At 39.4% G+C, this 130,545-nt stretch overlaps 1 protein-coding gene across 3 annotated transcripts; it reads right to left on the minus strand.

Moving 5' to 3' along the window:
• Positions 1 to 55,498: 55,498 nt before the first annotated feature.
• Positions 55,499 to 120,872, minus strand: Cimip6 (ciliary microtubule inner protein 6). 3 transcript variants are annotated; one of them, XM_076546160.1, is made up of 7 exons: positions 120,726 to 120,863; positions 95,396 to 95,497; positions 89,403 to 89,610; positions 81,139 to 81,292; positions 60,604 to 60,664; positions 58,279 to 58,343; positions 56,518 to 56,633 (listed from the first exon to the last, which is right to left on the minus strand). In XM_076546160.1, exons 1-6 carry the CDS (start codon positions 120,746 to 120,748, stop codon positions 58,307 to 58,309), a joined length of 585 nt encoding a protein of 194 aa, XP_076402275.1. In that variant the 5' UTR covers positions 120,749 to 120,863; the 3' UTR covers positions 56,518 to 56,633; positions 58,279 to 58,306. The 3 variants fall into 3 exon arrangements, with proteins under 3 accessions (XP_076402274.1, XP_006993259.2, XP_076402275.1); XM_076546159.1 differs by lacking the exons at positions 58,279 to 58,343; positions 60,604 to 60,664 and adding an exon at positions 55,499 to 55,826 and having other exon boundaries at positions 120,726 to 120,854; XM_006993197.4 differs by lacking the exons at positions 58,279 to 58,343; positions 60,604 to 60,664; positions 95,396 to 95,497 and adding an exon at positions 55,499 to 55,826 and having other exon boundaries at positions 120,726 to 120,872.
• Between the last annotated feature and the right edge of the window lie 9,673 nt (positions 120,873 to 130,545).

The raw sequence follows: 130,545 nt of genomic DNA on the forward strand, positions 1-130,545 counted from the left end.
TAACATGCAACTTAGCACAGACTGAATTAGGTCAACACCCCCTTAATAACACTCCACAACTATTTTTCAAACTTAGAAGTTTAAATCAAGACACATGGCTAGGCATATGGGCACATACCTGTGATCGTAACTGTTTGGGAAGCCTGAAGAAAAAAGATTACAAAATCAAGGCCTGCCTGAGCTACAAAGTGAATACAAGGGCAACCTGGGCAATTCAGAGAGATCCTGTCTCGTAAGTTTAAAAGGGCTAAGTATGTGTGAATAAATCTCTTGTGTTCTATTTGAGAGGCCCAGGGTTCAGGACACAGTATCCCAGAGTACTGGGGGGTGGGGGTGGGGAGAGAAGACATCAGTTCGTCCTTGGAATAATTAAGCTCTGAGACAAAGTTAAGAAAGCTTTGTGTTTATATGAAATAACCATTCACATGCGTGTTTTTAGACTCCAGGATCCAGACCCCTTTCAAATCAGATGCCATGCTAAGGTCAGTAAGCTAGGAGTCCATTTTCCTGCTCCTACCCCTGGATAATGTGGTCTTTTTTTTTTTTTTGTATTCTTAGGAGAGAAAGATTATCAATTTGCAAAATTTTTGCAGCTGGGAGGGTGGTAAATGGGGCCTTATTTTATTTGGGGTTACAATGGTGGCCCTGCAGGACTTAATAGTGTTCATCTGTCCTTATTTCTCTTTTCTCATAGTCTCCAGTGAATCCATCTACGTGCTACATGTTGATTCCACTAAGCCTTAGTGACGAAGGGCTCCTTTGGTGGTGGCCAGCCTTGCCCCCATTCTCCAGGAAACCTGGGAGATTTCTCAGCTTAGAAGGCTTCTGGAAGTTGTAGCTAACAATCTCAAGGAAGCACCCTGGGAGAGCATAGGTTCTTTGAAGATGTGAAGTCTCAGTGGACAGGCCACTGGACCCCTCTCTCCAGGGAAGGGCAAACATGGACCTCTCTCTCCAGTGAAGGGCAAACATGGACCTCTCTCCAGGGAAGGGCAAACATGGACCCCTCTCCAGGGAAGGAGAAAGCTGTCCCCACTCTAGTGAAGGGCAAATGTGGACCTGTCTCCAGGGAAGGGCACACCTGAACCCCTCTCTCCAGGGAAGGGCAAAGCTGTCCTTCTTGCATCTGCTGGATGTGCAGATGCCACCCCAAGATGCCACCTGCAGTTAAAGAGCAAGAAGTAACTGGACTGCTTCCCAAGGACTTGTGAACAAATTCTTGAAATGTGTATTGAAACGAACCCATAGGGTTTGCTATTTTCCTATAACACTAAAAATCCACTGATTAGTTATGAACAGCCTTAATTTTCACATTGTTCCCTCTACAGTGCCCCTAAGACTGTAGAGGGGCTGTAGAGCTGGTTCCTCATCATTTCTACCTTGGCAGCATTAATTTAAAATTTGAAATACAACTATGCTATTTACCCTTCTGTAAGAGGACACAAATCTTTCCATGCTTGTTCCCTTCATTTCTAAATTATTTGCTTTTCTCAAAAGATATTAGTCTTTACCTTTTGTTTATCTTTATCAGTTTGTTTATCTTTATCTTCATCAGTTTGTTTTTAGACAGGCTTCTCTTAAGGTGATTTTAGGGCCCTCTCCAAAGGCCCCACACAGTGATGACCACTAGAGTTACCTTGGCAGGAAGGATTGGAAGGAGCAAAAGCACTCATATTTTCTATATAAAACTTTTTACTTTCTTAAACTAGAACATATTAACTAACTTCATATTATTTTAAAATATTAAATAAATAAAGTCACAAAGACACTAAAAATGTTAGGATGTTTGCAACCTCTTACCATGCAGTTTCTTATAAATGTACTTATGCACATAAATAGATACACAAAATAATGTTTGTAAGGAACATAAGATACTTCCTAGAACATTGTAAATCCATTGTTTAGTAAATAAAAAGTTCAATATATGTGCTTTAAGAAAGGATGAGCATTAAACCTTTTCCAAAAGGAAGTTCCGAGTGTGGAGTATACCAGGCTGCTTGTGCATAACTTCTGATATTTTCTTTGTTCTCAAGAAACTGGAGTGAGTCAGAGTCGAGGTGCATGCTGAGTTGAGCTCACTTCATAGCTCAAACTGACATGGGCATAATTTAAAGCTAGCAGGCTTGTCCAAAGTTTCAGCTTTTAGTGGAAGTTGTCTGATTTTGATTGATGGCATAGGACCAGGGGTTCTGAACACTCATTGTGACTGACCCAGGCTGAGCACTGCTAGGCAGATGGTATGCTGTATTCCTGTGATTTTTATGATTCTAGCTAAAGCCCTTGGACATGAGTAGCTCTTGTATCCTGAACTCTTCAGTTGCTTCTGGACCCTAACCCTATGACCCCAACACATCTGGCTATTTCTTCAGACCTCAAATCTCAAATAGACAGTACTAGACTTTGAACAGTGTCTGAGACTTGGGTCACGTATGAAATTGGAGGTGGGCACAAATCTACGACTGTGGAGAATAGGAGACAGGGCAAACCAGGGACCACTTGTGGGAGTAGCCAACCAATATCTGACTCTATGAGCTGGAACCATAACCAGCTTGTGTGGTCAAGAAGCTGAGACTAGATAGGCCAGGGACTGAGGGGAAAACCAAATGGTACTGTTCTAAAGCAATGGTTCTCAAACTTCCAAATGCAGCAACCCTTTAGTATAGTTCCTCATGTTGTGGTAACCCCCAACTATAATATATTTTTGTTGTGACTTCATTGCTACTGTTATGAATCATAATATAAATATTTTTAGAAATATAAGTTTGCCAAATGTAGGTGGAAGTGTCTCTTCCACCTGCCTGTTCCCAAATACCCAGCAGCTACTTCTTAAATCATTTACTCAGAGGCTTAATATTATTTATAAATGCTCAGCTGGTAGCTTAGGCTTATTACTAACTAGCTCTTACACTTAAGTTAACCCATAATTCTTATCTATGTTTATCCACGTAGCTTGGTACCTTTTCTCAGTGTGGCATTCTCATCTCGTTTCCTCTGCATCTGGCTGATGACTCCTTGACTCCACCTCCTTCTTCCCATCATTCTCAGTTTGTCTTTCCCACCTAACTTCCTGCCCAGCTACCAGCCAATCAGTGTTTTATTAAACCAATTTTAAGTGACAAATCTTTACAGCATATAAGAGGATTATTCCACAGCATTTCCCTCTTTTTGTCTAATTAAAAGGGAAGGTTTTAAATTTTTTTAAAATTTATTTATTTTTATTTTATGTGCATTGGTATTTTGTCTGCATGTATGTTTGTGTGAGGGTCCTATGGAACTGGAGTTACAGACAGTTGTGAGCTGCCCTGTGGGTGCTGGGAATTAAACCCGGGCCCTTTGGAAGAGCAGTCAGTGCTCTTAACCACTGAGCCATCTCTCCAGCCCCAAAGGTTTTAAATTTAACATAGTAAGATTATATATAACAAAGCAGTTATTAAGTAATAATTATAGTAACTCTATGTAATTCATTTGCATTTGGCAAATTTAGAGAAAATACTTATCTTATCTTGGTGAGTCTAAAATTTTGTATCTAATTTATCTTTTACTATAATGAAAACTATAACTGTAACTATCTAGTCTTCAGCTCCATCAAAGACTCCAAACGCATGTAATGTTACCTATGGACAGGGACATCAGGCTGCCTGGACAGTCACCCAAAATTCCTCTGCAACATTGGGGCATCCACTTTCAGCCTACAGGACTAGCAGATCTGACAGACTTATCTGTGAAGTAGGATTTTTGAAGGACTGTCCCACCTTGTCTTGGCAAAGTTCTGCAGTCCCTTTCTTTTGTGTCCTGCTTGTCCAATTTATATAGCATATTGTCAGCAATTGAGGCAAGGGCACTTTCTTTGCCTACAAGACTAGCTTTTGCCATAAAGAAAACAAACTCCATATGGAGTTTCTTCAATGTCCATCATCCTCTTTGAAGTAATTGGTGCTGCCAGACCAGACCTGTCTCACTGTCGAGAAAAGTCTAAGTTCTTAAAAGCCATATTCTTTTTTTTTTTTTTTTTTTTTTTTTTCAAGACGGGGTTTCTCTGTGTAGCTTTGCGCCTTTCCTGGAACTTGCTTTGGAGACCAGGCTGGCCTCGAACTCACAGAGATCCACCTGCCTCTGCCTCCCAAGTGCTGGGATTAAAGGCGTGCGCCACCACCGCCCAGCTTTAAATGCCATATTCTATAGGTCTTTGAAGTGTTTGAAGATTGTCTATCTATCTGAAATATATTTCTGTTTGATCTTGAAAACATACATAATAAGACTATAAGTTTGCTATTATAGATGACTATTAGTCTGTATTTCTTAATTATATATTACATTTTTAAATGAGCTGCATAAGCATAATACCCTAAACAAGAGTAGAAAGATACATACAGTATAATGACATTAACTTTAAATTTATATCAATAAACTAAAATCTATACTGATATAAAATGTATATGGTTAACAGTTGTTTTTTTGATTAAAGTAGATTTAATAATATACTCTTTCCCCTCATCATTTCTATATTACATCCCCCTTTCTTCTTTTAGAAAGAGATTGACTATGACCAATAACAATTTGTAACCAAACCCCCTAAACAAAGACAAACATCCATAACCCATTTTTTGGGAATGTGAGTGTAGTTTTCTAGGCTACTTCCTGTTGATTGGGGGCACTGTTAATCTTATGGGGACCTTGAGAAAATTTAGAATTATGGTCAAGTCCTGATTGGAGTATTCTGTGAGGCTGGATCATCTCAGCCAGCAGCCTTGAAGCCTTTCTGGATGCAGAACTCAGAGGAAACTGCAACAGAGACACTGAAACATTGGATCACCTGGGCCATCTGTTCCCATTAGAGATTTTCCAGGGGGTCTTCCTTGATCAAATTTGATTTTTCTTAACATAGAATGAATCCACAGCCTCTCATTTCCACAGAAATAAAAAGCATAACCTCTTTGTCAAAGTAACTTTTGACTTAAATTTTGAAGTCAAGGTACTTTTAAAATACATAGGTTGGATTAATCCAGCAACATTTACAATCAAATGTCTCTCAGCAGCTATTGCTCCTTCCTCAGCAAACAATTCAAAGACCACACAGTAACATACAGTATCCAGACTCCCTGTGTATTTTCCATCTTTATATGGCTTTTTTTTTATATTACTTTACTCCCTTTTTAAGGACTTTATTATTTTAAAACTATATATTTCTTTTTTTTATGACTGTCTGTACCTTTTCTTTACTCTCCTAAGCCTACACATGTTTTTAAGCACACTACTTAGAGGTTTGTTTTGTTTTTGTTTTTGTTTTAACCTGTCTTTACTGTATATCTTTATTTTTTTCTGACCAGATGGGCATTTAAGATGGTAATCAGGCATGGCTAGGACTAAAGCTGCAGCTTTGGCAGCTGACTCTGTCCCAATCCTTGGTTCCTTGAGAAGCTAGTCTCATGGCAGAGACACCTTTACTGCCAGCTCCAAAAGCCATGTTTACTGCTCCAACTCTAAGAAGTTTTTGGGTCCACACTGCCACCAAGTAGCATGATATGCTCATAAACTCCATTTAAGTGCTTGATAGCAGAGCCTCTTAAAAGCACCACATGGGTTTTGCTGCTAATGCTGAGTCAGGAAGCCGTCTCTTAAAGGAGCCATGCCTCTGTTCACTGCCAGCAAACAGAGCCTACTAGAGAAAAAACAGTTACCAAGAAGCCGTATTTGACTCTGTTTTTGTGTGTTTAGAATCCCTTTTTTAAGCTTTCTCAAGTATTATGTGGAAATTCTTGCCAAATGTTTGGGTGCCACATGTAGGCAGAAGTTTCTCTCCTGCCTGCCTGCCTGTTCCCAAATACCCAGCATCATCATCTTCTTCTTCTTCTCCTTCTCCTTCTCCTTCTTCTTCTTCTTCTTCTTTGAATGCCTAATGCCATTTATTGAAGGAGGGAGGAGGTCTTAAATACAGGCTTGCAGCACAATGGGAGGACCCCGGAGGGCAGAAGTTCGCTACCGATGTTTTACAATCTTGAATCTAAGCTGTTAATGCCCGATATGCAGGATACCCATACAAGGAACTTCCCTTAAGCATTCAGGAGGGTGGAACCCGGCAGAAAATTAGCATAGGGAGGATATCAAGGTCAAGGTCAGCAAGCAAGGCAACAGTTATCCAAAACTCGGGCCAGGGCCCTACAGGTACCCCCTTTTACTAAAAAATGAGCTTCTGACCTAGGTTGCGTGGGATGTCAGCATCCCACATGTCACCTTACCCATCATGGAGACGCCTGCCCAAGCCACACAGGTGCTCTGTCTTAGGTTGGTAAGTGACCCCCAGGTATTACCTGTCTCTGAATACTCATTATCATACAGGCTCAATCGTGTGTGAGCTGCAGAGTTAACTGCTGCCAAAGATCTCAAAGTGGTGCTGGGCTTGCAATCTGTGTGTTTGACACAGAAAAGACCAACAGAGCTCCTATCCCACCCATAGCCAGTAGGCTAAAGGCAACTGAACCATTCCCTTCCTTAACGAGCCTTATTGCAAATTGGAGTCCTTGTAAGATGGTATCCCAAAAGCAACTGGAACTTGAGTTTATAAATTTATAACTTTCAAAGCCAATTGAAATGTATATAACTATTGAATTAAATTTATCATGCCCAATAGAATGAAAGATTAACTAAGTGTGGTAGCTACTTTTGCTGCCAGGGTCTCCACTGTGCTAGCTGTAGTAACCAATTATGAGATGGCAATCCCAGAAACAGTAGTAGCGGTGGCCGCCACTGCTATAACAGCAACAACGGCAGCAGTGATGTCAGATTCTCTTCTGGAGCGTGTGGACATCCACTGGTATGGACACAACTCCAAGAACATGAACCCCCAAGGCCCATTTTTTTTTATCCCAGCATGACTTCAGCTGGCAGCTCTGCAAAAGAACAATTGCCACTTCTTAAATAATTGACTGGAAGCTTATATTACTTATAAATGCTTGGCTGGTAGCCCACGCTAATTACTGACTAACTCTTACACTTAAATTAACCCATAATTCTTATCTCTGTTTAGCCACATGGTTTGCTACCTTTTTTTCAGTGCAGCATGCTCATCTTACTTCCTCTGTGTCTGGCTGGCAACTCCTTGACTCCGCCCTTTCACTTCCCAGCATTCTTAGTTTGGTCACCCTGCCTACACTTCCTGCCTGGCTACTGGCCCATCAGTGTTTCATTAAAGCAAGTGACAGATCTTTATAGTGTACAAGAGGATTATTCCACAACAGTCAAATGATTCGTGACCCACAGGTTGAGAACCACTATGCTAGAGGAATGTAGCAATAAAATGACTTCTAATGTCATTCTGCTATACTTATAAATCAGTGCCTTGCTCAGCCATCATCAGATAAGCTTCCTCTTGCAGCAAATGGGAACAAATACAGAGACCCATAGCCAGATATCATGCAGAGAATGAGAGACCTTAGAATAATCAGTCCTAAAAGGGATGTCTCCATCAAACCCCTCCTTTGGGTCTCAGTGAACCCAACAGAAAAGGAGGCAGAAAGATGTAAGAACCAAAGGGGATGGAGGCTTTCTACATAGAAGAAGGCTCTGGTGCACTTATGAACTCACAGAGACTGTGGCACCATGCACAGGGCCTGCATAGATCTTCACCAGATGGAGTTCCAGCATTGAGATGGGAAGTAGAAATGTGCCCCATTTCTAACCCAGAAGCTATCTCCAATTGACAGCCACTTGCAAATGAAAAATAAGTTTTCTTTAAGAGAGTCTCAGTGAGGATACAAACCACTCTTAAGACTAGGCTGCATGTCCAGAAGTAGATGCCCTGCAAAAAATGAACTCAAGGTCATTTTTGGAAGTTCTTGTATCACAATGCTAAACCAAGGCTTTTTTTTTTCTTACAGGACCTTTGCATATATAAGTGCTTCTGGTTTTGTGTTTTATGGGATTCCTGTATGTGAACATGTGTGCCTCTGCCTCTATATGCATTTCTTGTGCTTTTTTTTTTTTTTTTTTTTTTTTTTGGCTCTTTTCTGATTTGGTTGTTTCATCCTATTCCAATTAGTTTTGTTTTATTTTATTTTATTTTATTCTATTATTTTTCCTTAGATACCTGTTATTTTTCTAACAAGAGATGGAAAGGGTATGGATCTGGATGTGGGAGCGGTGGGGAGGGACTTGTAGCATGAATCTTAAAGAGTTTTGTTAATAAGATCAAACCTGAGGCTAGTTATTGGGGTAAATACTGGAAGATCAGAGAAGCAGAACAAGCCACAGCTACCTCACCTTGCCAGTTCCTCAGCTGGTCCTGTTTCCTCAGACTGGAAGCCTCTGAGTCCTTATCCAGAATGGGTCTCAGCTGAACTGTTGCTCAGAGCCTAAAAGCTTAACCAGGCCAAAAGCTTAACCAGCCAAATGCTTCTAGTTTCTGATCTTCACGCCTTAAATATTTTTCTGTTTTTGGCATCACTCCCTGGGATTAAAGGCTCACTTCTTGGGATTAAAGGCATGTGTCACCATGTCTGGCTGTTTCCAATGTGTCCTTGAACTCACAGAGATCCAAAGGGATTTCTACCTCTGGAATGCTAGGATTAAAGGTGTGAGTGCCACCATTTTCTAGCCTTTGTATCTAGTGGCTGTTCTATCTCTGACCCCAGATAAATTTATTAGGGTGCACAATATTTTGGGGAACACAATACCACCCCAGGGACTGGGAGAAGGAGGAGGAGAAGGAGGAGGAGGAGAAGGAGGAGAAACTGAATGTATGTGTGAAAAAAATTGATTTTCAATAAAAAAAAAAACATCCATCTTATGTATTGGGTATGGTCACACACACTCTGTTACCCAGCATCAGGAAGGTGCCACAGCTCTTCTATTGTTATGAAAAATGACATATTTTTTATTAGAAATGATATTTCTGAATCATAAACAAAGGAAGCTGTTATCAAATGCTTACAGTGATATTTCTGCTAAGTTCAAGAAGGAAGACCTGCTCCTGTTGGGATGGACAATTAGCCAGAAGCTCCTGAAAAAATGCAAGGACTGCTTTTGTATTGTATTCAAAGAGTTTAATTCACTAGTCTACATGTTCATGTGTTAATAATGCTGCAAGTATTAGAACTCCTGAGAGCACTGATCCAGTCCCCCCAGCCCTGTCTGCTGCACCCAAGCTGAACTACCAGCCTTCTTTTACACTTTGAGACAATATCTAACTAGTTGCTCAGGATACTTCTGAACTTGTGACCTTCCTGCATTAGCCTCCCAAACTAGCTGAAATTACAGGCCTGAACAACCAGGCCTGGTAAAATTTCTTCAAGTAAAAATATTGTCACAGTCTTACTTTGATGAGGGAATTAAAAATGAATGGATTCATGACTAAGTGGGCAGGGACAGGTCAGGACCTTTCCCAGTGACTCTGTTCAAGTTGAAGAGCCAAGTTCAGTCCCCAGGGATGACACAGTCACGTCCTTCCTTCCGGCTATTCTTGCTGCAGAGGGAAGTCCCGGAGAACCCGCTGTTCTGAGGCAGATCATCAGGATAGGAGCCAGTCAGAAAGTTTAAAGATGACGTTCCAGAAGCTGCCACCACCCATATTCCCAGTCTGGATTCTCACTCTTTCTAGTCTCTTTCTAATCCTTTGAATTGGTGTTGAAGTCTATGTATGTTTGTCCATAGAGAATTAATTATATGCATGTTTAATTTGTAAGGTGCCTAGACATTCCAGTTTTATTCTTGTTTCCTTTTAGTGTTTTAATAGCATTTCCTGGCCAAAATATTGATTGTGACATTTAGAAATAACCCAGGCACTGTTCTTTCTGACTAAGACAACAATGCTCATGTTTGAAGAACCATTTATCTTCGTGAGGTTTTGTTTCTTTTTGTTTTTTGAGACAGGGTCTCCCTATGTAGCTCTGGCTGTTTTGGAGCTCACTATGTAAACCAGGATGGCCTCGAACTCACAGAGATCCACCTTCTTCTGTCTCCTGAATGCTGGGATTAAAGTCATGTACCACCATGCTTGGCAGAACCATTTGTCTGTCTACCTGATAGTACAGCATATATTCAACAATATTTATAAAATAAATGAAAAAGAAAGAATCAGGTTTTTATTTTATTTCACCTCACAACATTTATTAAGTAGATTGTATATGCAGGAAGAAAGGACATAGACACTGCCTGAGCTCTGGCTAATCTCAGCCCATGTGTGATGTCAAGCAATTAAGACCTAATTCCTTCCCTAACTGTGAGCATGACTTTCAGGTGAATTTCCGTGTCATAGAAAGGGTCAGGACATTTGAATCATGTTGCCTATGCACATCAATAGCACTACTGATGTTTGGGCCAGATAGTCACTTGTGTGCAGGCTCTCTTCTACTGAAGGATGTTGAGTAGCATTCTGGCCTGTACCATGTGTACATATACATATCCATCAGCAGGAACTTTTCCCCATGCCCAGTTCTGATAAATGTTTTTAGATACTGTCATATGTCCTCTGGGTAGAGAGGGAATATCCCTCAGTTAGAAACCAATTTTTATACTCACATAAAAGATTAATATGGCTGGGATTTAAGTCAATAGTCTGTGCTTGCCTAGCACGAGAAAAGCCCTGGCTTCAATTCTCAGCACTGCAGAAAATAAAAACAAATATAAATAAAACATGGGTAAGCTATTTCAAACAATATTAATGGGAAAAAGTAATTCATTTTGTGATGTGATGTGATGTGATGTGATGTGTGTGTGTGTGTGTGTGTGTGTGTGTGTATGTGTGTGTTTCTGTTAACCTTCTACTATAAAGAGCACACACTGAAGAGACTGGCCTTTCCCCTGAGAGGTAAGGCTTTTGTTTATGGGAACAATAGCTGTTATTTTGGAGCAGAGATTTCTAGTTATTAAAGTGTCCAAGCATAATATTTGATTACTTTTGAAACAGAATAATAGAAAAGCAAAAGACTTAAATAGCCACAATCCCCACCTTCATGAATTCCGATGCTTTAATCAGAGTTATTGAGATGCCTTATGGGTAAATGCACTTATTGCCAAGGCTGGTGACTTCAGTTTGATCTCTGGGACCCACATGGTGGAATGAGACCAGATTTCTGAAGTTGTCTCTGCATGTGTACCATGGTATGCTCATGCAACTACCTCTCCCCCGATAACTGCAATAAAAAAATAAAATAGGGTTGACAAGATGGCTATACAGGTCAAAACACTTGCTACACCAGCCTGATTACCTGAGTTCAATCCCAAGAACCCACATAAAGGTAGAAGGTAAGGGCTGACTCCATAAAGTGTTCTGACCTCTATATGTGCGTGTGCGCATAAGCACACACACACAAACAGAAAGACACACACACACACACACACACACACACACACACACAGTCAGAGACAGAGACAGAGAGAGGCAGAGAGAGAGGGAGAGAAGGAGGAGAGAGAGACAGAGAGACAGAAAGACAGAGAGACAGAGAGAATAAATACATCAGCATGGTAAAAAAACTGATTTATGTAGGAAGACAAGAATGGGCAATATGTGTTGCTCTGGTTCCAATCACCAGTTTCCTCAAAAGCTTCACTTGGAGGAAGAAAAAAATGTTTGTAGTACAGAAAACTCAAGCTTCCCTTCAGAAGAACTGAAATCATAGGGTGAACTTGATGTGGAAACAGATGGTTTGAGCCTAATGCCAGTTCCAAGCAGATCAGAAAGGAAGCCCTTTGCTTTCACTAAGAGCTCTGTTTTTTCCCAGGGTGCACTTGGCTGAATATTTTGGAAATTTGGCTGTTTTTAGTTTGAGTATGATAGAGTTTGAACTCAAAAGCAAGCCAGCTGAGACAGGTTCTTTGGCAGAAATCTCGGTCCGCATCTTTGTCATGGCTGACCTGTTGTGTCTGTGCCAGAGACTCATTTAGGGCCCTTTCCTTGGGCACACAGGCAGCCACTCTCTCCCTGCCTGGCGTGTTGTTCTGGAGGAACAATTCACCCTTTGTCACCATGCTGAGGTTCCCCAGGTTTCTAGTGACCCCAGCACCCATCTGTACTCTGTCCTTACAAGGTGCTGGTGGGTTTCTGTAGCTTTCCTTAATGAGCTGTTTATTCACAGAAGTCCTAAATTTGTTTGATGTCCCAAAGCACTTGAGGCTTCTGATCTAAAAGTGTAGATGCAATGAAAAAGTGGTTTTTTTTTTTTTTTTTTTTACTATTCTCTAAGCGTGCTTTTCATCCAGTGAAAGAATCCCTTTATGTGTTCTAGGCACTGATCCCCTAAAGTTCAGATGCACACAACTAAAAAAGGCCATTTGTATGAGGACAAAACTATTTTAGGACAACTGGATTAAAAAAAAAATATTAACTGTGAACTTTTGTGACATTTCCCCTTTTGTTGCTGTTCGTTCATGCACTTATGCAGAAACAGACATTAATTAAACAACAATGGCATGCCATTGTGGGAGTGACTGAGAGGCACTCTCATAGCGCAGCAGAATGGCTGAGACTTCGTGTATCAGAACATGCAGCTGCTTGGCCTTTTCTGGGCCTGAATCAACTGAGCCTCCTTCTAACCCAGAGTCTGTATCCCAAAGCTCAGAATAACAATGGTATCTAGTCCACAGGGTGGATGTGAGCACTGCCTGAGGCATGCTAGCATATACTACCAGGATCTTATGTTTCACTAATTTTGTTTACTAATCTGAAATCTATATAAGAAAAGAAGCAACTCGAAGGCTAGAGTTTTAAAAAGACTCTTCTTCAAATGATTATATGTAATAAAGAACACTAAATGTGTTGGGAGGTAAAGGAGGCTATATTACACAGAGGAAAAATGAGCAAGTAACATGGAAGTCCCACGTCTATAATGGAGTGGCTTTCTAGGATCTCATGTCCAAGTAACTAAGGGATATTGGCTTATTCCCTCATGCCTTTCTAGAGTTTAGTAGCATTCATTTCAAGGCTTATAAATAGGAAAAATGAATTTGCTGAAATATTACATGTATTACTTTAGAGCTTTGCCTATGTATTAGTTATCCATGAATCTATAGTTAATTTGCTGGTATACTGAAAATAGTAAATATTAGTTCATTGTTTCTGTGAGTTAGGAATTAAGAACAGGATAGCTAGGTGGTTCTGGCTTTGCATTTCCCATTAGACTAAGATCAAGGTTTGCCGGCCTACAGTCACTTTGAAGGACTGAATGAGTTAGGTCCTATCCTAAGCTGGCTCCCAAACATAGCTATGGTTTGTCAGCTCAATTCTTGCCACATGGTCCTCTCCACTGAAGCTGATTTATTGTCCCTACAACATGATAGTTAGTATCCTTCAGAGTCAGTTTGGGGTTCAGGAAAGTTGATGTTCCAGCATTTTATAACCCAGTAACTGTCACGCCTATGAGGCAGGGCCGAGAGGAAGCCCTTAAGGTGTGAGATTTGGATGTGCCACCTCTCTTGGTTCCTGGACCCTGGACACTGGAGGAAGACCGAGCAGAGTTCTCCAGAGAACACCACTGGACTGCACTACACCTTTCCCAGACCCTGTAACCTCTCCTTTTACTTGTGAGTTACCCCACAGAATAAACCTCCCTTTTAACTACATAGAGTTGCCTTAATACTTCCACCAGTACTCAGATGTGGTTTATTTGTTAGCATAGCAAGGAGAAGCAAATAAATACTTATGGTGGTATTTTATTTGTACTGAAATGTGATTTTAATTGTATGTTAATAAATAAAGTTGCCCGGGGGTCAGAGCTATTAGAGCCATAGCAAGAGCATGGCGGTGGTGGCGCACGCCTTTAATCCCAGCACTTGGTAGAAGAGCTAGGTAGATTTCTGTGAGTTAAGGGATACAGCCAGCATTGGAGACACACACCTTTAAGACCTGGAGGGCTGTACATACAGACAGTGATGAGGCAGTCACGTGTTTGGTTTTACAACCAATGAGAAGACAGAACAGAAAGACTATATTAAAGACAAACACACAGGAAGTAGGTCTCTTTTCGGAGAGGTAGGACCACCGCAGGAGAAAGGGTAAGGTTTTAACTCTGAGCTCTGACCTCTTGGCTTTCTTCTTTACATTGGTTCTGTGTTTCTTATTTAATAAGACGGTTGGTTACATCTACAAATACTGCATAGAAATCATCTGAATGCTTATTAGTGTACATGGAGGTAGCTGTCACAGAGAGGAAGAAGGGAAGAGAAGACATGCTGGAAGTAGTGACATCAGAACACTGATAGTTTTGCAAGCAGGACAGGTAGGGAGGCAGGGGTTTGTGTGGGAAAACGTAAACAGAAGGATGTGGAAGTGGGAAACATGAGATGCCTGTAGCATCAAAGTCTCTTTTCTTTATTTTGCCATGATAAAAATATTCTGACAAAAGCAATTTAAGGGAGGGAGGGCTTCTTTTGGCTCACAGTTCAAAGTACAGTCCTTCATATCAGGGAGTCCAGGCAGCAGGGCTGATTATATGTAGTCAAGAAGCAGAGAGTGGCTGCCATGCAGGCCCAGATCTAGGGCTTTGAGTCTGACTCCATTTATGAGCTGCTGGAGTGTATGGAGGAGCCAATGCTGCAGAAATGCCATTGCTGCATAGAGCTGGTCCTATGCAGCTGCAGCTGTGCTGCTGCCCTACTGGGACACGGAGAGCTTAGTGCTGCCTGCAGGCTACAAGCACAAAGGCTGAGCCCACTGAGCCTCGGGGCAGCAGACATCACCCCCTGGATGCCCTGCCTAACTGCAGAATCAGCCTGATTCTGGGCAACAGTAGGATACCCAAGAGGAGTGTTGGCAATGGTCCAGTATTTATGGTGTTTCAGAAGCTAGAAACCTTGAACCAGGCTATTGATTCATTGCAATGAATATTTGCATGTAAAGCTGTTTGGGCCATATATATATATATATATATATATATATATATATATATATATATATAATGTGTGACACACTGCATTTTCCAATGTCACAATGATGAATGAATATATGATAGAGAGGTGGGAAAGATGGAGGAACAGAGTGATGAGACATAATGGTGGCCATATTAGTGTCCATGATCCGGGTTGCCCCACTGTGGGCCATGTTGATGTGAGTGGCCTGTGCTACCACAGGGGACAATGGTGCATCTGTGGTACTGCTGCAGCCAGGGAAGTATTGATATCTGTGACCAGTGTTGCCAATGAGGGCCATTGAGATGTCTGCTATCTATTCTGCTGCCTGAATTCATGTTGACATCCATGGGCCGAGCTGCTACCAGGGGCCATGTTGATGCCTGTGGTCCATACTGCTTCCAAGGGCTATATTTGGGTACCTAGTTCTGCTGCAGATGGGGGTCATGCTTATGTCCATGGTCAGTGTTACCACCAAAGGCCATTTGGATATCTATGGGCCATGCTGCCACTGAGGGCCATATTGATATAAGTGGCCTGTGCAGCCACCTGAGGCCATGTTGATGTCCTTGGTCCATGCTGGCACAAAGGACTATGTTGGAGTTCCTGTTCCTGGTGCTGATAGGGGTCATGTTGATGTTTATGGCCAGTGTTACTGCCGAAGGCCTTGTGGATGTCTGTAGTCTGTGCTGCCGCCTAAATCCAAGTTGATGTCCATGGTCTGTACTGCCACGGGAGACTATGTTATGCTGAAGTTGGTGGCACATGCTGATGCCAGAGAACACGTGTGTGGTCCATGCTATCACTAGAGACCATCTGGAAGTCCATGATCCATTCTCCAATGGACTGTAAAGGACAAGAAAGCTACTTTGGCATTGTATCTATGACTGTAGACTCACTGTTGAGAAAGAAGGACATAGAAGGCTTCCGTGACAACCCCTTCCTCCACCTCCCCCAAAAGTAACAGCCTAGACAGAAAGCCATTGAATTGTGATAAGAATGCTGAAGTGCAGCCCTCTACAACTGATGACTTCTCTCGGGGTTATGGGTGGGAAGGATTCAGTTTTCTTTAAGGGGCTGGCCACTGGGAATTTGACCATGCCCCTGTGGATATATGGGCAGCACTAATTGGACTTTTTTTTTTTTTTAATTTCCTTTTTTTGGGGGGGGGGGCGGGAGAGGTCACAAGGTTGTGTGTGTGTGTGAACCAGGGAGGACTGGGAAGTTAATGTGATCAGAGTACATGTTGTGAAATTCCCAAATAATCAATAAAAATGTTATGTGGGAAAAATTTTAAAAAGAAATAAAGGGAAAAAACAGAGAGTGATGAAGGCATGTTCATTTTGGGAAGTTTACTTCCTTTTTATGCATTCTAAGATCTCAATCCAGGGGATGGAGCCACCTACAGTGGGAAAGGTCTTCCTATTTCAGTGAACCAAATTGAGATAATTCTCCATAGGCATGCCCAGAGGCCTATTTCCAGGGCAATTCTAGATCTGATCAAGTTGACAATTGAGATTAATCAGGACAGTGGTGAAATACAGTATTTGAGGATGTGCTGGGCCTACCAGGAATTGTGTATAGAAGTGGTTGCTTTTTAAAATTATTTCTTCAGGGGGGCTGGAGAGATGGCTCAGTGGTTAAGAGCACTGACTGCTCTTCCGGAGGTCCTGAGTTCAATTCCCAGCAACCACATGGTGGCTCACAACCACCCGTGATGAGATCTGGTGCCCTCTTCTGGCCTGCAAGGACACATGCATGCAGAACACTGTATACATAATAAATAAATAAATCTAAAAAAAAAAAAAAAAAAAAAAAAATTATTTCTTCATTAAGATTGTTCTCTAAGGCACATTTTACAATGGTGACATTATCAATAATTTTAATTAGTAAACATCTTACTGTACTGGCTCAGTTGATTGGATATTGATGACACCATAACAGTTTACAATATAGTGTACAAACAGTGCTGATATTTAGAGGAATGGTTAAAAGAAAAAAAGAACTTATATTGTTTTTCAATTTGTGCTTTGAAATAAAATTAACTTTATTAAGTTAATTTTCAACCACTTAATATGGAGGAAGTTATTTTCTCTCTCTGGGCCTCAGTCTCCTTACTAATAAAAACAACAATTAATATTTTCTCTGAGTGAGTGCTAAGAAGTAAGAAGACATGAAGACTTCTAGGATGGGAGTTCATAAACTGCAAGGAGTCAATAAATGGCTGTTGTTTCTCTGCCCAGAATAAAGTAGGAAATAATCCCTTTGGCTTCTTTCCTTAAGGTGTCATCTAGAAAACAGCAATATCCCTCAAGGGATCATGGGTTGTGGTGGCATTCCTGCTGAGCTCCTGGCTTGGCTCCAGAGAGTAGCACCTAGCCCTAATCCTTCCTTTGTTTAATCACACCTTTTGTTTCTCTTATTGCCCTATGTGAATCTTGTCTGAGAGTCAAGGATCAGAGAGTTCCCCCAAGGATCAAAGGCCTATGCAAAACTTGGTCCAGGAAACCCAGAAAACTGAGGTACCTGAGAAATCAAGTAATTTGCACCTGTCATTTGGTCTCTGAGAGTTCCTTTTGGGTTGATTTAAAGGTACAAAAAATAACTATCTAAACTAAAAAAGAGTAAATAAATATGCCCTAGGCAAAAGGAAGAGTGCTTCAGTCCTTCGAGGCTGGACCTCCCTGCAGCCATGAAAGGCTAGATTCATTCTTAAGATGCCTCTGTGTCTTCATTCCACGGACCTGCGTGAACCCACACACTCGTGTAGCCACCACACAGCTACAATGGGTATACAGTACCCTGGTATAAAGTCACATGTTAAGTCAGGTAGAGCTCTGAGCTGGGGCGTGCTTTGTAAGTTGAGAGAGCGGAAAGGCTAAGTTGGTTTCATAAAGCTATCAAGCCAGGGTTGGCAATGTCTCTGGAGTATGTATAGCTAATAGCTGACAGCACAAAGCATAACCTTGCTCCTCACTGGTTTTATATACCTTTTGGCAATTTACTTAGTATTTCTCAGTCTCCATTTTCTCATCAGAATTATGTTCCCTTTTCAGGGTGTTAGGTGGCTTTGAGAAAACAGCTAAAATGCTTGGGGCGGTTAGTCAAATTAAGCCTCAGTAAGTGGAAGTAGTTATGGTGAGGGAAGAGCCTCTGAATGGTAAATGGAAAAGTCCCTTAGGGAACTGGTGAAGAATTAGAACCCTGGTGGAACCAGCATGAACACAGGTACACAGGTTGGAGATATCACAGAGCTGAACAAAGGCCGCAGAGGGAAAGTGCAAGCAGAGGGATGGAGAAACAGTGTTTGAAAGCAGAAAGCTAGGGGCTTGGGTCAGGTGGTAGTTTATGCAAATATATTCTGAGGTTCCAATGCTGAAGATGAATGATAGAATGAATACAATGGGCTGATTCAGGGATAGGAATACAGTCATTCAGCCACTAAGCCCACTGAGACAGATCTACTCAAAGGTACCCAGAGACTTTTCATCACTCTCAATCTGTAGTCAAGGAAACAGAAGGCTAAAAACAAAGTTGCAAAGAAACACTTACTTGAAAATATCTACCAAGGAAAGAGGAGAGCCAGCTATGTATTCATTATGTGTGCTGGTTTCCATGGTAGCGCGTGTCTGTACAGAGTGCCAGGTGAGGCACAGGTGTAACGTGTGTGTGTGTGTGTGTGTGTGTGTGTGTGTGTGTATGTGTGTGTGTGTGTGTGTGTGTGTGTGTGTGTGTGTGAGAGAGAGAGAGAGAGAGAGAGAGAGAGAGAGAGAGAGAGAGAGAGAGAGAGAGAGAGAGAGAGAGATAACTCCAATTCACACCCTGGAAGAGAGGGTATAAGCACTGTTCTGGGCTCTGAGAACACAATTCTCAGGAGCTTTCTGAGCTCTTACTTTTGTGCCAAATGAGTTGTGACATAATACCTTAGAGGTCACTTGGGGTCAAAAATGAGACATTACCAGCTGAAATGTGGATTCTTGAAAGCATGCAAATAGACAGACACTGGAACTTGATGGGGGGGGAGGGGGGAGGGGGGGATAATGACTGAGCCCTGAGGTTAGGTGCACTTGCTGTAAAATCCAGGCTCAATTGTAATTCATTGTGGGGCTTTTGGTGACTTGTCTCATTGTCATATTAGTGTCTGAGACTCATCATTGAAAACCCTTAATGGTTCTGTGAAAATCAAACTAAGTAATACAAACACAAGAACCTGGCATATAGGAGACAGATATATTTATTGCCCTTCTTTTTCTTCTCTTTTCAAACTTTAGAAGTAAGAATCTTTAGTATGTAAGACCCCCATTGGAGGCACATACCTTAATTCATCCCAGGAATCTGCTCCAAAGTACACATTAGAGCCCAGAAATCCTTATATTTGAGTAGAGTCATAGATGACCTATTAGGGTGGCCAATAGCTGCCTATGAGGGGACACTGTCCTAGAATGTGAAGAAGCAGAAGTCAAAGGATGCAGCCTGAAGTTGTAGGAAGAATTTCTCTGTGTCAGCAGCAGCTCTGACACTTATTATTATTAATCAGCTCAGAGACTTATTATTAATTATAAATGCTCAGCTGATAGCTCAGCTTGGTTACTAGCTAACTCTTATATTTTAAATTAATGCATATTTCCTATCTACTCTCTGCCATGTGGTGGTACCTTCTTTCAACACAGCATGTTCATCTGGCTTCTCTCTGTGTCTCTCGTGACTCCTGAGACTCTGTCCTTCTTCCCCTCACCATCCTCTGACTGGATGTCCTGCCTATACCTCCTGCCTAGCTACTAGCCAGTCAGCTCTTTTATTAAACCAACCAGAAGGTGCCTTGGCAAAGACATATCTTCACAGTGTACAAAAAAGATTATTCCATAACATAAAGTGAACGCCAGGCATCCTTCCTTCCTTGGTTCTTATTGTCTTATGTGGATGAGGAGTTGTGTTTGGGAGCAGCCAGACTGTTTTCCACAGATATCAGTCACGATGCCCAAGCTGATAGAGCACATCAATAGCAAAAGGCTTTTAAGTTGCATCAATGCATTTTCTTGTAGACCAGCTGAAGAAATCAAGGTCCTCAAAGCTGTTTGCCTGTATCTAGAGTTTATTTACTTCACTGTAGCTTTACTGGTCTATTTTTTTTCACTCATGGAATACTTTTTATGAGGCAAAAATTCATAGTTCATGTTCTCAAAACCAGGAGAGGTTAGAATACACACTGTAAACCTCTGTGGGGGACAGCAGCACAGAGCGTGATGTAGGTGCAGACTCACATGGAGTTGAGCTTTACAGCATGGGGATTCCAGAGATGTGGGTCCAGAAGGCTTGCTGGAGCCTTTGGGAAGTAGCTAGGACCTGATAAGGAGCTTGCCTTGCGTGTGCAGAGAAGAGGAGGCCTTCCAGCTTCCTCCTTTCATTTACTGTGTCTTTTTCAAAACGTTTTGTGAATTGCAGGTTACTCTTCAGTTGTTTGTGGTTCCGATTGGTACCTCTGCACTTTGTCAAGTGTAAGGGAGTAGAGGGCACCTGTGTTCCTTTTCTAGATGAGTTAAAAAGGTACCTGTGTATTTTCCCAAATGCATCCTTATAACAAAAGTTTGATTTAAAAAAATCCTTCATTATGTAAAAAGCATATGATTTCATCAGTTAGGGAAGAAATTCAAAGTACTGTAGTAGTTTTCCTGTTTAAAAATGTTCTTTTCATGGTCAGTGGTTTAGAAAACTTTCTGCTTTTGCAGAGGACTGGAGTTCAGATCTCAGCACCCATACTGTGTGACCCACAACTGCCTGTAACTCCAGCTCCAGGAGATTTGATGCCTCTTCTGATCTGTGGGGTACCCAACCATACATACACATCAGTACTTTATAAAAATATTTTAAATTTCTTTTGAACTAGCTCTAGTGAAGACCCCACACCCCGAATAAGCTGTGGAGGCTGGAAAGAAATGTTGGGCTGGGATTTTTCCTGAGAATGCCTTGGTGATACTATCTTCACTAACCCAGGACAATTCTTTCTGTTGACACTTATGCCCAGCCCTGGTAACTCAAATTGAAAGGGTTAAACTATAGATAACTGCAAGACACTAGGATGATTATGTCTGTCCATTCTGATTTCTGGGTCAGGTGAAAAGGGAGGGCTGGGTCTAGCTGATTGGGTTCTGATATGTCGAGCTCTAGCAGTCTCTTTAAATGGGTTCTTTCTGTTTAAGTATATTTGCTGCCTGCTTTATTTCTTTTGCTTTTTACAATGATTCAGTAGGCAACAACTATTATTAAATGAAGGACCAAGGCAGGCCTGGTAGCTCAGGCCTATAATCCCAATACTTAGGAAGCTGAGGGAGGTGAATTACTGAGAATTTGAGGCCAGTTTTGGCTACAAAGTAAGATATTGTCTCAATAAATAAATATTTTTAAAATAAATAAATTAATAAAAGGCCAACTTGTTAAAGGCCAGTTATATATCAGTACAGACCCAGTTAGAAACCGATGCAGCCGTTGTCTATCTCATGTGGATACCCATGGCTTTCCCTTTATACTAGGCACTGTGTAGCTTCTGCTCTAAACCCAAGGAAGTGTGAGTACAGATTCTACAGATGCTGCACAATCATGCCCATGTGCTGCCCGCAACACTGGGAAAACTGGGGTCCTGTTAAGTAGTGATCCTGGTTTTCCTTGTTCTACTTAGAATTCTGTTGCTGTAGTAAACACCATGACCAAAAGCAACTTTGAGTATTTGGTTTAAAAGTTATTGAGGAAAGCCAGGGTGGGAACTCAAGGCAGAAACCTGGAAACGGGAGCTGAAGCAGACACCATGGAGGAATGCAGCTTACTGGTGTAGGGTAATGCTCAGTACCTTTCTTCTACAGCCCAGGACCATCTACACAGGGATGGCACTGCCTGCAGCAGGCAGGGGATTACATCAACCGTCAATCAAGAAATGTTCCACAGACGTGCCCAAAGGCCAGCTGTCAGCTGATTCCCTTTCCCCAAATGTGTCAGGTTGACAATAAAAACCAAGTAGGACTTCACACTTGTCAACTTGATGCAAAAACAGTACCAAAAGTCGTAAATTTTCCTTTTTTGTTTGTTCTCAAGATCTCACACTAACATCACAACGGGTTCAACTTTCAGAAAGTCCCACAGTCTTTTTAAAATTCCAGTGATTTCAGAGTCCAAATTCCCTTTAAAACTCTAACGACTTGAGACTGGGGAGATAGCTTAGTTGTTAAAGTGCATTTGCTGCTCTAGCAGAGGACCCTGGTTCAATTCCAAGTACCTACATGGTGGTTCACAACTATCTATAACTCCAGGTCTGGGGCAATCTAACACCCTCCTCTGACATCTGTGAGCACTGCATACAAGTGGTACATTCAGGGAAAATGCCCATACACATAAAAATAAATCTTGTTTTTTTTTTTTTTTTTTTTTTTTTTTTCCCCCAAGACAGGGTTTCTCTGTGTAGCTTTGCGCCTTTCCTGGAACTCACTTGGTAGCCCAGGCTTGCCTCGAACTCAAAGAGATCCACCTGCCTCTGCCTCTCGAGTGCTGGGATTAAAGGCGTGCGCCACCACCGCCCGGCCATAAAAATAAATCTTAAAAAAATAAAAATGCAAAGACTCTTAACTGGGCTACCATAAAATCCAAATTAAGTTACATTCTTTTTATTCCAAGAGGAAAGAATCAGAGTACAGTTAGAATCAGATTAAAACAAACCCAAAGCTCAACATTATAAACAGCTCAATGTGTAACATCTGGAACTCACCCACGAGCTTCTGGATTCCAGTCCATCAGGAATCACAGTCCCATCTCTGTGATTCTGACATACACACACACAGAGCTTGTCTCTAGGCTTAAGCTGACTCCATTCCATAATTACTACCATCCTTGGCATTTCCAATATCATGGGGTTGTTGCTGCAGCTATTGCCTTCACCAATGACTTCTGATCTCTCAGAGGGCCAAGCCTCAACCTCTATCTATGACTCCTTCATTCCTTTAGCACCAGTGGGACTCTTACCCACTATTTGCCACATCAACTGCCAGCTTCTTGTGAAGCTTTGGTTCCCCTGGGCCACAGGCTCTGTGTGTTGACCTTGAGGAGATATGTTCCAGAAGACTTCACCTCAGCAATTTGTGTCTTATTCATCGCAGGGGATTTCTTAGCGATAGCTGACCAGCATCGACTGTTGCAGTGAAGCAAAGGTTTCACTTCAGTGGTGCTGGTCTGTTGTTATCCACAGCTGATTCTTCATTTAAAATTTCACACAAATGGGAGTCTTTGAGAGATTCTCAAACTTCTGTCTGAGACTTTACAAAGCAGGCTTCCTCCAGACAGAGATAGTGCTGCTCTCAGCATTCTCCCAGGTTCCCACAGCTCATTAAGCTCTGAGCACTCAATACCTTCTCCAGTCCAGGATTCCAAACATTTCCAAGAACCCTCCCCTAAACCAACATGTCCATGTCTGTCACTGCAATATCCCTCTCTGCTATGAATGTTTAGTTGCTTTCTCTGATAAAATACTGACCAAAACCAGAATGGGGAGGAAAGGGCTTAATTGGCTTACAGGTTATCATACAAAGAAAGCCAAAGCAGGAATCTTGAGGGGGAGGTGAGGGAGACCACGGGGATCGCTGTTCTCTGGCTCATTTCCAAGGCTCATGTTCAGCTTACCTTTCTCCTACAGCCCTTGTCTCTTCCCACAGATGGCATTGCCCACAATGGACTTGGCCATCCCAAATCTACTAGCAATAAAACAAAATGCCTCACAGGCATGCCCACAAGCCAATCCCATCGAGGCAATTCATCAACCTAGGGGCCTCTTTCCAGGTGGGTCAAGTTGACAAAAAAACCAACCAGGACACTTGGGAAAATACATGTATAGCATCTTGCAATATAGTGATCTCTGGAGTGTGCTGGAGTCAGACTCTACTGGCTTGCAAGAGTTAGTTGTTAAATTTTCCAAAATTTTCTGAGTTTGTCATAAAATCTGGCTATTATTAGAAATTAAATTACATAAATTAAGATTAAATTATGCCAAAAGCAAATGGCATACATATTAGTAATACACTACTACTTTTCACTATATTATCTCTGCCCTTGAGGTAGAAATACTTTATAATGGTATTATACTTATGTGCATCCCTTCCAAACTGATACCCAGTGATATATTTTTGTAGCTTGAAATCAGCCGTGAGATTGTAACTCTATCAGAATTTTCAAGCATTACACACCAGGGTGGTATTCCTTATGGGAGCTGGTTTTTAAAACATTTGCGAGGTGGTGGTAGCATACACCTTTAATCCCAGCACTCAGGAGGCAGAGGCAGGAGGAGCTGAATTCCAGGCCAACCTGGTCTACAGAGATCCAGGATAGTCAGGGCTACACAGAGAAATCCTGTCTCAGAAAACCAACCAACCAACCAACCAACCAACCAACCAACCAACCAACCAACCAACCAACCAACCCAAGCTCAAAGAACAAAAACAAACCCCCCAGACATTTATCAACATAGCACAGACAGTCTGAAGGTGGGCATTGTCCTAAGTCTCCTTTATAAGGAAATAAACATACCAAGAGGTCTAATGAATTCTCTTCTGTAAGCCCAAGAGTCTATCCTCTCATTAGAGACTTGGCTAGGAGGTTGAGTAGTAAAGACGGGAGGCGTTCTGGCCTCTCACCAAATTCCTGTGTGGAGACCCTGGTGTGTGCCGCATGGGGGTCCTGGAAGCAGTGCCTTTGTCCCCAAGAAAAAACAATCTGACACAAGCCCCGGGTGTGAGTAATGCTTCTTCTAGAATATTCCAGTTTCCTGGGCCTCACTGCAAATGGCTAAACAGTGGCAGGCCTGGCTGGGGGATATGTAAGCACACAGTCAGTGTAAGGTGGCAGAGGGTAAGTCTGCCTGACTTACTTTCACTCTGTGTTATTCTGGGGATGGGCAGCCCTTTCCCTGGTGAGCATATACTGTTTTATTTGGGGCAATTTATCCATGAGAATAGTTATCTGGAAATGAGAAGTGAGTCAGACACAGTCATTGAGAGTCAGAAGTGAATGTCAGGTAAGCAAAGAGATCATAAGGTGAACTTGTGGCTTCAAGATAATATAAAATTTCAGTTTTTTTCCCCTTTAAGACAAGGTCTCACTGTGCTGCTAGACTAGCCTTGTACTTGTGAGTTGCCTGGCTCAGCTCCTCAGTAAGTTAGATTATAGGCAAGCCACACTGTAATATGCCTCCTAAATATAATACTATGGGTTGACCATGGGAATAAAGCTGGAATTTCTTTGAGTATATTTTTTCTTATTCAATTGTTTTATTTATTTACATTTTAATTAAAATATAATTATATCACTTCCCTCTTCTCTTTCTTTCCTCTAGCTCCTCCTATGACTCTTCCCTCCAAAGCCTCTCAAGCTCCCCACTCTCAAATTGATACTCTCTTTTGCATTATTATTGTTACACACACACACACACACACACACACACACACACACACACACACAGACAAATATGTAAATACATTCTAATGTGGCTATTTTGTCATGTGTCATGATTTGGGGGCTGATTGCTTTGTATTGGATAGCCAATCAGAGAGCTCATCCCTGGGAGCGGCTAATTTTCTCTCTCTCAGCAGTCATTAGTTGCCTGTAGTTTTCCCTCTTTTTTGTTATCATGTCTCTTAATAGTGTCATTATTCAGGTTTTGTTTATGAAGTCATTTCATACACAAGAGAGGCAAACACACAACAGACTTCTTGGTTTCTTAAAATGTAAAGATATTAAATAAATCCAAGTCACTGTAAAAAAATTAAACAAAATTGGAGCAAAGATCTAGCTTTGTTTTGAATATACAGTATTCAAATTATATCATGAGACATTTTGAGTTCCCTGCTACAGAACATTGAAGTTTTCTTCAATTATTTGCACTTTATGTAACATAGCAAGTAGAGTCCTTAAAAGATCTCACTGATTACTTGTAGTTATTTCTATAAATAGAAATAGAGCAAATGGTAGAGTGAATTTACAAAGCTGACAATTTTTATAGCATTGCCCTTCTGAAAGGTTGCTTCTAGATTACAGCAAATTATTCCCCCTCATCCTTTCCAATACTGTGTATGAACAATGTTATTTTAAAGTTGAGACAGGTTTTGCCATGTAGCCTTGGCTGGCTTGAGAGTCGATGTGTAACCAAGGCTGGCTTTGAATTTGTGACCCTTCTGTATTAGATGCCTGAGTGTTGGGATTATAGACCTGTGTCACTACACCTAACAGAAATGACAGAAAACGTAAAATACCTGTCTTTCTGAAACCGACTTATTTGCATACTATGATTTTCTTCATATATTTTAACATCTTAGTCAAAAATCAAGTGACTATGGCTCCGTGGGTTTTTCTCTGGGTCCTCTGTCCTGCTCCATTGAGCTACATGTCTGTTTTTGTACCAACACTAGCCTTTTTGCTACTGTGGCTCTGTAGTATAAATCGAAATCAGGTATGGTGATATTTCCAACACTGTTCTTTTTTTCTCAGGATTGTTTTAGCTATCTGTGATCTTTTGTGCTCCATATAAATTTAAAGACTTTTTTCCTGTTTTTGAAGAATGGTTCTGGAATTTTGACAGAGATTGTACTGAATCCATAGATTTCTTTTAGAAGGGTAGTTATTTTGTAATATGAATTCTTCCAATTTCATGAGCATGCAAGCTCTTTGCACAGTGTGTGTGTGGCAGTCAGAGGACAACCTGCAGGAGCTGGGTGTTTTTCCCACTGTGTGCACATGCATGTCCTCTGCTTGCCAATCTGCAGCTCTGGCTGGCTCTGCCCTATCCACTTCTCACCCTCACAGTACTGGGATGACAGATACATGCCAATGGGACTGGTTTTTACATGGGTGTTCTCATGATTTTGTAGCAGCCACTTTATCAATGGAACCATCTCCCAATCCCCTGTAGAAAAGGGCTTACTTGTTGCAGACATGAGTGGAATTGTCTCCCCGCTTTATTTCTTACCATGTTTGTTGTTAGTATATCAGAAGGCTACTGATTTTTACATGCAAATTTCATATCTTGTTTATTTTTGCTGAAAGAGTTTATTAGTTTTAAGACTTTTCTAGTGGAGTCTTTAGGGTTTCTTGTGTATAGAATCATATCTGCAAAAGAATATGAACTTTAACGTCTTTCTTTTCCTATTTATGGCCTTTGATTTCTTTCTGTTGCCTTACTGCTCTAGCTAAGACTTCAAGTATTCCATTGGATAAGAAGAACCTTTGTCTTGTTTTTGGTTTTAATGGAAATATCTTGAATTTTTTTGTATTTACTATAATGTAGTCTAGGGTGGTGATATGGAGCTTTATTTTGTTGAGATATGTTCCTTTTATTCCTGGTATATTTCAAAGCATTTATCAGGAAAGGATATTGGATTTTCTGTGTCTATTGAGATAAATATATGATTTCAGCTCTTGAGTGCATTATGTGATGTATTACATTTATTGATTTGCATATTTTGAACCATCCTTGCATCTCTGGAATGAAGTTAACTTGATCATGGTGAATGACATTTTTGATATGTTCTTGAGTCTGTTTTACAAATATTTAATTGAGAATTTTTGCAGTCATGTTCATTAGGGAGATTGGTTAATAATTTCCTTTTTTCCATGTTTTTATTTGAATATTATTGCCTTTTCTTTTTTAAATTTTATAATTAATTTAATTTTACATATCAGCCACAGATTCCCCTGTCCTCCCTCCTCCCACCCCAGGCCCCACCTTCCCCCTAATCCACCGCCCCCCCTTCCCACCTCCCCCAGGGCAAGGACTCCCCTGGAGATTCAGCTCAGCCTGGTAGATTCATTTGAGGCAGGTTCAGTCCCCTCCTCCCTTCACCTAGGCTGAGCAAAGTGTCCCAGTATAGGCCCTAGATTCCAAAAAGCCAGCTCATGCACTAAGGACATGTCCGGTCCTACTGTGTGGGGGCCTCCTAAATAGTTCAAGCTAATCAACTGTCTCACTTATCCAGAGGGCCTGATCCAGTTCCATGGGGGCTTCTCAGGAATTGGTTCATAGTTCATGTGTTTCCACTAGTTTGGCTATTTGTCCCTGTGCTTTTTTCCAATCATGGTCTCAATGTCTATTGCTCATATAATCCCTCCTCTCTCTTGCTGATTGGACTCCTGAAGCTCCACCTGGGACTTGGCTGTGGATCTCTGCATCTGCTTCCATCAGTCACTGGACGAGAGTTCTATCACAACAGTTAGGGTATTTGGCCATCTGATCACCAGAGTAGGTCAGTTCAGGCTTTCTCTTAACCATTGCCAGTAGTCTATTGTGGAGGTATCTTTGTGGATTTCTGGGGACCTCTCTAGCACTTTGCTTCTTTCTATTCCCATGGGGTCTTCATTTATCATGTTATCTCTTTCCTTGTTCTCCCTCTCTGTTCTTGATCCAGCTGAGATCTCCCGCTCCCCTAAGCTCTTTTTCCCCCAACCCTTGCCCTTCAATACCTCCACCCCCATGTCCAGGTTGCTCATGTAGATCTCATCCATTTCTCTGTCATTGGGCGATCCCTGTGTCTTTCTTAGGGTCCTCTTTACTAGGTAGCCTCCCTGGAGTTGTGAGCAGCAGTCTAGTCATCCTTTGCTTTACATCTAGTATCCACCTATGAGTGAGTACATACCATGTTTGTCTTTCTGAGTCTGGGTTACCTCACTCAGGATGATTTTTTTCTAGATCTATCCATTTGCCTGCAAACCTCATGATGTCATTGTTTTTCTCTGCTGAGTAGTACTCCATTGTGTATATATATCACATTTTATTTATCCATTCTTCAGTTGAAGGCATCTAGGTTGTTTCCATATTCTGGCTATGACAAACAATTCTGCTATGAACATAGATGAGCATGTGCCCTTGTGGTATGATTAAGCATTCCTTGGATATATGCCCAAGAGTGGAATAGCTGGATCTTGGGGGAGACTGATTCCCAATTTTCTAAGAAAGTGCCATATTGATTTCCAAAGTGGCTGTACAAGTTTGCATTCCCACCAACAGTGTAGGAGTGTTCCCCTAGCTCCACATCCTCTCCAGCATAAGCTGTCTTCAGTGTTTTTGATCTTAGCCATTCTGACGGGTATAAGGTGGTATCTCAGAGTCATTTTGATTTGCATTTCCCTGATGATTAGGGATGTTGAGCAATTCCTTAAATGTCTTTCAGCCATTTGAGTTTCCTCTGTTGAGAATTCTCTGTTTAACTATATAGCCTATTTCTTAATTGGACTGTTGGGCATTTTAATGTCTAATTTCTTGAGTTCTTTATATATTCTGGATATCAGCTCTCTGTCAGATGTGGAGTTGGTGAAGACCTTTTCCCATTCTGTAGGCTGTCACTTTGTCTTGTTGACTGTGTCCTTTATTCTACAAAAGCTTCTCAGTTTCAAGAGGTCCCATTTATTAATTGTTTCTCTCAGTGTCTGTGCTACTGGTGTTATATTTAGGAAGCGATTTCTTATGCCAATGTGTTCAAGACTACTTCCTACTTTCTGTTCTATTAGGTTCAGAGTAACAGGATTTATGTTGAGGCCTTTGATCCACTTGGACTTAAGTTTTGTGCATGGTGACAGATATGGATCTATTTGCAGCCTTCTACATGTTGATATCCAGCACCATTTGTTGAAGATGCTTTCTTTTTTTCATTGTACAGTTTTGGCTTATTTGTCAAAAATTATATGTTCATAGGTGTGCGAATTAATGTCAGGGTCTTCAATTTGATTTCATTGGTCCACATGTCAGTTTTTATGCCAGTACCAAGCTGTTTTTATTACTGTAGCTCTAATGTAGAGCTTGAAGTCAGGGATCATGATGCCTCCAGAGGTTGTTTTATTGTACAGGATTCTTTTGGCTATCCTGGGTTTTTTGTTTTTTCCATATGAAGTTGAGTATTGTTCTTTCCAGGTCTGTGAAGAATTGTGTTGGGATTTTGATGGGGATTGCATTGAATCTGTAGATTGCTTTTGGTAAGATTGCCATTTTTGCTATGTTAATCCTGCCTATCCATGAGCATGGGAGATCTTTCCATATTCTGACATCTTCTTAATTTCTTTTTTCAGTGACTTAAAGTTCTTGTCATACAGATCCTTTGCTTTCTTAGTTAGAATTACCCCAAGGTATTTTATATCATTTGTGGCTATTGTAAAGGGTGATGTATCTCTGATTTCCTTCTCAGCCTGTTTGTCAATTGTATGTATTTAGGAGGGCTACTGATTTTTTTGAGTTAATCTTGTATCCTGCTACATTGCTGAAGGTGTTTATAAGCTGTATAAGTTCCTTGGTCGAACTTTTGGGGTCACTTATGTATACTATCATGTCATCTGCAAATAGCGAAAGCTTGACTTCTTCCTTTCCAATTGGTATCCCCTTGATCTCCTTATGTTGTCTTATTGCTCTGGCTAGAACTTCAAGTACTATATTGAATAAGTATGGGGAGAGCAGACAGACTTGTCTTGTTTCTGATTTTAGTGGAATTGCTTTGAGTTTTTCTCCATTTACTTTGATGTTGGCTGTTGGCTTGCTGTAAATTGCCGTTATTATGTTAAGGTATGTTCCCTGTATTCCTGATCTCTCCAAGACCTTTATCATGAAGGGGTGTTGGATTTTGTCAAATGCCTTTTCAGCATCTAGTGAGATGATCATGTGGTTGTTTTCTTTCAGTTTGTTTATACGGTGTATTACATTGACAGAATTTTGTATGTTGAACTACCCTTGCATCCCTGAGATGAAGCCTACTTGATCACAGTGGATAATTGTTTTGATGTGTTCTTGGAGTCTCTTTGCCAGTATTTTATTGAGTATTTTTGCCTCAATGTTCATGAGGGAGATTGGTAGCTCTCTTTCTTTGTTGCATTTTTTTTTGACTTGGAAATCAGGGTAATTGTAGCCTCATAGAAGGAGTTTGGTAATGTTACTTCTGTTTCTATTGTGTGGAACAATTTAAAGAGTATTGGTATTAACTCTTTGTTGAAAATCTGGTAGAATTCTATGCTGAAACCATCTGGTCCTGGGTTTTTTTTTTGGTTGGGAGACTTTTAATGACTGATGCTATTTCCTTAGGGGTTATTTAAATAGTTTATCCGGTCTTGATTTAACTTAGGTATGTGGTACCTATCCAGAAAATTATTCATTTATTTTAGATTTTCCAGTTTTGTGGAGCAGAGGTTTTTGAAGTATGACCTGATAATTCTCTGGATTTTTTCAGTGTTAGTTGTTACGTATCACTTTTCATTTCTGATTTTGCTAATTTGGATGCTCTTTCTCTGCCTTTTGGTTAGTTTGGGTAAGGGCTTGTCTATCTTGCTGATTTTCTCAAAGAACCAAATCTTTGTTTCATTGATTCTTTGTATTGTTTTCTTTGTTTCTATTTTATTGATTTCAGCTCTCAAATTGATTATTTCCTGGCATCTATTCCTCCTGGGTAACTTTGCTTCTTCTTGGTCTAGAGCTTTCAGGTGTGCTGTTAAGTCACTGGTGTGAGATTTCTCCAACTTCTTTATGTGGGCATTTAGTGCTATGAATTTCCCTCTTAGCACTGCTTTCATAGTGTCCCATAAGTTTGGGTATATGGTGTCTTAATTATTGTTGATCTCTAGGAAATCTTTAATTTATTTCTTCCTTGACCCATTGATGATTCAGCTGAGTATTATTCACTTTCCATGAGATTGTAGGCTTTCTGTAGTTTTTGTTGTTGTTGAAATTTAACTTTAAACCATAGTGGTCTGATATATAGAACACAGGAGGTTATTCCAATTTTTTTGTATCTGTTGAGATTTGCTTTGTGGCCAAGTATGTGGTCAATTTTAGAGAAGGTTTCATGGGGTGCTGAAAAGAACATATATTCTTTTTTGTTAGGATGGAATGTTCTATAGATATCGATTAAGTCCATTTGAGTCATAGCATCAGTTAAGTCCTTTATTTCTCTGTTAAGTTTCGATTTGGCATATCTGTCCAGTGGTTAGAGTGAGGTGTTGAAGTCTCCCACTATTAATGTGTGGGGTTTTATATGTGATTTAAGCTTTAGTAATGTTTCTTTTACATATGTGGGTGCCCTTGTATTTGGGGCATAAATGTTCAGAATTGAAACTTCATCTTGGTGGATCTTTCCTGTGATTAATATGTAATGTCCTTCTTGATCTCCTTTGATTTTAGTTCAAGGTCTATTTTGCTGGATATTAGGATGGCTACACCAGCTTGCTTCTTAAGACCATTTGACTGGAAAGACTTTCCCCAGCCTTTTATTCTTAGGTAGTGTCTATCTTTGAATTTGAGGTATGTTTCTTGTATGCAGCAAAAAGATGGGTCCTGATTTCATATCCATTCTGTTAGCCTGTGTCTTTTTATAGGTGAATTAAGTCCATTGATATTAAGGGATATTAATGACCAGTGATTGTTCATTCCTGTTATCTTTTGGTGGTAGTGTTGTGTATTTCTCTTCTTTGGGCTTTACTGCTGTGGTGTTATCTATTGCCTGTGTTTTTGTGGGTGTATCTGACTTAGGTTGGAATTTTCCTTCTAGTGCTTTCTGTAGGGCTGGGTTTGTAGATAAGTATTGTTTAAATCTGGTTTTATCTTGGAATGTCTTGTTCACTCCATCTATGATGATTGAAAATTTTACTGGGTATATTAGTCTAGGCTGACATCCATGGTCTCATAGTGTCTGCATTACATCTGTCCAGGTCGTTCTGGCTTTCAAAGTCTCCATTGAGAAATCAGGTGTTATTCTGATGGGTTTGCCTTTATAAGTCACTTGGCCTTTTTCCTTTGCTGCTTTTAATATTCTTTCTCTATTCTGTAGGTTTAGTTGTTTAATTATTATGTGGAGAGGGGACTTCTTTGGGGGGTCTAGTCTGTTTGGTGTTCTATAGGCTTCTTGTATCTCCATAGGCATTTCCTTCTTTAATTTGGGAAGGTTTGCTTCTATGATCTTGTTGAATATATTTTCTGTGGCTTTGAGTTGGTATTTTTCTCCTTCCTCTGTCCCTATTATTCTTAGGTTTGGTTTTTTCATGGTGTCCCAGATTTCTTGGACATTTTGTGTTATGACGTTTTTGGCATTGGTATTTTCTCTGACTGATGAATCCATTTCCTCTATTGTATCCTCTACACCAGAGATTCTATCTTCCATCTCTTGTATTCTGTTGGTTATGCTTGCATCTGTGTTTCCTGTTTGTTTACTCAGATTTTCTATTTCCAGCGTTCCCTCTGTTTGTGTCTTCTTCATTGTTTCTATTTCCCTTTTCAGGTCTTGAACTGTTTCCCTCACCTGCTTCATTCCTTTTTCTTTAAGGGTTTATATATTGTTTTCTTCCATGTTTTTATTTGTCTTTTCTCTATTTCTTTATAGATTTCTTCCCATTTTCTTTATTGATTTCCTCCACTTTTTTGTTTATGTTTTCCTCAATTTCATTTTTGATTTTTTCTTGAAAGGCCTCTAGCATCTTCATGATGCTATTCTTAAAATTGCTTTCTTCTGCTTCTTCCCCCCTGTGATGTTCAGGTCTTGCTGTTGGAGGAGGGCTAGGTTCTGGTGATGCTGTATTGCTCTTTATGTTGTTGTATGTACTTCTGCCTTGATGTCTGCCCATCTCCTCATCTAATAGGTATAAGAGGTGCCTGTGTCTGAGTGAGTTGCTATTGGTCCACTCTGTGTTTATTGTGTCTGTGTCTCAGGGGGCGCTTCTGGGTCTAATCTTAGCTCTTGGTCTGATTGGAGCAGGCAGCTTCTGTGTCTCAGTGAGCTGCTCTTGGGTCAACCCAAGCTAGTTGATTCTGTAACTTGGATTCGTTCTTGGTCTTATCAGGGCTCTTGGTCCAGTAAGAGCTGACAGATTCTGTGTTTCAGGAAGCCTCTCTTGGTCCAATGAAAGGTGGCAGATTCTACTTCTTAGAAAGCCACTCTTGGTCTAATCAGGGCTGGCAGATTCCCTGTCTCCTGGTCCAATGAGGGCTCTTTGTTCAATGAGAGCTCTCTCTTTCTCTGGGCTGGATGGGAGCTTTTTTGGCCCAGTGGGAGTTCTCTAGGCCAGATGGGAGCTCTCTGGGCCAGATGAGAGCTGGGGGTTCCACTCCTCAGGAAGTGGTGGGAGTCCCCGGCAGATGGGTGTGGAAGCAGAGCATGTAGATTGCAGGGTCCTCTGGGAGGTCTTGGAGAAGGGGAACCTTCCCACAAGAGCCCTGCCCACTGGCCAGCAACTGGGGTCGAGTTGGGTGGGTCTTTCCTGGGAATGGCTAGGGCCCAGGGATGGGACCTAGGGGCAGGCCTCCCTGGGTATGAACCAAGTCATTCACCTCTTATTGCCTTTTCATAGTGAGTCTTCAATAGTGATTGTTTTTGCAGAGAGTACTCCATTCTTAGAGGAGAGCCTCATGCCCCCAAAGCTTATCTAGGGTCGGAAAACAATACCTTCACTCTATGACTATCACAGGCCCCCAGATCTTAGCATAGCTGACTTCATGATGGACATCAGCCCATAGACAGTACACCAGCCAAAATGAAAATAAAGACCTAATCCATCAAAGTCCACAGTTATAGGAACATCTCTAAATGTATGAACCTTGCCTTTTGGCTTCTGTCATTTTGCTTTTGGCTGATTGTTCTTGTTAACTGAGGTATGTCAACTGAGGATATGGTTTTTGTGCTTAAAAGCTCACCCTGAGGAAGGCTTGGGGTTACACTGGGATCCCAAACACCTAGTGCAGTTTCTGGCTGGCTAAGAAAGACTTTCTACTGGCTTAAACCCATGTCCAAGTAGTTTTCTCTAGTGGATACTGCACAACACTATATCCTAAACATTGCAAACCCTTCACTGAAAGAATGTGGGTGATTTTTTAAAAGGAGATATAACCAATGACCTAAGCCCAGATATAGAAGTCCCAACACAGAAACACAAGAAACATGGAAAAATCAAGGCATGCACTATGACTCCTCCAAAAATTACTAATCCACAGTAATGACCCCAGTATTAGTTAGGGTTTCTATTGCTGTGATGAAACACTATAACTAAAAGCAACATGGGAAAGAAGGGGTTTGTTTGCTTATACTTCCACATCACTGCTCCTCATCAAAGGAAGTCAGGTCAGGAACTCAAGCAGGGCACAAACCTGGAGTCAGGAGCTGATGCAGAGGCCACGGAGGAGTGCTGCTTACTGGCTCACCCCTTGTGACTTGCTCAGCTCAGGGGTAGCACCACCCACAATGGGCTGTGTGCACACCATTAATTAAGAAAATGCCTTATAGGCTTGCCTACAGCCCAATCTTACGAAGGCAATTTATCAATTGAAAGTTCCTCCCTCAGATGACATAGCTTGCATCAAGTTAACATACAACTAGCCAGCACAACCTCCCAAGAGAGTAAATTAGATAAAGTGCCAGGCAAAGAATTCAAAAGAATGATCAAATAAAATTAAAATAAATGATAACACAATATATTTCCCAGTGTATTCCAAGAGAAGATAAAAAATTGATTGAAATAAGGAAGTCAATACAGATCATGAAAGTAGTGTTCAATAAAGAGAACTCCTAAAAAAGAGCCCTGAAGTATTGGAATTTAATATTCAATAAATCAAAAAAAGAGTTCTACGGAATGCTTCACTAATAGAGCAAATCAAGGGGAGGATAGACTACCAGGGCTTAAAGGCAAGGTAGAGGAATTGGACAATGACAATATAAACCAGTAGGAAAGGGAAAACAGACACTCAAGAGCTATGGACACTGGGAAAAACTGACAAATTTACAAATCGTGAATATAGAAGAATAATTTCATGCTAAAGTTATAGAAAACATTTTCAATTAAATCATAGTATAGGTGCTGCTGAGAGATGGCTCAGCAGTGAAGAGACTCAGCTGTTCTTTGAGAGACTCAGGTTTAGTTCCCAGCCCCTACATGTTGACTCACAATCATGTGTGACTCCATTTCAGGGGGATCCAGTGCCTTATTCTAGCCTCCATGTGTACTAGACACACATGTGACACACAAATATACATGCAAAACAACCGTGCACATAAAATAAAAAATTTAAAAATGTACAGTGAAAATAAGTGGAAGGAAGGAATGGGGGGGATGTTGTAGAATATTAAGACATGTTGTTACATTTGTTTATGCTGTAGAACATTTGTTTAATGATGCAAAGCTGTGCTGCATTTTTTTAAATGTTGCATTTGTTTAATACCGTGAAACTGTGTTACTTTGCCTGTCTAAAACACCTGATGGTCTAATAAAGAGCTGGATGGCCAATAGCGAGGCAAGAGAAAGGATAGGTAGGGTTGGCAGGTAGAGAGAGTAAATAGTAGGAGAAATCTGGGAGCAAAAGAAAAAAGGGCAAGAGAACAAAGTGAAGAGGACACTAGGAGCCAATCATCCAGGCACATAGCCAGCCACGGAGTAAGATATACAGAAGTAAGAGAAGGAAAAAGTCCAGAGGCAAAAGGTAGCTGGGGTAATTTAGGAAAAGCTGGCAAGCTACAAGCCAAGCTAAGGCTGGACATTTATAAATAATAATAAGTCTCTTTGTGTGTGATTTATTTGGGAGCTGGGTGGCAGGCCCCCAAAAGTGCCAACGACCAAAGAGCCAAAAGAGTAAAAAACAACCAACAACATTTTAGCATTCCAATGTGGGGCCATAGAAAGCTGAACAACAGGAGACAAGGAGAAAGGCGAGGCAATTTTGGTTAAGGGAGAATGAAAATATAGAAGTAAAGAAATGCAATCAAATGATGTAAAATAGTTGTGGCTCTGAAGAGTTTGAGACAAAGCTGACCTGTTAGATTGGTGCTGGGTATTAAATAAAGACAAAGAAATGTGAAGGACAGCTGCCCCAGTTGCTGGCTAGCAGAGAAGACTTTTGCAGGCAGGCTCCTCCACCAAAATCCCCCACAGAAGCCACCAGCTCTCATTGGACCAAGAGGTGAGTGACTCTTCTCTCACCCAGAGTTCTGCCTCTAGGACCTAGGCCCTGAGACACAAACAGTCCTTAGGAGCCCCCACCCACATCTGCCCCAGTTGCCTGCCAGTGGAGATGGTGCCTGAACTGGCTTACGCCAGTAATCAGATTGGTGACTACCCTAACTATCATCATAGAGCCCTTCTCCAGTAAGTGATGGAAGCAGATGCAGAGATCCACAACCAAATACTAGGCTGAGCTCCAGGAGTCCAGTCAAAAAGAGGGAAGAGGGATTCTATGAGCAAGGGCATCAAGATCATGATGGGAAAAACCTACAGAGACAACCAAACCAAATTAGTGGAAACTCATGAAATTTAGATCAACAGCTGTGGAGCCTGCATGGGACAGGACTAGGCCCTCTGCATAGTAAGATGGTTGTGTAGCTTGATCTGCTTAAGAAACCCTCTAGCAGTAGGATTGGAATCCAGCCCTGGTACATGAGCAGGCTTTTTGGAGCCCACTACTTGTGATGGGACACCTTGCACAGTCTTGAGGCAGGGGGAGGGGCTTGGACCTGCCTCCACTAAATGTACCAGCCTCTGCTGACTCCCCATGGGGGGCCTTACTTTCTTGTAGGAGGGAATGGGGGGTGGGTTGTGGGGGAGGCTGGAGGAGTGGGAGGAGGAAAGAGGGGGATTTTTGATTGGTATGTAAAATGACTAAAAAATTTCTTAATAATAAAAGAAATGTGAAGAACAGAGACCTGGATGAGATCTAGAGTCAGAATGCAGTCTCACTGGCTGGCATCAGTCCTGGCTCCTAGGTGCCTGCCAACCTCCCAAGAAGTCATTTGTGAGGACAAGTCACAGATGCTTACCCCATTTCTGGGTAATCCTTTATGGATCAGGTCACAGATGCTGTGGGTTGTCTTTCAGGCATGTAGTTTTGGATGCTAGCCCCAATACTAGTTGGTCATTGCCAGTGCTGGGATTAAATACTGTATCTGTATTCCCCTGAAGACTCTGGCTCTAGCCAGGTTTTCCCCTCATTGGATATGGTGTGGTTCTAATTCAAAGCTCATGCTTCCAACACTTGAGAGGCTAAGGTGAGAAAATCACTGTGAGTTCCTGTTCAGTCTGAGCTACAGGGTGAGTCCCAGGTCAGTTTGGGCTAGAATGAGACCTTGTCAAAAAAGTGGGGGTTGGGTGGTGGTGGATAACATTTAATTTTTCATTAAATATTCTGGTGAGCAAAAACTAGGATGCTTTTTGCTGACCGGGGGAAAACAGGGCAGACTCTGCATTGAAATTCTGTGGATACTGAAACATGAAAGGTATGGAGTGAGGGAGACCGTGAGACACAGGAAGGGTATTGGCAGGTGTTATCATGGAACCTTTATGCAAAATTTAGCACTCTTATCTTACCTTTATTTATTTACCAAGTGAAAAACAAAAGAAAGAGAATTACAACTCTGTTGCATGCTTTATGTTTGAAAGGTGATTACAGTCCAGCTTAGGCTTATGTCACATTTTTTTCTGATGCAGATTTAAAATATATATGGCATGATCTAAAGAGACAAAAATGTGAATACCTGGTTTGTTTTCCTGGTTACTACTACTACTACTACTTCTTCTCCTGCTCCTCCTCCTCTTTTTCTTGTTCCAGCACTCAGGATTAAACCCAGGATGTACACATGGTAGGTACACACTCTGTGTGTGTGTGTGTGTGTGTGTGTGTGTGTGTGTGTGTGTAAAACATCAGTTGTCTGCACTTGTAGACATTTGACATCTATCATCTAACTGTAACCCCTTCTCAGGTAACTGATAAATTTTCTGAGAATCACTGGGAATGCAGCTTGGACCTAATACAACCAAACGCTAAAAAGTACAGTTTAGACAGTAGGGCATCCACAGAGCAGATCCTGTCTGTATAAATAAACATTGGTTTCTACTTCACAAAGCAAGAATGATATAGAATCTCTGTTGAAGTTATGATTGGTAACAAGGACTAATAAAGATAAAAGGCAGTTGATTTGAAATGGTGTTGCTGTGGTCTGAGGTTCTGAATCAACCCAAGTAGACACAAGAGGTTACTGCAAAGCAAGGTTTAATGCAGGACAGCACAAAAGAAGGAAAGTCGGTGCTGACCCATCAGAGCCACACAACAGACTCAGGAGCTGAACTGTGACCCCAAATGCCAGGTGAAGCAAATATTTAAGCATAAAGCCCACAAACATTTGTTGCCAACAACAGTTACAATTGTCACCAGTCAGAAACCACAGGTCAGGGCTTCCTTGAGTTCCGTCACTGTCAGCTGACACACGATGCAAGCTTTGCAGCCCAACCACTCAGATTCTCTTGTTCCTTCTGTTGTTAGGAACAGCCATGATGTTTCTAGAGAACTAAAGGTGCATACTGACTGTTTTATGGTTTCGGGAGGAGGTGGGTCAGCCATTGGAAATTTCCTAGCTCCCACAGGGTTTGGGAATCTGAACTTTGTTTCACCCTACAGGTAAAATGGAGTCTGAAGTAAAAATGCACTTAGGACAAGGTGCTTTTTGCCTGTTTGATTTGCAAGTCAGAAGACATGGAATTTAATTACTCTGTCTTTGCAGTCAGGATCTTACGGAACAGTTTTAATTTACTATTAGTGTGTATGTGTCTGTGGGCCCTAACTTGCCACAACACATGTGTGGAGGTCACAGGACAGTTTTGTGAAATGGGTTCTGTGACATGTCACCAGTTCCTCCATGCAAATTTTAATCAGCAAATTTAAGTGGTTATTTAAATAATAGCAATACCTCTTTAGTTCTGGCGAAACAGTGTTTTGAAGGAAAGGAAAGGCACACTAAATGCATTTGTTTTCTGCTTCTCTAATGTAATATTTGTATTCTCAGGCTCCTGGGTAGCTTGTACATTAGGGTCATGCTGATGTTTCTCATCATAGCATTCAGAAAATGATGCTGGAGTTATTGAGAGCCATGGAGAATGACCCTAGTTTAAAATAATCAATGTGATGTTCTTTCATCTTATTTCAAGCACAGTTGGTGATTTCACCACAGCACAGAAGAGTAGATCCATACTTCTTTATTGTGTATCAATATTGCCAGCTACATTTTTATAAAATTGAAATTATATTTTCATAAGGGGAAGAGAATATTGTGGAAATTATGCATTGTGAATTAAAAAATGCTTTGACAATTCCTTTTAAGTTGTGTTGTGGTTATTAGTCATTTTGGTGATTAAAATATGTAAAAACTAGTAAATCAGAAGTGCAGTTCTGTTGGTGCGCAATTAATAGGATGGATTTGGTTTTAACATCCAAAATTCCTATCCCTCTAGTTCTGTACTGAGCAGGCAGGCATCAAGTAAACTTGCTGGGAACTCCAGTCTGTGAGAAATTCTGCCCAGAGTTGTGGCAAGGTGAAGAGGCCCCAGTGGGCTCCTTCTAGAACAAAGTCCTGTTTTGGTATTGTTGCGAAGGAAGCCTGGGGGTGGGGTGATTCCCCAAGCCAGGACAGAGTTCCTGCTGTTCTCAGGAACTTCCTGGAAGTCTTGAGACACGGACCCCACAGGGACAGTGTGCTTGGTTCTCTCGGCTCCACCCAGGGCCGCCTGCCAGCCTCACTGTCGTCATTGGTAGAAAATGTCACTCCACCCAAGGCAGGATTTTCAAAGATCCCTCAGATGAATGGGAATTTCTAACTACTCCTTGCTTTCTGAAGTGTATTATGACAGGAATTTGATCTCTTCCTTCTTCATGATTCAGGAGAAATTCCTCAGAGCCTGGAGGGTGACCTTTAATGGGGAGCAGAAGACATGCTGCTCCTTGGCAGGCATGTGCAGGGTCTGACAAGTGCGTAGATGAATATTCCCACAGAGGTGTCAGTGTTTTAGGCTGTTCAGGAAGCACGAAGTAACATGTCACTGTTTGAATATTTCTTTGTCTGACTTTGAACCCCCCTACCCTGAATAGAAAAAGGAGGCAGACTGAGATGGGGAGGGTAGACATAGACAGAACTCCCAGGAAGCAAGAGCTTCGCTGGTCACAGGAAAAGTCATGGCTTTTTTTATTCAACAGTCCCAGCAGCTGTCCTAGGCAGACACAGCTGGGCCTGGTATATTCTCCTGCACAGTTTTCAAGGGAATGGCTGTCTCATGTTCTTCTTAGCCATGGAGAAAAGGCCTTACCCACTCTTTCCATTCCAGAACAAAAGTGGCAGTCCCTATATTTCAAGCACAGAGGCTGGGTGCCTGCAGGCACATACCCGCTGTTACAGTTGTCAAATCATCTAATACATTTCAGACATGCCCATGGTGGGTGAGGTGGAGGCAGCTTCAGTGGCATCTCCTGGGAGAACAACACAAATGCCAGCGACACAGTGCCTTTGCCGGGAGGCTGGCCCCACAGTGTGGATGGGCGAAGGGCTGATCTCAAGCATGCTCCTATTTGGGAAGAGTTGACGCTGTGGAAGCAGAAAAGCAAGTTTCTGAGTCTCCACTTTACCAGTTTCTAGCTGTGTGACATTCAAAATGTTACCTGACAGCTCAGGGTCACAATTCATCTGTTACATGATGGTAATTTGAACAGCTATAACAGATGTATCTGGTGAGAAATAAATGAGATAATGTGTGTGGAAGTGCTTTGTAAACAGTAATTGCTGAAGTATATTTAATGGGACAATGTCTGGTGCTGTAGTAGAATCCTTATATGTCTTAACAAAATCCTCACTAACCTTTGAAGTAGCTTACTTACCATTGTACTTGTTAAGATGGGACAGTGGGTAAGAGGAACAGAGAACTCAGCTACCCATGACCCCACCACAAAGGCAATGTCTGCAGAATCCAGTGTCTGCATTTACCTCAGGCTCTTCCCTCTTTGACCTAGTGCCCAGCTTTGGAGACCTGGAGTCTAGTATCTCCTGGCTGTCCTCTTTCACTTGCCTCGAGCCTTCTGACACTTCTATTGGATGATGTAGTCTTTGGGCCCAGCCTTTGAATCTTGCAAGCTTTGTGACTATTTAGATAAACAAAGTAAGTCAGAAACAATGGTTTGAGACTTCTAAGGCCAGGTCGTAAGAGGTCACTTTGCACACTTTCAGTACATGTTCCTACAGACTTCTGTGGGAACTTTACTCCCCTGAGGCTGCTGGGATGGAAAGGCCACGTGTGGGCATCTCACCTCGTAGTTCTCATTCAGTTCAGCCTTCTCATCTTGCCCACCTAGGCATGGGCACACTAGTGGCTCCTGCAGCCCATTGTCCAGATCTAACCCCCTAGTCACCCTCATCTTTACACTGAAGCCTCACATAGGATGAAGACATGCCATCTCACAGGTAATAAAGCGGGGATTGTTTGCCTTTGTATTTGGGGTCATTTATTTTACTGTGATAGATACCTGATATGCTTATAACGTCCCAAGCCAGAATTGCCTCAACTTGCCATGTACCTCCCCCTACAGCTCTGCTCTCCCTTCCAGCTAGGGCCATTTTAGGTCATCCAAGGGATCAGAAATTTTCACACCCCACCACCAGTCATGATCCAAGTTGTAGTTCTCCATTTCACTTTTTGTTTTCCACACCCATTGCCTGCCTTACTGAGCTGAGATGTTCACCATCCAGACAATGGTTCCCCAGGTGATCCCACTTTCCTGGACTCAATCCATTCTCCATGACGTAACTGGCTTTGGTCTTTCCAGATGCACCTAAGCCTAATCAGTCTCAACCTTACTTTGAAGTCTCTAAAGGCTAGTTGTTAGGATTCCACAGCTTCACAGCTGGATGTCCTCTCTCCAGCCACCCATGCTGCCAGCCCTTTGTTTTGTGCCCTACCCAGAGTTACCTATTTTTCCCCAAACATGCCAGGCATGTTTATGCCCTTTCATCATCCCATTCCCACACCTGATGCCCACACCTCAATACTTCCTTCATGTCTATAACATTCTGCCACACTCTTTGGAGCTCCTCCTTCATCAACAAGCAAGATCAATGTTCATGTGCATCGGAATGTCTGCTTGTCTGTGTCCCTCTTATAACATAGTTGTCTCTATTCTGTGTCCAAGGCTTCCCAGGCTGCCTGTAAGTGCTGCTGGAATTCCTTCTGCTGCCACACTCAGCCAGTGATCTCTACACTAACAAAAAGTCTTTTCTTAAAATTCAGTCACCAAAGCAGTGGTTCTCTACCTTCCTAACACTGAGACCCTTTAATACAGTCCTCACATTATGGTGACTCCCAAGCATAAAATTATTTTTGATGCTACTTCATAAATGTAATTTTGCTACTATCATGAATTGTAATGTAAATATTTTTGGAGATAGAGGGTTCTCACATGTTGAGAATCACTGTCCCAAAACTAAAATTCCCCAGAAATTTTATCTGGCTCTCTTTCAGTGAAAACAGAATTCCTTGGCATGATATCAGTAGCCTTTTGAGTGAGGGAATGCTGAGTAATGGTCAAATCAAGAAGTTTCCCAGTTTTCAGGTGAGTTTGCACTCTTGTCTGTTCTGCCCTCCAGCATGGCACCATCCTCAGTATATAAAATACACTCAAGTATGCATCTTCCTAATCATGTTTCTCTTATATAAAGTCCACTTTCCTATCTCTCTATTCTGTCAACAAGTCTGCATCAAATCTCAGGAATGTCCATGCGGTCACATTTTTTTCTGAGTACTAAAATAGTGACTTCACTTTATTACCCATTGTCTAGGCAATAGCAGATAGCTGAGGTTAGCATCACTGGTGTTTTGGTTTGGGATTTGTATGTGTTTGTAAGCTCTGTTCCTCCAGCTTCCCAAATAACCACTCAGAGACTTATTATTAATTATAAATACTCAGCCAATAGCCCAGGCTTATTACTAGCTCTCGCAACTTAAATTAACCCATTTCTATTAATCTATATGCTGCTCTGAGGCTCATGGCTTTTTACCTCTCCTGCATGTCCTGCTTCCTTCCTGTCTGTCGACTCCTCTTACTTTGCTCTCCTTCTTCCCAGCATTCTCTCTATTCTCTCTGCCTTGAAAATCCTGCCTAGCCATTGGCCAATCACCTTTTTATTAACAATGAGAGCAATACATATTTACAGTATACAAAGATTGTTCCACATCATGTGTTACCTTTCCAATTATCTTTGTAAGATTAAATTTAATCTTTGACAATTTTATATGTGGATGTAATGCATTCTAATCATACTTCCTCTTTCTCACTTGTCCCCCTCCCATCTTCATTAACCCATCCTCTTTCCTACAAGTCTCCCTCTCACTTTCATATCTTGTTTTATTTTGCTACCACTGAGTTTAACCAGAGCAGTCCATGTGAGCATGGGCATAAAGCTATCTACTGGAGCACAGAGAGATAAGCAGTGACTACACCACTGAAGACAATGACCCTCTCTCAGAAGCCATCAACAACAGCCAATAATAAAGTTCCTTAGGGAGAGCATGAGCCTCTATTCTGTCAATGACTGAATGTTGACAGGCCCAGCCTGCTACTGGCCCAGTGCAAGCAACCACAGCTGCTATGGTGTAGGAGTCCACAGAGGTTTCCTAGTGAGAGCTGAGCTTGCTTTACTCAGCAGGGCTGCATAAGAGAATGATTGGACAATGGGTCTGGGTACCAGGTATTTGGAAGGGTCTGCACTTGGTTGTATCTAGCAAGGAGGAGGTCTTTTGCCTCACCCCTTGGCATTGTTATAAAAAGCCTTTTGAATAAAGTTCTGGGTCGGTGGTTAAGGATCCAGGCCCTCCTGAGGCTATCCTGTGTTTCTATCTGTCTCTTTCCCCTCTATATTTCTATCTAATTATCTTATCCCTCATTCCTCAAGAGTACCCTGGGGTAAAAAGTGGTAATGGGTCCTCCACACTATGGATTCATGAATGCCACAGTCATGTCATTCTCAGAAAATGGTCCTCCTCCCATTATAGCCCTCCTTCCCATCATAGCCCTCCTCCCCATCATAGCCCTCCTCCCCATCATAGCCCTCCTCCCCATCATAACCCTCCTCCCCATCATAGCCCTCCTCCCCATCATAGCCCTCCTCCCCATCATAGCCCTCCTCCCCATCATAGCCCCTCCTCCCCATCATAGCCCTCCTCCCCATCATAGCCCTCCTCCCCATCATAGCCCTCCTCCCCATTATAGCCCTCCTCCCCATCATAGCCCTCCTCCCCACCATAGCCCTCCTCCCTATCATAGCTCTTCTCCCCATCATAGCTCTTCTTCTCCATTAGCCAACTTTTATATTATTTCTTCCTCCTTCTTCTATGATGTTTCCTTAGCCCTGTGGGGATGGGGGATGATACAGGTGTCCCATTTAGGACTAAGCACTAAACAGCAACTTGTTCTCAGCACCCTGAGCAGCCATGAGTCCCTGCATTTACCATAGTTACTGCAAAAGCAAACTTCTCTGATCAAAGTTAAGAGTAGCACTTGTTTATGGGTGTAAACATAAATATTTAGAAAGAAGCTTGACACCATGTCCATTTAGCAGTCTAGCAATATTAGATTACCCCAGGGGGCTATGACCTTCCTAGCCATGGACTTTTGACTATATTTACTGTATCAGGCATGAATTCCCTCCTGTAGAGTAGGCCTCAAATCCAGTCAGAAAGTGGTTGGTTTCCTCCATAACTGTCATGCCACTATTACAATAGTGAGCACATCTTGCCATCATAACATGTAAGGGTCACTGCTGGGTAAGACTGTTGATGCCTTACCCAGAGCTTCTTCCATAGTACCATCAGACACTATAAACACTATTCCAAAGGGAGGAAACATCTAGCTCAGTTTCAGCTTTATTTCTTTATGTCCTACAACCAAAGTGCATGCTGACCTCAGCAATACAGTCTTACCATCTAGCAATAGCAACAGCAATAGTTTACATTGTTTGGGGGGGCCTCTGAGGCTTCCCCAAATAACAACTAATAGGGATGCATTCAACATTTGACACTAGAATTTTCACTTGACCTCCCATGTGTTTTACTCTCAAATATCTTGACCCCTGACTGTGAAACATGCCTTCCTGAAATGCCCCTTTCTTCTATACCATACTCTCTACAGTAAATATTTCAGTTCTCTCTCACTCTGTGTGTGTGTCTGCATCTGTCTGTGTGTATTTGTGTGTGATATGTGCATGTGTGGTCTATGTATTTATGTGCAAATCAATGCACCTGTGTATTTGTGGGAAGGCCACAGAATATTGGGTGTCCTCAAATTCTCTGTCTCATTTCTTTGAAATATAATGAAAAACTATCAGGAGGAAAGGAGCATAAAGATTTCACTATTTTAAGCAAAGATAAAATATTGCTTAGAAAACAATAAGTACACACTGTTTATCAAGGAGTAGTCATTTTATCCCACATTAACAGGATATTTTTGTCCCCATTAAAATAACTTAATTTAGGTAGATATGTAGCTCAGTTTCAGAGCACAAATCAACTGCCTTTTATCTTTTTAGTCCTTGTTATCATGACTTCAACAGACTATATTGTTCTTGCTTTGTGAAGTAGAAACAAATGTTTACATAGACAGGATCTGCTCTGTGGATATCCTGCTGTCTAAACTGTATTTGTCAGTGTTTGGTTGTACTAGGTCCAAGCTGCATTCCGAGTGATTCTCAGAAAATTTGTTAGTTACAGTTAGATGATAGATGTCAATGTCTACATGTGCAGCCAACTGATGTTACAAACATACATGCATGCATACATACATACATATGTACACACACACACACACACACACACACACACACACACACACACACACCTAACATGTATTGCCTATGCCAGTTTTTATAAACTGAAGACATGAATGCTTACTATGAAAAGGGTATTGTTTTGTGGTCGAGCGTGATGGCTGAAGTTTCTTATGACCAAGTGTACTCTGTTTGCATGATGCCTAAGGCCCCAATTAAAGTATGAGATCTCCCTGACTACCCCCATTTGTTAAAAAGACCCAGACTCACTAAAACTCCAACTGACAGCTATAGTTTATGACAGTAAAAGGATCAGACAGCAGAGGAGGATATGGGACGGGTTCCATTTACTTCTCCAGTGGAATTGTGTGAGAACCATGCTGACAACAGGCATGGAACATTGTCCATCACAGAAATACACATGGCTGTTCACCTGTGCAGCTGATTTTAGTCTCCAGTGCACCCCCAGGACAAGCTAACACTGTGTGGCCCAAGAGCCTCCATATTACTATGAAAGCTGTGCTTCCCCCCTTTTTTGAGACAGGGTCTCTTCACTTAACCCTAGCTGTCCTTGAACTCACTATGTAGACCAGGCTAGCCTAGAATTCACAGAAATCCCCATGCCTCTGAGTTTTAGGACTAAAGGTGTAAACCACCATAGAAAGCACAAAGACACCTTCACCTAGAAGGATATTCTAAGATTTTAGGAGTTATTTAGCAGAAGTCAAGTATGGTGATGCATGTCTGTAAATCTAGCACTCATGTGGTAGAAGCATAGGAATCAGGAGTTCAAAGTCATCCTTGGCCATGTAGTCACTTTTGAGGCTAGCCTGGGTTACACTAGGCTCTGTCTCCAGAAAATAAAAGAAGAGGAGGAAGAGAAAAAGGAGGACGAAGTTATCTCATATGAGCCAAGAAAAATGGTCAGACTTCTTTTTCAGGAAGGCCAATCTTTTACTGCAGAAGCATGTACTAGGGCTAAACAGCCGCAGATTGAAACAGGGTGGAAGAGACTCTGATAGACAGACACTGGACAGGGATTTTCTCTTTGTTTCTGATTTGGAGATGGTTAAGAATTATTGTACACAAACTGCATCCTGGCCAGCATTGGCTAGGTAAGGAACTCTCACGTGAATTATGACAGTTTCTTAACAATACCTTTCCACCATTTTCAGTTCCTACCACATCAGAACACATAAGCTGCTGTTGCTTCTACTATTAAGAAACAGAAGCAGGTGGGTGGTGGTGGCCCATGCACACAGGAGGCAGGGCAAGCCAATCTCTGCGAGTTTGAGACCAGCCTGGTCTACAGAGGGAGTTCCAGGGCAGCTAGGGCTACATAGAGAAACCCTGTCTCGAAAAACCAAAAACCAAACCAAACCAAACCAAAAATAAAACCACACAAACAACAAACAAACAAACAAACAAACAAACAAACCACAGAACAGCAGCAACAACAAAAAGAAAAAAAAGCAAAAGTAAACCAAATACTCTTAAATTAAGGTGATTTAACAAAGAATTGAGTGTGGAAATGCAATTTACTTTATTTCTAAAATTAATATTCTACACATGGATACTTTGTGCAGTTATAACTTTGTTTAGGATTGTGAAATGAAGTCAGGATCTCTGGGGTCCACTTTAGGAGCATCTCTTTCTAGTGCAGAGTTGATGTAAAAAGTTACTTACTAGTAAAATACAGTTGTCCTCTCTGCTCTGAGTACTCTGCATCTGATGGATCCAGCTGAATGAATTGAAAATACTTTAAAACTTGCACCTGTCCTGAACGTGTACAGACTGATTTCTTATTACTTCCTAAACAACACAATATGACAACTATTTGCAAATCCCTTGCATTTTGTTAGTCATTATTAGTAGTTTAAAGTCTTAAATACACAGGATGGTGTGCATAATGTGCATACAAACACTGCCATTTTCTAAAAGACATACTCTCTGTAGATTTTGTCATTCATAGGATTTTAAGGACCTACCCTGGTGGATATTAAGGGGTAGTTTGTATTAGGACTTTCCATTTACAGAGTAATTGGAAGAAACTTTTATCATAAAGAAATTATTGCAAGTAAAATGTTTTTTTCCTCATGCAAAATCCATCTTCAACTTTGATGGACACAGAACAGTCCTGGGCTGTTTTCCTGCACAAAATATTGCAAATCATTCTATTTTATCTTATTAATCTAAAAGCACACTCTCCACGAATCTTAATGGGTTGACAATGGTCTCCAGTGGGGAGTTTTTCATTCTCCTTTCTTATGTTATGATTTACAGCATGCCTTTGTGGGACCCAAACACAGCTCCCTAATGTCTTCATGCAGCTTGTCTCTCTTATATCATGAATAACAAATTACAACAAAATACTCTATTTCAACAAATACATATTTTTATATGATTCTTTATTAATTTATCTTGCAAATCTACTTTTAGAAACCTTTTTATGTAATAGGTCCAATGATTTCCAGATTTTGGGAGACATTTCAACAGAATGATTACCAAATATTTTGGTGGGACTAACAGATCTATTAACTGGTCAAGAAAGATGGCACTAGGGCGGGGACAGGGAACTTAGAATCTATTATGAGAATTGTTTCATGAAATGATACTTTCATAGATAATATACACGTTAATAAATGATTTCCTGATAAATCTCCCTTATTTTCTGCTATATCCTACTTTAAAAAATTTATTTACTTTTTAAAATAATTATTTTTGTTTTATATGCATTGGCATTTTGCCTACATATATGTCTGTGTGAGGGTGTCAGATCTTAAGAGTTATAGACAGTTGTTAGCTGCCATCTGGGTGCTGGGAATTGAACCTGAGTCCTCTGGAAGAGCAGATGGTGCTCTTAATCACTGAACCATCTCTCCAGGCCCTACTTTTAAAAATTTAATTTCTGTCTTTTAAATGTCATCCTAGGGTAGTTGCTTAAGTGGAAACTTGTAGATAGCTATAACTTCTGGTCATGGAGGTGGGGTAGCATAGTAAATAACTATAGACTCTAGATTGTAGATGTAACCAACCATCTTATTAAATAAGAAACATAGAGCCAATGCAAAGACAAAAGCCAAGAGATCAGAGCTAAGAGCCTTACCCACCTGCTGCAGCTAGCCTCTTAAGCCAAGAGACCTCTCCAAAAGAGACCTACTTCCTGTGTGTTTGTCTTTATATAGACTTTCTGTTCTGCCTTCTCATTGGTTGTAAACCCAAACACATGACTGCCTCGTCACTGCCTGTCTGTACAGACCTCCAGGTCTTCTATGGTATTGAGATTAAAGGCGTGTGTCTCCAATGCTGGCTGTATCCTTGACCACACAGAGATCTACCTAGCTCTGCCTACCAAGTGCTGGGATTAAAGGTGTGTACTACAACAACCAGCTTTTGCTATGGCTCTAATAGCTCTGACCCCTGGGCAACTTTATTTATTAACATACAATTAAAATCACATTTCAGTACAAATAAAATACCACCACACTGGATTATTCCATTTGGGCCACACACTAGCTGTGTGACCTTGACCAAATCGCTCCTCTACACCCTAGTTCCGTCTTTCCTGAGACTGTGGTGTGGATAGTGTATGTTTCACAGGATTGTTGAGGGACCAGTAAATAAAACATGCAAAGTAGTCTGGCGGTGCTTTGTTCAATTGTCTTATAGACATGGTTGATGTCACTGAAGATATTCATACCTCACCCTCATTCATGCATGTGATTTTGGTGCTGGCTTTTATTGTCTATTTTTTGGCATTATTCCATTGTCTTTGCATCTGTTGTGGATGAAAAGTCTCCTGACATGGTGATTCTTTCTTTATAGGTGAGAATTCTTGGAGTGTTGCTCTTGATATTTGATGTTTATGCTTTCAGTATTGTCTATTTTGTTCTAATGCTTATTTGCATATTTAAAATGCTTTTACTGTATTTTCCATAGCATCTATGTGTGTTAGGAATGATGAGTTTCTCCTCAGGGTGGTTTGAATATCCCCCATAGGCTCGTATGTATTTGTCTGCTTAGTCCCTAGTTGAAGGATTAGGAAGCATGATGTTATTGGAGTAGGTGTGTCATTGTTGGAGGAGGTATGTCACTGTGGTGTAGGTGTAGGTAGGTGTGGGCTTTGAGGTTTCAAAAGCCCAGGCCAGTCCAGGCCCAGTCTCTCTCTTTCTGTGGATCAGCATGTGAAGTTCTCAACTACTCCTTCAAGTGCCATGCCTGTCTTCTTCCCACCATCATAAAGGACTAGCCCTCTGAAACTGTTAACAAGCCTCCACCTAAATGCTTTCTTTTATAAGTGTTGCCTGGCCACAGTGTCTCTTCACAGCAATAGGATATTGATGAAAATACTGCTGCTTCAGTTAAGCCAATCACAATTAAGAAGTCTAACAGGGTTCTAAATTCCCAGAGCAGTAAAATCCAGTCTCTCAGAAGTCTTGTAATTAGTTGCTTTAGTAATTTTTACACTGTCCTCAGCTTTTTATTTGTACGAAGGCAGCACTATCCTGAGGGTTGACCTCTGGAAATTAATGCACAGCTCATTGAGAAATTCTGGTTCCAGGCTAGCTCTAACAATACAGTTGGTGGAGAAATTGCTTGTGTCTTCTGACCGTCTGTAGAATTGGACCATTAAACTTTGCCTAGTTAGATAAAGTTACTGTAAGGATTACATGAATTAATAGATTTAAAAATGTCTTAATGTACAAATTTACATTAGTGCTAATAACAATCTTAGAGTTGAAAACATTCATACATTCATTATGGCATCTTAGAATATTAAGTTATAAAAAACACCCTGGGTTTGATTTTGGTTTGGGGTAATTGAACAAAACACCACATTCTGATAAAGTTTATCAACCCATGAAAGAACCTGGTGAGGAAATTAAGTAGAAAAATTCAAACACTCTGCAATGCCAACATTTGTCCTGAGACGCAATTGTGACTTTAGTAAACTGTGGAACCTGGAAAATATCGTTTTTTATAATTATCCATTTCCAAACAATGGATCCTGAAAGTTCAATTACTACTTTTGTAAGGAACCATAAATTGTTCTTTCTTAATGCAAAAAGATGTCTCATATTTGAAAAGGTTAAGAACCAATCTGGCCTATGATAGCAATAGCCCACTATTGGGGTATTTGCTCCAATCCTTCACCTTTCAGGAAAACACACTCTCTGGGTCGGAAAGATCATTTAAAAAAGCCTCAGTGGTGTTTGTCAGTCAACAATGAGGTCCATTTCAGAGAATATGTTATTTACTAATGGGCAATGTATATAAAATCTGGTGCTTGTTGTCTCCTAGAATTTATAAAAGTACATGTAGATAAATATAGATAATAAAATCCATTTAAGAGAATTTAAAAAAACATGGAATGGTATAATAAGAAAAAATAAATGTTTAACCAGTTTTGAAGGATATTACAAAAGAACAAAAGCCTAACATATGGATATACATAAGTGGTGCTAGTGTTGTGGCTCTCAATCTTCCTAACACTGCAGCCCTTAATACAGTTCCTCATGTTGAGGTGAACCCCAACCATAAACTTATTTTCATTGCTATTTCATAACTGTAATTTTGCTCCTATTACGAATAGTATTGTAAATATCTGTGCTTTCCAGTGGTCTTAGGTGACCCCTGTGAAAGGGTTGTTTGATCCCCAAGTTTAGAACCACTGATCTAATGGACAATCAGCTAGGATTAATGGAGATAATTATGTGTTAATTTGGGGCATGTTTCAGTTCAAAAAACTAGATAATTGCACACAGAACAGCAAAATCTGTTATCCTACCCTATTCTCAGATGGGTTGAGAAATTGGAAGCTGTGACAGAAACTGAGTCATGCAGTAGGGTTGCAGAGGTAGGTGATGCATAAGAAATTGTTAAATGCCACTGGAGTCAGAGCAGCCATTAGTCAAATCATCCTCAGGTTCTGCTTGTCTATGTATCTCAACCCTGTTCCAAAGCCAGGCAGCAGTAAACAGAAACATTACACTGATGATGGTCTAGAGATCACATCATCAAAGAAGAACATGCAACCAAGAATGTGAGACATCTCACTCTACAAGGAAAAATCAATACATTTAAGGAGGCAAATATAAGACATAAAGCCCAACTACGACTGTAAGACAGTCACATGTACTAAGGAAGCATATGTAGGTATTGCACTATACGCTAGGTTTAGTGGACGTTATTTTATGTTTAAATTGAGAGCCTGACATAACAATGAATATGACTGAAAACAAGTTAGTTGAAAGTTACTGTAAAAGAATTCATACATTACTGAGTGGTAAGTACCATGAGAAAGATAATGGGGGAAAGGTAAGTGACATAGATGGCAGATCCAAATGTTGGAACTTTCGTTTAGAAGCTGTTTCAAAATAGAGGACAGGAAACAGAAGGGACAGAAGTAATATAGCAAAATTTCTTAAGGTGGGAGAAAGATAAGAATATTTAGGGTCTGGGCTCTGTGATAGAGCATGTGTCTTACTTACCTCACCATCATCACCACACTACACAAACACATGTGCAGACACACTTACATTCTCAAGTGTATACACACACATACACATGTACACATGCACATGTGCACACAAATATTCCCCATACATGCACACACACATGCACATATGCACACACACATGTATACACACATGCACACACACATGCACATGTGCACACACAGAGATCTTCAAGGTGTTTAAATTCTACTATCTCAGCCAGGCGGTGGTGGCGCACGCCTTTAATCCCAGCACTCGGGAGGCAGAGGCAGGCGGATCTCTGTGAGTTCGAGGCCAGCCTGGTCTACCAAGTGAGTTCCAGGAAAGGCGCAAAGCTACACAAAGAAACCCTGTCTCAAAAAACAAAACAAAACAAAAAAATAAATAAATAAATAAATAAATAAATAAATAAATAAATAAATTCTACTATCTCCAGTTTTGAAGCTTTCATTGCTTTTTTTTTTTTTTTTTTAGCAGACTTTTGCTTGGTTTGCTTTTCTTCCTTGTATGATTTGTAATTTCATTTGGGAGAGTTGTACTTGAGGCAGGTCTCCCCATGTACACTAGGCTTGAGCTTTTCTTGTTCAAACTTGTAATCCTTCTGCCTCAGCTTCCCAAAATGCTAGGATCACAGACTTGAGACACCATTCCTCAGCCATTGGTTCATAGTTCATGTGTTTCCATTTGTTTGGCTATTTGTCCCTGTGCTTTATCCAACCTTGGTTTCAACAATTCTTGCTCATATAAACCCTCCTCTTTTTCACTAATTGGACTCCCGGAGCTCCACCTGGGGCCTAGCCATGGATCTCTGCATCCAGATCCCTCAGTCATTGGATGGGGTTTCTAGTATGACAATTAGGGTGTTTGGCCATCCCATCACCAGTGTAGGTCAGTTTGGGCTGTCTCTCGACCATTGCCAGCAGTCTATTGTGGGGGTATCTTTGCGGATTTCTGTGGGCCTCTCTAGCACTTTGCTTCTTCCTATTCTCATGTGGTCTTCATTTACCATGGTCTCCTATTCCTTGTTCTCCATCTCTGTTCTTGATCCAGCCGGGATCTCCTGCTCCCCCAAGCTCTCGTTCCCTCGACCCTCGCCCTTTATTACCTCCACTCATGTCCAGGCTGTTTATGTAGATCTCATCCATTTCTCTGTCATTGGGCAATCCCCATGTCTTTCTTAGGGTCCTGTTTTCTAGGTAGCCTCCCTGGTGATGTGAGTAGCAGTCCAGTCATCCTTGTTCCACATCTAATATCCTTCTATGAGTGAGTACATACCATGTTTGTCTTTCTGAGTCTGGGTTGCCTCACTCAAGATGATTTTTTTCTAGATCTATCCATTTGCCTGCAAACCTCATGATGTCATTGTTTTTCTCTGCTGAGTAGTATTCCATTGTATATATGTACCACATTTTATTTATCCATTCTTCAGTTGAAGGGCATCTAGGTTGTTTCCAGGTTCTGGCTATTACAAACAATGCTGATAGGAACATAGCTACAAGTGCTCTTGTGGTATGATTGAACATTTCTTGGGTATATGCCCAAGAGTGGAATAGCTGGATCTTAGGGGAGATTGATTCCTAATTTTTTTAAGAAAGCGCCATATTGATTTCCAAAGTGGTTGTACAAGTTTGCATTCCCACCAGCAGTGGAGGAGAGTTCCCCTAGCTCCACATCCTCTCTAGCATAAAGTGTCTTCAGTGTTTTTGATCTTAGCAATTCTGATAGGCATAAGGTGGTATCTCAGAGTTGTTTTGATTTGCATTTCCCTGATAATTAGGGATTTTGTGCAATTCCTTAAATGTCTTTCAGCCATTTGGTTTTGTGTGCCAACTTATTACAAGCTAGAGTCATCAGGGGAAGGAACCTCAGCTGAGGAAATGCCTCCATGAGATCCAGCTGTAAGGCATTTTCTTATTTAGTGATCAAAGGGGCAAGGCCCAGGCCATTGTGCGTGGTGCCATCCCTAGGCTGCTAGTTCTGGGTTCTTGGTTCACCTAGTTCAGCTGAGCAAGCAATGGGAAGCAAGCCAGGATGCAGCTCCCCTCCAAGGCTTCTGCATCAGCTCCTGCTTCCAGGATCCTACCCTGTCTGAGTTCCTGTCCTGACTTCCTCAGTGATGAACAGCAATGCTGAAGTTAAGTCTAATGAACTCTTTCCTCCCCACCTTGCTTTTTGGTCATGGTGTTTCACTGCAGCAACAGAAACCCTGACTTAACCCTAAGTTAAGTAACTTACCCAAGGTCCCACAATTTTCATGAAATACAGTCAACATTCCAGCCAGTTTGATTCCAGGGCTGTAACTAATAATCGTGTAAACTGGGCCTCTCATTTAAGAGTTTGTTTTTCTGTTAAGTTGTTTTGTTTATAAAAGAGACAGATATACTGTTTCCTAATTTATCACTCATTTGGACCACTTAAAATTGAGGTGTATTATTTAATCTTTCCCCTATTTATGTAAATTCTGTGTTCTGAGGTTACTGATAACAGCACCAACAATACTAGCACCAAGTGCCCGCATGACACCGGGGAAATCTGCCTACATTCCAGGGTGACGCTTTTATCTGAACACCAGAATTTGTCCTCACTTCCCCTGACTTTATTATTAGCGGTTCAAAGGCCCATGCCTGGTGAGAAGAGCTTGCCCACACCCCAGGCACTGGGCCTGCTGGGCTGGACTGCCTTCTGTTTCTGATAAGCTGTTTTAAATCTGCAGCAGTTCGTGGGAATTCTGTCAGCACAGGCCTGGTGAGGTCACTCTGTCTCCAGACGAGTTTTCTTTTTCTGTATTTTGGGGCTGTTCTGATGAACATGACCCTAGAGCGTTTAGTAATACCTCTGGTCCCTTAGGAATTATTGGTGTAGTCCGTGGCTTTATCTCTCTCTGCACAAAGGTTCCATATCTCTGGAAAGGAAAACAAAGATGACATTATCCACAGAAGCATGAACTATAGCTGAGTGTGTGGGTTAGTTCAAGTCCTGATGATGAAGGAACTTATTTGTCTGCCTTTCCATTGACTGTCACTTGAGTCCAAAACTTAAGATGCCACCAGAAGTTTTGGTGAGCCTTGTAAACAGAGAGAAAATAATGAGAGCAGAGAAGTCAAAAGCAGACAGACAAGGAAGCACCTGTGCTTTCCTATCACTGGAGTGCACACAACTATTTGTATCAAATTTTATTTTTTGCTTTGTAGGTTGCTATGACTGCAAATAAAACTACAATTTGTAGAATTGATGATTGTGTCCAAATGTCTGAAAGGATTACTTACAATGAACTATGAAAACAAACATCTGTATAGTTGAAAACATTCTAGCAACTACTATTGAATTCTGGTCTGTGTATAAGAACATCTAAAATTTTACCAATATTGCTTTAAGCTAGTGATCTCAATAAATAAACAAAAGCCCCTGTGGTTCAAAATCACAATACCATCCTTGGTTTCTATATGACTTGTAGCTGTGACTAACCTACTGATGACTACCTTTGCTTAGATAAACTTTTAGAAAGACAAGTATGACTTAAAAGGCTTACAAGTTCTCCCATAAATTTACTCAGTCCTACAGTATTAAATAATTAGTTCTGAACACTGCCTCACCTTTCCCCGGATGGGCTCATTGGGAGTTTTCCTGGAATCATATTGATGTATAAAGGAGATGTATTCTACAAATTTTTTTTCATGTTCTGCTGATGAACTCAGACAGGTAAGTGGAACTAGGAAAAATGAGAGATATTTCAGTGAAATCAGTACAATAACTAGAGTTATGTATGGAAATATAAATATTGTAATATTTATGCTTTATGAAACTATCAAAAAATGCCAGGTATGGTGGTAGACTCCTTCATGTCCTGATGCTTGGGAGGCAAAGGACAGCCTGTTGTACATAGTGAGTTCCAGGGCTGCAAGGTAAGACCCTTTCTCAATTAAAAATAAGTCAACAGAAATTCCTTAATTAAGTTATCTACCCATACTTTATATTATGGATTCAGGATTTATTCTGCATAAAAAGATCTAAATCAAAACAAATTAGTTCCACACATGGAATTGATAGATTAAAAATATTTATTTTTATTATATGTGTCTGAGTATTTTGCCTGCATATATGTAGGGGGTCAGATTCCCCAGGACTGGAGTTACAGAAGGTTGTGGGCCACTATGTGGTGTTGAGAATAAACCCAGGTCATCGAGAAGAGCAGCCAGTGCTTTTAACCACTAATCCATTTCTTCAGCTCCTATTAGATATGCTTTTAAATAGAAACCAATATGCCTTAGTGAAAACATAAGTTGTTTGTCAAATTATTTTTGACAACTAGAAAGGGTATGAAAAGGTTTCTGCTGGATATGTGGCCATGGCTGAGTGATTATGATGATGGCCAAAGACTTCTGTGCTGATGTTACTGGGACACCCAGGATGGCTGGCATTGCTAAACACAAATTCTTTACACTTCAATCCGATACCAGAGGTTCCACTCATTTGCAATGTTGACCTGCTGCTAACAATCAAAGAGCTGAATGAATTCTGTCAAAGAAAATACTTTTGATTCTCCTTTTAACAAATATAGACATGGATGTAATAATTTGCATATCCTTGACATATCTCTGGAATAATGTATAAGAAATTGATTCTGATAGTTCCTGTAGGGGAGAGAATTTTGTGACTGAGGAAAGGTAGAGAGAGGTAAATTAAATTTTGTTTATATATTTTTATTTTTATAGCATTCAAATTATGTATCATACATACATTTAATATAAACTATTAAAATGTAACAAAATATAATTTTTACGACTCATACCTTTATGCTGAAAGTGGTGGTATAAGCTTTAGTCGCAACACTCAGACAGGAGGAGTACCACAAGTTTGATGCCAGCCTGTGCTATATAATGAGTTCAAGACTAAGCCGGGGATTCACAGTGAGACTCTGTCTCAAACAAAACAGAACAAAATAAAATAACATATGGTTTTCCCCAGTGTGACAGATTGTTGCTTAACATGATGGTGAACACCTTTACTGTGAGCACTCAGGAGGTAGAGGCAGGTGTAGCTCAGTCAGTATGAGGCTAGCCTGGTCTATATGGCAAATTTCAGGTCAGCAAAGGTGATGTAATGAGACCCTGTCAAAAACAAGCAAATGAACATATTCTAATTTGGAGGAATAGGTAAGTATGGAAAATACATTAATAAATGATACTTATTAACATTTATGAATTCCATTTGATATTTAGATATTGACATAAGATACTTTTTCTAGTAAGAATGATGAGTATTCAAGTATTTATAAACCTAGCAGATTTCATCCCCACATTTGACTTTCAAGTGTTTGTGGTAAACAGAACTATAGAGGCTTAGTTTAAACATACATATCTCAGTTGTGGAAGAGCTGGGGCCTTAGACCAGAAGTATCTCCAGGGCACTGACTTTGGGCCTGTGGGGATTGAATGGTAATTAAAATATCAGTAGATTCATGTGTAGCTGCTAAGGTGACAGAAACACATTAGTAGGCTGCTGTTTTGTCCTTTTGACAATGTCCTTTGCCTTACAGAAGCTTTTCAGTTTCATAAAGGCTCATTTATTAATTGTTGATCTTAGTGCCTGCACAATTGATGTTCCATTCAGGAAGTTGTCTCCTGTGCCAATGCATTCAAGGCTATCCCTACTTTCTTTTCTGTCAGATTCAGTGTATCGGGAAAATATATATGTTGAGGTCTTTGAGCCTTTTGGTCTTGAATTTTGTGCAGGGTAATAGGTATAGATCTATTTGCATTCTTCTACATGCTGACATCTAGTTAGACTAACACCATGTTTTGAAGATGCTTTCTTTCTTTCCATTGTATATTTCTGGCTTTTTTTTTTTAAATAAAAAATCAGGTGTCCATAGGTATGTTGATTTATGTCTGGGTCTTCAGTTTGGTTCCATTGATCAACCTGTCTGTTTTTTATGCTAATACCATGCTGTTTTTATTACTATGGCTTTGTAGTACAGCTTGAAATCAGGGATGGTGGTACCTCCAAAAGCTCTTTTATTGTACAGGATTGTTTTAGCTATCTTGTTTTTTTTTCTTTTCCATATGAAATTGAGTATTGTCCTTGCAAGGTCTATAAAGAATTGTGTTGGAATTTTGATGGGAATTGCATTGAATCTATAGATTACATTTGGCAATACGGTCATTTTTACCAGTTAATCCTACCAATCCATGAGCATGGGAGATCTTTCCATCTTCTGATATCTTCTTCAAAGACTTAAAGTTCTTGCCATATAGGCTGGTTAGAGTTACACCAAGATATTTTATACGATTTGTGGATATTGTAAAGGGTGGTGTTTTCCTGATTTCTTTTTCAGCCTGTTTATCATATAGAAGGGCTACTGATTTTTTTTTAGTTACTCTTGTATCCAGCTACTTCACTAAAGGTGTTTATCAGCTGTAGGAGTTCCCTGGTAGAGTTTTTTGGGTCACTTATGTATACTATCATATCATCTTCAAATATTGATACTTTGACTTCTTCCTTTCCAATATGTATCCCCTTGATCTCCTTTAGTTGTCTTATTGCTCTAGCTAGAACTTTGGGTACTATATTGAATACTGAATAGAGATAGAGAGAGTGGACAGTCTTGCTCCTGATTTTAGTGGAATTGCTTTGAATTTCTCTTCATTTAATTTGATATTGGCTATTGGCTTGCTGTATACTGCCTTTAATTTGTGTAGGTATGATCCTAATCCTATGTTTAGGCTGTAACCCTGATTTCTCCCACACTTTTATCATGATGGGATGTTCGATTTTGTCAAAGTCTTTTTCAGTATCTAATGAGATGATCATATGGATCCTTTCTTTCAGTTTGTTTATATGGTGGATTACATTCACAGATATTTGTATGTTGAACCATCCCTGCATCTCTGGGATGAAGCCTACTTTATCATGGTGGATGATCTTTCTGATGTGTTCTTAGATTCAGTTTGTGGGTATTTTATTGGGTATTTTTGCATCAATGTTCATGAGTGAAATTGGTCTGTAATTCTCTTCCTTTGTTGGGTCTTTGCATGTTTTGGGAATCAGGGTGACAGTGGCTTCATAAAATGAATTTGGCAATGTTCCTTCTGGTTCTATTTTATGGAATAATTTGAGGGGTATTCTTTGAAAGTCTGGTAGAGTTCTATGCTAAAACCATCTGGCTCTGGGCTTTTTTTTTTCCCCGATTGGGAGATTTTGAATGACTGCTTCTATTTCCTTAGGGGTTATAGGTCTATTTAAATTGTTTATCTGATCTTCACTAAATTTTTGTATCTGGTATATATATGAAGAAAATTGCCCATTTCTTTTGGATTTTCCAATTTTGTGACATACAAGTTTTGGAAGGATGACCTAATGATTCTCTGAATTTCCTTATTTTCTGTTGTCCTGTCTCCCTTTGCATTTTGGATTTTGTCAATTTATGTATTTTTCTCTCTGCCTTTTAGTTAGTTTGGGTAAGGGTTTGCCTATGTTGATTTTCTAAAAGAACCAATCTTTTTAATCCCACATTTTCCAAGGATGCATTCAAATAAAAATATAAATAAATCAAGGAGAATGCCATATATATATATATATATGTGTGTGTGTGTGTATGTGTGTCCTACTTTGCTTTCTATTGCTACAATAAAGACCCTGACCAAAAGCAACTTGGGGAAGAAAGGGTTTGTTTGGCTTACATGTCCTGATCACTGTCCATCATGAAGAGAAGCCAAGGCAGGAAATCAAGCTGGGCAGCAACTGAAGCAGAGACCATGGAGGAAGACTGTTTACTGACTTGTTTTTCATAGCATGCTTTGCCTGTATTCTTATACAACCCAGTACCACCTGCCCAGGGGTGGCACTGCCCACAATTGACTGTGCTGTGTAGAGATATTTTATTTGTGCTGAAATGTGGTGATATTTTATTTGTATGATAATAAAGTTTGCCTGGAGATCAGAGGAAATAGCAAGCCATTAACATAAAAGTCAGGCAGTGGTAGTACATGCCCTTAATCTGATCATGTGGCAGGCAGGGTCTCTGTGTGTTCAAGGACACATTAGGGAACAGCCAAGTGTGGCAACACATGCCTTTAATCCCAGTACCAACCATAGAGACCTGGAGGTTTGTACAGACAGGCAGTGACAAGGAAGTGAGGTAGCTGGGCCAATGAGAGAGCATAACAGCAAGGCAATAAAAGCCTGGGTAGACAGGAAGTAGCTCTCTTGGGAAGCTATGGCGGTATGGTGAGTTAAGGTTTGCTGGTAGCTCTCACTATTTCCCTGATCTCTAAGGCTTTCATCCCTTTATTTGACTCTGTGTTTGTTATTTAATAAGACCATTTAGAAATTTTCCTACAATTGGTGCCCACATGGCAAGAATTCATTAAAAAGCATTGGTGGTTTTACAGGCCAGGGGTTACAGGCCCCTGGCCTGAGCTTATAGGCTCCCTGGCTCAGCCAGAGCTACAAGCAATCTGGCTACATGCAGCTGGAGATGCTTGCAGCCAGAACTCCAACTCATGTGGCCAGAGCTGCAAGGGGCTAGACTGCAAGTGGCTGGACTGCTTATGGGTGTAGTGGGTAGCCAAGAGCCCTCTGGTGTGGGACAGAAGAAAACCAATAAAAAGGGACCATTGTCTTTAAGATTCTAATTCTCTCCATGCATACTCTTGATTTCTTGGAATCCTTTCTTACATGTCATGTCATTTTTAAATCCAAACTTTCCATTTTGATAAAAAATAAGTTTTTCCAATACCAATCTCTGAAGTCTCCAAAAGGAAGATGGGGCGCCAACAGCAACAACTCTACCCAATCCAGAATGATGCCATGGTAATCATCATCATACTACACTTCTTGCCAGAATTTCAGACAATCTTACCCATTACTCTAAGACTTCCTGAGGAACCTACAGTTAGTCTAACTGAGATTTAACTATCTAAGCTTTCTCACAGTACCCAACAGTGATACTATCACCCCCTAAACAGCAGGAAGCAATTCTAAGAAAACAATGCCCCTTTTCCCTAAGGTTTCATATGTCTCAGGGTTATGGATGATGGTTATAGGGTTGGGAGTGGAATAAAATATTAAACTCAGTATTCTCCTTAAGAAAAGAAAAAGTGTCTCAAAAAAGGGAAAAGAAGAAATGGAATGGATAGGTATAAGATATTATGGTAGATTATTGTATATACTAGTAAACAAATTTAGTAAAATAGCAGCCTTAGATAATTTGCACTGTAATTTGCACTGTTATGGATTCTTATATGTTGATACAAATGTAACCTAGTTCTATATTCCTGCTTAAGATAATTTGTATATTGATAAAGAATACAGAACTATATTTGTTATAATGTACATATATTTCTACTCTTATTTGAAATATTTGTATATTGATACAAATGTAAATTTATATCTGTCATACTGTATGTATGTTCTACTTCTGTTTAGGATATTTTGCATATTGATATATATTTAATATTATTGTCATATTGCATATTGCATATTGCACTATACATTCCTACCTCTGTTAAAAATACCTTGTGTATTGTCACAATTTTGAAGTCATCATCCTTTACTATACATTTGCTTATAGACTGTTTACCTTGTTTACATGAAGCCTTAGTCCTTAGGTTATTTTGGTAGATAAGATTTATAGATTTATAGTCGCCTATGCCTGTCATCTCTATAGTTATGTTAGTTAGGTTATCCAGATTTACAGATACATAGGTTAGATGGATAGGTAATCTTCAAACACTTCATAGACCCTGAGAATATGACATTTAAATAACTTAGAATTCTGTTGACGTGAGACACAATTGCTCCTGGCAGCACCAATTTGATCCTGAGAGAACAATGGGCTTCTAAGACATTTCCATTTGGAAGTTTGTCTTCTTGACACAAAATGGCCTATTGGGCAAAGAACTGCCCTTGCCTCAACTGCTGACAATACGAGTGTTGTCCTTCTGGACAAGCAGGATACAAGGAAAAGTGACTCCTAAACTCTGCCAAGACAGGGTAAGATGGTCTTTCAGAATTCCTGCTTCTGAAAATGGTCTGTCAGATACTCTAGGCCTGTAGCCAATTTGAATGCACCAACAATGCTGAGAAACATTAGGTGACTGTCCAGGCTGCCAGCTGTCTCTGTCTACTCTTGCAAGATTACCAAAAGTTGCTTGCATCTATCTTCCATTTCTCAGGTACCATTATATTCCTTCTCAGGTCTTTGATGGGATTGAAGACTAGCAGTTATAGTTACAACTTAGTATATACATATAATATCTTAGATAGAACATATTAAATATTAGATTCAGGTTCTTTAGGATAGGATACCTTTTAGAATGATCTTTGTAACATGCCATTTACCTACACTCTAGACTTCTCTGGATTTTAGTATGTGTTTCTTGCTTGATATTGTTCACATTGGTTGTAGTTCCATCTTATCTAGATCATTATTCCTCATTACTCCTTGACAATAATTGATAACCATTCCTTTGTATATAGTCTTGTATTAGGTTAGAACATTCTTATTTAGACAAAAGGGGGAGATGTAGTGTGTAGCCATTCCAGCTTTGATCTGGAAGTTCCAACGTCCATTGAGGCTTAGGTAACTGTCACACCTACAATGCGGGGCCAAGAGAGGACCCTGAAGACTCAAGATCTGGATGAGTGGGCTCTCTTGGTTCCTGGACCCTGGACCCTGGACGCTGGAGGAAGACTGAGCAGAGTTCTCCAGAGAACACCGCCAGACTGCGCCACACCTTTCCCATACCATGTAAACTATCCCTTCGCTTGTAAGTTACCCCACAAAATAAATCTCTCTTTTAATTATGTGGAGTGGCCTAAATAATTTCACCAATATATAGGTTTACAGAGCACTTGGCTCAAGCCAAAGCACGTGGCTGGACTTTCTTTAGTTTTTAGCTTTTAGCAGGTTCTCTTTCTCTCTCCTCTCTCTCTCTCTCTCTCTCTCTCTCTCTCTCTCTCTCTCTCTCTCTCTCTCTCCCCATTTCAGACAGCCACCATGCTAGGTAGCTGCTTTGAAATTCCCTCGGACATCTACTATTCTATGAAGACTTGGTAAGTCAATTAAAATATTAGATATCTTAAAGGGAGAAACTAGTCAAAAAAGAAAAAAAATTCCCACATTAAAAAATGGGAAATATTTTTACGATGTGAGGAAATTGGTCTTTGTTTGATAATACATTAGGCAGTCTGAAAATGGAACAATTAAATGAGAGGATAATTAACATTGATGGGATGCAAATAACATCAATTATGCATATTATTTGTTTAATTATTCTCATTTTAGTATTAAAAAGTTTGGTCAGTTCAAGGGCCAAGATAAAAGCTTTAGAAAGACCTGTTAAAATGAAGTATAGAGAAAATCAGACCCAGACAGAAGAATTTATAGGTAAAATTATTACAGGATTGAATTATATGGTTACAGAGAGATAGCCTGTTTTCAAACAATCAAAATTAATTTATCTGGTAGCCTTACAGGAACCACCTGCTCAAGGGCATGTACAAGCTAATTAGACTCTGGTGGAAATGTTAGTTTTAAGGAGATTTAAGGTAGCTATAGTATCATATGGTATGCATTCTCCATTTGTAAAGCAAATGTTAAACTCATGGTCAACTTGTAATTCCTTGGGACTGGAAATAATTGGTAACAGCTGTCCTGGAATCCAGAGCGCAATTACAGTGGCAAACCTGGCTTAAGGAGGAGGCTAAGACAATAGAACACCAGTGTAGAACCATAGGTGTGGAAATGTCTCAGTATCAGTTTTTTTGAGAAGGCAAATATGCTGATATACAAAGACAATGTTTACATGATAATCAAACCTTAATTCTATGCTGCATGGCAGCCATGAATTTATGGGACAGAATGGAGGAAGCAGGAAAGAAAATTGAATTATTCACAAAAGTAGGGCCCTAGAGAATCTTTCCTGGATTTCTTACAAAGTTTGTCTTCATCAGTAAATAGAATGATACCATATTCAGAAGTTAGACAGATAATAATTGAATCTTTGGCTTTGAGAACATGAATGCAGCGTGCAAAAGAATAATTAGGCCATTAAAGGCAAGATCTGCACCCTTGGAGGATTGGATCAGGGACACATTTAATATTGAGTCTCATGACCATGATGATATGTGGATAGGAGAAGTAATTTCAAAAGCTTTGAGGAAAAATGTCAGATGTTTTGGGTGTGGAAAACAAGGTCATTTAAAAATGGAGTGTAAACATCGCATTCCTAGAAAGAATGTTTATTCAAGGACTAATGGTAACAGAATGCCCCTCCTTTCTGAATTATGCAGAAGGTGTGGTAAGGGTAAACATTGGACCAATAAAAGTAGATCAACAAGGGACAGACAATGTAATCCTTTGCCTCAGGAACCTCCCAGAGGGGCCTCATGCAGGCTCCCACAGCAAATTCAGTTCAGACCTTTCCTGCCATCATAGAAGAAACCCCTTCTCAGAGCAATTAAATAACCAAATGCCCATTGGAATAAACCAGGCTGCTTGAGGTGATAGAACAGCTGTAGCAGAGAGAAGAGAAAATTAAGGAGAAATCATAAACTGATTTTTTTTTGGCAAACAAAGATCAAAGTTAAAAATGCGAATAAATGATGTGTTCTTGGAGAGTTTAGTAGACATGGGTGCAGATGTGACAATAATTGCACCGGAATTTTGGCATCCAAATTAGCCTCTTCATGAGGTAAATGTTCAGCTGTTAGGGATTGGAACATTATCTCAAGTGAAACAGGATGCAAGATGGCTTAAATGTATAGGTTCAGAAGGACAGAGAGGAAAATTAAAGCCATATGTGGCTAGTACAGCTATGAACTTATGGGGCCATGATCTTTTACAACAATGGAATACTCAGATTAACATTCCTCCAACCTCAGAAACAAATCATAAACACATGTTTCTGAGGAAATATTAGGAGGTATTATTCTAAAGATACATCATCAGCCATCCAGATTGTACAAGAATAGGGCATAACAAGTGCTGATCTTCCAAAGACAACAACAGTTCTACCTTTAAAATGGTTATCAGACAAGCCTGTATGGGTTCAGCAATGGTCTTTAACAACAGAGAAACTGCAGGCTTTAGAAGAGCTGGTACAAGAGCAGTTAAATGCTCAGCATATTGAAGAATCAACCATCCCTTGGAATTCTCCTGTATTTGTTATTAAAAAGAAATCTGGTTAATGGAGAATGGTAACAGACCTTAGAGCAATTAACCAAGTAATTCAGCCAATGGGCTATCTACAATCTGGAATTCCTTTGCTTACTCTGTTACGTAAAGGATGACTTCTTGCAGTTATTGGTTTAAAAGACTGATTCTTTTTAATACCCTTACAAGAAACAGACAGAGAAAGATTTGCCTTCATGGTGCCTACTTATAATAATTCTCAACCAGTTAAGAGATATCAATGGAGGATTCTCCCACAGGGAATGTTCAATAGCCCAAACCTGTGTCAATATTTTGTACAACAGCCACTGGAAGTAATACATAAAAAATTCCTAAATCTATAATTTACTATTACATGGATGATATTTTACTAGCTGATTCAAATGCAAGTACATTAGAAAGAATATTTGAAGAAGTAAAGAAAAATTTGCCTTTTTGGGGATTACAAATTGCTCCTGAAAAGATACAGAGAGGGGATTCTATTAATTATTTAGCATATAAAGTAGGTCTACAAAACATTAGACCCAAAAAGGTGCAAATTAGGACAGACTGATTATGGACTCTTAATAACTTTCAAAGATTATTTGGAGACATTTCCCATCAACGAACTATTGTTGGGGTAAAAAATGATGAACTGAATAATTTGTTCAAAACCTTAGAAGGTGACAAGGACTTAAATAGTCCAAGAGAATTGTCACCTGAAGCTGAGACAGAATTGGCCTTGGTAGAAAAGAAAGTACAGGAAGCACATGTGCATCATGTAGCTCCAAAGCTTGATAGCATTTTGGTTATTTCACTGTCTTGGCATTCTCCTACAGGAATTTTAATGCAGAGGGAAGGCATTATATTGGAATGGATATTTCTACCAAATAAACAGATTAAAAAAATAAAAACTTTTGTGGAAAAGATTGCTGACTTGATTTTAAAAGGAAAATTGAGACTTCTTCAATTAGCAGGAATACATCCAGCAGAAATTGTCATACCTTTCACTAAGGAAGAGATTGACAAATTATGGGCTAAAAGCGAAACTTGGCAAAGAGCTTGCAATAATTTTTTGGGAGAGATTAACAGCAAATATCCAAAAAGCAATAGAATTAAACTTATAAAGAGAGCTGATTGGATTTTGCCTCGCATTGTATGGGAAACAACCATATTTTGAGCTCATGCATTTTATACAGATGCAAACAAACAAGGAAAGACAGGCTCAAAATCAGAAAATGTAAGTAAAGTGGTTCAAAGTTCTTATAATTCAGTTCAAAAATCGGAATTGTATGGTATTCTGTTGGTATTAATGGGTTTTTCAGAATCTCTCAACAGTTACTGACTCTCAGTATGCTGAAAGAGTGGTATTACATGTTCAGTTTGCAGAATTTATCCCTGATGAGTCAGAATTAACTTCACTATTTATTCAGTTACAAGATATAATCAGGAATAGGAAGCATCCCTTATATATAACTCACATCTGATCCCATATAGGTCTGCCAGGCCTTCTAGCATAAGGTAACGATGAGATTGATAAATTATTGATAGGAAATGTGCTGGAGGCCTCAGAATTTCATAAAAAACATCATGTCAATAGTAAAGGTTTAAAAAAGGATTTTTCCATAACCTGGCAACAAGCCAAGGAAATTGTAAGGAAATGTCCTACTTGTTCTTTTTAGAATCAGACTTCATTACCAGCAGGATGTAACCCAAAGGTTACTCAGAGGAATGAAATCTGGAAGAAAGATGTATTTCACTTTGCATAATTTGGAAAACTGAAATATGTACATTGCCACGGACTGGCCCACCGGGAGTACCACGACCGTAGGAGAATCAGGGCTTGGGTAGTCAGGAAGGCAAGGATTCGGTGACTGACAGACAGACAACAAACACACTCAAAAGTGGTTTGAATCTGCTGCAATTTTACTTCTGCAAATCAGTAGTTTATATACAGAAAAGAAAACTATCAAGTCATACAAGGAACAACAAGAACTTGGCAATAATTCAATTACATCATCTTTAAAAAAACATCAAGCACACAGTTACTAATCGGCGCTAGACATATCCTTTCACTCACAAGAACTTTGTGACCCAAAGAGCAGTCTGTGTTTTTTAAACTTAGTACAGTTCCTAGACTTGTGTAGGCTTCTTGCAGCTGTGTCCTTCATCTTTATCTCAGCCGCTCGCTAGTTTATTATTCATTTCTACTTTTCTGGTTCTCATGACCCATTTAGCCAATTTGTATGTTGCAGATCCTCCCTAAGTCTTTCTTCAGTTCTTTACCATATATCTCTTCTAATATAAAACCTTTTTACCTGCTGGAATATGGACACTTGTACTTTTACACCTGTAAGGGGAAGGGGTTCTGCTGTAGTCCTTAAGTTTTCCATGCTGAACTTTCTCAACAGAGGGGCCCACCATCTGCCTCCTATGAGATAATGTTTTCTGCCATAAATCACCTTAGTTGGGATTCCTAGTGGGTGAGTGTTCATTCCCTAGAAGTGCCTGAACTATTATACTTTCTATTATCTAGCGGCTTGAGGCTTGAGGTCTTTAAGGAATAGTTCATTCTGCTATATCTAAATAAGGTCCATGTCCAGCTTCCCCTTTCCTCCACAGTTCACAACCCAAGCATTCATTAATTTTGGCTGTGTTTTATAGATTAATTAGAACATTATCAGAAAAGCAGTTATACAGAACCCATAGCCCAGAGAGCTCATGATCTGTGAAGCACGTCTCCTTCGAGAAGGAGGAATAACAAGGGTATTCTGCCAGGGACCTCCAGGGAGCTTAGTCCTGTGGGACACGTATCTCCCGTCCGCTATTATTGACATAATTGTTCATGTCACACGGACGACACTGGAGTTGGTGTGGCGGTACATCACACCATTGAGACTTATTCAGGATTTCAATGGGCAACTGCTTTGAGTTCTGAAAAAGCTGATTCTGTAATCACTCATTTGCTAGAAATTATGGCCATCATGGATATACCTGCACAAATTATAACTGACAATGCTCCAGCATATGTTTCTTATAAAATGAAACATTTTTTTGCTCATTACAATATAAAGCATATTACAGGTATACCACACAATCCTACAGGCCAAGCAGTCATAGAAAGATTAAATCAAACTCTAAAGGATATGCGAAATAAACAAAAACCTGCAGAAATAGATTACATAATGCTCTATTAACTTTATTGAATTTTCTCAATGCTAGTGAGAAAGGAACAACAGCTGCAGAGAGACATTGGATAATAGAAAAAAACTACAGAATTAAATCAGCCTATATACTTTAAGGATGTGCTGACCTCAGAATGGAAACCAGGATATGTGTTATGTTGGGGATGAGGTTTTGCTTTTGTTTCTACAGGAGAAGATAAGCTGTGGGTACCATCAAAATTGATAAAGGTTCAATTTGAACAAAAGAGACCTTAATTAGAGGAGGTGATATTTCATCAACCAGCATGAACATCCAATTTAAATTAACTTATATAACTAACAAATGCTTTTCATTTAATAAGATATTACTTGTATAATGGGAACCTCCTTTAGGGTTGGGGAAGGTTTTTGTTTTTGTCTTTTAGGAGAATGAAGGCTAAGGAATCTGAAGAACACTGGACAGATTGAAACATCTGAAGGAAAAGGACAAATCATCTAGAAAAAAATATCCCCAGAAAAGGAGTAATTTGACCTATTTTTATATCACATATAAAATTTCATAAATCTTCCTAAATGTTTGTTTCTGCTCTTCTCTACAGACACTTAACACAAATTGTCTTTTTTGTAGTCCCAATTCAATTAAAAATTAAAGCTGGATTTGGAGTTGGAGAATGGCTCTCTCCTTCTTTAAACCCAAGCATGTTGTTAAAAGGAAAATGAAAATCTCTGTATCATGTCAGAAGAAAAGCCATCTTCTGATATGGGACAGAAGAAAATGAAAAAATTAAGGGACTAGTCTATTGCCACTAATCTCAATTCTTTTGTTCTATTTTTGATTCTTTAAACTTTTCTTAAGGTATAAATTTTATATCAACATTTATAAGATTAATATATATATATATTAAACTTATTATGATATTAATGGTCATATAGAGTACTAATTAATTCTAGAAAAAGGGCTTCATTTAGCTGCCTGTAAATGGTTTTGTGTTTGAGTCTCTATCAGTTTTCTGCAGGAAATTATGACCAGGCCTAACAGCAAATTTGAAGTCTCCAGAAAGATAATGGGGCCCTACAACAATGATTCCATGTGAACAATAATAATACCACTAAGCTGACAAACATCATCCAAACATCAGCTTTGCACTACAAACTGCTCAGAACAATTTCCAGATGGCTAGCTGAGATGATCCAGCTTCACACACTATTGGAGCAAGGACTTGAGATAAGCACTGAACTTTGGTATTATGCAGAAACTGGACAACAAATGATACAGCTACCTTTCCTAGAACTTGTCAATTAACCCCAAAATTTTCTTTTCAGGATCCCCTAAAGCTGCCCTTGCCCACAAATAGCAGGAAGTAATTTTAAGAACATGATGCCCACATTCCCAAGAGATGGTGTGGGGCAGGTGGTTTTTGGTCTTTCAGTGGGTTTTGGGTGTGGGATAGTTGTCATTGTTTAGGAGGGTTGGTCACCAGCTGTTGTTGTTAATGGTCAGGAAAGGGACTAAACAAAGGAGATTAAAGTTTCTTGTTTGAAAAAAGAGAAAGATATAGAAATGATATAATAAAGGGTAAGATTATTGAATCTACTCTGAAAATAAAAAAGAGAGGATATAAATATGATATAGTTAAAAAGGTAGATTATTGAATCTCCTTTTAAAAGACAACTACTAGTTTTAAACACTTTACATTGGATTGGATTTTTATATATTGTATACAAATTATATATATTGAGATTGATATTGTTAGAAAATGCTATATGTATATTTTTAATCTTGTTCAAGATATTGTACTTATACAGTTCATTTAACAATGTAATGTAATTTGCTAGCCCTTGAATGTTATTATTACCAACTATTAGGATATAAAGAAATGAAAGTTAGTAGTTAGACGTTACAATCGAACTTGTAGTCATATTAGGTATGTTTTCAAAGTTAAGCAGAGATATATTTTAGATAGACATGCCATCTTTAAACTCTTCAGAGATCTACAGAATATGGCATTTAACATGTTTTAATAACTTAGAATTTTTTCTTTTTTATCACTATGAGACATGTTGGCTCCTGGCAGCACCAATCTACTTCAGAGAAATATGGGCAGTGAAGAAAACTGCATATGGAATTAACTTTCATTGTGCAAAAGTTAGCCACTGGGCAACAAAGTGCCCTTGTATCGACTGCTGAGAGTATGCTATCCAAAATGGACATACAGGACACAAAACAAAGGACTGCTGATCTTTGCCAAGACAAGTGTGGCTGCAGCTTTGGCAACAGGTGTCCTCTGAGGCCAGGACAATATTGCACTATCAATAAAGTGGCTTTGTAATCTAGAAAAGGTACAGTGTCCCTTTCTTCAAACACAGCTGAATAGGCAGTGGATAGATGGTTTCTGGTGTGCAGTGGAATAATAGCTGAAATAGTTATTCTTGAAAGAGTAACTAGGCTGATGGAGTATAATCTCTCAATGGTAGACTGGCATTTAATAAAGGAGATGAAGCCACCCACAAGCCAAGAAGAATAGGTACCTGAATTCCAAAAACACAAGCAATTTCCAGAATTTGAAATCCTGAATCATGACAGGACATTGAAGGAATTCAAGTTTATCTGGTACATGGAATACTCACACTGAATGTGAGGTCAAGCTGTAGGCCTTGTGTACATCCTACTTCACAAATGAGTCTGTCAGATACACTAATACTATAGGCTGAAGATGATGCCCCAGTGTTGCAGAGAAACCTTGGGTGACTGTCCAGGCAGCTGGCTGTTTCTGTCAACTCACATTTTACTCCTGTTTTACTAGGTAATATTATGTCCTTCTTGGGTCTCTGAGGGAGTTGAAGATTAGATAGTTGTAGTTACAGTTTTCCTTGTTAAGAAATTCAAAAAGAATCTCACTAAGAAGTGTAAAGTGTATAAGTTTATACACTTTTGAAAGACATCATAGGGTAGTTTTCTGTTGGTAATACAAGTTAGGATAGAAAGTGAATTAGGCACATTTTGGACTCACCAAAAAAGAATAGATAATGGAATATTTTCTCTGAATTTGTCAAATGCAAATGGACTAGACACTGTAGATGTATTTATTGCTTGTATATATTATATATAGCTATTGTACTTATTGTATATAGTTTTTCTTATATTAGTTATAACTTTTTTATTTTATTTAGACAAAAAAGGGGAAATGTGGTGATATTTTATTTGTATGTTAATAAATAAAGTTTGCTTGGAGATCAGAGGAAATAGCAAGCCATTAACATGAAAGTCAGGCAGTGGTAGCACATGCCCTTAATCTGATCATGTGGCAGGTAGGGTCTCTGTGTGTTCAACAACACACTAGGGAACAGAGCCAAGTGTGGTAACAAATGCCTTTAATCCCAGTACCAACCATAGAGACCTGGAGGTCTGTACAGACAGGCAGTGACAAGGAAGTGAGGTGGCTGGGCTAAGAGCCAATGAGAGGGCAGAACAGCAAGGCAGTAAAGGCCTGGGTAGACAGGAAGTAGCTCTCTTAGGAAGCTGTGGCAGCATGGTGAGTTAAGGTTAGCTGGTAGCTCTCACTATTTCCCTGATCTCTAAGGCTTTTGCCCCTATATGTGGCTCTGTGTTTGTTATTTAATAAGACCATTTAGAAATTCATCTAGGCCCACCCACATCAATCATATCAAGAAAATACACTATACATTGCCTGCAGGCCAATCTGATGGAAGCTTTTTCTTAGTTGAGGTTCCCTTGTCTCAGACAACCCTAGCTTATGTCAAGTTGTCAAGAAACTACCCAGCACCTTGTAAACCCTGATCTAGAACCTTTTATATGTAAAAAACAATGGCCTTAATCCACTTCTCCACAGGGACCAATAAAGGGAGAGGAATGTCTCTCTTTTGATCTACTCAAAGATTATACCTATTAAAATTACACATAACTACTAATCTCAACTGTGTAAACATATGAGAGTTTCTAAAAATTCACACAGTAGACAACACCTAAATGTGAAAAGATGAAAGAAGACATTCAGATTCTTGATGGTTATGATATGTAACAATTCAAATTCAGTGCTGGAGAGATGACTTAGAGCTTAGGAGTACTTACTGTTCTGGGACCTGAGTTCAGCTCTTAGCATCCACATTGTGACTTACAACTATGTGTGACTCCAGTCCAGGGGATATACAAACTCATGATGATGTACATAAACTCACATAAGCAAACACACATAACATAAATAAAACACCTTTAAAAAAGAATTCAAGAGGGCAGGAGATGGGTCAGTGGTTAAGAGTACTTGTTGCTCTTGCAGAGAAAGGACCTGAATTTGGCTCCCAGTGCCCATGTCAGGAGGCTCACAACCCTCCATTACTCCAGCTCCAGAGAATCTGAGGGCTCTGGTCTTCATGGGCACTTGCTCTCACATACTCACATGCAGGCACTGATACCTACATATAATTAAAAAAATACAAAGAAACCTTTTAAAATAGAATTAAATTTGATTCAACTAATTTCTTGAATGAAGTCTTATAAAATGAAAACTATAAACACAAGTCAAAGTCCATGAAGAATGTTTGAAATCCATTCGTAGAAACTTAATTAAAATAAGAGTTGGTATCTAGCCATTGATATTTTACCAACAAAGCCAGGATTCATTCAAATGTGCAACTTGCTCTGCACATGGTGTTAAGATAGCAGGTTTGTCTTGTTTTTTAAGACAGGGTTTCTCTGTGTAGTCCTGGCTCTGTAGACCAGGCTGGCCTTGAACTTAGAAATTTGCCTGCCTATGCCTCCTGAGTTCTGGGATTAAAAAGGTGTATACCACCACTGCCCAACTGTAACTTAGTTTTAATTTGAAAACATTTCTTAATTTTTTTTATGGTTACTTAGAAAATATCAGTAAATACTTTCCTCTTGGAAATAGCACTCTTTTTAGCAGAATTCATTTAAGTCCTACATAAAAATATTACAAATATAAAAACTGTAGCTCTCATAATAAATTTTGGATGTTTTCATTTTATTTTATTTTATTTTAAATGATTATTTATTTATTTAGAAGAGGACATCAGATCTCATTACAGATGGCTGTGAACCACCATGTGGGTGCTGGGAATTGAACTCAGGACCTCTGGAAGAGCAGCCAGTGCTCTTAACCTCTGAGCCATCTCTTTAGCGCCCTCATTTTATTTTTATTTGTGTACATATATGTGTGTGTTTGTGTGTGTGTCAGTATGTGTGTGTATGGGTGTGTCAGTGTGCACGTGTTTGGTGTTTATATGTGTGTATGTATATATGTATGTATGTATTTATGTATGCATGTATGTGTTTATGTGTATATGTGTGTATGTATGTATGTATGTATGTATGTATGTATGTATGTGTGTGAGTGTGTGTGGGAGCATATGTATTCAGATGTCTATGGAGGCCACAGAAGGGTTTCAGATTCCACAGATGCTGATGTTACAGGGTGTGAGTGAGGGATATGGATGCCAGAAGTTGAACGCAGGTCCTTTGCAAAAGCAGTCAGTGCTTTTGACTGCTGAGCCATCGCTCCAGCTCCATGTAGTAGTTGAATAAAATTACCCCCAATAGGCTCATAGATTTGAATACTTGGTGGCCAGTTGGTGGACCTGTTTGGGAAGAATTAGGGGGTATGGTCTTGTTTGAGGAGATGTGCCCTGGGGGTTGGCGTTGAGTTTTCAAAAGACCAAGCCATTTCCACTTAGCCCTCTCTCAGCCTTGTGATAGTAAGAGGACCAAGCAGATGCTGTAACAGGCTGCTCAGTCTTCTCTCACAGATCAGGCCTCAATTTCCATTTCCTGAGACTGAACAAGCAGTTTCTGAGAAAGAGACACAAAGGGCAATCAATCTCCAACACCCCCAACAACAAGGAGGCCTGGTGGCCTAAGCCATGAACAGCTTAAGATGATAACCAAATAAGCCTGGGACTTGCCAAGACCTATTCCAAAATGGAAAACTGTAGCCCTGGCCAACCCTTAACTAACACCAACCAACTAGAAGTTACTAACGTGATTACCACTTACAATAGCCAATCATATCTAAGATGAGCTAACTTCCTTGGACACTCCCCTTAATTAGGCTTAAAAGGAGCCCCCACTTTCCTCTTGGGGTCTTTATCATCTTGCCTTTGTGTGTGATGGCAGGCCCCAGCATCCTGGAATAATAAACACTCTTGTTGATTGCATATGTGGGTGGTGGTCTTTTGTGGGACTTCTCCAGGACCCTAACAGTAGTTGTCTCAACATGTAAGCTCTCAGCTATTGCTCCAGCACCATGCCTGCCTGCCTGCTGCCATGTTCCATACCATGGTTGTCAGGAACTCACCTTTTGAAACTAAGACAAATTCTTTCTTCTATAAATTGCTTTGGTCATGATTTTTCTTCACAGCAACAGAAAAGTAACTAAGATGCTCCATATGCCAGATTTTAATAAATAAAAAAATAAATTCAGCAAGAAAGCATAAACCTTGGAGCAGAAGAAACAACAAACAAAAACTCATCTTTGGAAAGTAATTTTACCACTGGGTCTGAATCTATAACTCAAAACAAAATTAAAATAAAACAAGTAGTAGGTTAGCAGCCAAGAGTTTGTTTCAACTTAAAATGCCACCCTTCACCGATTAGATTACCTTTTCCAAATTACAAAGTTTTATGATACAAATCCAACATATGACTGGTTCTTACAGGGACTCAGACATAATGAAGCATGGCCAATTGTTAACTCACTGTGGATGGTAGCCAGGAAACTGTGTAGTGGTATAAAGGGCACTTTCACTGTCAGCACAAGATAACATTGCTGAAATGCCAAAGATGAGGCACAATTAAGTGGGCTGATGGAACAGAATGATGTGAGGTTGCTTTCCACTGTGCTTTCCATGCACTTAGTTCATGCTGTTATAGTTTGTATGCTGTAAAAGACTGGTGCACAGCTGAAGTTTTACACAGTCTAAAATGTCACAGTAAATTTTTTAAAATTTTAATCTAATATCAAAATACCATCTGCATAGGAATTGTTTCAGGCCAATGTTGGGACTTTTTCTTTGTTAGTTTAAATTACATAACGACTGTGAATTAAATTTATTGAGTAATATGTAGTATCTATTTGAGAAGGTATAGTCAGTAGTTTAACATTTAACTGCATATTCAGTTGTTTATTCAAACTATTGAATTTGATCACTATACTAGACCCTAGGACATAATAATGAACTTAGTAATGAGGAATACCAATAGAAGAGGGAGAGAGAGCGGGAGAGAGTCACACACACACACACACAGAGAGAGAGAGAGAGAGAGAGAGAGAGAGAGAGAGAGAGAGAGAGAGAGAGAGAGAATATGACAGGTTTTAAAAACTAAATTCTAATCCAGTACCAATGTAATGATTAATGGCTCACATACCCACCATTTATTATTACTATATACAAACACTGTGGTAGAACTTCAAATTAGTTCTAGTAACAATCCTACAATGTTATCTAATTATAATGTTTTTGTCACTTAAGAGCCAAAGAGAACTTTGTTTTCTTCTTAGTAAGTTCAATGGATGATGCCACTAGAAAGTGTTCTAGCACTGATGCCACTTAAACCTGCTAGGTTATGATTTTCCCTGAGAATCTACAGAACCAAGCTTGCTAAGCATGCGCACCAGAGCTGCTTGACGTCACACGAATCATTTCTTAAATGGTGACTTTTTTAATGGAAAGTTTGAGAATCTTCTCTTCATAACTTGTTTTGCTATTTCATGATAGGCAGGTGTGTGTCCTTTTTTTCAACTCCAGTTATACTCAGTGAGCACTTTGGATGCCTCTTATAGGGAGGTTTCCTTACCATTTAGAGGCTGAGCAGAGTTAGCAAGCACAGACACTGGGACCAGCTACCTGCTGTGCCAATCATCTGCTGTGTGGCCTGCAGCAAGTTACTTATACTCTGTACTAGCTGAAGGTGCCATCCTGAAAAATGCTGCTCTCGTATATTGATTATTGTTAATAGAGCCTGAGAAACAATAGATTGTATGGAAATCAGTATGGAAGTGTCAGAAAAATTAAAAATGGAGACTTACTCAAAGTTTTCTAAATCAGCACACCACAGAGACTCTTGCATATCCATGTTTATTGCTGCACATTCACAATAATCAGGAAATAATAGAACCCATCTAGCTATTATAGATGAATGCGTGATGAAGGTGTGGTACATACACACAAAGAAACATTATGCAGCCATGAAGAAAAATGAAATCATGACATTTGCAGCAAAGTGGATGGTATAAAAATCATTAAGTGAAGCAAACCAAACTGAGAAAGACAAATACCTTGTGCTTTCTTTCATATGAGAAACTCAAATTTAAATTTTAAATGCATGAGAGAATGACTGTGCATTATGTATGTAGATCATAAAATTAGAAAGGGGATCATAAAAGGAGAGATCTTAAGGGAAGGAGTGGAGAAAGTAATGGAATGATTGAAACCAAGGTGGGGACTATGTGAGAGAAAGGGAACTGGCTGGGGGGAGTACAGAGGGAGGAGGGAAGTGAAAGAGACTAATTAGACAAATGCCATCATGAACACCTCGATGGATGTAAGAAAAACATTTTGAGCTTCCTTACACAGATTAAAAAATATTTTCAGTCTAAAATGATTTTACCTGACAATATCATTATAGTTAACTGAGTCACATTTTATTAAAACCATAATGCTAGTAAGAGTCAACAAAAGATTCCTTTTAGAGATCTTTAATTGACTGTGATTTGGTCAATCTAGTTGAAGATATATTTTCTATATATCTATACAGAAAATAGAAAGTGATCACATGTGGTGTGAGATCAGATTCCAATGTATAAGAGGTCCTTTCTCTACCAGAAGGAAAATCTCATCTTTTTGTCACTCTGGGGAAACAGGACCTGGAGGGCATCTGTACAGGGAAGTCTCATTAACCTGACCCTTCTCTACTGATTACTAGCTTCTCCACCCAGTTAGATGACCTGACTTGCTTTTCATGTCTTCACAGTTTCTCGGGACACAGGGACTCATTTACATGTCACTGGATCTCCTATGTCCCACAAAACATGCTTTTAAAAATGTTTGTTGCAGCCGGGGGGTGGTGGCGCACACCTTTAATCCCAGCACTCGGGAGGCAGAGCCAGGTGGATCTCTGTGAGTTCGAGGCCAGCCTGGGCTACCAAGTGAGCTCCAGGAAAGGCGCAAAGCTACGCAGAGAAAGCTTGTCTCGAAAAACCAAAAAAAAAAAAAAAGTTTGTTGCTTTCCTATTGTTGATCTTTATGTTAATTTAATTTTAGGCCCAACAAAAGATCCTAAAAGGGTAAGGTAAAATTTTGATGTCTTATACTTTACTTGAAAACTGAGAATGCCAATTGTATTGCCACATCATTGCACTATATAGAAGTGTTTCTCAACATTCCTAATCCTGTGACCCTTTCATATAATTCCTCATGTTGTGGTGACCCCCCCAACCATAAATTTATTTTCGTTGCTACTTCATAATCTTAATCTTGCTACTGTTAGGAATTATAATGTAAATATCTGATATGTGACCCCTGTGAAAGGGTCTTTTGACCCCAAGGAGTTGTGAACTACAGGTTGAGAACCACTGCTTTATAGAGGTAATTTGAGAATAAAATGAGCTTATATTTGGAAAGTTCTATAAAGTGCCTGATAAACAGTATGTTCTCAATAAATGCTATGTTTCAATCATTGTCTCACCTTCATTTTACTCCTTTCAGGAAAGAACACTAGAAAGATTGAACCTCCCAATAGTTTTTCTGTCTGGCTTCTCTTCTCTCACCCTTTTTAGGTTTTCATTTTGTTTTATGCTTTTAATGTTTCCTTGCCTTTATCAAAGGAAATTGCCTTGGCACAATTCTGGTTTTGGCTGTCCATTCATGATTAAGAAAACGAGAAGGACCAAAATTATTTTTCAATATAACTAGTATGGTAGTTATTGTCTGGCTCAAAGTCTAGGCTCCAGTAGTCTTCATTTAAAAAAAAAAGAGTCCTCTATTATTTATATGTATGTGTGTGCCTTTGTGAGTTTATGTGCCCCATGTTCATGAAGGAACCCACAGAGGCCAGAAAATGGTATCAGATCCTCTGTGAGTGGAGTTACAGGTGGTTGTGAACTGCCATGTGAGTTCTAGAAGCAGTATGGTCCTCTACAAGAGAAGCAAGTGCTCTTTAGTTGCTGAACCATCTCTCCAGCTCTTAGTAGTTCCTTTCTTCCTTCTTTTCTTCATTAATTTTGAGATGGAGTCTCACTATATGGTTCCAGTTGACCAGGAACTTGCTATGGTGACCAGGCTGGCCTTGAATTCACAATTCATGCCTCTAACTTCTGAGTGCTGGGATTAAAGGCCTGTGCCATCATGCCTGGCTCTTTAGTAGTTAATGTTAAGACAGGGTAGAACTGCTGTGTGTAAAAGCCTGACTTGGAATAATGCTTTCCTTTTCTCTTCATTCTTGTCCTTTCCTGTGTCTGCTGACATGCCTGAGGTTCCATTATAAAGACCTGCTTTTCTTTTCTGCATTTCTTTTTAGACATTGCTTCTCTATTCTCTTTGGCTTATCAGTAGGCTTCCATTCTTTCTCACATGCATGCCATAAAAAATCTCCTTACATTTGTTTCATCTTTATTGCTTATTTCTCTGCTACTATTTCATGGAGTCTTATAGGAGGTAGAAAATGTAGCTGTCTATGCTCACTCTACATCATGAGTCAGAAGCAGAAAACTGCTTTCTAAAGGAGAGGCCATGGTCAAAAATGACTAGTTAGCCCTTTTCATGACCCCTACTCTGGAGCTAGGAATCATGCTGCATATGATCATTTTCTATTTTCTAATGCTGTGAGCTTTGGTCTAGCTAACCTATGTATCTTCAACTAGACTGACCAAATCACAGTGGTCAAAGTATTAAAGATCTCTAAAAGGAATCTTTTGTTGACTCTCATTAGCATTATGGTTTTAATAAAATGTGACTCAGTTTACTACAATGATAGGTAAAATTGTCAGGTAAAATCATTTTATATGTAAAAATATTTAATAATCCATAATAGTATTTCCTAAGTTATGTATTTTAAACATCGATCATGAGATGATCTAAAATAAGAGTGAGATGATAAAAACTAGAGGAATATGTTTTGGAAGTCATTATGCTTGTTCTTAGAATAAGGTTATTCTACAGGTTAATTTTTTTAATTTAACTTTTAAATTCATGTTTCATAAAATTTAGTTGACTATTTCTTCTTTTTTTAAGAACTTAGCTATAAAGATCAATAACAATTAGCATCTTGTTTTTTTTTGTCTGTTGCTGTGACAAAATGCTCTGATATAAAGCAATTTAAGAGAAAAAGGATTTGTTTTGGTTTCTAGTTCCAGAGGAATAGAGTCCCTCATGGCAGGGAAGGCATGTTGGCAGATGTGTGAAGTGAAGTCACACTGCATTGACAATTAGGAAGAGGACAGAGAAAACAAGAAGTTGGGTTGGGCTATCCTAAGGGGTGGGGTGTCCACATCCTGAAGCTTCTACAAACATATCACTGTCTGGAGATCAAGTGTTCAAACACAACAGCTTATAAGGGACATTCCAGCCCACAACAACCAGCTCCCCTCAGAGTAGACTTTCAGATTCTGCCATTTCGGGCTAGATGCTATTTTAATAGTTACAGTTTTTAGAATTTGGTGGCAAAACTGAAGTTTCTGACTTTGAAGCTGTTGTAACTAATGCACAGTATCTGGAGATCTGTCTTTCAGAGGGCTCTCTATGTTGTCCATGTATTTTCAACTCCTGTAGAGAAGTCATTTTCTCAGAAGGTGCCCACACATCTAATACATATTAGCTCAATAGCAGAAAAGTGAGTAATAAAAAAGTTTTACCAGGGCTGACATTACCTATTCCACAAGAAGGCTTTCGCATCCTGTTGTGTTTGACTGGCAAAACCAGCGGGCACGCTGGCTTTTGAAAATCACTCCTCTGGGTGCTCTTGGTGTCATAAGATGGTTGGGAGACAGGTTCTCCTGATTCACTATGTAACCACCATTTTCTCTACATAGAAAAAAAAATGGAAACACACTGTTAAATAATGATAGAAATTTTCATTTGATACTTAAATATTCAGTGATTTAATGTAACAAAGTATTAGTCTAGAATTAAAATAGTATTCACTTTTTGTGTGTATGGTGTATGTGTGTGTCTGTATGTGTATAAGTGTATACATGTGGAGAACATGGCATTGGGTGTCTTCCTCTGTTGCACTTCCATTTTATTCATTGAGACAGGGTCTGCCACTGAACCTGGAGCTCACTAATGCTGCTATACTGGCTGGCTAATGAGCTTCAGGAATCTGCCCATATCTGCCTCCTCCTCCCATCCCTTTTCTGTCCTGGCCCCCAGTGCTGAGATTACAGACACGCCCATCTTAGGGATCCAAGCTCTGGTTCTCATGGTAACACAGTCAGCACTTTACTGAGACTATACCCTGGGATTCTTAAATATAGAAGTAAATGTTTTCACAAGGACACTAGCTTGTAAATGGTATCTAAAAACAGTTATATATTTTAGTTAAACTATGTCTGCTCAATTATTACACTACCTTCTAGTAATAGAGCCATAAAAATAATACAGTAGTTATTTTTGTTCTTAATTTCTTATATTTATATTATTTTATTTATAGACTATGCACACATATGTTAAACATGATTTAATCTAAAATTATATTCTCTTCTTTTTATTATTGCAAAACAAATAATGTATTGTCTAAAACGATATTTTGCAAGCTTGCTAGTCCATAACTCACTGTTCGTCATGGAATACATTTTAAATCCTACAAGAGCATATAATGCTATACATATATAAAAGTGAAACACAACTGTCATGAAATTTTTGTTATGATTATTGCAGGACACTGTTTCTATTTTACTGCTTTCTCTTCTATTTCATGTCACAATTCTGAGCATAACTCACATTGATTTATAATTCATAAATCTGTAAATTTTTCAAAAAAAAAAAAACTGCCCTAAGGGAAACTATCTTCAATGTTACTGAAATGTCAGTACTAAATGCTGTGTAGAAAAGAGAACTGATGAATTCTTAGCATCTGTGGCCATTCAACCCTTAGAAATTGAGAGAGCAATGGACAGTCAGCTCTGATGAAAACACTAAAACTGCTTGATTGAGGAAGAGAGGCTTGAAGGAAGGCAACCCCACACCTGAAAGTTCAGGATCTGATTAGGGTTCAATGTGATCTTGGGTGTAAGAAATTAAATGTTGGATTGGTGAGAAGGCTCAGCAGATGAAAATATTTGCCAAGTGTGGCAGTTTAAGAGAAAAATGAGCTCAGGAATTTGATTAGTTGGTCCTCAGTTGGTGGTGCCTTTTGGGGAGGCTTAGGAGGCACTGCCTTGCTGCAGGTGGTCTTCTGCTTGCTCTCTCCGCTTTCTTTTGAAGATGTGGGCTCTCAGTTCCTTGCTCCTGCTGCCATTCCTGCCACTGGCTGCCCTGCTTCCCTGTGCACAATAGGCTCTTATCTCTCTGGAACCATAAACCAAATCAACTTTCATAAGTCACTTTTGGTTGTGGTGTTTTGTCACAGCAACAGAAACCAAGCAACCCTGGCAACCCGAGTTGGATCCCCAGAGCTCACAGTGGAGGGGTAGAACTGGCTCTAAAAGTTGCCCTCCGATCTCCACACATGCACTACAACACACCAACCTGCTCACACATACAAATAATAAAAATCAGCTATGAGTCTATAGTAAAAGATGTCTATGATTTAAGAGGAATGAACATGTTATTATAATAATTCTGACAATTAAGGCTCCACTAATACAAAGGAGACATTCCCAGGCCCATCCCATGGGAGTCTGATCTCAAATAAGCTTAGCTTCTAAAAGGACAAGCATGTGTGAAAGAAGAGCATATTCAGAATACAGTCTAATGGAGTCAACTTGACAGAAATTGTTGAGAAGTTTAGAAATAGAATAAAATGGAATTGTGAAAATGCTGAAGACAGAAAAAATATTATTTTCAAGGGATGGGAAGCATGAAATAAAGAAAATGTAACAATACTGAAGGGTGCACTGTTCCAAGCTGAAGTCATAGCTACTAAGATCCAGGTGGTTTGTGAAGGGATAGTCTTAGACTGGAAAAGATGGGATGCACATATACCAGAGGATCAAGACCTGAACAGGACACAAGGCAAACAGATCTCAGTATATTAAATCAGCACCAGTTTTAGGCCAACAACTTGCAGCCAATAGTAATGAAATGATGGGCAACTGTAAATACATTTCACAGAAACTGAGAAACTAGGAAATTCAGGACAACAGACTAAAATTGAATAATGTCTTATATTTCCAGGATTAACTAAAACATGGACTTTTCAGTCAAGAATGCTTGGTATAGGTCTTAAGAAAATACTAGAACAGATTACAAACAGATGGTGTCTTCTCATTATCTGGCTAAAAATAGTCATTTGCTACTGGTCTTGGACTTCCTGCTTTCTCCTCCATCCCATAATTATGACAGCACTTATTATGTCCAAACTCTAGAATGTATATGCCTTATTTTACTTACTGTCAGCACAGTTCTGAAGTGGGCGCATCCCCTTACAGATGAGAAAAGTACAGAGAGAATAAGAAATACTTACAGGCACAGCCGTCAGCCAACAGCCACCATCTGTACGTACCCTCAATTCTGTGCTTACCCACATCATCTCAAAGCACTAAGTGTCTTAGTCTGTGTAGCTGGACCATCATTAATAGGTAATTTATAACGTGTTTAAGTTTATTGGCTTTCAATTCTGGAGCCTATGAAGTGTAAGAAGAAGAGAGCCAGGTGAAAGGAAGGCTGAGAAGGCCAGCCTTGCCCTTCAATACAGACTGGGCCTACCCATGAAGGCAATGCCCCTCAACGCTGTCAGTGACATTTAAACTTCAACATACATTTTAGAGGAGACATACTTTGAAACCATAACTGTAACTACCCTGAGGAAGTTTTCCTATAAAAAGATTGTAAGGCAGATAGTTATATCATCTACTTTGGGTGAGCAGAAAATTACTTTGCTAGTACTTATTTTGCTAATGATTCTGGGCAAAGGAGTCATTAGGGAATGTCTGAGGCCTTCATGTTTATTACTAGAGCATAATGCAAGCAGAGATCATGAGTTCACCTTCAAGCAAAATTCCTAAAGAATTTTACCAAAATTGTCTCTTTAATTTCACAAATATAGAGGAAATAATGAACACTTTTTCCTAATGTCTGATTGGTAAATTAAGACTCTGTAGTTAGAGTGCTTTCAATATTACTAAACACTAGCTGCATCTTCTCTTCAATGGTACCTTCATTACTTTCCTATTTTGTTGGACTCTCTTCCCTATACCTGCAAAGTGTGGTCACAAGAACATGTATGTACCTGTGCATGTGTGCATGCCTTTTAGTCCAGGTAAAAGGTAATAGAAAACATCACTGTTCCATGACCCACTCTAACCCTGCATTGATTGTCTTTGGTATAGAATTATTTTATGGCAAAATAAATCTAACCGGGAAATGTTGCAGAGTAGGCCAGCTTTGTCTAGGCTTTGTAGAGCAGGCAATGTTTTGCAGGTTGTAAAGGGGACACTGCCTAAGAGAGTTGTTCCTCATTTGAAGCTTTGAGTGCTAAAAGGCTCTATCTCTTAGTCTAAGGCCTACCTCCTCTTAGGCCCCAGGATGCTAGTGCCTGGGGCTTTGTTTTTCGGAAACGCCGACATATTCTTAACGGTAAAGATCTCTCTAACCTCTTACTCTGAAAAACTTGATTGTTGCCATATGGGTCCAAAGGTCAGATTTAGAAGTCAGTCTAAGGAGATTACTGTTATAAAATACTATGCTAATATATGCTACATGTTATCCCCAAGCTTTCAGATATGTTTTAGTAAACATTACTATCTTCCATTCCCTTGGTAAATCATGGGATTCTCCTCAGATAATAAGTGGTAAAAAAAAAAGAAGAACATTCTAGAGAAACTAGTTGAGTGAATGCAAGAGGTTGTAGGCCTAAAAGCAGAACTGTAGCCACAGCTGCCTGGCTAAGACCATTGGTGGTGACAAAAGCCAGGTGGGGCATGTTGTTGTGGTACAACCCTTTAATCCCAGCACTCAGGAGGCAAGGCCAGGTAGATCTCTGTGAGTTCAAGGCCAGCCAGCCAGAACTACACAGCAATTTCCTGCCTAAAACAACAAAACCACCACCACCACCACCACCACCACCACCACCACCACCACCACCACCACCACCACCACCACATTCTGGGGATTCTTAAGGACATGGATTTCTGACATAACCTTACAAAGACCATGGAATTTAATTGTAGAACTCAGTGTCTTTTTTTAAAAAAAAAAAATGGACATTTTATCACAAACACCAGACAGCCAAGGTCATGTGAGGTACAATGTTCTCAAACTGTAGATACCAGGGATATGGAAAAATAGCTTTTTAAAAGCAACTCTTAACGTCTCCTGTAACAGTTGCTTCTAATTTGTGTTCTGAGGAACGCCAGTTCTCTAATGTGTTTATTAATAGAAGTTATGCAGAAGGAGTTCCCATAGAGAAAGCTATCTGGGAAATGGTAAGCATTTTCAAGCAAGTTCAAAGACGCTTATCACAAGATTTCTCAGAAATTAGGGCATTTGCAAGTTCGTTGTTGCTTTTGTTTTTGTTTTTGAAATATAAACGTTCCCTTCCCTGTGCATGCCAATCCCTCTTTAACTGTGGTGCGTCTCTCTCATCTGTGCTTTACTCCACCTCAGACTTACTTTGCCAGGGTCTTACTGGTCTAGCCCCAACAAACAGTGAGTATACTGCACCTTCCAGCTAGCTTTGCTGATAGCATGTCCTAACATTTGTGTTGTTGTTTTTCACAATACCTGTAAACTAGAGTAAATTATTTGGGATTAATTTTTCAAGCTTCTGCTTTTTTAATTTCTGACCCACCTCTTAGTGTCTCTTAGTGTCTCCACTGTGTGTGTGTGTGTGTGTGTGTGTGTGTGTGTGTGTTGGTGGGGGGGCGGTGAGTTAGATTCAATTCTGAGCTAGCACTCAGTCACTGTTAACACAGGAACAGTAGATGGCATCAGTATGGAGAGTCCTCCACACAATCTCCATTTAAATTTGATGTGAAAGCAGGACTCCACATAACCAGAGAGGAGAAATGTCAGAGGGTGAGATGTCTGAGGCCATTCAGATGGCACATTTCTCCTTCCACAAATGGCATGATGGAAAACACATACATGAGAAACTGCAATCATTTCTGCAGCAGCAGATGATGAATAGCATCTATGACTCAACACTGTTAGGTCTCCTACTACAGAAACCAGCTGTCAGTAGGATACAGTAGGCTCCTCAGTCCCATAATTGTTCAGATCAGACTCTGACACTAAGAACAATTACTTATACAATGCTTCCTTTGTCTATCATGAATGTTCTATATAATGGCCACTTTGTCCCTCAAAACCTTTATGAAACTTTTTCTGATCACCTATTTAACACCACAACTCTGGGCCAGATAGATGGCTCAGCAGATAAAGGCACCTGAGTCTGATGACCTGAGGTTGCTCCCCACAGGACTCAATGGAAAAAGAAAGTTACACACACACACACACACACACACACACACACACACACACACAGAGAGAGAGAGAGAGAGAGAGAGAGAGAGAGAGAGAGAGAGAGAGAGAGAGAGAGAGAGAGAGAGAGAATTAAAGGAAAAATAAAATCGCAGCTCTCCTGCCAGGAGCCCTTCCGTCTTTTGTGTCAGCCCACGCCATCCAACACCCCAGTTAGCTGACTTATGTTTCCACCCCCACTACAATATAAGCAGCCTAAGTCAGGGCATTTCCCCCATTTATTTAGCTCACTGCTGAATGCACAGCATCTAGAAAAGGGCTTGACCAAGGTCTCTACCTTAACTCTGTTGTGTAGCAGTTTCCTCAGAGATTATAACACTACATCCTACAGGAAGCTCTTTAAGCAGGAAGATAAAGACCTCAAAATGGCTCCAAGAAGTCTCTGAAACTGACCACGTTCACTAGACCCCTCCCTGCCAGAGTAAGCAATAAAGACAGCTAAGAGTCCCTAAGGGAGCTGAGCTGGAAAAAAAAAAATAGGCCCAGACCAGACCAGCTGCCTGGAAGAGGTTTAGAACAGAGTCTCCTGGAAACCAGGACACTCTCCAATCTGTTGAGCTGCCTGCAGCCTGCACAGTGTGTTCCTGGTTTCCCAGCTTTTGTGAGCTGTGAGCCATGCTGTGGTGGACCTTGCTGGGGTGGACCTTGCTGGTAAAGCTGCCTTTGTAACTCCTGTAACTAGCCCATCACTCACACTCCTGTGACTAACCTGTCACCCAACTCCTGTAAGTAACCCCAAGAAAACTCACTGGTTTACTAAGTTGGACTTTGGTGGTATCTGTACTTTGGTCTGTCATGGGTTCCCTATCTGGGACCAGTAGATGTGTGTTGCATCTCCCCAGGAAATGTTTTTTCATACAACAAATCCTCACAAAAAACCCTCTGAGAGATCATTAAAAAAAGTTATAACTAAGAAAAACTATATACAAAAGTACAATGACTATATATCATATATATATATATATATATATATATATATATATATATATATATGCAATAAATACCTAAAAAATGTCTTTGCTCCATAGATAAGGACGTCGAAGCTTATTTGCCCAGAGTCAGAAAACACACAGTGGTAGAGAGAGGGTCAACAAGCGCAGCACATGACAAACTGTAAATGTTTTTTTTTTTTTTTCCTGAGAGGGTTTTTTTTAAAGCCACAAACTGTACATATTATTTTGTATGGCTTGCTAGAAATGGTAAAATTACAGAATCACATCAGTTTTGTAAGTCATCCTGGAGCAGGGAAAGAGGATGCACACAAATAAGCTCCAGAAGTTTTTGGGCAAAGGCAGCATTCCACAGCTGGCTTATGGTGGGTAACATGTCTTACATGCTAGACTGGGTGAAATCTGCAGTGTCAACACCGTAGTCAGAAAAATGTTCCTCTGATCAGCCAAATACTCTCATGTCTTAATCTCTGAATGTGTGAACAATTGCTTCACATTGCTCAGGGTTTCTGCATGCCAGAGTTTTGAGATGAGGGGTTACCCTGGAGATGGGCCCACAGTTATCTCACAGGTCCTTCCAAGAGGAAGGCAGAGCAGCTGTCAGGAGGAAGGGGTTGAGTGTGATGCTGCTGGCTCTCAAGAGGAAGGTGCCATGAGCCAAGGTAGAAAGGCAGCCTCTCCAAGCTGGGAAAGGCAGGGAACAGATTCTCCCTTAGGACCCCTACAAGGAGCCAGTGAGACTGACTTGGGACTTCCAAACTTCAGGACTGCCTGAAGTGGCTTTGAGCTGGTACTGAGGCTTGTCATTGATAACAACAGCAATAGGAGACAAATATAGCAAACTATCCTTTAACAAAACTGACTTTGAAATAATCTACTATATCTATGGTACATAGAGTGAGAGGAGTTTGGCTCAGCCAATAGTTCTGGGGGCAGAAAAAGCTGTTATATCTGCTTACTTTGTAACCACACTGTAACATCTACAAAATATTTCCAATTATACCTCATAGAAATTGTTGTAGAGATTAAAGAATATACTTTACATAAAATATAGCCTATTCCAGGCAATTTTTTCTTAAAGTTTCTACTTTGAGGCATCATGAAAAAAAACCATACAGATACACATGGAGAAGACAAGATCACAGAATGAAGACAACACAACTAGAAGCATCGATGCCTGTCAGCTAATGTTGAAATGTGCGTTAAATAAGTGGATCTGAATGTCATGGGAAGTGCTATATTAGCACATATCACAAACACAACCCTATAGAGAGTTCTTTCAGCAATCCTCAAGCAGCACTACAGTGCTACAGTGTGATGCTCTGGAAACATGACTGGTTGGATTCTTCCCATATACGCAAAGAGAGCTTAGATGCCCCAGTTCTCTGCCAGAAGAGTTCCAGGTTACTGCTTTAACCACTGGTTACAGCAACACTATTCTGAGATGTGTCATGTCCTTAAAATAGACTGTGATCAAATTGTCCTGCAAAACAGCTTTCGAGTCTAACTCTATATTTGTACATAACAAACATCTGTCCAACCTGCTTTACTGGCCCTTTATTCTCAATGTAGGGAACTGGCTCATTGTATGTTCTTGCATTTGTGTTAATGAATTTAGCATAGTTCACACGTCTTCTGTCCACAACAAGTTTTGAGTGTTGTGTGATTTTTCCAGGATTTTTTTCATGTTTGATTTCTTCTTTTTTTTCAGTTATGCATGCTATACCAGCATCTTCTATTTTATGCTGTCTGAAAAACATAATTAAATAGTAAATAATTTATCACAATGAGCATCTCATTAGTTACAAATAAGGGAGATAAAGCCTAATACATTTCAAGCATTAGTGAAGACAATTTAGTTTTGATAGGCTCATGCTATTAAAATTTGACATTGGAGTATCTTCTCACTCTAAATCATGTAGGAAATAAAGAATCTGTGTCAACAGTGATACACTAGTATAGTACAGGCTATAGTATAGTCAGGGTACACTAGTATAGTAAACAGATTCATTTTCTTGGAGTAAAGAGTAGTGACATGATTGTGCTTGTAAATCATGTTTGGAGTATTTATGCATGTGGGTAGGTTACATGCTAATATGAACACATCTTTAAAAGCTTTATTATTGGACTGGGGTGACATCTGAATGAGCAAGAGCAGGTACTTGCCTTACGTGTATCTGAGTTCAAATCTCAGCACCCATGTAAAAAGCAGAATATGCAAGTACCTCCAGCCCCAAGGCTGTGAGAGGTGGAGACAGAAGGATGACTGGGGCTTGCTGGCAGCCAGCCCAGCTCCAGGTTCAGTGAGAGACTTTTCTCAAGGCAATAAGACAGAGAATGATAAAATTGTTACCCAACATCCTCCTCTGACTTCCAATCCCACATTGGCACATTTAACCCATCCCCACAGGTACATATAACACACACAAGATAGACAAGCAGACGGATAGACAGACAGATAGATACATAGATGTATGGATGGATAGATAGATAATAGATTTGATAGACTAGGATAGGTATATAGGTGATAAATAGATGATAGATGATATATAGACAGATGATAGGTAGGTAGGAAGGTAGGTAGATAGACAAATAGATAAAGCTAAAAAGTTTCTATGTTAAGAGCTGCCTTTTTCACAGTCTATGCCCACATAGTTCAAGCATCTGAACAAGAATAATGACTTAATGTTAAAAGTTCACTTGGAAAACATATCACCAAATGTCTATAATTTTGAGAAAATACCACTGTACAGGTGAAACAATCATTTCAGTCTCAGTGTTCTTTGCTTCTAAAATAAAAATTGTTAGATGAGGTGGCACATACTTGTTATTCCAGCACATGCAGAGACAGGTAGCTTTCTGTGAGTTCAAGGCCAGCCTGGTCTATACAAAGAAATCCAGGCCAGTTAGAGGTACTATCTCGAAAAAATTATTGCAAGGAAAATATTAAAGGTATGCTTAAAATATTTCATAGGTTATAGGGAAAGAAAACTTTTCAAAGCTCAAGGACCATTAGAGTCTGAATGAAAAATGGAGAGAGACAATTGGATCAGGCAGGGGTGGTGCACACCTTTAATCCCAGCCAGGCAGATCTTTGTGAGTTTGAGGCCAGCCTGGTCTAGAGAACGAGATCCAGGAGAGGCACCAAAACTACACAGAGAAATCCTGTCTCGAAAAAGAGAGAGTAAAATTTAAATATTGGCAGTATAAGGAAGATGCAGTATTTATAAGAGAAGGAAGTCAAATTTTCTGAGCTAGAGACAAATGTGCAAGTAGCTGCATTCAGGGACTGCAGGAGAGAAAAAGAATGCCCAGAGTGTAGGTCAAGCATGCTTAGGACTTTGGCTGGAATGAACCTCACGCACTTCTATCTGAGGATGGTGTGGCATCCTATGCCCTGTCCCATGGAGTACCTTTACTTTCATTATGATTCCATCCTTTGCCACTCAAGGACCACTTGAAAACTCCACTGAGCCCTCCATAGACACCTGGAGATCAGCAGCAAGAATCTCTTAAATTACTCCTAGGCTGAAGTTGTGCCTATGCCTAATTGAACTGAGGTTACTTCTAACACTCCACTTGTACATTAATACATAGTGGCCCCAAGACTGAATACCAAGAAACATTGAGTTGGGGTCACAACAAAGATCCAAATACCCACTCAAGAATGACCATATATCCATATCAAGAAATACCATCAATGACTAAATTCCAGATACTTTGATCCCATTACGAACATACAAACAACATGAATAGCCAAGATAATATGTCTCTTCCAAAAATTAGAACCCACATCATAGCAATCCCTGAGAAAATCAACTTAGCTGATACAGAAGGAAATCATTTCAAAATAGCAATTATAAATATGTTCAAGGAACTCATAGAAGGTATGAGTAAATGCCTGAATGAAGACCTAGGAAACACAAACACCTGGAACAATCATGCAAACAATTCAAGATATGAAAAGAGAATAGAATAGGACATGGACTCCGAAAAACAAACTGAAATAAAACAAAATGAAAACTCAGAAAGTCAAACAAAAAGCTCAGAGGAAAGCCTGACCCATGGATCATGTAGAAGAGAGAATATCAAGTCTTGAAGACAAGGTAGAGAAACTCAGTCTAAAAAATGTTAAATCCAACATGTAGAAACACTGTCAATATAACAAAAAAAAGCAAATGTATGAATAATAGGTATAGAACAGATCCTCATGTTGTGGTGGCCCCAACCATAAAATTATTTTCATTGCTACTTCATAAGTGTAATTTTGCTACTATTATGAATTGTAATATAAAATATCTATGTCTTTCCGATAATCGTAGGTAACCCCTGTGAAAGGGTCATTTGCCACCACAATTACCCCAAGGGGCTTGAAACCCCACAGGTGAAGAACCATTGAATATAGAAGAATAAGAAGAGACTCATCACAAAGGATAGAAAACATATCAACAAAAATCATAAACAATTTACTAAATCTAAAAAAAGATGTTTATTAAGATGTAACAGGGATACAGAACACCAAATAGACAAGACCAGAAAAGAAAGTCCAAATACACAGAGCCAATACAGAGATGAAAGCCAAGAGGTCAGAGCAATAGCTAAGAGCTAAAAACCTTACCCTTCACTGTCGCTGTTGCCCTGCCTCTCCGAACAAGACCTACTTCCTGTGTGTCTGTCTTTTTATAGTGTTTCTGTTCTGCCTTCTCATTGGTTGTAAACCCAACCACATGACCTGCTAGTCACTGCCTGTCTGTACAGACCTCCAGGTCTTCTATGGTTGGTATTGAGATTAAAGGCGTATGTCACCAATGCTGGCTGTATCCTTGAACACACAGAGATCTACCTAGCTCTGCCTACCAAGTGCTGGGATTAAAGGCGTGCACCATCACCGGCCAGCTTTTGCTATGGCTTGCTAATAGCTCTGACCCTCAGGCAACTTTATTTATTAACATACAGATCACATTTCAGTACAAATAAAATATCACCATATTTCCCCTTTTCTATTTTAATAAAAAGGAAAAAGGTTATAACTAACATAAGAAAAACTATATACAAAAGTACAATAACGACATACAATATATACAAGTAATAAATACCTAAACAATGTCTAGTCCATTTGTATTTGACAAATTCAGAGAAAATAATTTCATTATCTATCCTATTTTGGTAAGTCCAAAATGTACCTAATTTGCTTTCTATCCTAACTAATCTTCAACTATAACTAACTAATCTTCAACTATAACTAACTAATCTTCAACTCCTTCAGAGACCCAAGAAGGAAATAATATTACCTAATAAAAAATAAAAACAGGAAGTGCATGCAAGCAGCCTCTAAAAAAAAATGTGAGTTGACAGAAACAGCCAGCTGCCTGGACAGTCACCAAAATTTCTCCGCAGTGTTTGGGCATCATCTTCAGCCTATAGGCTCAGCGTATCTGACAGACTCATTTGTGAAGTAGGATGTACGCAAGGTCAATAGTTCGACCTCACATTGGGTGAGAACAGTCCATGTACCAGAAACACCTGAATTCCACTAGTGTCATGTCATGATTCAGGATTTTAAATTCTGGAAATTGTTGATGTTTTTTTAATTCAGCTGTCCATTCTTCTTGGCTATGTGTGTATGTGGCTTCATCTTAGCATCCCATTCTTCTCCATACCCCTCTATTAGATGCCAGTCTACTATTGAGAGGTGTGAGCTTAGATAATCTTCAAGAATAACTGTTTCAGCTGTCATTCCACTGCACATCAGAAGCCATCGGCGCACTGCCTGTTCAGCTGCCTTCGAAGAAAAGGGCACTGTACCTTTTCCGGATGCGAAGGCCACTTCAGGGATAGTGCCATATTGTCCTGGCCTCAGAAGAAGCCTTTTGATAAAGCCATAACTACACTTGTTTTGACAAGAATCAGTAGTCCTTTGTTTCATGTCCTGTCTATCCATTTTGTCCTGTTGTCAGCAGTTGATTCGAGGATACTTTGTTGTTCAGTGGCTAACTTTTGCCACAATGAAAGGTAACTCCAATAGCAGTTTCTTCAATGCCCATATTTTCTCTGAAGTAGATTGGTACTGCCAGGAGCCAACATGTCTCATAGTCATAACAAAAAAGAAAAAAATTCTAAGTTATTAAAACATTTTAAATGCCATATTCTGTAGGCCTCTGAAGGTTTTGAAGATGACCTGTCTATCTAAAATATATCTGCTCAATCTTAAAAACATACCTAATATGACTACAAGTTCTATTATTAATGTTTAACTACTAACTTTCATTTCTTTTTATTCTAATAGTTGATAATAATAACATTCAAAAATCAGCAATATGCATTACATTGTTAAATGAACGGTATAAGTACAACATCTTGAACAAGATTAAAAATATGTATGGCATTTTCTAACAATATCAATTTCAATATATATAATTTATATACAATATAAAATAATCCAACCCAATGTAAAGTATTTAAAACTAGTAATTGCCTTTCTCTCTCTCTCTCTCTCTCTCTCTCTCTCTCTCTCTCTCTCTCTCTCTCTTTAAAAAAAAAAACAAGAACCTTATATCTAATCCCCTTTGCTTAGCCCTTTTCCTAACCCTGGACAACAACTTGTAACCAACCCCCCTAAACAATGAAAATTATCGCAGACCCAAAACCTATTAAAAGACCAAAAAATCACCCTCCCTACACCACCTTTGGGAATGTGGGCATCGTATTCTTAAAATTGCTTCCTTCTGGGTATGGGCAAAGGTATCTTTATCCTGAAAAGAAAAATTTTAGGTTAATTATCAAATTCTAGGAAAGGTAACTATATCTTTCGTTATCCAGTCTGTGTATAATGCCAAAGTTCAGGGTTTATCTCAAGTCCTTATTCAAATAGTCTTTGAAACTGGATCATCTCAGTGAGTCCTCTCAAAATTGCTCTGAGTACTTTGTAGTTCAAAGCTGATCTGTAGATGATGTTTGTCAGCTTAGTGATATTATTATTGTCCATGTGGAATTGTTATTGTTGTGGGGCTCCATCTTCTTCCTGGAGACTTCAGTTGATGTTAGGCCTGGACGTGATTTCCTGCAGAAAACTGATAAGAGACTCGAACACAAAGACATATATATGCAGTAATTGAAGCCTTTTTTTTTAGAATTAGTTAGTACTCTATATGACCATTCATATCTTAAAGTTTAAAATGTATATATATATATTAATCTTATAAATTTTGATATAAAATTTATACTTTAAGAAAAGTTTAAAGAATCAGAATAGAATCAAAGAGCTGAGAATAGTAATAGAATAGTCCCTTAATTAATTTTTCTCCTGTCCCATAGCAGAAGATGGCTCTTTTCTTCTGGCATGATTCAGGGAGTTTGCATTTTTCTTTTAACAACATGCTTGAGTTTGAAGAAGGAGAGAGCCATTCTCCAACTCCAAAGTCAGCTTTAAATTTTAATTGAACTAGGACTATTAGAAGACCAATAGTGTTAAATTTCTTTAGAGAAGAGCAGAAACAAACATTTAGGAAGACATAAAATTTTTTAGATGATATACCCATACGCCATTTCATTCTGTTTCCTGGGATAGATGATTTGTCCCCTTTCTTCAGTTGTCTCATTTGTCCAGTGTTCTTCAGATTCCTTAACCTTCATTCTCCTAAAAGACAAAAACAAAAACCTTTCTCCAAGACTAATTTTGGGGATGTTCCTTTTTGGCAAGTTATTATCTGATTAAATGAAAAGGCATGTGTTACTGGTATAAGTTAGTTTAAATTGGATGTTCATGCTAGTTGATGAACTATCACCTCCTCTAATTAAGAGGTTTCTCTTGTTCAAATCGAACCTTTATCAATTTTGATGGTACCCACAGCTTATCTTCTCCTGTAGAAACAAAAGCAAAACCTCATCCCCAACATAACACATATCCTGGTTTCCATTCTGAGGTCAGTACATCCTTAAAGTATGATTTAACTCTGTAGTTTTTTCTATTATCCAATGTCTCTCTGCAGCTGTTGTTCCTTGCTCAATGGCATTGAGAAAATTCAAAGTTAACAGAGCATTATGCAGTCTATTTCTTGGGGGTTTTGTTACCCTTTTCTGTTTATTTAGCATGTCCTTTAGAGTTCTGTTTGATCTTTCTATAACTGCTTGGCCTGTAGGATTATGTGGTATGCCTGTAATATGCTTTATATTATAATAAGCAAAAAACCGTTTCATTTTAACAGAGATGTATGATGAAGCATTGTCAGTTTTGATTTGTGCAGGTATACCCATGCTGGCCATAACTTCTAGCAAATGAGTGATTACAGAATCAGCTTTTTCAGAACTCAAAGCAGTTGCCCACTGAAATCCTGAATAAGTATCAATGGTATGGTGTACATATTTCAATTTTCCAAATTCTGCAAAGTGAAACACGTCCATCTTCCAGATTTCATTCCTCTGAGTACCCTTTGGGTTACATCCTGCTGGTAATGGTGTTTGATTGTAGAAGGAACAAGTAGGACATTTCTTTACTTTTTCTTTGTTTTGTTGCCAGGTTATGGAAGAATCCTTTTTTTAAACCTTTACTTTTGACATGATTTTTTTAATGAAATTCTGAGGCCTCCAGCACATTTCCTATCAATGATTTATCAATCTCATCATTGCCTTGTGCTAGAGGTCCTGGCAGACCAGTATGGGATTGGATGTGAGTTATATATAAAGGATGACTCCTTTTCCTGATTGTATCTTGTAATTGAATAAATAGTGAAGTAATTCTGAAGCATCAGGGATAAATTCTGCAAACTCAACATGTAATACCACTCTTTCAGCATACTGAGAGTCAGTTACTATGTTGAGAGATTCTAAAAAATCCATTAATACCAACTCTGATTTTTGAACCACTTTACTTAAATTTTCTGATTTGTCACCTGCCTTTCCTTGTTTGTTGGCATCTGTATAAAATGTATGAACTCAAGATATGGGTTTTTCCCATACAATTTAAGGGAGGATCCAATCAGCTCTCTTTATAAGGTCAATTCTATTGCTTTGGGGATATTTACTGTTAATCTCTCCCAAAAAATTACTGCAAGCTCTTTGCCAAGGTTCACTTTCATCCCATAAGTTTTCAATGCCCTCCTTAGTTAAAGATATGACAATTTCTGCTGGGTCTATTCCTGCTAATTGACGACGTCTCAATTTTCCTTTCCAAATCAAGTCAGAGATTTTTCTCACATAAGTTTTCAATTTTTTATTTGGTTTATTTGGTAAAAATATCCATTCCAATATCATATCTTCCTCCTGCATTAATATTCCTGTAGGAGGATGCCTAGAAGGTAAAATAATCAAAATGCAATCCAGCTTTGGATCAATACAATCCATGTGCCCTTCATGTACTTTCTTTTCTACCAAGCCCAATTCTTTCTCAGCTTCAGGTGATAATTCTCTTGGACTATTTAAGTCCTTGTCACCTTCTAAGGTTTTGAACAAATTATTCAGCTCATCATTTTTCACCCCACCAATAGTTTGCAGATGAGAAATGTCTCCAAATAATCTTTGAAAGTCATTAACAGTCTGTAGTCGATCTCTCCTAATTTGCACCTTTTGGGGTCTAATTTTTTGTAGCTCTATTTTATATCCTAAATAATTAATAGAATTTCCTCTTTGTATCTTTTCAGGAGCAATTTGTAATTCCAGCAAGGCAAAATTTTCTTTTCTTCTTCAAACACTCTTTCTAAATATCTGCATTTGAATCAGCTAGTAAAATATCATCCATATAACGATAAATTATAGATTTAGGAAATTTTTTTACATATCACTTCCAATGGCTGTTGTACAAAATATTAGCACAGAGTTGGGCTATTAAACATTCCCTGTGGGAGGAATCTCCATTGAAATCTTTTAACTGGTTGAGAATTATTATAAGTAGGCACCGTGAAGGCAAATCTTTCTTTGTCTTTTTCTTGTAAGGGCATTGAAAAGAAACAGTCTTTTAAATCAATAACTATGAGAGCCCATCCTTTTGGTAGCAGAATAGGCAAAAGAATTCCAGATTGTAGAGAGCCCATGGGCTGAATTACTTTGTTAATTGCTCTAAGGTCTGTTTACCATTCTCCATTTACCAGATTTCTTTTTAATAACACATACAAGAGAATTCCAAGGGCTGGTTGATTCTTCAATATGCTGAGCATTTAACTGTTCTTCTACCAGCTTTTCTAAGCCTGGAGTTTCTCTGTTGTTAAAGGCCATTACTGAACCCATACAGGCTTGTCTGTTAACCATTTTAAAGGTAGAGCTGTTGGTGTCTTTGGAAGATCATCTGTTGTTGTGCCCTGTTCTTGTATAATATGGATGGCTGGTGACCACTCATTAGAATAATATCTTCTAATATTTCTCTCAGAAACATGTGCTCGTTTATGATTTGTTTCTGAGATTGGAGGGATATTAATCTGAGTATTCCATTGTTGCAACAGGTCTCGACCCCACAGGTTCATAGCTATCTTAGCCACATATGGTTTTAATTTTCCTCTCTGTCCTTCTGGACCTATACATTCGAGCCATCTTGCACTCTGTTTCACTTGAGATAATGTCCCAGTTCCTAACAGTTGAACGTTTACTTCCTGAAGAGGCCAAGTTGGATGCCAAAAATTCTGGTGCAATTATGGTAACGTCCACCCCTGTGTCTACCAGACCAGACAACAAAACACCATTTATTTTTATTGTTAATTTTGGTCTTTGTTCATTTATAAAAGTTTGCCAAAAATTTTTCTTTATGTTTTTTCCAGAATTTTCTATTCTCTCTGTTTCATCATCCTGAGCAACATGATTTATTCCAATAGACATTTGGTTATTTAATTGGTCTGAGTAGGGGTTTTCTCTATGACTGCAGGAAAGATTTGAACTGGATTTGCTGTGGGGGCCTGCCTGAGGCCCCTCTGAGAGTTTCCCCGAAGACTGAGGCAAAGGATTACCCTGTCTGACCTTTGTTGATCTACATTCGTTGGCCCAGTGTTTTCCTTTACCACACCTTCTGCATATTCCAGAAGGAAGGGGCATTCTGTTGCCATTGTTCCTTGAAGAAACATTGTTTCTAGGAATGACCTGTTTACAGTCCCTTTTCGAATGTCTTTGCTTTCCACATCCAAAACATTTAACATTCCTTAAACCTTTTGAAATTTCTTCTCCTACTTACATATCATCATGATCATGAGCCTCAACATTAACTGTGTCTATAATCCAATCTTCCAAAGGTGCAGATCTTGCCTTTAATGGCCTGATTATTCTTTTGCATGCTGCATTCGCATTCTCAAAGGTCAAAGATTCAATTATTATCTTACTTGCTTCTGAATCCGGGACCATTCTCTTTACGGCTGAAGCCAGTCTTTGTAAAAAAAAAAAAAAAAAAAAAAATCTGTGAAAGATTCTTTTGGGCCTTGCATAACCTTTATAAATGACTCAGTTTTTTTTTCCTGGTTCCTCAACTCTGTCCCATGCATTCAAGCCTGCCGTTCGACATAAAATTAGGGTTTGGACCTCATATAAACATTGTATTTGTACTGAAGCATATTTGCCTTCTCCAATAAGCTGATCCTGGAAGACCTGTATTCCTTTATCCCTCCATTGTTTTTTTATATTTTAGCCTCCTCTTTGAATCGCATTTGCCACTGGAGCCTCTGGCCAGGTTCCAGAATAGCCTGTGCCAGCTCCTGCCAGTCCTGTATAATCCTATTATAAGTTGACCAGGTGTTTAACATTTGCTTTACATGTGGGGAATGCATGCCGTAAGATACTATTGCCTCCTTAAACCTTTGTAAATCTAACATTTCAATTGGAGCCCAAGTATTCACTTGATCAGGTAACGGCTGTAGGGTTACCGAATAAATTAAGGGTGATTGTGTGAAAACAGACTTTCTTTCTGTAACCTTATGATCCAGTCTTGAAATAACTTCATTGTTAATTTCTTCTGTCTGAATTTGAATTTCTCTATAATTCATTTTAACAAGTTTAACAGGTTTTTCTAACACTTTTATCCTGGCACTTAAATGACTATCTTTTTAAATAGTAAAATGAAGATAAGAAATAAAATAAAGTGCAGAATTCAATTAACATTAATCTTCTCATATAGTTGTTCCATTATCAGACTGCCTAAAATTTCAAACAAAGCCCAATTTTTTCCAGTGTACACATAAAACCCATTTTTCAAATGTAAAAAAAAAAATCTCTTTTAAATAGTTTCCTTTAAAAGTATCTTTATATCTTAATTGACTTACTAAGTCTGCATAGAACAGTAGAAATCTGAGAGAATTTCAAAATAGCCACCTAGTGTCCGAGGTGTGAATCCAAAGAGAGAGAGAGAGAGAGAGAGAGAGAGAGAGAGAGAGAGAGAGAATGCAAGAATGCATACATAGCTGGCTAAAGCTTAAATCCAGCCATGTGTTCCTGCTTGAGCTGATTCAAGCCTGGGCTCTGGCTTCCTTAAGCTCTGACCACATACATTGGCTTTACAGGCAGGGGCCCTGTTCGGCAGGGCAGGCCTGAGTTGTTTGTAGCACCGGCTTTAACCAAGTAGCTCTAGCTGCAGCTAACCTCTTGGGGCTATGGTCAGTCTGGCCTGAGACCAAGCCAACCTGGGCCCGAGCTAGGGAGCCGGGCTGCCTAGGCAGGAAACTGGACCTGCTGCCAAGCCAAGCCAAGCGGTTTTTAATGGATTCTTGTCAGGTTGGGTGCCAAATGTGGATGTAACCAACCATGTTATTAAATAAGAAACACAGAGCCAATACAGAGATGAAATCCAAGAGGTCAGAGCAATAGCTAAGAGCTAAAAACCTTACCCTTCACTGTCGCTGTTGCCTACCTCTCTGAAAGAGACCTACTTCCTGTGTCTGTCTTTTTTTTTATAGAGTTTCTGTTCTGCCTTCTCATTGGTTATAAACCCAACCACATGACCTCCTTGTCACTGCCTGTCTGTACAGACCTCCAGGTCTTCTATGGTTGATATTGAGATTAAAGACATGTGTCTTCAATGCTGGCTGTATCCTTGAACACACAGAGATCTACCTAGCTCTGCCTACCAAGTGCTAGGATTAAAGGCATGCACCATCACCACCCAGCTTTTGCTATGGCTTGCTAATAGCTCTGACCCCTGGGCAACTTTATTTTTTAACATACAAATCACATTTCAGTACAAATAAAATATCACTATAAATAGGCATCACTATTCAAATATATGACAAGTAGACTTCAAACAAAAACTCATCAGAAATGGGAGCAAAGGACATTTCATGACTATTTTAAAAAATCGACCAAGAGGATATTACAATTCTGAACATTCATGTACCCAGCACAGGGGCGACCAATAGTGTTTCATAAAAGAAACACAATTAAACCTAAAAATCCCAAATTAACCCCAACACAGTGATAGTAGTTAACTTCAATACTGCATTCTCATTAATAGACAGACACCCAGACAAAAACTAAGTAGAGAAACTCTAAAGAAACTGAATGCCATCATAGATCAGATAGATCTAACATCCACAGCCAAGCATCAGGCCATGCTCTGGGAGTCCAGCCGAAGAGAGGGAAGAGTGATTATATGAGGAAGGGGGGGTCAAGATCATGATGAGGAATCTATGGAGACAACTGAACCAAGCTCGTAGGAAGTCACAAACTTGAGACTGACAGCTGTGGAACCTGCATGGGACCATACTAGGTCCTCTGCATACAGGAGATAGTTGTGTAATTTGGTCTGTTTGAGGGGCCCTGGCAGTGTGATCAGGATCTATCCCTGGTGTATGTACTAGCTTTCTGGAGTCCATTACTTATGGTGGGATGCCTTGCTGAGCCTTGATGCAGTGGGGAGGGACTTGTTCCTGCCTCAACTGAATGTACCAGTCTTTGCTAACTCCCCATGGGAGGCATTAACTTTTGGATGAGGGGATGGGGGTAGTTAAGGGTGGGAAAGCTTGGTGGAGAGCAAAAGGAGGGATGAGAGGGGATCTGTGTTAGAATATAAAATGAATAAAAAAATACAATGAATCAAAGAAACCAAAAGTTTGTTCTTTGAAAAGATTGACAAGATTGGCACACATTTATCCAAATTAACCCAAATAGAGAGATGACACAAATTAATAAAATCAGAGCTCAAAGGGTAACATTACAGAAGATAGAGGAAATTAAAATAATCATAAAGACATGCTTAAAAAATCTCTATACCACCAAAATGGAAAATCTAAAAGAAATAGATGAAGTTGAGACATATGTGACCTACCAAAGCTAAATAAAATGAAGCAAATAATTTAAATACACCCATAACACCTGAGATAAAAGCAGTATTTAAAGATCCCCTCAAATGACAAAACCCAGTAACATCTGGATAAATCTCAAAAGTCCACCAGAGCTTCAAAGAATAACTGGCACCAACACCCTCTAAATTATTCTGTAAAACACAAGAGGAAAGAACAATTCTGAATTCTTTTTTTTAAAGCCAGCATTGCTCTTGCACAAAAAAAAAAAACTTAAAAAAAAAAGCAGATAAAGATTTAACAAAAGAAAGAAAGAAAATTATAGGCTAATATGAAGAACACAGACACAAAAATTCCCAATAAAATATTTTTGCAGCAAAATTCAAAAGCACATCAAAAAGATTATCCACCATGATCAACTTGGCTTCATTCCAGAGGTGCAGGGATGGTTCAACATACATAAATCAATAAATCAATCATGCCAGGCATGATGGCACATGACTTCAGGAAGGCAGAGGAAGGCAGATCTCTGAGTTTGAGACTAATCTAGTCTTCATAATGAGTTCCAGGCCAACCAGAGCTATATATTTTTGCTGTTTCAAAACAAGCAAAACATAAAAATAAACAAATATATATAATCCACCACATAAAATGACTTAAAAATAAAAACCCACATGATCATCTCATTGGATTTAGAAAAGATCTTTGGTAAAATTCAAAATCCCTTCATGACAAAAGTTTTGAAAAGTCTGTGGATAAAGGGGACATATCTCAACATATTAAAGGCAATATATGTGGTGATATATTGTGTACCCCAATAAAACTTATTTGGGGATCAGAGGACAGAGCCAGCCACCATATTAGACATAGAGGCCAGACAGTGATGGTGCATCATTTTAATCCTATCACTCAGGAGGCAGAGATGCATCTGGATCTCTGTGAGTTCAAGTCCACACTGGGAACAGAGTCAGGCATGGTGGTACACATCTTTAATCCTAGCACTTGAGATCTCATGTCTTTGCTTGGGAAGGACTCATACCTTTAATCCCCAGAAGTAATATGGCAGGACACAGAAAGGTATATAAAGCATGAGGAAACAGGAACTTCACTTTCTTGAGGCTGAGGATTTCATACAGATAAGAACATGGCTGGATTGTTCTGTTTCTCTGATCTTTCAGCTTTCACCCCAATATCTGGCTCTGTTTTTTTAAATAAATTAGACAATTTAGCAATTCATGTTACAATTATATAATAACAAGCCCACCCAACATCAAGTTAGAGACAAACACAAAGATTTCTACTAAAATCAAGAACATGACAAGGTTGACCACTCTCCCCATCCCTGTTAAACATAGGCCTCAAAGTTTTGACTAGACCAATAATATATGTGAAGAAGATAAAAGGGATGATATAAAAGAAGTCAAACTGTCCTTATTTGCAGATATGATTCTATAAGGAAAGACCCTAAGGACTCCTCTAGAAAACTTCTAAAGCTGATGGACACATATAAAATTAACACACACAAATTAGTAGCCTTCCTATATACAAACAGAAATTTCAGTCTGTACTAAGTATTTCTTTCTTAGTATGTATTGAGAAAGAAATCTTGAAAGCAATCCCATTCACCTACAGTGTGTGTATTTGCGTTTGTGTGTGTGTGTTGTATAGAATAACATATAAATAAATCTAAGGAAGTAAAAGACTTATATAACAAAAACTGTAAGATATTGAAGAAATAAACTGAAAAAGATGGAAAGAGCTCCCATGTTCATGGATTGGCAGGATTAATAGAGTGAAAATTGCCACCCTACAAAAGGCAATTTACAAATTAAATGAAATCTCCATCAAAATTCCAATACAATTCTTCAGAGAAATTGAATAAATAATCTTAAAATTTATATGGAAATACATGCACACGCAAACCAGGACAATAAAAGCAATTCTAAATAATAAAACAACTGTTGAGGATATCACCATCCCTAATTTTAAGCTATACTACAGAGCTATATTAATAAAAACAGAATATCACTGTTTTAAAACCAGACATGATCAGTGAAATAGAATTGAGGACCCAAATATAAGTCCACACAATAAGTCCAATATACGGCCACTTGATTTTTGACCAAGAGGCCAAAGTTACATACTGAAGAAAAGATATCACCATCAAAAAATTGTGCTGGTAAAATTGGATAGTAGCATATAGAAGCTAACTAGATCCTTATCTCTAAACCTACACAAAACTCAAGTCCAAATGAATCAAGTACATTAACATAAGACCCAATACCCTAAATCTGATAGAAGTGAAAGTGGGCAACAAGTTTGAACTTACTGGCACAAGAAAGGACTTTCTGAACAGGAGGGGGCTAGACATACAGGACATGAAAAAAAGGACTTTGATACAGCAAAGGACACCATCATTCAAGTGAAGAAGCAGCTTACAGAATGGAGGAAAAGTCTTTACCAGCTACATATCTGACAAAGAATTAGTATATAGAAGATACAGAAAACTAAAAGAGCTAAACATGAAGAAAGCAAACATCCCAATTAAAAAAAAAGGACATGATTTTACAGTTCTCAAAAGATGAATTACAAATGACTGAGAAACATTTCAAAAATAGTTCAACATCCCTAGAAAATTAAATCTATTTTGAGATATCATCTTATCCTAGTCAGAATAAAAATAAAATGGCAAAAGAGCTAATATTAAAAAAAAAGACAGAAGAGCTGTTGTAGATGTAGAGAGAGGGGAACACTTAATTAACTGTTGGTGGGAGTGGGAACTAGTAAAGCCACTCTGGAAATCACTGTAGAGCTTCCTCAAAAACTGAGAAGTAGACCTACTACACAATTTAGCGCTACACTCTTGGGCATATATCATACAAAGTACCCTGCTAATATCATATAGAGTGACCTGCTAACTCATGTTTAGTGCTGCTCTATTCATAATAGCCAGGAAATGGAAATAGCTTAGATATCCATCAACTGATAAATGGATAATTGAAAATTTACACAGTGGAATATTATTCAGCTGTTAAGAAAAAATAAAATTTGCAAGTAAATACATGTAATTAGAAACAATCATTCTGTGTTGGGTAACTCAGACTCAGAAAGAGAAGCATGACATATTGTCTCTCATACGTGGATGTTGACTTTGAATCTTCAGATATGTATGTTTTATTTGGAATACTCTTCAAGGTTAAGAAACCAGTAAGGGGTCCATGGGGCAGGGAGAAATGTTTCTCTTGGGGGCAGGGAGAAGACAGAATACAGTGAAATAAGGTGAGAAAGAATAGTAAAACAGGAAGGGTTAAATGGGGTGGGTGATGGGAGGGTAGAGTAGAGGTGGGACTATGAGGAGAGACCACTAAGGCTAAAGGCTCTTTAGAAAAGCCATATTATCACCTACTTCTATTAGTTTGCTTTTCTATTGCTGTAATATGACATTTTGACCAAAACCAACTTGGGGAGGAAAGGGTTTATATCAGCTTACACATCACAGTCCATCATTGGAAGAGGCCAAGATAGTAGCTCAAGCTGGAACCTGGAGGCAGGAAGTGAAGCAGAGACTATGGAGGAACTGTTTACTGGCTTGCTTTCCATAGCTTGCTCAGTCTGATTACTTATACAACCAGGACCAGCTGCTCCACCCACAGTGAGCTGAGCCCTCCTACAGCAACCATTAATCAAGAAAATGCCCAATAGAAATGCCCACATTGATGGAGGCAGTCCTTCAGTTAAGGTATCTCTTCCTTTGTGAATCTGTTGGTGTCAAGTTGGCAAAACAAACCAGTACACTACCCAGAGTGTTCATGGTAAAGCAATAACCCAATACTACATGCTAGCAAAGAAAATCCCAGTACCAGTAATGGATTATCTCTTTATTTATGTTTTTGGCCAGTGGGATTGCATAGACCCCCAAACATTACAGGTTATTGCCATTACTCTTTTTACCCACGAGAGCTTGATGATAAGACCATATTGCTCAAGACACCATATATTTGAGTCACAAAACAGAAGAATTAAGTTCATATTGACTTGGAAGCTTTATCCCTACTAGCTAGCTTTTATAGTACAGGAAGGTGCTATGTATAAAACTAGAGGAGAAAAGTAACTATCAATATTACTCCACTCATAATTCTGTGAGCTATAATAATGACTGTCTTGTCAAGGTATACCTACAGGCTCAAGGGCATAAATATTATAGGAGTGTGGTAGTTGGAATGCAGATGGCTCCAATAGGCTCCAGTTGGTTGGAACTGTTTAGAAAGGATTAGTAGGTATAGTGTTGTTGGAGAAGGTATGTTATTGGGGGCAGGCTAAGAGGCTTTGAAAGACTTGTTCTGTTCCCAATGTGCTTTTGTTCTGCCTTCTACTTGTGGGTCAAGATATGAACTTGCAGCCATTCCTGCTGCCCTACCTTTGCTGGGCCATCAATGACTCTAACACTCTGAAACTGTAAGCCTGATTGAATGCTTTCTTGTATAAATTGCCTTTGAGTTTTGTCATAACAATAGAAAAGTAACTAATATAAGGAGTAACTGACCACTTTCTGACTGGATTTAATGTCCACTCCAAGAACCCATACCTGGCACCTTTAATGGAGTCAATAACATGTGACTAAATAAATCATAGGCCCTGGTAGAATCTATTATTCTGCTAAATGGACATAATTTAAAATGATTTCTAATTAGTTGCTATACCTGTAGATCTGGGCATCTCTTATCAGAGAAGCTATTTCCTGCAATAATTGGCAATTAAAACAAAGACTCACAATTGGTCAATATACAGAGAATAAGAAACTTCAAAATACTTAACACTAAATTGGCATCTATACCAGATCCATTCAAGGCCCAAGGGTTTTCACAGGGAGTTGAAATATTATTAACAGCCAGGAATGTTGGATGACTACAAGAAAACATTATTTTCTAGCCATAACAGGAGAGTTGCACATATGAACTCACAGTGATTGTGACGGCATACATAAGACCAGTGTAAACTCAATCCAGGCAAATATCACCATGGACAAGGGTATATGGGCACAAAGTCTAACCTCTACCTAAGGAGCTTTGGTATATGATAGCAGCTAGGATTGAACAGTCAGGATTTTAGTCTAGTTTAGTTTTAATGGTGTGATTCTGGTAAGATGAGTAGGCTTCAGGGCAGTCCCCACATTCAAGAGTATTTGGGTAACAGGAATGGGATTCAATAGGATAAAAAAAAGAGAAGAAAAGGGGCTAGAGAGATGGCTCAGAGGTTAAGAGCACTAGCTGCTCTTCCAGAGGTACTGAATTCAATTCCCAGCAATGACATGGTGGCTCATAACCATCTGTAATGGGATCTGGTATCCTCTTCTGGAGTGCAGGCAGAACACTGTATACATAATAAATAAATAAATATTTTTAAAAAAGAAAAAAAAAGAGAAGAAAAAGAAATAGAGTGAATATGAAGTTGAGTAGATAGGAAGGTGAGGGTGGGTATAGCAGGAATTGAGGGGGGATGATGATCAAAATACATTATATGGAATTTTCAAAAGAATAAAAACATTATTGTTGTGGATTAATCTTTTTGTATACTCTGAAGATGTGTCTTTGCTAAGGTGCCTTCTGATTAGTTTAATAAAGAGCTGAAAGGCCAATAGCTAGGCAGGAGAGAATAGGTTGAGACTTCCAGGGAGAGAGAGGAACTCAGGATGAATCTAGGTATGGCAGGAGATGCCAGTAAGACACAGAGGGAGTTAGACTGACAATATTGAAGAGAGGTAAAGAACCATGTGGCATAATGCAGATTAATAGAAACAGGTTAATTTAAATTATAAGAACTAGTTGGGAACAGGCCTAAGGTAAAAATTATGAAAGCCAAACTTTCATAATTAATAAAAAGTCTATATGTAATTATTTGGGTTTGGTGGTACCAAAAGGAAGTCCAATGAGAAAGACCAATTACAGTTGGCACCCAATGTGGGGCACATAAATCCACATAGGGCCTGAGAAAGCTGGAAAAATTTACAAACATGGAGACAGGTTCGGCTTCCTGGTGACTGCGGTCCCTCAGGTAGACCCAGTGCCTGCTGTGTACAGAGGCACAGCTCCTTTAGGAGGCCCTGCTGTGTAGCTGAGCACTTGAACAGCCAGCTTACTACTCACTACTCAGTACTAGATTCAAGCACTTGCTGCAGGGTGACCAGAGCTGGAACAGGCACAGCTGGGACAGTTAGGTGCTGCTCTTGCTGCTGCTGCCTGAGGACCTGAAGAGGGCAGAGCCAGTCACTAACACCATGAGATAAATAGAGCCTCGTGGCAGCTGTCATGGCTTTTTAAGACTTGGCTCATATGGTCAGAGAAACACTGCAAAGGTGCAAAAAAAAAAAAAAAAAAAAAAAAAAAAAAAAAAAAAGCCAGATCCAGACAGAAAAAAATACCCTCTAAACAAATACAGTATGCTTAAAAATGTGCTTAGATGCTAAAGAAAGAAAAGAAAATGGGCAACAGACAGTCATAGAAAAAAACAGTTTAAAAATCAAAGTCTTTAAAGAAAGAGTAAAGTAATATAAAAAAAAGTAAGCCATGTAAAGATTGAAAATAAACAGTGTCTGGATCCTGTATGGTGCTTTGTTGACTGAACTTTTTAAATGCTAATGACCCCCCAAAAATGACAGCTACTGAAAGATATTAGATTGTGGGGAAAAAACCCTGCTAAATTAAACCAAACTATATATTTTAAGGGTGTCTTTACTTCAGAATGGAAGTCAGGAAATGTGTTGAGTTGCAGGAGAGGGTATGCCTTTATTCCCACAGGAAACAAAAATCTATAGATTCCTTCAAAATTAATGAAGATTAGATTTGATTGGGGGGGAACTTCTGAGGATCTTGGTTGCAAACATAAAAGAAAAATGAAAACCTACAAGACAGGCTCCATATAGGTTGATCCCTCTACATGGAAACAGCTCTGAAACTAGATGAGACATGGTAAATCTTATTGGCTACATAGACAGTTTAGTTATGCAGTCCAAACAGACTTATAAAGTTGACAGATGGTTTTTGTGTGCTCAAATATAAAACAAAAAAAAAACATCTTTAGCTGATTTATACACACAGCAATTCCATAACTGTGTTGATGCAGATATGTATGTGACCTTTAAAAGTTTTTGTATTTTCAGAAAAAATAAAATCAGCCAGACATCAACGAAGACAGGTAGTCCAGATGATACAGCTTCTCAGAATGCCCCTGTTTGCAGTTTTTCAACAATCTACATCCAGAACAACTTCAAAGTAGCTAGCTAAGATAGTCCAGTCTCACAGACTACTCTAGCCAGGACTTCAGATAAGTCCTGCACTTTCTCATTACACAGAGACTGAACAACAAATGATACAGCTAGCTCTCTCAGGGCTTGACCATTATCTTAATTCTCTCAGGATCCCCTAACAATGTCATTGCCCACAGACAACAGGAAGTATTTTAAGAACATGATGCCCACATTCCCAAGAGGCAGGATGGATGGTTTTTAGTCATTTGATGGGTTATGGATGTTTATCATAATTTAAGAGGGTTGGCTAATGTTGTGTGATATATTGATCATATTCTGACAATGAAACTTGCTTAGAGTCAGAGGGCAGAGTTAGCCACTAGCTGACCAAAACTAACCATAGAGGTCTTGGATTGAAGTATGGAGTCAGGAAGCAGTTAAGGCAGGGCTGAAAGATGATCTCAAGTCTTTTGATTGAGGAATGGAAGAGAGAGATGGCGACTGGTGACTTCTCCACTTCTCTAATCATTCAGGATCTTACCCTGATATCTGACTCCTGATTTTTTATTGATAAGAATAATTAGACAAATGCATCATCACCTTGCATCCAACTTGAGGTGTGAAAACATGAGAGAGCTGTCACTCCTGGCTTTGTAGCCACTGAAGCTGCCAGAGTTGGCTGGCTTTTCTTCCTTTGCTCCAAGCCCTCTGAGCAAATCTGGGATTTTTCTGTTGTAGCCTCTCTACAACAGTGTCTAGCTGCCACCCAAACTTCACAGGCCCCAAACTCCACAGGTGCCAGGGCTCCAAATGCCAGAGTTACCATGATGGGCCGGCTCTGCCTTCAGGGAGTTCCCACCACAGATGTTTCTTCCACACATTCCCATGTCCACTTTTCAGATGGCTGGCTCCTTGACTCCTTCTCCCATGGGTTGCAGGCTTTTCTTGGACCCCCTCCTTGGGCTGCTGCCACACTAGGATAGCCACCACAGCACCTGCTTGGGATTCTATTGTTGTTGCATTGCCACACACTCTCAGCTCACAGCTATAATCGAGCAGCTGCCCTCAGCCAGGCTGTGCACCATCTGTGTTCTCTGCCTATCTGTGCGACACAGTGACAGCCAGACGCACACTTCACTGTCATCGTCATCAGATCTGATGAGGTAACTGGGAATTCATAAAGGGGGAAATTAGTTTAAAAAAAAAAAGAGTTTTCCTCCCACATTAAAAATGGGAAATATTATGATGCACAGGGTTAGTTCTCTGTATAGTTCCATAATGTATGGTTTGAAAATGAAGCAAGTAAATGAAGGGAAAATCAACTTAGTTGAATTTACATAATGTCAATTATCTTTTTGGTAATTCTTGTTTTATCCCTAAAATAGTTGTTTGATATCAGTGTCAAATACAAAAAAATTGACTAATAAGATAAAATCCTTACAAAGATAGACTAATGGAACTAAGAAAAATATTCACACAGAGACAGAGGAGCTTACAGCAGTAGTTATACACCATTGCATTATGAAACTGAAAAGGAGCAGCCCAAGGTTATTAGAAACCCAACTTTAATTTATTCAGTTACTATTCAAGAACGACTACCAGATGATAGGCATCCCCAAGGCTATTCAGAAGTTAACTGGGATCCTATAAAATGTTAGATTTGAAGAGATTTAAGGAAGCAATAGTTTCATATGGTATGCAATCACCTTTGTGAAGCCACTTGGAACAGAATTATTCCACAAGACTGGAAAGATCTAGTTATAGCAGCATTGGAAGCTTTTCCTCAGTTACAGTGGAGAACCTGGTGCAGAGATGAAGCTAGGGTCATAGAATAGCAAGGTAGGTTTAGAGGTTATGAGATTTCCCAAGATCAAATCCTTGGTGAGGGCCATTGTGATGGTGTGGAAAGACAGGTTACATTTGATGATCAAACCTTATCCCTATGCTGTATAGCAGTTTTGAATGCTTGGGATAAAGTTGAAGAATCAGGAAAGAGGAGTGAGCCATTTACTAAAATTATAGAAGGCCTAAAAGCAGCCTTTACTGATTTTATTTGCAAAGATTGACTTCAGCTGTAAATAAAATGATGTCAGATCCAAAAGTTAGATAAATATTAATTGAGTCTTTGGCTTTTGAAAATGCCAATTCAGAATATAAAAGGATGACCAAACCTTTAAAGGCAAGACCAGCATCCATAGATGAATGGATTAGAAATACATCTGATATTTGTAGCATGAATCTTAAAAGGTCTTATTAATAAAAAACAACCTGAAGGCAGGTATTGGGGTGAATGCTGGAAGATCAGAGAAGCAGAACAAGCCACAGCCACATCACCTTGCCAATTCCTCAGCTGATCCTGTTTCCTCAGACTGGAAGCCTTTGAGTCCTCATCCAAATGGATCTCAGCTGAACTGCTGCTCAAAAGCCTAAAAGCTTAACCAGGCTAGTTCCTGGTTTTCACACCAGGAACTATACTTTTTTGCTATACTTTTATATACTTTTTTGCTTCCTGCCATCACTTCCTGAGATTAAAGGCGTGAATCACCATGCCTGGCTCTTTCCAGTGTGGCTTTGAACTCACAGAGATCCGAATGGATCTCTGCCTTCAGAATGCTAGGATTAAAGGTGTGTGTGCCATCATTTTCTGGCCTCTATATCTAGTGGCTGTTTTTTTCTCTGACCCCAGATAAGTTTATTAGGGTGCACAATATTTTGGGGAACACAGTATCACCACAGATTTTGGATCTCATGCTTATGATACTTAGATAGGAGTGACTTCTTAAAATTTAAAGAAAAATCAAAGTGTTAGATGTTTTAATTGTGGTAAATCAGATCATCTGAAAAGGAATTGTAGGCAGGGCATTCCTAGGAACAATGTCTTTTTCTAAAGAAAATCCAAACAGAAGGCCTCAGCCTTCTGTAATATACAGCAGGTGTGGCAAAGGCTGACACTGGACTAATGAATGTAGATCAACATGAGACAAGCAAGGTAGCCCTTTGCCATCAGGAAATGTCAAAGGGGGCCTCTCACAGGCCCCCATATCAAATTTGGTTCAGTCATTTCCCGTGAGCATTGGGAAAACTCCTCCACAGAGCAATTAAAAGACTTAATGCCTGTTATTAAAAACCATACTCCTTTGGATGTCAGAACAGCTTTAGAAGATTTCAGGAAAAACTATAAAGTGAATATTTTGGCAAACTTCTGTAAATGATCAAAGACCAAAGTTAAAAATGTGAATAAATGACATTGTAATTGAGGGTTTGGTAAGACACAGAGGCAGATGTAACAATAATTGGACCAAAATCTTGGCATCCAAATTGGCCTCTTCAAAAGGTAAATGTTCAGATTTTAGGGACTGGAACTTTATATCAGGAAAAACAAAGCTCAAGATGGGTCAAATGCATAGGGCCACAAGGACAGAGAGTAAAATTAAAGCCATATGTGGCTAATGTAGCAATGAATTTATGGGGACACAATTTGTTATAGCAATGGAATACTCAGATTAACATTCCTCCCATATCAGAAACAAACCACAAACTAAGGTATGTTTCTGGGAAAAATATTAAAAGGTATTATAAATAACAGTCACCAACCATTCAGGTTGTATATAAACAGGTCACAACAGCTGCTGATCTTTCAAAGGTACTGACAGCCCTCCTTTAAAATGGTCAATGGACATACTTGTCTGGGTGAAACAATGGCCTTTGACATCAGAAAAATTACTGGCCTTAAAACAACTGGTACAGGAGCAGCTATATGCTCAACATATTGAAGACTCGACCAGTCCTTGGAATTCTCCTGTATTTGTAATAAAAAAGAAATCTGGAAAGTAGAGAATGGTAACAGATATAAGAGCTCCTAATAAGGTGATTGAGCCAATGGGCTCTTTAAACCCTGGAATTCCCCTGACTTCTTTATTACCTAAAGGATGGTCTATTATAATGATTGATTTAAAAGAATGCTTTTTTTTTAACTATACCTTTGCAAGAACAGCATAGAGAAAAATTTGCTTTCACAGTGCCTACTTATAATTCCCAGTCTGTTAAAAGATACCAGTGGAAAATTCTTCCACAAGGAATGTTATATAGCCCTACTTTGTGTCAATATTTTGTACAACAGCCATTGGTAATAATTTGTAATCAGTTTCCTCAATCTATAGTTTACCATTATATGGATGATAGCTTACTAACTGATTCAGATGCAGATACCTTAGAGAAAATGTTTGAAGAAGCAAGGGAAATTTTGCCTTGTTTGGGATTACAAATTGCTCCTGAAGAAATACAAAGAGGAGATTCTATTAATTACCTGGGATGTAAAATAAGTTTACAAAAATTTCAACCACAGAAAGTACAAATCAGGAGAGATCAATTATGAACTCTTAATGATTTTCAATTTGCTGGAAGATATTAACTGGCTATGGCCCACAATTGGATTGACAATTCAAGAACTATATAATTTGTTTCAAACTTTACAAGGTGATAAGGACTTAAATAATACAAGAAAACTATCAACTGAGGCTGAAAGAGAATTGGGTTTGGTAGAAAAGAAATTACAGAATGAACATATGGATCATTTGGGTCCACAGATTGATTGTATTCTGGTTATTTTACCTTTTATTCATTCTCCTACTGGAATTCTTATCCAGAGAGAAGACAGTATCTTAGACTGGATATTTTTTTACCACACAAACAGAGGAAAAAAATTAAAGACCTATGTAGAAAAGTTTTCTGAGTTGATTCTGCAAGGAAAATGAAGACTTCATCAATTAGCAGGAACAGACCCAGCAGAAATTGTAGTAGCATTTACTAATGCTGAAATTTCCTCATTATGGACAGAAAATGAACATTGATAAAGAGCTTGCAGAAATTTTTTGGGAGAGAGTAGTAACAAATATCCTGAAATTAAGAGACCGCAGTTTATAAAGAGAACTAATTGGATCCTTCCTCATATTGTACAGGGAACACCAATTTCTGAACCCCCTACATTCTACACTGATGCAAAAAAAAAAAAAAAAAAGGACAGGTTATAAGTCATGAACTGTAAGTAAAATGGTTCAAAGCCCTTACAATTCTGTTCAAAAGTCAGAATTATATGCTATTCTCACAGTATTACTAGATGACTCTCAATATGCAGAAAGAGTTGTTTTACATATCAAAACTGCTGAACTTATTCCAGATGATTCAGAATTAATTTTGTTATTTATTCAATTACAAGAAATAATCAGAAACAGAAATCATCAAAGGTTGCCTATGAGTCTACTAGGCTCTCCAGCACAAGGTAATTGAATAAATTACAAGAAATAGAAACAGAAATCATCAAAGGTCCCCTATGATTCTACCAGGCCCTCTAGCACAAGGTAATAAATTTTTCTTCCAGGGTTGGGCTGCTTCTTTGCAGTTCCAGCCATCAGAGCTGTGCTACACAGCTCCAGGTCTCCAGTACACCTTCAGGGCAGAGCTGTTGTTCTGAGCACCTCGAGGTGTCCAGGATACCTCACCCTTCTGGGTTGAACTGTCTCCTTGCAGTTCAGCCATCAGAGCTGTCCTAAGCAGCTCAAGGTGTTGCCTAACTCCCCAGGTAGTCAGGACACTAAACCCACAGAGTTGCAAAACTCACCTTTTGCAACCAATTTACCTACATTTTTGGTGCCAAAACCCAGGACACCAAATCCACAGAGTTGCAAAACTCACCTTTTGCAATCAGTTTACTAACAATATCATAGATACTTATTCAGGATTTCAATGGGCAACTGCTTTGAATTCTGCAAAGGCTGATTCTATAATTACACATTTTTTACAAGTTATGGTCATTATGGGGATATCTGTACAAAGAAGACTGACAATGTTCCAGCATATGTCTGTAGTAAAATGAAACCATTTTTTTGTATATTATAACATAAAGCATATTACAAGTATACCATACAAGTATACCAATCCTATAGAGCAAGCAGTTATAGAAAGATCTAATTTACTTTAAAAAATATGCTTAATAAACAGAAAGGGGTAATAAAGACCCTCAGAGATAGATTACATGATGCCTTATTAACTTTAAATTTTCTAAATGCTAATGAGAAAGAAATGACAGCTGTGAGGAGACATTGGATAATAGGAAAAAACTACTGAATTAAATCAGTCTGTATACTTTAAAGATGTGTTGACCTCGAATGGAAACTAGGATATGTGTTATATTGGGGAAGAAGTTTTGCTTTTGTTTCCACAGGAGAAGAAAAACTACAAATACCATTAAAATTGATAAAGATTAGGTTTGACCAAGAGAGACCTCTTGATTAGAAGAGGTGATAGTTCATCAAGCAGTAGGATCATTCATTCTAAACAAACTTATAAGACTAACAAATGCCTTTCAATTGATCAGATATAACTTGCCAAAAATGAAACTGCACCAAATTAGGGTTGGGGCAGGATTTTGTTTTTGTCTTTCCAGGAGAATGAAGGCTAAGGAATCTGAAGACCACTGGAAAAATGAGACATCTAAAGCAAAGGGATGAATCATCCAGAGAAAATGTCCCAAGAAAAATTGGTATATCACATTTCCAACAGGATAAAATTCATAAATGTTTCCAAATGTTTGTTTTTATTGTTCTTACAGACATATAAAGCAAATTGTAGTCCCGGTTTCATTAAAAATTTAAACTGACTTTGGAATTAGAGCATGGTTCTCTCCTTCTCTAAACCCAAACATGCTTGTTAAAAGGATAATCCAAAATCTCTGTATCAGGTCAGAAGGGCTACCTGATATGAGACAGAAAAAATCCAAAATTAAGGGACTATTCTATTGCCACTAATCTCATAATTCTTTGGTTTTATTTGGACTCTTTAACACTTTTGTAAAGGTATAAATATTATCTCAAAATTTATAATATATAAATATATATATATATTAAACCTTCTGTCATGATATTAATGGCCATATAGAGTACTAATTTTAGAAAAAGGCTTAATCTAGCTTTCTGTAGATAATTTTGGGTTTGAGTCTCTATCAGATTACTAGGAATTAAGTTTCTGTATTTAACAAATTGTGATCCTTTAACCTTCAAGATCTGCTGCATGTGACATTAGAATGTTTGAGTTTTCTGCAGTGAACCATGCTCATTCCTAATAGCAACCTTTGAAGTCTCCAAAAGGAGGATGGGGCCGTATATCAACAATTCCACTTGGATTGTGATAACACCATTAAGCTGACAAACACCACCCAAAGATCAGCTTTGGACTGCAAACTGCTCAGGACAATTTCAAGGTGGCTAGCTGAGATGATCCAGCCTCACAAACTACTTTAGCCATGACTTGAGACAAGCCCTGCACTTTCTCATTACATAGAGATTGGACAACAAATGATATAGCTAGCTCTTCCAAGACTTGACCATTATTTCAATTTTCTCAGGATCTCCTAGAGATGCCACTGCCCCCTAGACAACAGGAAGTAATTTTAAGAACATGATGCCCACATTCCCAAGAGGTGCGGTGGATGGTTTTTGGTCATTTAATGGGTTATGGATATTTGTCATTGTTTAGAGGGGTTGGTTACAAATTGTTATTGGTAATGGTCAGTAAAAAAGCTGAACAAAGGAGATTATATTAAGGGAGCTCATTTTTGAAAAGAAAAAAGGGGGATACAGAAGTGATAGGATAAAAGAGTAGATTATTGAATCTACTTTTAAACCAAAAAAGTAATTACTAGTCTTAAATATTACATTGGTATGGTTTTTTGTATATTGATACAAATTTGAGGGTTTTTTTATTAGGATATACTGTACATATGTTTTTACCCTTAAGGTATTGTACCTATGCATCTCATTTAACAATATAATTTAATTTTCTATTCCTTGAAAGTTATTATTAAAAACAATTCAAGGTAATAAAAAATGCAGATAAGTAGTTAGTCACCTATTATAATCAAACTTGTTAGGTATGTCTTCGAGGTCAAACATATTTTTAGATATACAGATGGTCTTCAAACACTTCAGAGATCTACAGAATATGGCATTTAAAATGTTTTAATAATATAAAGGGTTTTTTTTTTTTTAAAAAAAATGACAATGAGACATGTTTGCTTCTAGCAGCACCAATCTACTTCAGAGAAGATAATGGGCATCAAAGAAACTCCATATGGAGTTTACTTTCTTTGTGGCAAAAGTTAGCCACGGGGCAAGAAACTGCCCTTCCCTCAACTGCTGACAGTATGCTGTTCAAATTGGATAAGCAGGACACAAAAGAAAGTGACTGCCAAACTTTTCCAAGCCAAGGAATGGCTAGTCCTTCAAAATTCTTGCTTCATAGAAAAGTCTGTCAGATATTCTAGGCCTGTAGGCCAACGATGGATGGCCCATCATTGCAGAGGAACCTTGGTTGACTGTCCAGGCAGCCAGATAGCTCTGTCATTTCTACTGTTCTGGAATTTGTTTGCTCTGTACTTTCTGTTTACTCAGGTAATGTTTTATCTTCCTTGAGCCTCTGATGAGGGTTGAAAACTAGATAGTTATAGCATCTTCTTTGTTATCAAATTAAGAAAACTTACAAAAGAGATATAAAGTTTACAAAGTTTGAGAGACATAAAAGCTTAAGTTGTTTACCTAAGAAAATGTTTTAATGTCTAAAAAGATATTTTTAGGTTGGTAATACAAGTTATGACAGGAAATGGTTTAGGTTCACAACTTTGGACTCACCAAGATAGGATAGATAATAGAATTTTTTTCTGAATTTGCCAAATACAAATGGACTAGACATTGTGAATGTAATTCTTACTTGGTCATTGTTCAAACTGTATATAATTTTATTGTGTTAAAGTATTTCCTTTTTATTTAGACAAAAGGGGAAAATGTTGTGGGATAATCTTTTTGTACAATGTGAAGATGTGTCTTTGTCAAGGTGCTTTCTGATTGCTTTAATAAAAAGCCAAATGGCCAATAGCTAGGCAGGAGCAAATAAGTGTGATTTCCAGGGAGAGAGGGGAACTCAGGATAAATGAACAACAACAGCAAAGATTCCAGATTTATAGTGAACAATGGGTAGTTATGCTTTGCCTTATACACAACTCTTAAAATATACCCCCTACCCTATTTCAAATCAAACCCAGCCCATTCTTTCTATTGTATAATTTTTCAATTAAAAGCCTCAAATGAATTTCCATTGCATAGAATCTGGTGGCCTAATCTCAATCTCATCCAAGTGTCTTTGTCTCTTGTTTTCAGTTGTCTCTTCTCCTCAGGGCACTTACTCATGCTCTTCCTTATCCAACACTAGTGCTCTTTCTTTGCTCCCTGAGCAGCTGAAAAGTCACTTTCCCAGACACTTCCTAGATTTCCCTCCTCATGATTCTCTAGGCTTGTAAAATCTCTTCATGGTACTTACTATAACTCAAATTGCATGCATCTAGTTCTTTGCTTTGTGTAAGCACCAGAAATACCTGTATGAATCAGTAAGTTCCATGCAGGCGAGGTTGAGATTTATGTTGCACCATTTACATATTTCAGGCAAATGCACTAGTATTGTTTTCCACTCTGGCTTTGTTTGAGCTGTACACCTTTAGCCCTTCTAAGATGTTTCTAGTACATTCTTAGAGATGCACATTTATTTAAAATCTGTGACTTTCCAGTTAATGAATTTATCACTGTGAACTCCTTGGCATCAGTTTTCTCCATCTGTTTCTCATTGTCATAACCCATCAACACAGATGTTCTAGAATAATATCCTTGAAGGAAAGAACTATGGATGTTGGCTTACATGTGTATGCATTTACTGAATTCTGCATTGCATGGTATGAATGGCTAGAGATAACAAATGTGAAATACATGATTCTGTAGTAACATCTTTGTACAAGGAAAATACAAATAAAAGACTAACGTGCCTGAGATCCTGGGTTCTATATCAGCAATGCAAACAGCGAAAAACCAAACCAAACCAAACCAAAAAACCAAAAACCCTAATAGGCTCTGAAGCAGTTAGGCTTGGATTGGAATCCCAACTCTGCCATTTAATATCTAAGGTTCCATTCCTTTATTTATATGAAAGAACAATAGCTATTGTAAGGATTTGAGAGAAAGAATAATGCTAAATCATTCAGCAGGTATTTACATGCCTGGTGCTGCTTGAGGCACCAAGGATATAACAGGAACAAAACAGATGAAATTCCTGTTTTCACAGGGCTTACATTCTGGTGAAGGCAGATGAGAAATAAAACAGGGGCATACTTATATAATATGCTAGATTACATGGTAAAGACAATACCCAGGGAGGAAAAGGCATGCATGTATGTGGGAGGAGAGAGTGCATATTTAGGAAGGGTGGGGGCTGTATTATGCAGGTGGTAATTGAAAAAGAAAGGGAGGGATGGGCACAACTGAGTGGATATTTGAGGAAAGAACATTCCAGCAGAGCTAACTGTAACTGGGAGCTCTGTATTAGAAATGTATCAATCCTTAGGACATAAAGCATGGTCTCCAAAGTGAACAGCCCTGGCATCAGTGGTGACCTTGTTAAACATACGAATCTGTAGGTGTAATTCACCCTAGTAATCCGGAGGCTTGTTCCTAGGGACTTATTTCAACTAGTTCTCTAGTTGGCCCACAATAAGAGCCACTATTCTAACAACAAAAATACCACTTTGGAAACAGGTATGCTTGGCACCACATCACCTCTACTGGCTATACTGCCTCCAAGGTACAGGTCACCACCTGAAGGCCTTGTTAAACAGCAGATTGTTGGGGTCCCAGAGTTCCCAACTCAGTGTGTTTGGTGTGAGGAGACTCTGAGAGTTTTCATTTCCACACATTCTTAGGTGATGCTGATGCTTGTCCTGGTGTCACTCTGAGGATCACTAGAGATAACTTGCAAATGAGCTGCATGCAGGAGCAGTCCTGCCAGAGGAAGGCAGTAGGTGCGGCAAGGAAAGAGGAGGCAGTCCTTACAAAGGTGGCACACAGCGCCCTGTGCAAAACATTTTCTTAAGAGGCCATATTAAGAAGGCTACAGAGAGATTAGGGAAGCAAAGTGATGCCCCTATCTATGAAAAGCTGACTTCTGTACTATGAGGTACCTGACTCTTGGTGAGGACAAGAGGAAGTGATGAACAGCAGTAGAGTCTGGATAATTTCATAACTAAAGCCCACGGATTTTTCCTATGTGTTAAATGTGGGGTGTAAAGAGTGATTATTTCAAGTTTCAAGATGGCCTCAAGAATCCTAGACCAGGAGCGCATAAAGTCCCTGGCACACAGTATGTGCTCAATAAACGGTGCATTTAAAAAAGAATACTGTGATCACTCAACCCTTGGAAAGCAGCGAGGGAACCTATTGGATGAAGTGTCCTGGATCATAGGTGCTGAGCCACTCCTTGGGTCTCGCTTCACATTTTGCAGAAGGGAAATGGTTTTCAGAATGGGAAACAGAAAGTCGAACCCTAGCACTTACTGCTGCTTCTCCTCTCCGTCCATGGCCCCCTCTGGCCTCGCACGCGGCAGCCAGGAACGTTAGGAGAGAACACTGACCAACCATTGCTCTGAGAGGGCTCCGGAGCTTGGCCATTGTGACTCCAGTGTTGCTAAGCGACTGAAGCCTGGGGAAAAGCTGCAGGAGGCTGGGACCTGAGCGCAGGCGCAGTAAGGGAGCTTTGTTGGGCGTTCGCAGTCGGGCGTGGCTGGCCCCAAGCCGGAGTGAGGGAAAGAGCCAGCAAATGTGTTGTTCCTATCTCTGGCCTCAGGTTGGACAATCAGTTTGAACTTAGCCAGTTCTTGTTCCCATCTCTGGCCTCAGGTTAGACAATTAGTTTGAACTTAGCCAGTCCGAGAGCCACGTAGAGCCAGCCTCGTGAGGACCATGATGGTCTTGAGTAGTGAGTGAGGATGGCTTCCAGACCTTCCCCGCTGCCTGGGAAACCTGCTTTCCATGATTCATTCTGCGCTGTGCAAGTCCTAATTCCCGTGGGGAAGCTTGGCTGCCACTTTACCATGGTTTCTGACCGAATCTCTGTCGCCAGACCTGTGGTGAGCTTTAAAACAGAACAAAGGAACACTCCTCTGCAAATGAGGCTCCCTGTGGTGCGTGCATCTACCCCATCTGAGCAGAGTGGGTGCAGGGGACTGCAGGTTTCTGCAGAGTCGGGCTTGCATGCCTGCACTTTCCCCAAAGCGCAAGCTGCGGGGGGGAAAAGACTTGACATTCACCTTGGCCCTGGAACTTCTTACTTCATTTTAGCATTGCTTCCCAGTTTCCACTACCAGAGTCAAATGTCTTTGGCACATGTGATAACTGAAGTGTTTTCCTGCATAGAAAAGAAAATGGGATTAGAGAGGTTTCTGTTGAACTGAGTTCTCCTGTGTATGAAGAGTTTGTGTAATCATGGGACACCAAAGTCAGTTTGCATATTTCTATTCGCTTGGGACAGATGTGGTTTAGTGGAGACTGACCCTAGACCATTGTAAGCATGTCCTAAAGTCCTGTCAGACCTAGGAAAATAGATAGTGGATAGATTTGACATTCTGCAACCTACATACTTGAGTGTGGAGTGTGTTAAAGAGCTGGGAGGGTGTGTGAATATGTGATGGTGTGTGTGTTTTTGGAGGAGGGAGTGTGTGGGTAAGCAAATATGAGGGAAATGGGTTGGAGAACTGGAAAACTAGGAAGGGAGGGGTCATAGTGCACATTTGCTGAACCAGGCATTCGTATCCACATGGAGATACCTAGTTTTATCCTAATGATCAAACTGACTAGGCACAAAGGCCCTGGGAGCAGCAAGTTGTTTGCATTGTGGACATGTCTCTTATTAGCTTGTGTTTAAGGAAGATATTTAGTGTCTTGGAGCCTGAATTTCTTCATTCATAAAATCTGGAAGCACCTAGTATAGATGGTTTAATAGATGCAGTGTAGAAGATTTAATAGCTAGCATTAGCTAGTGCTGCTTTATCAAGCCATGTGACCTGTGTGTGGTGCCTAGGGAACTTTTCAGTCACAAAGAAGAATGAAGTTGTTTGCAGGAAAATGGATGCAAGTAGAAACAGAGTAAGTGAATTAAGCCATTCTCAGACAAAAATTATGCATTTTCTCTCATCTGTGGTTCCTACATTTTATATAGTTACACAAAACCATGTATGTATAAAACAAAAGCAGGACTGGGGATCTGAGCTCATGTGGACTTCACAGTTCCAGGCTATCCTGGACTATACAGATGACAGAGTGAAACCCTGTCTCGAAAAAAAAAAAAAAAAAAAAAGCTGGCCAGATCTTGCTCTTGCAGCCAAGCCTGACAATCTGAGTTTGATCCCTACAGCCATAAGGTGGAAGGAGAAAAGAGACTGCCCCAGATTTTCCTCTGACATTCACATGCACACCACAGCACATGCCTGTGCACATGCAAACACACAAATAAAATGTTATAAAGATGTTTTTTTTTAATTTTTTTTATTATTTTACAACACCATTCAGTTCAACATAATAGCCACAGATTCCCCTGTTCTCCCCCTCTCGCCCCTCCTCCCCCCATAAAGATGGTTTTTAAAAACACACATAGTTGTGCCATAAACCCCATCCAAGGACTGAGGAATCTGGATGCAGACATCCACGGCTGGGCCCCTGGTGGAGCACTGGGAGTCTAATTAGTGAGAAAGAAGAGGGTTTATATGAGCGAGAATTGTTGAAGCCAAGGTTGGATAAAGCACAGGGACAAATAACCAAATGAATGGAAGCACAGGATCTATGAACCAAAGGCTGAGGGGCCCCCAACTGGATCAGGCCCCCTGAACGGGTGAGACAGTCATTTGGCTTGATCTGTTTGGGAGGCAGCTGTGCGGTGGTGCTGGGTCCTGGGCTCGTTGCATGAGTTAGCTGTTTGAATCCTGGGACCTATGCAGGGACGCTTGGCTCGGTCTGGGAAGGGGGGGACTGGACCTGCCTGGACTGGGTCTACCAGGTTGATCTCAGTCCTCGGGGGAGACCTTGATCTGGAGGAGGTGGGAATGGAGGGTGGGCTGGGGGGAGGGAGAGGGGGGCAAGAGGGGGAGAACAGGGGAATCTGTGGCTATTATGTTGAACTGAATGGTGTTGTAAAATTAAAAAAAAATTTTAAAAAATCCAAAATAAGCCCTCAATAATTATTTCTCCCTGCTGCCCTTACTATCTTCAACCTTATCCAGCAAGAAGTAAACAACTACCATTTGCTTTTGCATCCATTTTCTCACTTTTAGACATCATGGCCTTCCATGTACTCTTGTCCACCTTTAACTTTAAAGCATGGTAGTAACAATGGGACATGATACCCTGAGCAAGGTGTTTCTCCTGTAGAGTAGATTGTAAAGATTAGGAGCAATGTGTTGTGAGATTAAGTTTTAGATCAAATCATTTTAATCACAGATTTAGAACAATTAAAATCAAACTGTGACAGGAGCGGATGGCGAGTGGAAGACTGAGGACTGAAGGTTGCGTCAGTGGAGAAGGGTAGTTATTCAGTGATGGGTGCAAAGGTTCAGTGTGCCATATCTGCTTGTGGAAAATCACCATTCACAGTAAGTGCTCACACAGGTACAAGTGCCATGGTCAGCAGAACAGAAACAGTAATGATTCAAGAATGAGCATGTAATCACAAAGGCCATGACTGCAGCTTGTGACCTTACATGGTGCCACAGTGTGACACTGCCACTGGTCGCTGAGCAGTAGTGACTGTTTGATGTGGGTGGGTAGATGCCTTCTTCTGTAGCACAAGTAAAGTGGAGAGGCAACTTAAGATTCCATTAAGAAGAAAAGTCTAAAAGTTTGAGCCTAAAAAAGAATCACAGTTGAGAACTTTGAGAAGCAAACGGGAGACACTTGATGAATAGTTTGGTTTACCTCTGATACCTCCTAGGATGATGCCATTCTTTTGAAAACAGTTTGTCAAATTAAGCTTTCCTGAGCCTTTCATTCTATCGTTCCAGCCTACTCTTCCTTCCCTTACAGAACTGTAAATGGAATTTGTTTTCAGGTTGAACTTAATTACTGCAGCATTATAAGCTTCTCCAGAGTTTGGACACAGCCATAATTTTAATCCTCTTGTAACAAGCCCGAGGCAAATCTGATTCAAGTTCCCTTTTTGTTGCTTTCTCTGCCAACCAACGAGGATTTAATGACTGGCTATTAGATTCAGGAAATAAATCTTAGAAACTTTTCTTTATTTTAAGAGAAGAAAAGCAGCATTAAGAAGAAGTTGTGGACATACAGGCCCGGCGGCAGCTGGCAGAGACATATAGGCCCTGCAGCGGACTGCAGAGGTAGACAGGCCCGGCGACAGAGACAAGCAGACACAGCGTGGAACAGGGACACCTCTAATCCCAACACCTGGGGAAGAAGCTATCTCCGTGAGACGGAACCAGAACAAATCTGAACACTCCGTCTGAGGAAAACCCAGGGCCCAGCTGCTGATCCTGCAAAACCCAACAACTTGGAGGTGTTGGTGAGACTATCCCACTTAGCTGAAACCCATCTAGGAGAGGATTCAGATGCCTACAGTTTGAAGTCTGAAGAAACAAGATCAGCTGAGGAGTTGACAAATGAACAAATCGTGACCTGGGAACACAGAAGAAGGCGCTGCCCAGCCACCAAAACAGATCACCAGAATCATAAGTATATACTTCACCGACTGAGATCAGCTGCCCCTGAAGAAATAGCCCAATAGCACCAATTTATCCAAGAACTCCTACTGAACCAAGACTAAAAATTAGAACAAGAGAGGCACTCTCAGACACAGACACCACCTACACCGCACAGAGGAAGAGATGAGTAGATGCCAGTGCAAAAATACAGGCAACAATATAAAGACCTATATGGCAACATCAGAACTTAGTGATTCTACACCTGCAAGACATGAACATACCAAGACAGAAGAAACAGAAGAAATCAACCCTAAAAATGACTTTAAGAAGATGATAGAGGCCCTTAAAGAAGAAATAAAACATTCCCTCAAAGAGGAAATAAAAACTTCCCTTAAAGAGGAAATGAAAAACTCCATTAAAGAGGAAATAAAAAACTCCCTTAAAGAAATGGAAGAAAAAAACGAACAAAAAATGGGAAGAAATCAAAGAAAGCCAAGAAAAAGCAATTAAACAGATGAAAGAAACATTCCAAGGTCTGAAGAAAGAATTTGAGACAATAAAGAAAACACATGCTGAGAGAATGCTGGAAATAGAAATCCTGACTAAATGAACAGGAACTACAGAAACAAGCATAACCAACCGATTGCAAGAGATGGAACAGAGAATCTTTGACACTGAAGACAGAATAGAGAAAATAGATTCATCAGTCAAAGAAAACACTAAAGACAAAAAAGTCGTAACACAGAATGTCCAGGAAATTTGAGACACCATGAAAAGACCAAACCTAAGAATAATAGGGATAGAAGAAGGAGAAGAATACCAACTCAAAGGCACAGAAAATATATTCAACAAAATCATAGAAGAAAACTTTCCTAACCTAAAGAAAGAAATACCTATTAAGATACAAGAAGCTTACAGAACACTGAATAGGCTGGATCCAAAAAAAAAGTCCCCTCGCCACATAATAATCAAAACACTATACACACAGAACAAAGAAAAAATATTAAGAGCCACAAAGGAAAAAGACCAAGTAACATATAAAAGCAAACCCATCAGAATAACACCAGACTACTCAATAGAGACTATGAAAGCTAGAAGATCATGGACAAATCTCATGCAGACACTAAGAGACCACGGATGCCAACCCAGACTATTATACCCAGCAAAACTCTCAATCACCACAGGCGGAGTAAACAAAATATTCCAGGATAAAACCAGATTTAATCAATACCTGTCCACAAACCCAGCCCTACAGAGAGCACTAGAAGGGAAAATCCAATCCAAAGAAGCTAAACACATCCATGAAAAATCAAGCAACAGATAATCCCACACCAACATACACCACAGAAGGACAACACAACACAACCACAAAAAATAACAGGAATTAACAACCACTGGTCATTAATATCTATCAATATCAACGGTTTCAACTCACCTATAAAAAGACACAGGCTAACAGAATGGATAAGAACACAGGACCCATCCATCTGCTGCATACAAGAAACACACCTTAACTTCAAAGACAGATACTACCTCCGAGTAAAGGGCTGGGAAAAGGCTTTCCAAGCAAATGGACCTAAGAAACAAGCTGGTGTAGCTATCCTAATATCTAATAAAATAGACTTCAAACTAAAATCAATCAAAAGAGATCAGGATGGACATTACATATTTATCATGGGAAAAATACACCAAGATGAAGTCTCGATTCTAAACATTTATGCTCCAAATACAAAAGCACCCACATTCATAAAAGAAACACTATTAAAGTTTAAAACACATATCAAACCCCACACATTAGTAGTGGGAGATTTTAACACACCACTCTCACCAAAAGACAGATCTACCAGACTGAAACTTAACAAAGAAATAAAGGACCTAACAGATATTATGACTCAAATGGACCTAATAGATATCTACAGAACATTCCATCCTAACACAAAAGAATATACCTTCTTCTCAGCACCCCATGGAACCTTCTCAAAAATTGACCACATGCTTGGACACAAAACAAATCTCAACAGATACAAAAAAATTGGAATAACCTCCTGTATTTTATCAGACCACCAGGCCTTAAAGTTAGACCTCAGCAACAACAAAAATTATAGAAAACTCAAAAACTCATGGAAACTAAATAATGCCCACCTGAAACATCAATGGGTCAAGGAAGAAATAGAAAGAAACTATAGATTTCCTAGAATTCAATGAAAATGAAAGTACAACATACCCAAACTTATGGGACACTATGAAAGCAGTGCTAAGAGGAAAATTCATAGCTCTAAATGCACACATAAAGAAGATGGAGCAATCTCATACCAATGAATTAACAGCACAACTGAAAGCTCTAGAACAAAAATAAACTCACCCAGGAGAAATAGACGCCAGGAAATAATCAAATTGAGGGCTGAAATCAACGAAATAGAAAACAAGAGAACAATACAAAAAATCAATGAAACAAAGAGTTGGTTCTTTGAAAAAATCAACAAGATAGACAAACCCCTAGCCAAATTAACCAAAAGGCAAAGAGAGAGCACCCAAATTCTCAAAATCAGAAATGAAAAGGGAGACATAACAACAGACAATGAGGAAATCCAGAAAATCATCAGATCATACTTCAAAAACCTATACTCCACAAAAATGGAAAACCATGAAGAAATGGAAAATTTTCTGGATAAATACCACATACCATAATTAAATCAAGACCAGATAAACCATTTAAATAGACCAATAACCCCTAAAAAAATAGAAACAGTCATCAAAAGTCTCCCAAGCAAAAAAAGCCCAGGACCAGATGGTTTCAGTGCAGAATTCTACCAGACTTTCAAAGAAGAACTAATACCAATACTCTTCAAAGTGTTCCACACAATAGAAACAGAAGGAACACTACCAAACTCTTTTTATGAGGCTACAATTACCCTGATACCCAAACCACACAAAGATGCAACAAAGAAAGAGAACTACAGACCAATCTCCCTCATGAACATTGATGCAAAAATACTCAACAAAATATTGGCAAACCGAATCCAAGAATACATCAAAACAATCATCTATCATGACCAAGTAGGATTCATCCCAGGGATGCAAGGATGGTTCAACATACGAAAATCTGTCAATGTAATACACCATATAAACAAACTGAAAGAAAAAAAACACATGATCATCTCCTTAGATGCTGAAAAAGCCTTTAACAAAATCCAACACCCCTTCATGATAAAGGTCTTAGAAAGATCAGGAATACAAGGAACATTTCTAAACATAATAAAGGCAATTTATAGCAAGCCAACAGCAAACATCAAATTAAATGGAGAGAAACTCAAAGTGATACCACTAAATTCAGGAACAAGACAAGGCTGTCCACTTTCCCCATATTTATTCAATATAGTACTAGAAGTTCTAGCTAGAGCAATAAGACAACAAAAGGAGATCAAAGGGATACAAATTGGCAAGGAAGAAGTCAAACTTTCACTATTTGCAGATGATATCATAGTATACATAAGTGACCCCAAAAACTCTACCAGGGAACTCCTACAGCTGATAAACTCCTTCAGTAAAGTGGCAGGATACAAGATCAACTCAAAAAATCAGTAGCCCTCCTATACACAAATGATAAAAGGGCTGAGAAAGAAGTCAGAGAAACATCACCCTTTACAATAGCCACAAATAATATAAAATACCTTGGGATAACACTAACTAAACAAGTGAAGGACCTTTTTGATAAGAACTTCAAATCTCTAAAGAAAGAAATTGAAGAAGATACCAGAAAATGGAAGGATCTCCCATGCTCATGGATAGGTAGGATTAACATAGTAAAAATGGCAATCTTACCAAAAGCAATCTACAGATTCAATGCAATCCCTATCAAAATCCCAACACAATTCTTCACAGACTTGGAAAGAAAAATACTCAACTTCATATAGAAAAACAAAAGACCCAGGATAGCTAAAAGAATTCTATATGATAAAGCAACCTTTGGAGGCATCACCATCCCTGACCTTAAACTCTACTATAGAGCTATAGTAATAAAAACAGCTTGGTACTGGTATAAAAACCGACATATGGACCAATGGAATCGAATTGAAGACCCTGACATTAATCCATGCACATATGAACACATGGTTTTTGACAAAGGAGCCAAAACTATACAATGGAAAAAAGAAAGTATCTTCAACAAATGGTGCTGGCATAACTGGATGTCAATATGTAAAAGATTACAAATAGATCCATATCTGTCACCATGCACAAAACTCAAGTCCAAGTGGATCAAAGACCTGAACATAAATCCAGGTACACTAAACTTAATAGAAAAGAAAGTAGGAAGCACTCTTGAACGCATTGGCACCGGAGACCATTTCCTAAATAAAACACCAACAGCACAGACCCTGAGCACAACAATTAATAAATGGGACCTCTCAAAACTGAGAAGCTTTTCCAGGGCAAAAGACACAGTCAATAAGACAAAAAGACAGCCAACAGAATGAGAAAATATCTTCACCAACCCCACATCTGACAGAGGATTGATCTCCACAGTATATAAAGAACTCAAGAAACTAGACATCAAAATACTGAACAGTCCAATTAAAAAATGGGCTAAAGAGCTAAACAGAGAATTCACAAAACAAGAACTACAAATGGCTGAAAGACATTTAAAGAAATGCTCAACATCCTTAATCATCAAAGAAATGCAAATCAAAACGATTCTGAGATACCACCTTATACCATCAAAAACACCAATGACAGCCAATGTTGGAGAGGATGTGGAGCAAAGGGAACACTCCTCCACTGTTGGTGGGAATGAAAACTTGTACAACCACTGTGGAAATCAGTATGGTGGTTTCTCAGAAAATTAGGGATCGAACTACCTCAAGACCCAGCCATCCCACTCTTGGGCATATACCCAAGGAATGCTGATTCATACCATGAAGATACATGCTCAGCTATGTTCATAGCAGCACTGTTTGTAATAGCCAGAACCTGGAAACAACCTAGATGCCCATCAATGAAAGAATGGATGGAAAAAATGTGGTACATATACACAATGGAGTACTACTCAGCAGAGAAAAACAATGAAAGCATGAAATTTGCAGGCAAATGGATGGAACTAGAAAAAATCATCCTGAGTGAGGTGACCCAAACCCAGAAAGACAGTCATGGTATGTACTCACTCATAAGTGGATTCTAGATATAAAATAAAGAACAATCAGACCACAGCCCATAGAACCATAGAGGCTATATATATAGTATGGAGGTCCCTAGGACGACTGTGGCTTATAATAAATTTCGGTTCTACTCAATTATTGAAAAAAATATCCAAATGAATGGAAACACATGAACTATGAACCAAAGGCTGAGGGCCCCCCAGCTGGATCAGGCCCTCTGAATAGGTGAGACAGTTGATTGGCTTGATCAGTTTGGGAGGCAACTAGGCAGTGGGACCAAGTCCTGTGCTCATTGCATGAGTTGGCTGTTTGAAACCTGGAGCTTATGCAGGGACACTTGGCTCAGTCTGGGAGGGAGGGACTGGACCTGCCTGGACTGAGTGTACCAGGTTGATTGCAGTCCTCGGGGGAGGATTTGCCCTGGAGGAGGTGGGAATGGGGGGTAGGCTGGGGGTAAGGGGAGGATGTGGGAGGGGGGAGAATAGGGAAACCCGTGGCTGATATGTAGAACTGAATGGT

This window comes from Peromyscus maniculatus, chromosome 10 (genome assembly GCF_049852395.1).
Source record: "Peromyscus maniculatus bairdii isolate BWxNUB_F1_BW_parent chromosome 10, HU_Pman_BW_mat_3.1, whole genome shotgun sequence".
NCBI classification, from domain to species: Eukaryota; Metazoa; Chordata; class Mammalia; order Rodentia; family Cricetidae; genus Peromyscus; species Peromyscus maniculatus.

Excerpts from the sequence above, each read along its gene's own strand:
- Cimip6 (XM_076546159.1), bottom strand. The coding sequence starts at position 120,748 with ATGGACGGAGAGGAGAAGCAGCA. Across the intron at positions 95,498-120,725 it reads GACGGAGAGGAGAAGCAGCA|GAGAATGAAGGTTAAGGAAT; the intron begins GTAAGTGCTAGG and ends TTTGTCTTTTAG. Across the intron at positions 89,611-95,395 it reads CAGAATGAAATGGCGTATGG|ACAGCATAAAATAGAAGATG; the intron begins GTATATCATCTA and ends TATGTTTTTCAG.